The 144,179-nt window shown below is 45.7% G+C and overlaps 1 protein-coding gene and 1 pseudogene across 2 annotated transcripts; both read left to right on the top strand.

Moving 5' to 3' along the window:
- Positions 1–58,322: 58,322 nt before the first annotated feature.
- LOC308263432 (uncharacterized protein) lies at positions 58,323–128,678 on the top strand (the record flags this gene model as incomplete). The annotated part of the gene is made up of 16 exons (XM_080696458.1): positions 58,323–58,380; positions 59,474–59,515; positions 61,005–61,128; positions 63,489–63,658; positions 66,263–66,420; positions 70,606–70,774; positions 81,160–81,283; positions 85,462–85,619; positions 92,442–92,608; positions 96,353–96,500; positions 111,418–111,575; positions 119,216–119,456; positions 120,601–120,744; positions 122,891–122,912; positions 124,035–124,152; positions 128,391–128,678. The coding sequence occupies 16 exons, from the start codon at positions 58,323–58,325 to the stop codon at positions 128,676–128,678; spliced, it is 2,289 nt and encodes a 762-aa protein (XP_080552584.1).
- LOC308262862 (CCAAT/enhancer-binding protein gamma-like) lies at positions 87,892–88,339 on the top strand (annotated as a pseudogene). Its single transcript has one exon. The product of its transcript is annotated as a CCAAT/enhancer-binding protein gamma-like (transcript).
- Positions 128,679–144,179: the final 15,501 nt, after the last annotated feature.

Genomic DNA, 144,179 nt, shown 5'->3' with positions numbered 1-144,179 from the left:
CGCAGCAGAGAGGACGTGAGGGCATTTATGTAGCTGGGGTCTTGGGGGTGGGGGCTAGTGGCGGGAAGGCCAGTTCTCTCGTGACGTCTGGAGTCTGCCCTGCGACACCTGTAAGTCTCGCAACACCTGGAATCTGTCCCATCTCCGCTCCGGCTTCCGGGTTTCTACCTCCTGTGCCTGCTGCAGGGTCCCGTGGGGGAAGGAAGAAGGGACTCAACCTACCACTATGTAGAGACTGTATGTATAAAATAATGTGTCACATGCAATTATTATTATATGTAAATACAATATTGTACTATATTTATTATATATAATTGACAACGATGGCTACAAGAATATCTCCCCTCCAATAAGTGTCCTCTTTCTCCTTCTCAAAGGGTGTTTGGCCATTTTTTGTTTTTATTGGTATATAATAATACACAATGGTCAGAGTCATTGTGATATATTTGTACACACACACTACATAATTTGATCAATGCCAATCCCCAGGACTCTGCCTTCCCTCCCTTCTTACCTCTCTGTTTCCTTTCCTCAGCTTTACTGGTCTTTCTTCTATTTTTATGAGATCCCTTTTTTTCTTTTTTTTTCTTTTTTTTTCTTTTTTTCTTTCTTTTTTTTTTCTTTTTTCCTTCTTTTTTCTTGCATAAGAAAGAAAAAATATATGATCCTTGACTTTCTGAGTCTGGCCTATTTTACTGTGAGGCTCTTCAGTTCTATCCATTTTCCTGCAAATGACATAATTTCCTTCTTCTTTATGGTTGAGTAAAATTCCATTGTGTACACATACCACATTATCTTTATCCATTCATCTGTTGACAAACACCTAAGCTGGTGCCGTAACCTGGCTACTGTGAATTGGGCTGCTGTAAACATGGGGATGCAGGTGTCACTACAGTATGTTGGGTTCTTAACTGTATACCAAGGAGTGGTACAGCTGGGTCATATTAGTGGTTCCATTTCTTTCTTTCTTTCTTTCTTTCTTTCTTTCTTTCTTTCTTTCTTTCTTTTTTTGTGGTACTGCGGATGAAACCTTTCTACCTCCAGGCTATACTCCCAGACCTATTTTATATCTTATTTGGAAACAGGGTCTCTTAAGTCAGCGTGGCTGACTTCGAACCTGCACGATCCTCCTGTCTCCGCCTCCCAAGCGCAGGGATTACAAGTGTGCGCCACCATGCCCGACACTAGTGGTTTCATTTCTAATCTTTTAAGGACCCTTCATACGGATCTCCATACTCATTTCATTGAGAAAGGGGGGTTCTATACTAACTTCCCTGAATCTAGGCAGACTTGTAAATGGCTTTGTAACCAAGAGCCTATAATAGAAAAAAATGCTACATGACATTTAAGTCTAAGTCATAAAAAAAAATGAGACAGCTGAACACTTGTGCAAGGCCCTGGGACACCACACTCAAAGGGCCATGGGGCAGCCATGTTCTGAGGAAGTCCAACCATCCCACACAGAAAGGTCTCCTAGAAAGGCATGTGAAACTGCAGAAAGAGAGAAGGAGATACCCAGCAAGCCTCCAGCTTCCCCAGAACACTCATTTCTAATTATAGCCACCATCTAACTATAATTGCATGAGAGATTCCAGATAGAACCCCTTAGCTGAACCTCTCCTGAATTCTTTATCCACAGAAAGCATAAGGGAGGGGCACGAGCATGGTTATTATTTAAGTCACTATGATCTAGGTAACAGGGTGATACAAGGACTAGAGTTGTCTAGTAGCTGAAGCCCTGGGGATGCTGCCTGGCTTGCTCTCCCCCACACAGCTACCAGGGCTTCCTTCCTCGGTTCCTCGGGGCCTACACAATGGAGTCCCTTCCACTGAAGCTGTCATATGGGCATCCTTGCTCCCAATCACTTGAGCTGACTCCCTGGCTGTCAAGATTCAACACAATTGACTGCCACCTCCCCCAACCCACCTGCACCCCAACGCTTAAAATGAATGGACTTCAAGCCCTTAGTGCACATAAAAATCACCCAGGATCCCTCCGCTTCCTCCCAACTCTACCAGCTTCTGATTCAGCAGCTTATTTGGGAGTCAGGGAGTTCTGACTGCAGGTAGAGAAATCACTGCAAGGAGATGATAAAGCACACATGACCGGCCACCTTTGCTTGACTCCAAGCCTCAAGCACCTGCTCCGAGGAGCCCTGTGGAGACCGGAGGCTCCCTCTGCTCACAACAAGGACATTTTTTTCTTTCTGAAGAAAAGAGTTTGTGGCTTATTCTGAAAACACAAGCTGGAAGATCCCCAAGAAAAGGTTATCAAATGACAACTTGTTGAATGGCAACTGGTGCTCTGGTGCTAAGCAGGCAGAGGCATGCAAATCAGCTGAGAGCTTCCAACGCTCTCCCAGGACATCTGGGAGATCTTGGGCTGAGAGCTGGGAAAATGAGGCCTCCTGGAGTCTGGAGTCTGATCCTGGCCTTCACTCTCAACCAGCCCATCCCCGCTGCTTATTGTGCAATGGGAACTGTCACTTGTCCCAGCAGGATGGAGCCCAGGGGTGCTTCTCCCTTTCCTGTTGCCTGACCATCATGTGCTGCTCGCTGGACTCTTCTCTGTGCTTCTGTGTTCAGTTCACATCCCCAGAGGGCTCCATGTATCAGAATCCTCCTGTTTTCTCTGTCTGAGGCCAACTTGTGTGTGTGTGTGTGTGTGTGTGTGTGTGTGTGTGTGTGTGTGTGTGTGTGTTGTGTGTGTTACTGGGGATTAAACTCAGGAGCATTCTATCTCTGAACCAAACTCCCATCCCTTTATATATTTTATTTTGAAACAAGGCCTTGCTAAGTTGCTGAGGCAAGCCTCTAACCTGTGATCCTCCTGTTTCAAACTCCCAAATACTGAAGTTAAAGCCATGAACCACCATGCCCAGCATTCTGTCATTGTATTTTTGACTGGTCAAAGAGTTTTTTTGTTTGTTTGTTCAGTCTAAGCATGGACTAGTCAAGGGCCCAGGCTGTGAGGTCAGTGCTGATTCAAAACAACCACAGGTGAGGTCTAACCCTCCTGGCCCTGGAAGTTTAGGACAAATCCTGTCCCCTTTCCAGTTCTCAGCAGCCAACATCCATGGGCCATCCACCATGCTATAGTTTGGATATAGAATGTCCCCTAGAAAAGCTCATGTATTCACAATTTAAAGAGATGGAATAATTGAATCAATCATGATGGCTCTAATCTCATCCATGGATAAATTCATTGATGGATTAATGTATTTATTGAGTATTAAGGTAAGCAGGTACTGGAGGAGGTAGATCACAGGGTGTGTAACTTTGGGTAATATATATATATATATGTCCCTTGTCTCTTCCCCTTCTCTCTCTGCTCCCCACCGCCATGCCCTGACCTTTTTAGACGTGACTTGGTTTAACATGGACTGAAATCTCCAGAACTGTGAGCAAATAACTCTTTCTCCCTCCAAGTTGTAGTTGTCAGGTATTTTGAGTCACAGCAATGGAAATGCTGATTGAAACACACTATTAGAAAAGTGGCTGACATGAGGTTTGCATCAGTGGTAATTGATTTTAGAATTCATCTCAAAAATCTATTTTTTGGAACCTGCTATGCCCTAGACACAGTGTTAGTGATGAAGATTTAGAGGTGAATAGATGTGACTCTTACCCTGTATGAACTTGGATAAGCAAAGCACTTCTGGGCAGAGGCTCAGTCTATGGGGCAGACAGAGCATTGTATCAAGATCCAGGACAACCACAAGTTACACCTGAGTTTAGTCTTAAGGAACACATGGAATGGTAGAACACTTGCCTGGCATGCATGAGATCCCGGGTTTGACACCCAGCACCACCAAACAACAAAATTTACATACACATGAATTTTTAACCTACACACGTGAAGATTAGCCAGGCTAAAGAAGATGACAGCACTAAAGCAAGAATTTGACCAGAAACCCTGGGGTATGAAACAATGGTGACTGCTAGAAATCTGAGAGAAACTTGTAGTTCACAGACTATGAACAGGAGGAAGAAAACAACATATAGGCTGGAGAGGCAGGGAAGGAGCAGGCATGGAGTATCTTGGGTTCCATGCAATGGAGCTTGGATTTTATTCTGTAGACAATGGGGGAAAGATTAGTGGCAAATCAACTAGTTGAGCTATGGAGCCAGGCCAGGTGGGAAGAGATGGGATGGGAATTGGGGAGATGGTCCTGGATGAAAGAAAGAGCTCTGAGGGGTGTTTTAGGGTGTTTTAACATGGGGTCCCTCCGCACGAGGGGCCTGCAGCAAGGAGCCATATTCAGACAGCTCAGGACTCAATTCCAGGGAATAGCAATGGGCCATTGGAAGGAGTGAAAGAGGGAAGAAAGGAGGGTCTTCCCAGGGTGGGGCTACTGGACCAGTGGCCACAATGGGCATCTAGACCTGGATCCCCTGGATACCCTCCAAGGCAGCATGTAGAAGGCACCACAGAATGTCCTCCTAGTCATGGAAAGAGGGAAGGAAGAGTTCACACATCAGCTCTCATCCAAAATGGGTAAAGTTTCCCCCAAGAAATGCTACCTCCTTTAGTTGACACTCAAGCCAGAAAGGCTAAGCAGGTGCCCTCGGTTCTGGAGAGAGAGTGAAGAGCCACTGCACCTGGCTGGCTGGTTGTCATGACAACACTCAGAGCCAAAAGGTGAGCCAACCAACTGTGATTGCCAGAAGGAGCTGGTGGGAGAGAGGAAGAGAGAAGAAGACACAGATCTGGATGGATGCCTTGCTATCAGGACTGAGTAACCATGTGGATGGTGGTGCCCTGTCCACGTGTAGAGGGAAGACAAGGAAAAAGGAGATTGGGAAAGATGGGGATTTCAAGTGGGAAATGCTACATTGAAAGAATTGCGGACACTCTGTGGGGCGGTCAGGCTGGACACGGAGGTCGCTGAGATCATGAGGTGGAAGGAGAATTTCCAGGGAAGGTACACTTAAATCAAAGCACCTCATGACCCAGAGAACCAAAGAACTGACATCCTCAGAGGCAGAGAGAAGCAGCTCGTAAAGGAGGATGAGGAGAGAAGGAAATGGGAGGAGAGTCCCACCACCTGCTCCAGGTGACTTAAGTGCAGAAGTGCCCTGAAGGGTGTCAGGTACAAGACCAATTTATCATCCTTGCCTCCCCTGCCACCACCCCACTTAAGCCACAACCATTGCAACTGCTCTAAGTCCTAAGTTCCCAGTCTATTCCTGGGAAGTCTGTTGCCTTCTCCTGTCACTAAACTCCTCTACTTTATTCTCACAACTAGGCTCAGCACTTCATGCCCCTCACCTGACTGTCCTGCCCCAGCCTCCCTGTGTTACCACCCACCCAGGTGGATTGTTCTACAGACACATCTGAGCTGGCTGCTTCCTGCTCCTGGTTTTTCCCCTTGTTATAGAGTATAACAATATACCGGAGATCATGTAAAAGAAGAAAGGTTTATCTTGGCTCACGGTTTCTGAAGTTCAGTCCATGGTTGGCTGGCTCCAGTGCTTTGGTTTTACATCAAGGCAGAAGATCATGGTGGGAGTCTGTAGTAGAGGAGACTGTTCACCTATGGCTGAGAAGTGAAAAAGAGAAAGAGAGGGAAATATCAAGGTCACACAATCTGCTTCAAAGGCACACCCATAGTGGCCCAAGGCCTTCTAATTAGGTTCGACCATCTCCCAAAGCACCACAGACTGGACCATGCCCGTAACACACGGGCCTTTCAAGGACATTCCAGATCGAAACTATAGCCAAGAGCATTCCCCCTTCTGTTTTGCTACCTTAAACAATGCTGCTGCAAATGTTGTCTCCCAGATCCCTGAGGTAAAATTTTTCTTGGCAAAATACTATGAAGTGGAATTTCTGGGTCAAATGATGTGTTCGTTGCTTTTCTAATTCTCCACTTTTTTTTCTTATGCTCACCCAGGAATCCTACACCCAGACAAGTACAGTTGCTTTATTTCTGGGATCACTCAGAGGTTTTTCCGGTGTCATCTCCACTGCCTCCAATACCTTTCCTTGTTTCCAGTAGATTCAACCCTACCATCCTTTGACCTCAGCCCAGATACTACCCCTCTTCCAGGAAGGCACCCTGGTTTCTCCCTACCAGAACTGATTTCTCCATCCTCTGTGATCTGAAGGCACTAGAATATGTTCCCCATACTCTTCTATTTTGTTATTATTGCCATCTCTCAGCATAGTTTTTCTCCTCTCCTGTAAACAAAATTTCTGTCTCATGATCCCTCATTCTGACCACTCAGCTGTAGTTCTTACCAGCCACACCTAATCAATCCCAGGAGCCAGGTTCTTTTCACACATTCTCGCCTCTGACCTGGGAGTATCTCTTATATTTCAGAGTGTGTAGTAGCTTAATTGGCATCTTTTTTCTGAGACTGCCTTAAAATAACAATGCAGCCTACAGTCAATGATTGCTTAGATCCCATTCAATGCTGTCGGAGATGTTTATCCAATGTTTGCTAAATTGGATGAGTTTAAATCACTTTAAATAGGAGAGGAGCACCCTGAGCCCACTGTCTGGATTAGGACACATTTCTTGAAGTCCCTCCAGGGGTCACCTAATCATCTGGTTAGTGGTGGGTGCATCTGCAAAGACTTTGCACATCCTGAACCTGTCCAGGCAGCGTGTCTCTTAATGATGTTCTTCTCAACCACAAAACCCCTGTCCCTTCCAGCAGCAATCTCAATAATGTACTTCACGTCCTTGTTTCTGGTCTGCCTCGCCCTTCCTGGAGTACACACATGTACACACACACACACACACACACACACCCTACACCCACACTCAAATCCTTGTGTGTTAGCTAACCTTTGCGTCACTGTGACCAAAATACCTAACAAGAACAACTTAGAGAAGAAAAGGTTTATTTGGCTCAGAGTTTCGAAGTTCAGTCCATAGGCTGCCAGCTCTAAGGCAGAAACATTATGGTGACAGAGTATAGCAGGAAAGCTGTTCACCACACAAAGAAGTAGAGGGGAGGGAGAGGGACCAGGGAGGATTACTCAGGCTGTGCCTCCAGCAATTTACCTTCCCTAGCCACACCCCACCTGCCTACAGCCACCACCTGGGAAGTCCATTCATGTTATTAATCCATGAGTGGGTTTATGACTGATGCCATTTTAACCCTGATTCAGTTATTTTACCTCTAAAATCGGCTGCCTGGCCAACACACAAGCTTTTCTGGGAGACATCCTGCATCCAGGCATTCTGCCTCATCTTGGGCTCTGCACTCAGGAGAACCCAACTAAGAGACGAGAACCAACACAAAGACCACATCCAGGGTGGAAGGCGGGCTGTGCCTGCTCTGGTTAAAAGAGGAAAGTGTCCCCAGGGTCTGCGAACAGTGAAGAGTCTACCTGTCACCAGTAGGCGCCGTCCCAGTCTTCGTCCTGTCCTCACACACACCTGTCCCTACCCACCCCGCAGGCGGAGTAGAGACAGACAGGATTTACATCAACTTGTGATGGTGACTTATGTCCCTAGACCAGGCACTCAGGACAGAAATATCTCTAGAGGTGGCGGAGTGGGGGGGGCACTCTGCCTGCTCTGGGAGGCAGGGAGTTGGAGAGACCAGAGCAGCACCAAGTGCTGGGAGCAGATGGGGCTTCCTGGGCACCGGGGCTAATTAACCAGCTCATCAGCTCAGGGCCTGGGCCCCAACATCGTGCCCACAGCCCCCAGGGGCTGAACACACATGGCTGCACACAGGCAGGGGCTCCCTAAGCTGCCAGTCTAATCTGGAGAGCCTGGCCCTGAGAGAGAAAGGAGGAGGAGGAAGCAGGGAGAACAAGCCATCATCTCTCTACTTCCCAGGGCCAAAGCCACAGCCCTCCCCAGCCAGAAAGCAGCTTCCAACACTGATCTGGGGTCCAAGGATGATGCCAGGGAGCCAAGGGGAGCAGGAGCGAGGGACCCACCTAAGCCTACCTGCCCTAGAACGACAGGACCACACAGGATAAATGTGAAACGCTTGGACACTGAGGAACATGTGTTTGAGAGTGTGTGTGTGTGTGTGTGCGTGTGCGTGTGTTGGTGTCACGGGCACTTGGCAGCCTTTCAGTCACTACCTCTCAATCCGGGCAGCCGGTGGCACCTCCCACCACACTGCAGAGCCCCAGGGGGACCTGCTCATTCCAGTCCCTGAGTCTCCGCTCATTCCAGTCCCTGAGTCTCCGCAGGTGTCGCCCTGCCTCCTCCCAGCCTTCTGTGCTCCTGCTCTCCTTCCCTCACTTCCAAGAACCAAATGCATTTTAAGTATTTCTACCACCAAACCAGAGGCAAGTGTGCAGCGTGGAGGAAACTGGAGGAAGCCATCCCAGCCTTCCCCTTGGAGTACGAGCACCAGAAAGGCTTTTGCTTGTGTACTCTCTTGCTTTTTTTTGTTTTGGTTTTGGTTTTGGTTTGTGGTAGTGGGGATGGAACCCAGGGGCATCTACCTCCGAGCTACACCCCCCAGCCCTAGTTTTTTATTTTTCATTTTGAAACCGGATCTCACTGAATTGCAGAGGACCTCACTAAGTAGCTAAGGCTGTCCTCAAACTACAATCCTCCTGTCTCAGCCTCCCGAATGCTGGGATTACAAGCGTGAGCCACTATGCCTGGCTACTCTCTGGTTTTGACATAGACACCTAAAACAGGCTGTCCTTATTTTCTTGCTGCTTGGAATGGGATTGTCCCAGGCAACAAAGAGCATATATACTTCAGCTATTCTGTTTCTATGATCTGGGACTGTATTTTGAAAGGAGTTTCTTCATCAATAAATATTTGCTAATTTTAATCAAAAGCCAGGAATGGGCTACACATTGGAGATTCAGAGATAAGAGACCCCAAGCTGAGAGAGAATCAGATAAATCAGTGTTGATACAAATAGAAATGCAAATAAAGACAGTTTGAGGTGCTTGGTGGCAGAGGCGTGTATGGTTGCTTTGTGTGTGGGAGCTATTTCTTTCTCTTGTCCACAACTTTAAAAATGTATCTTGCCAAGTGTGGTGGCGCGCTTGTAATCCCAGCATTTGGGAGGCTGAAACAGGAGGATGGAGGTTAGCAGCCAGCCTTAGCTACATAGTGAGGCCCTTTATAACTCAGTGAGACCTTGTTTCAAAATAAAGAATAAAAAATAGGGCTGGGGATGTAGCCTGGAGGTATAATGCCCCTGGGTTCCATCCCCAGTACTGCAAAAAAAAAAAAATAATAATAATAATAATAATAATAATAATAATAATAATGTATCTTGATCCTGGCCAAATTTTAAGAGTCAATTACAAAATAATTTGTAGTCCATTTTAGCAGTTGATCTCAGACACTGAAGGAAAACACTGCATAATCCACTTATCTGTGAACTCAAGAGCAGTCATACAGCTAGAAGCAGAGAGTACAACGGTGGAAGATAAAATGGGGGATGTCAGAGAGTACACGCTGCGCTCATTAATTGGCAAGTGCTGGAGGCTTCGTGTACAGCAGGGCGACTGCAGCTAGCTACAATGGATTGTATACGGGATATTTGCTGAGGGTAGACCTTGAGTGCTCTTGCCCTCCCTGGCGACACACACACACACACACACACACACACACACACACACACACACACCGTAAGTACATGGAGTGATGGATATGCTGATTAGTTTGGTTGTGGTGATCACTTTATAACGTGCATGTATATCACACGCGGTCATCCTGGAAGATTGGTTCCAGGATCCCATGGGTACCACAATCCAAGGATGCTCAAATCCCTCACACTGAGAGGCATAGTGTTTGCAGAAACCCTAAGCAATCCTTTAATATACTTTAAATCACCTCTAGATTACTTATAATACCTAATCCAATATAAATGCTAAGTAAATAGTTGTTATGCTGTATTGTATAGGGAATAGTGGCCAGAAGAGAGTCCACACTCATTCAGCACTGACCCAGGCATCGCAAGCGTAACCGCACAGGGCAGGTCAGCGGCGACAGAGCACTTCTGGTCCAACACTGGTGGGATATAGAGGCCCATTCCATGCAATCCTTACTTGTCGGCTATACAGCAATAAAGCGGGAAGGGGAGGAAACTGCTGAATCACCTGTAGAAGACGAGATGAGGCTCTCAATGGGGAGTTCCCCACAGGCTGGAATAGAGATTAAATACAATAACCCACTGAGGCAAGCCAGCAGGTCATGGCTTTGCAGGACCAGCAGATGGTGGCCAAAAGGTCCCTGCGGTCCTTCCCAGCTAGCTACAGGGCATCAGGTCAGGCCAACACCTTGGAGCTATCTTTGACTTCTGTCTTCTCTCTTTTCCTTCCCTCTCCCTCTCCCCCTCTCTCTCCTATCCAATCTGTTGAAAAATCCTAAGCTTGTAAATATATCTGGACTATGACTATGTCTAACACCTCTACTACCACCTCCATCTGGGCCACCATTGTGCCATGCCTGGATTTTTTTGTTGTTTGTTGGTATTGTTTTGTATTTTTTTAATTTAACTTTATTTATTTATCCTTTTTTTGTGGTACTTGGAATGGGACCCAGGGACATTGTACCTCTGAGCTACACTCCCAGCTCTATTTTTTAGTCTTTTTATTTTTGAAACGGGGTCTCACTGAGTTGCAAAGGTCCTCACTGAGGCTGTCCACAAACTGCTGTCCTCCGGCCTCCAGCCTCCTGAATGCTGGGATTGCAAGCATGTGCCACCATGCTTGGCTAATTTTCTTTTTAGTACTGGGGATTGAACCCAAGGGCAATCTCCATCTAAGCTAGATCCTCAGCCCTATTATGTTTTTTTTTTTTAATTGTTAAACAGGGTCTTGCTAAATTGCTGAGGTTTTTGTTAAGTTGTTGAAGCTGGCCTCAAGCCTGCAATCCTCCTGTCTCAGCCTCCCAAGTACTAGGATTACAGGCATGCACCACCATGCCCAGCTGGTGCCTGGATTTTTAGTCTGGCTGGGTTTCCCTACTCCATGAAGTCCCTTCTTAATACAGCAGCAGAGCAGTCCTTTAAAGACCTATGTTAGCCCAAGTAAGCCCTCTGCTCCCAAGCCTAGGGAGCTCCTCTCTTTCATTCAGGGTCAGAGTCAAAGTTCTCACCATGCTCCGAGGCCCTGCACGATCTTCCCTGACCACGGTCTGCCCTGACCACATTCATACCCTCTTACACTCATCTCAGATCTGAGGCTCGCTCCCTGATGACTCCACTCCATGCATACTGACCCCCACCCCAAACACATGAGACCTTTGCACTGTTTCCTGTCCCTGGAACACACATCCCAAATGCCCTTCTGAACCCACTCACACACACCCACAAGTCTTCGCTCGGACGTCAGCTCTCCATGAGATCTGTCTTGACCTCCTTATTTAGAATTGTAAGTTCCTTCACCCAGGTCTCCTACCCCCTGATCCTGCACCCTTTTACCCCATAATCCTTATAGCTTCTTACCTAAGACATCAATTCATTATGTTTATTGTATACACTCAGTGCCCCCACCTAATCCCCAGCACACAGTAGGTAAATACCAGGGAGGCAGAAACCTCTTTATCCCCAGGGATGCAAAGGTGAATCAATTAATAAGTGAATGGAGGGTCGTGAAAGAAAGACTAGAGCCGGGCGTGGTGGCGCACGCTTGTCATCCCCGCGCTTGGGAGGCTGAGACAGGAGGATCGCGCAGGTTCAAAGCCAGCCTCAGCTACTGAGTGAGGCTCTCAGCAACTTAGTGAGACCCTGTTTCCAAATAAAATATAAAATAGGTCTGGGAGTATAGCCCGGAGGTAGAAAGCCCCTGGGTTCCACCCCCCAGTACCACCAAAAAAAAAAAAAAGATGAACCTTCCAGCCATCTTCCCTATCTCCTCCCTCCCACCTCCACCTGGATGAAAAAGAGGTTCTTTTGGTAGAATGAAGGAATGAAAGATCTCTGATATATCTGAGGAAAGAGTCACAGATCAGGATTCCCCCCCCTCCAAAAAGCTAAATTAATAATAAAGCAACAATGAAAGTAGATGTACACCAAGGATCTCTGCCACGGTGCTGTGTGAAGGGCTTACACTGCCTTAGTTTCTTTGATTCCCGAGTACTTCTGGGTGTGATCAGGCTTCGTTTGTGAATGTGTGGTTTTAGTTTTTGGTCACTTCTCTGACACCAACCGGTGACTTGCAGTATAATTCCTGCACTGACCACAGAGCCAGCGCCGACCCCACAGGTCGGTCTTCCACTCGATACTCCTACGTCCGACTCCAACCACACTTTGGGGGTTCCCAGGCCATCTGCACTTCTGACTCACCCAAAGAGTCCCATGATCCCTCTCGGCTTCATTAATTCACTAACAAGTGTCACAGGGATCTGGAAAACACTACAATTAGAGTGTTATTATAAAAGATATTGGTCAGGACCAACCAAATGAAGAAACACATCTGTCAAGGTCTGAGGGGCCCTGAGTACAGAGCTTCTGTGTTCTCTCTCCATGGAATCAGGGCACATCACCCTCCTCCTGCCTCGGGTACCAAAGGGTGAGATGGTCACCAAAATACACAGACTTCCAGTTACGGGGTATACAGAACTCAGCTGAGTCAACAACAAAGTCAACCTGCCACATGACCCATTAGCCAAGTGATCAACTCCCTGAATGACCACTGTCATTCTCTGCATTTACTAAGAATCAATGGCCATCTTCATGTCCTTGTAGATTCAATATGGTTTCTTTTCAGCCTTTCTCCTGCAGCTGGTTTGCTCAGAATGTGTGGGTCAGCACAGCTCAAGAGCGGTGTCTCAGTCAACGACCCAGTAGGCCTGACCACACGCAACCTAGAGGAAGTATTTATTTGCTCACAGTTTTTGGAGATTTCAGAGTTTAGACCATGTGGGGCTGGGTCTGTGGAGCTCAGGGAGTGGCAACAGGAAGGAGAGAGGGAGGGAGAGCGCAAGACTCTGCTCTCACCTGGTGGAGGCAGAAACAAGAAAGAGCGAGAGCGCAGAGGAAGGAAGAGCCATAAAATCCTAAGGGCCACAGCCCCGGGGACCCCTCCTTAGCAACCAAGCCCCAGCTCCAACTTTGCTCTCTCGTTCCCATGGGGGTTGGGAGGACATTCTAAACGCAAACCATCACAGTAGGCTTCCTAGGTATTTCACATGGCATGTACTTGTCCGTTGTGTTGTGTTAGTACACGAGCTGTGCTTGTGTGAAGTTCTCCATCCTCCATTCATGCAGAGTTATCTTCTCCCCTACCTCTGCCTCTGCCTTCAATGGTAAAACCAAAATCTGCTCAGACCCAGCTCGAGGCATCTATCTCGAGGTTCCAGCAAATGAGTCATCCTAGGAATGAATTTCCCTCTGCCTGATCTGAGTCTGGGTCGCCACAGAACCAGGAAAACTTGAACTCAAAATGCTCTGCGTGGTTTCCCCAGCACTCTGTCGGCTCTGCTCAGCCTTCTATGGTAGGAATTTGGGCGTTGATCATAGTACCTCCACTGGATGCTGGCCCCTCCGATCCAACTCCAGGCATCTGCCCGTGCTGACCTGCCCGGAGCCCTCCTGGTATTTGTTCCACATCTCTCAGTGCCGTTCCACAGGCAATTAGGTGCCTAATAGAGGCCTCGAGCCACTGGTGGTGGTAATGATGACACACAGTGGCTGTGATGATGATCACAACTGGGAGCAATTGAATGAAATTATGCTGAGGGGTGATGAACTAAATGTCAGAATCTCCTGATGCTGAAATTTATAGAAATGTTGGCTCCTCCCTAGGGCAGGTTGGAAAAACTCCTCCCCAGAGACATCCCATCTCTCTATACATATCGACGTATTTATAGCCAGGTTCTCTCTGCATAGGAAAAGTGCAATGCTAAGCCCAGGGGTGCATAGAAGAGGCAGGTATGTACCCGGTTTATCTGCTTCTGATAGTGATGCATTGGTACTCTAGAAATGTGGGTGTGGTGGCTGCAGTGAACTTGAAATGACAACACATCTTTCCTGTTCCTCCACTGAGGAACCTCCCCTTGACCTTGAGCGGGTCTTACGAGTTGCCTGGATCAATTCAATGAAGCAGAAGGTACCTCGTGCCAGGTCCAGACCTATACTTTAAACACCTTGCAACTTCTGCTGATGCTTGGCGGCTCAGCTGCCATGCTGTACTTTTAGAGGACAGGCCATGTAGGGAGAGAGCCTAGGAGATGAGTGGCCGTCCTGGGTTTTTCTACCTCAGTCACACTCCCAGCTAAGTGCAGCTACATACCTAATCCCAACTGACAAGGACTGGAAGCAAAAAGAATGCCTAGCTGAGCCCAGCTGAACTTCTGGACCACAGAATCCAGAGGAAAAAATATATCATTGTTATTTCATGCCACTAAATTTTGGGGTGGCCATATTATGCAGAAATATATAATATACAATTGCTCTGTTGAAGCCAACAGGAAACAGAAAACCCTCCCCTCCACCCCCACCCCATGTCCCTTGAGGGAACATTCCAGACTCTTCCCGGCCAGGCCTGTCCAACTGGGGGGAGATGTGGAAAATAACAAGGTAGCCATATTGGAAGCAGGGCTTGGTTGCTAAGGAGAGGTCCCTGGGGGTGTGGACTTCCAGGCTGAGCATGTATCCATGAGTTCACTTCACAAATATTCTCTGTTTCTGGCCTCTGTGATGTGATAATAGGGCCCTGGTGCCCAACTCTCCACTCCCACATCCAGGCCCTGAGTTCTGCAGATTTCACATGGCGTATCACGGGCTGAACCACTGGAATCTCCAGAACTGTGAGCAAATAAATCTTCCTTCCTCTAAGTTGTTCTCCTCAGGTTTTAGGGTCAAAGCAATGAGAATGCTGACTGAAAAAACCACTTAGCAAAACGCTCCTGACTGTAATTCCTGTTCCAGAGGTGGCTTCCCAAGAAGCTCCACCTAAAGCCAGTGGGGGCAAGGATGACCAGGAGTGACAGCTCTAGCCATAACCTCAGGTTCCATCATATAACTGGGGTACATCTTGAAACACCTTCAAGAGAACTTATATAGAATTCTATGTGACATCTTGTAGCATTTAAATGTTGACTTGGCTTTGAAGGCTATCCCATTTACAATCTGCATTCAACCTTTATCATCAAAGACAATAAGGCTTAACCATGAAATACACCTAGCCTCTTGAGCTTAGTAACACAAAACCTGTGCACTTCTGCATCCCACCTTTGTCCCTCCAACCCTCTGACGGTTGGCCAAATATCAATAAAGACCGCGTTGACCTTCACGAAGCCTGGAGACCTTACTCCATGTCCATTGCTCATGGGGATCATGCCTTTACATCGTGTCATTCGGGCCAGAGCTCAGTTGCCCACTTGGTGCCCACTGAAAGTGACCCTATTAGGGTCTCAGGTGGACCACATGAGAACATCAGGTCATACATGGGAAAGATGCCCAGTTTCTGTGCCTCTTCCTCTCCCACCCACCTTGTCCTCAGGCATGGGTACTGAAAGTCATTAGAAACGTTGATCTCCATCAGGAAAACCCTTGAACCTGAGCTTTTAAAGTATTTATGGAGCCGGGCGTGGTGGCGCACGCTTGTAATCCCAGCATTCGGGAGGCTGAGACCAGAGGATCACGGTTCCCGGACAGCCTCAGCTACTTAGTGAGGCCCTCTGCAACTCAGTGAGACCCGGTTTCAAAATAAAGAATAAAAAATAGGGCAGGGGATGTAGCTCGGAGGTCAAACGCCCCTGGGTTCCATCCCCAGACCCGCAAAAAATAAAAATAAAAAAATAAAAGATAAAGTATTTATGGAACTGCTCCTCTAAGACCAATTCGAAATCTATGTGATTGTCCCCTAGAGTTTCCAGAACACAGTGACTTAGAGATGGATATGGAAAGGCCACCGCTAGGTCTGGTTAGGGGTCCACATACATCCCAGCCTCTTCCTGTTCCCGCTGTGCCTTTGGTGAAGAAGGGATTTCATCTGATCTCCATCTTTCCAGTTATTGATCCAATAATGCGTCAAAACACGTGCTGATCATCCTTTTTCAGTCTGGAGAAACACCTGGGGGTACTGTGGTTCTCGACAGGACGATGGCCAGGCGGTTTTCCCCATTCACAGCCAAGGTCGCATTAGCAGCTGGTGGCACCACGTCTGTGACTTGGGCCAGTTAACACTTGTCATCGCATGATTGGCATTAGTTTGGCACCTCCTCCTGACCCCGGGTCACTTTCTCTCCAGAGTCATAGAAAAATAAGCCCTGCCAATGCTTCCTAGCCTTTAGTTAAATTGTGCTAGGATTTGCCTAAAATATAGTTAATACTCAATAAATACCCATAGTATGAGTGATGGATATCATCCCAGGCAGTTTCTAAATGATATTCTCATATAAATACTTTCATATTTCTAGTTTAAATGTGAGCCCCTGACTGTATCAAATATTTCTATACCCCCAAGTAGTCACAGTATCAATATTGTGGTTATTCTTAAGTGACCAGCTCCTAAAGGCCTTACTTGACAGACCCTTGATCCACCTTTCAGCCTCCTGCCTCTTTGTCCCTCCCCTCCTCCACTCAAGGTGCTCCAGCCACACACAGCTCTCTTCATTCCTGTAAAGAATGAAGGCTTCTCGCCCCAGGGCCTTTGCACATTCTGCTCTCTCTGCTGGAATTTTCTTCCACTGCCAACACCACTAGCCTAATCCACTCATACTCACTCTCCAAGTTACAGATTTGACTTCACTCCCCTGGGCCATCTTCCCCAACCCTGAAAGTCCTCCAGGGAAGGCACACTACCTGTGCTCCTGAAGTTTCTTATTTTTGCCCTCAACACACTGCAGGGTAATGGTCTCACTACCTGCCAGACATCCTCCCAGGCTGTAGGTGTAATGCAAAAGAGGGAGTTCACTGTTGCATCTTTAGGGCCTGATGAGGGGGTACCTTCTTACACATTTGAGTTTTAGATGAATGAATAAACGAATGAATGAATGAATGAATGATCTAGAAAATTTCTACTTTTGTGCCCCCCAAAAGGCAGATAATACAGAATTTGGAAAAAAGATTTTGGAATAAAACTTGGATATGTAGCCTGGCCCCAACCACATTTATTTATATAAAGCAATAGAAACCATTCCAGATAACTTGAATCTAAAAGAAACTTATTTTAAAATATTAGTTAGCTCATAAAACCTCTGGGAAAGATAAAGGACCAGATGTGCTATGGGGCTGGTTCTAAGACACAGCCAAGAACTCTTGGGCATTCCTGCCGTTAGAGCTGGAGCGTCACTGCCTGACCTTGCGTAGGGCCTGCCTTTGTGACAGACTCTGGTTGCAGACTTCTGAAGGCATGCAGTACTACTTATGCCTGGTTCTCTTTGTGTGCGTGTGTGTGTGTGTGTGTGTGTGTGTGTGTGTGTGTGTTCTCTCTCTCTCTCTCTCTCTCTCTCTCTCCCTCTCTGTCTCAAGGTCACCCTTGGAACCTTTCTGCCATGTTGTGAGAATCCCAGTGGCCACCTAGGAAGCCACAGATAGATGTCTGTCTGGCCCAGGCCCCAGCTGAGGTTCCAAGCAACAACCAGCATCCACCACCAGCCATGTGAGTAAGCTGGATTCCGGTGGTCTATCTGAGTTAGTTTTTTTGTCACTGTGACCAAAGAACAACTTAGAGGAGAAAAGGTTTACTTGGCTCATGGTTTCAGAGGTTCAGTCCATGGATGACCAGATGCAAGAAAGAAAGATCACAACAGGCAGGCATGGTGGAGGAGAGCTGCTCAGCTCCTAGCAACCAGGAAGCAGGGAGAGGGAGCGAGGGGGAGAGGAGGGAGGGAAGGAGGGAGGGAGAGAGAGAGAAAAGGAAAGATGTGGAGGAAGAGGAGGAGGAGAAGGAGGAGGAGGAGGGGAAGAAGAGGAGGAGACTATTCTAGCCTCCGAGGCCATACTCCCAGTGACCTACCTCCTCCAGCTATACCCTACCTACCCTCAGTCACCACCCAATAAATCCATTTAAACTATTAATCACTGATGAATTTATCCAACAATGAGTGGGACGGACGTGATTGTCCCTGTGATACCCTGCCCAAAGTGCAGGTTCACAAGCAAAGTAAACATTACCATTGGTGAAGCCTCTTAAAGTTTGGGGAGGTTGTTCACACAGTTACCGGTAACCAGAGCAGCATCAGCCTGTTCCGTGGCCAAGAGCATGAGCCAAAGCAATCCACGGCAGAAATGCTGCAGTGAGGGTCCCAAGGTCACTCCTAAGACCCCCACCACACCACAGACACAAGATACCACACTCGGTCCCGCAACTTCTCCCACCGCTGCCACTGTTACGGCCCTAGGAAGGAAGCAAGGGTGGCCAGGTCGGCTAGGAGTATGTGCGCTGGCTGTAGTGCGGCTCTCGGCTACAGCACAGCGCTGCGCTGACTAACTGAGAGACCGCACCGCCGCGGGCCTCAACTTCTCTTATCTAAAGGGGGATCGATGGTGGTACCTCATCCATACAGTTGTTGCAAGGATGAGACAACCTGACAGAAGGAACGGTAGGCACAGGACTTCCCAAGAAAGAGAAGTAAATCACTTGAGAGTTCTAGGAAAGGCTTCAGAGATGGAGCCCTGGGAGAATGGTCTCTGAAGAGAGGAGGACCTCCAAAGGGGGCGGTGTGGAGGAAGAGGTGGCTGAGGGAGAATGAGCGGAGCCGAGGCTGGAGCGTCAGGCGCACAGGTGCCCTTGGCTGGTCCCCAGGAACGCATGGGGCTGAGATGACACCTTCTAGCAGAGACTCTTGTTACAGCCATCCACTATGGGATCAACTAGTCCTTAGGTCCCGGCACCTCTGGCTTAGCTCTAGCTGGGCCTGGGGCTTCCCTTGGAGTCGGGAATGATCTATGGGGGCACTCTGGTGGCTCAGAGCATCCCAGTATCTTTGAGTCTTTTCCTTTTTTAAAAATATTTTTTGCATGCCGGGCGTGGTGGCGCACGCTTGTAATCCCCACGCTTGGGAGGCAGAGACAGGAGGATCGCGCAGGTTCGAAGCCAGCCGCGCGCGCTGGCTTAGGAGACCCTGTTTCCAAATAAAAATGTAAAAAATAGGTCTGGGAGTGTAGCCCGGAGGTAGAAGGGCTTCCAGGAACCCCAGTACCACCAAAAAATAAATAAATAAATAAAATAAAATAAAAATATTTTTTGCAGTACTGGGGGCTGAACCCAGGGGCATCCTACTTGTAAGCCACACCCCCAGTCCTATTTTTTACTCTTTATTTTGAAACAGGGTCTCACTAATTTACAGAGGGCCTCACGAAGTAGCTGAGGCTTGTCTCGAACCTGCCGTCTTCCTGTCTCAGCCTCCCAAGGACTGGGATTACCAGCATGTGCCACCACACCCGGCTGATTCCTTTATTTTTTTTAAGAATTAAGACATAATCTGAGCATGGTAACTGGGTCTTGGGAGGCTTAGGAGGATCACAGGCTTGAAGCCAGTCTCAGCAACTTAGCAAGATACTCGGCAAGTTAGTGCGACTCTCTGTTTCCAATTTTTTTTTTAATGGGTGGGTGGTGAGTGGTGGCGCACACTTGTAATTCCCGCACTTGAGAGGCGGAGACAGGAGGATCGCGCAGGTACGAAGCCACCCACGCTGGCTTAAGAGACCCTAAAAATATAAAATAGGTCTGGGAGTGTAGCCCGGAGGTAGAAGGGTTTCCAGAAACTCCAGTACCACCAAAAAAATTTAATTAAAAAAATGTGTCTAAGGGTGTAGCTCAGATGGAAAATGCCTCTGGATTCAATCCCCAGCACCACCAAGAACAAAACAATAACAACAAAACAACAACAACAACAAAAAGAACGTAAAACATAGAGGTTAGGTTTTCAATTCTGAATTATAAAGACAAGATGCGCCAACAATATTGGGGACTGCTTTTAGAGCTACATGGCTCCCTCAACAATATTGGACCCCGGTACAAACAAGCACAATTCCAAGAATTTCCCAGAGCATTGTGCATCCAAAGAGTCCAAATTCTACTGGATCATCAGAGGAAACTGCCTTCTCGAAGGAGCATGTGGAGGGACACATGTGCTTCCTCCTATGTCCAGGAAAAAAGAAAACAGCATCCCCTTCCACCCATATTCACACAAAGAAAGGACTCCACATCATCTCTCTAGAAGGCACTGCTGGTACCAGCTTCCTTGCCCAGGAGCTGAAATTTTTGCAGTTCACGGAGAAGAAAGAACTCCCCGTTCATCATGTGTTTAATGGGAAAACAAGCAAAGAAAGTTAAAATAATTACCTGTGAACGAACGACTGTGTATGTTTCTTTTGTCTAATTAGGTAATCTGCCCAGGTGTTTAGCACCAAGGCCTCCCTGCTTTAATTGGAAAAAGCCAAGGACAGAAACTAATTAGCATCCTTAATCCAAACCAGAAGTCTAATGATATTAACCACAAATCACCACTGCAACCAGCAACTTTTATTCTAAACCATTTTCAAAGTGGAAGAGAATGGGGAGAAAAACATGTATTTTTGAGCTGTAGAGTATGGATTTCAACCCTTAATTCCAGGCAATTTTGGTTTTTGTTTGTTTGTCTTGGTATTGGGAATTGAACTCAAGAACGTTCTACTTCTGAGCTATACCTCCAGCCCTGTTTGTTTTTTTGTTTTGAAACAGGCTCACGAGCCGGGCGTGGTGGCGCACGCTTGTAATCCCCGCGCTTGGGAGGCTGAGACAGGAGGATCACACGGGTTCGAAGCCAGCCTCAGCTACTTAGTGAGGCTCTCAGCAACTTAGTGACACCCTGTTTCCAAATAAAATATAAAAAAAGGGTCTGGGAGTATAGCCCGGAGGTAGAAAGCCTCTGGGTTCCACCCCCAATACTACCAAAAAAGAAAAAAAGAAAAAGAAACAGGCTCACTAGGTTGCTGAGTCTGCTGTATTATTGAGGCTGTCATCCAACCTGTGATCCTCCTGTCTCAGCATCCCAAATATTGGGATTACGGACATATGCCACTATGCTGGGCTAATTCTAGACAACTTTGAGTCACTTGCCCAAAGACACTAAAAGAACTGTGAATGACATCAGGGCCACACAAAATTATAAGTGGATGAACACTTCGTCTGTGGCATTTTGTTAGTTAAGCAACCACTAGACTGATACTGTTCATACATTCCTCTTCAGTTCTCTCCTGAGGTTCCCTCTAATTCATAGGCCAGGATGCACATAAACCTGGAATATTCAAAGGGAAAAAGATGTGTATGACCTGAAATCTATTCCCAAATATCTCTTGATTCATTCCAGTATTTTTTTTCCTTCAAAGTGGAAGAAAAACGAATTCCATAAGGAGAATCCATAACTCTAAGGTGGCTAACGGGCTACTGTATTTATAAAACAAATAAGTTCTTTAATTACAGGCCTTTTCTGTTTGCATCTGTGGCTCTTTTCTCAATTTTTTCATTTATTTTTAGAGAACTAGTGGTTTGAAAACACAGGTAGAAAGAGAACACACAGTTTGGGTTGGTTTTGTTACTAATTAATATAAAATGACATCAGAATAATTTTAGATTCCTAGCATTCTGACATTTTAAGCAATTAATTAGATAAAAGATAGTCCTGAAGACAGAGGGTCTGTATACCCCAAATCGAGAAACTATACACATCTACTCTAATTTGTTGTAACAAAAGTTTTTATTTTTGTATTATTTGTTTTCGTTTTGTCCCTTTTATCTCTGGATGACTTTTTTGCTTCCCTCCAGGTTCACACCAGCTAACTTAAAGTTGGGCCCCACCAGGAAAAGGAACTTGAACTGTCTTGGTGAGCACTTTCCATTCCGGGTCCCCCACCTTCACTACCTCGCAAGTCCTCACCCCTCCCCCAAAGATGACCCCCAAAATGTTATGAAAAAATGAGCTTCAAAGAGAAAAATCCATCAATTTGCAGAAATTGGTATCTTAGCACCATTTGCATAATTTCAGCCATTTTTTTTAAGAAAGGTTTTCCCTACCTTTCCCTCTAGAATGTAAACTAACTCTGCCTCGTGAGGACATACCTGTGTCCCCAGCACTGTCCTCAGGAGGTTGTGGCTTGGAAACCAGAGAGTGTAAATAAAACCTGTGTATAACGTAATGCTCCCGGCAGCTGCCTGGGGAGGTCTGGCTGGTTTGTTTCGTTTCTTTTCTTTTCTTTCCTACTCTGTTTAACACACGCTAAGTTTTTCCTAGGAGCGAGCAAACATTGCTCACATTCAAGGGTTAAAATAATGGACTCATTATTGGGCTATTCCCGAGGAACAGGCAAAAGAGACCCACGGCAGACTCACCGCAGCTGTTAGGAGCCCATCGCCGCCACAGGGGAGTTTGCTTATTTCTATATCACAGTCTCCCACCTTGATAAAAGAGAAAAAAACACACCCATTTCATTTGGTCTGTGTACTAAGAATAATTGCCACCAATATTGATTGGCCCTTGGAGACCTGGCTGAATTTAAAAATTGCAGACGGTGAAATCCCAGCTGATTTATCCTCACTGAGATTGCTGCTTATTTGTGACATGTTCCTATGTTTAAACTTATCTATGAAAACTGTGAAATTAATATCCTCATGTTGAAGACAATATGGTCACACGCCCTACTGAAACGCTCAGCGATTTTGGTTGTTGGTGTTTTCAGCCAGCTTCCTGCCTGCACCTGGTTGTAAAAGCTCTCCGATCCTGCAGCCTCAGTCCATTAGTTACCTGGGGTCTCTGGTCCCCATAGTTTTGTATTTATTTCCAGAATTGCACAAATGCAGGAGTGTTTGTTGGTTCGTTTGTGTGTCTGTTATTTTACCTCTTTCTGCTGCACCATGATTTCAGCCGCTCTCCACCCAGCAAGCTCTCTTCGGTGGCCTCTGGCTTGGGTGTGAAATTATTGCAGCGGTCCTTCTCGTTTCTGCCTCATCACGTGTGCCTGATACAGGCAATTTGGAGTGAAACATTTCCTGACAAGTGCTTTCATCTGCTAAAACCAGAGAGGGCAAGGCGGCTAGTCTGTCCTATTAAATTCATACTATTAAGTTGCAAAGTTCAAATATGTTAAGGATGGAAATTGCAAATGCTTTTGAAATTAATCACTGCTAAAAAAAATTCTATTTATTCTTCAATTCGTGCAGAGATGCGCTTTTAGCATACAAGCCAGAGTGTGCGCACACGCGCGCACACACACACGATAAAAATTTGAGGGAATCATGGACTAGGACTCTGATATAATTAAGAGCCACAGAGAACAATTTCAGCTCTGCTCTTACTTGTCTAATGGTTGTTTTGTACTTCATTACCAAGTCCTTGCAAAATCACATCTTCCTTCCTCTCTGTTCAAGTTGCTTCCTTCCCTATGATAAATGACCCGATAGCTTTAAAAGGAACTGGTCCTTTTTATTTTTTATTAAAAAAATAAAGACATAAAAAAAGATCTGGAAAGATATGCACTGAAATTTACAGAGTTGTTATCTGCCTCCTGTGATTATAGTCATTTTTATTTTTCTCTTTTTGCCTGTAGCTACATCATAAATTTTCTCCACTGTATATGGCTGACTTGGGCAATCAGAAAGCAACTATATACATATTTTTTAAAGACTGTTCTAAATAACTATCTTGATCTCTGTACTTCATGCACAAATTATGTATCATTTTACTGCTGGTTATTCTAATGTGAAAACATCATAAACAAAGAAATTGATGTAGCCATCGATAGTCATCCTTAAATTTTAGGTATAAGGAATTTGCTTTGCTATTGTTTTTTCAAGCTCATGCTGAGATAACCCGATGAGAAGTGAAAATGCAGCCGGTTTGTTTTCTGTGTAATTATTGGTCACTGGGTTGGTGGGTGCACTGGCTTGTGGGTTGGTTGGTTCCATTGTACATTGGCGGTAGGTTTTCTTATTTTTGTTTACTTGTTTGTTCGTTGGTTTATCGAGCGCTTTACTTTCTCATCTGAGTTTTCTAACATAGCACACCACTTTTACAAATGCAAACCATAAATAATTGAGCAGCAAAGCCAACAGAATGTGACTATCACAACGCAATACATATGCTCACATACATACTACAATTTATTCCATTATCCCCAATTTTTTTTTTTCAGGTCTGGGGATGGAACCCAGCGGCATTTGACCTCTGAGCTACACCCTCTGCCCAATTTTTTATTCCTTATTTTGAAACAGGGTCTCACTGAGTTGCAGAGGCCCAATTTTTTAAATAGTTTTAAAACTGCACTCTGGCCAGGCCAACAGATGAGTTTCTATAGACCAGAGAAAAGCAGAAAAACAGTCAAAATTTTTATACTTCCAGGAACCACGAATTAATTTAAGTAGCAATTTAGTGTATTTTCAAATAGGCCTTTTCACTCTTTATTTAAAAGAAACCATAAGAAGCAAAGTGTGTTGCTAATTTCTTGGGGAAAACTCTTCACTCCAGGAATATTTTAGAATCAATGTACTGAAAACTGTTTTGTCTGGAGACCCATGTGCAGCTGAGTGACTATATTTAATGACAAGGTATCATATCTTGAAATGTGTTAAGAGTAGATTTTTTTTTTCTTTGCAGCTCTGGGGATGGGTCCCAGGGGCATTCTACCTCCGAGCTACACCCCCTGCCCTATTTTTTTTATTCTTTATTTTGAAACAGGGTCTCACTGAGTTGCAGAGGGCCTCACTAAGTAGCTGAGGCTGTCCGCGAACCGTGATCCTCCTGTCTCCGCCTCCCAAATGCTGGGATTACAAGAGTGCACCACCACGCCGGGCAAGAGAGTAGATCTTAAATGTTCTCCTTACCCACAAAAAAATGCAAGTTTGTGAAGTGGTGGCTTTATTTGGCTTGATAATGGTGATAAGTTTACAATGTGTACAAATAGCAAATCATCGTGTGTGTGTGTGTGTGTGTGTGTGTGTGTGTGTGTGTGTGTGTGATTGAGAGAGAGAGGGTTGAACCTGGGAGCATTCTACCTCTGAGCTACACCCCAGCCCTATTATATTTTATTTATTTTGAAACAAGTTTCACTAAATTGCTGAAGCTGACTTCAAACCTTCGATCCTCCTGTCTCAGCCTCCCAAATGCTGGGATTACAGGCACGCACCACCACACCTGGTTCAAATCATCAGGTTCACCGGGCGTGGTGGCGCACGCTTGTAATCCCCGTGCTTGGGAGGCGGAGACAGGAGGATCGCGCAGGTTCGAAGCCAGCCGCGCTGGCGTTAAGAGACCCTGTTTCAAAAATATAAAAATAGGTCTGGGAGTGAAGCCCAGAGGTAGAAGGGCTTCCAGGAACCCCAGTACCACCAAAAAGAAAAAAAAACTCATCATGTTCAATTCCTTCAGTATAATAATTTTGGTCAACTGTTCTTCAATAAAGCTGGGTTAAAAATTTAAAGATAAAAAGCAAGCACGTGAAAGAAAAAGGTTCGGAGCTGAGTCCACAGTGTTGATTTTATTTGTGCAATGTTTTTTATTCTGCAAAAGCCGTCCTCTTGTTTGGCTCCCTCCAGCTCCACCCTAGAGTTGTGTTACGTTTTTCATCTCAGACATACAGACTCATTGCAAGAGACTGGCTATCAGCGGCCACACCGGGATGTCTCCAGTCATCGAAAGGAACACACGACTCCTAAAGCCCGCTGGAACGTCCCAGGGGAATGTCTTTTGTTCATTGGAAATGCACCTGGATTTGCTTTGTTGAGCACCACTAATTTTTTTAGCTTGTGACTGCATGTGTTCGGAAGTATGAGAGAAGCTGGCAGACCTGCCTGTCAGGTTATTTCAGCTAAGCCCGGTAGTTTACATTCATTATTTCCCTAATTGGAAAACGTAAAAGCTTTGACTTCCAGAACCTTCTGTCAATCGTGGGCATTGCAAGAGGTAATCACCAAAAGGTGACATAACATTGCTGTTATTTCCACAACCACATCCTTTCCAGCAGGTATAGTTTACAATATAATAAAGGATATACAGAGGAAAATCACCAAGTGATGTGAGCATGTACGTCTGTATCACGTTGAATTCACTACGGTATATAATTGCTTTGTACTAATAAAAAATGTACAGAAAACAAACAAAAATAAAGAGCTGGGCGTGGTTGTGCAAGCTTGTAATCCCAGCATCTGGGAGGCTGAGACAGGAGGATCGCGATTCTTGGCCAGCCTCAGCTACTTGGTGAGGCTCTTTGCAACTCAGTGAGACCCTGTTTCAAAACAAAGAATAAGGCCGGGCGTGGTGGCACACGCTTGTAATCCCAGCGCTTGGGAGGCTGAGACAGGAGGATCGCACAGTTTCGAAGCCAGCCTCAGCTACTTAGTGAGGATCTCAGCAATTTAGTGAGACCCTGTTTCCAAAAAATATATTTAAAAAAAAAAAAGGTCTGGGAGTATAGCCTGGAGGTAGAAAGCCTCTGGGTTCCACCCCCAGTACCACCAAAAAAAAAATAATAATAATAAGGTAGGCCGGGTGTGGTGGCACATGCTTGTAATCCCAGCACTTGGGAGGCTTAGACAGGAGGATTGCACAGGTTCGAAGCCAGCCTCAGCTACGTAGTGAGGCTCTCAGCAACTTAGTGAGAACCTGTTTCCAAATAAAAATATATATATAATAGGTCTGGGAGTATAGATAGAAGGCCTCTGAGTTCCACCCCCAGTACCACCAAAAACAAAGAAGGAAGGAAGGAAGGAAGGAAAGAAGAAAGAATAAAAAAGTCGGTTGGGATATAGCTCGGAGGTAGAATGCCCCTGGATTCCAACCCCAGTACCACAAAATAAATAAACAATAAAGGAGAGGAGCAGGTTGTCCCCTTATTTAAAATTGGAAGGCCAGTGGTCTGACTCTGGGTTACAGCCACACAGAGGATGCCACAAATCCTACAGGGAAGGGGCAGGAGGGGCCACACATCCCACATCAAAAACAGCACTTGGAAAACTGCAAGCCAGACGGCATGGAGGTTGCCTGAAAAATAAATGATGGGCTTGTCCCAAGCACAGGACCAAGGAATGGTCAGCAATGTATCTCTGGTGGGTGGTGTGAAATCCATTCAAGGAACCTCGTTTGCCTGGAGGTATCCTCAAGAAGGCAGGTGTAGGAGAACAAAGTCCAGCTGCTTCCTGTAGAGATAATGCCACAGGCCACAGATGGCCACACACTCTCAGGTGTCCTGCCAGGGCCAAGGGGACAAAGTGAGGGTTGACCCAGGGGGAACAGTGATCCCCTGCCAACATCTGGCCCAGAAGCCACTGGTCACACCGGGACCACCGGATGAAAAACAGGACCTTAAATTTCAGATAAACAATGAATGTTTTAATATAAATAGGGTCCAAATATTGCACTGGAAATACTTAATTTTTGGTTCAGAAACTCAATTCTCATTGAGTCTCCCTTAGCTCTAAAAGGAAAAAAACCCAGGCATGGTGGCGCACGCTTGTTATCCCAGCATTTGGGAGACTGAGACAGGAGGATGGAGGTTCGCGGCCAGCCTCAGCTACTTAGTGAGGCCCTTTGGAATTCAGTGAGACTCTGTTTTAAAATAAAGAATAAAAAAATAGGTATAACTCAGAGGTAGAATGCCCCCTGGGTTCAATCCCCAGTACCACAATAAAATTAAAATTAAAATTGAAGGAGAAAAGAACACAAGAATAATAAAAACCACCTCTGCAGGATAAAAGGATTACAGGGTATTTCTGTCACCAAAGCAAGGTCCACTATTTGGTCAGGATCCCAACAAAAGCTTTAACTAGTACCCAGGTAGAGGTACAAGCCCCACCTGGTCTGGTGACCTTGAATTCTAGAGGGCAGGCTCCAGCCCCCACTCACCACATCTTGACCACCTCCAGTAGAAGAAAGTGGAAGCACTCTCATGTTTCCATGTAGTCACCATCCCCAGAAAGTAAATAAAACTGTCTTAAAAGATACTGTTCTCAGGAGCCGGGGGTGGTGGTGTATACTTGTGATCCCAGTACTTGAGAGGCTGAGACAGGGAGATCGCAGTTTGGGAGGCTGTCTGAGAACCGCGATCCTCCTGTCTCAGCCTCAGCTACTTAGTGAGGCCCTCTACAACTTAGTGAGACCCTGTTTCAAAAATAAAGAATAGCCTGGCGTGGTGGCACACGCTTGTAATCCCCGCACTTGGGAGGCAGAGACAGGAGGATCGCATAGGTTCAAAGCCAGCCTGCTATTGGGCTTAAGAGGCCCTGTTTCCAAAAATTTTTTAAAAAGTATAAAATAGGTCTGGGAATGTAGCCTAGATGTAGAAGGGCTTCCAGGAGCCCCAGTACCACCCAAAAAATAAAAATAAAAAATAAAAAATAAAAAAATAAAAAATAAGGCTGGGGTGTAACTTGCAGGTAGAATGCCCCCGGGTTCAATCCCCAGCGCCACACACATACACAAAAATCATATATATATATTCGATTTATACTTAAAGACAACAGTTTGAATCTGGCTTGTGACTAGGAATAATAAATATTTGAAATTCAATTACTTAATTCCTTGAAAATATCACCAGTTGTGCACAATTATTTAATTTTACTTTCAACCCTTAGATGTCACATGTTACCTATGTTTTTATTAATTATTCCAAATAAAATTATACAACTCAAAAAATATACAAAGCATTGATATATAATGATTCATTTTGTTTTCTTTTAAGCATTTTTTATTTCTCAGGGACATTAGGAAACTCAGTGTTAGTGAATGCTACAAAAAGTTATGATTGGGGCAGCCCGTATCCAGCCTTGCCTCCGTTGTAAATCTGTGGTGTGACTTCGGACAAGAGTTTTATATCTCTGGGTCTCTTTCGTTGCTTGAAAAATAAGGAAACCAATCGAGATTACCTCGGGGGTTCTGTCCAATTGATGGACTCTTCACACACTAAAATTCTAGGGCCGAGTGTCCTGTCACTTTTTTTCTTAAGAAACAGCGCCACCTTCAGGTCACAATGGCCATAACAGCAGTCCGAGGAGCTGTTTCTCCAAGACCAAATTTGCCCTAACCCACAGTCAGCCTTCCCCAGGAACACAGTCACACACTTGTGATTGGCCAGCTGGGTTAAGATCAGTGCACGTGTGGACATGGAGCCAGGCCGAGCTAACTGGACCACAGGGGACAGCCCGTGACCTTGACCTAATAGACCTCACCAGGGAATAATTCCTTGTGGAAACCCAGAATGGAGGGAAGGAAGCAGGGCATACCCTGGGTCAACTGAAACCTATAAAACAATAGTGGACAAAACCCTTTACTACGCGATTCTGCCTGGAACAGTCTCCACCTGTTCTTGTGTTGGTGCGATATCTACTTGAAGATGTCTCTTGTTTATACTTTTTTTTACTTTTTAAAAAATGACACATGCTGGACCTGGTGGCGCATGCTTGTAATCCCCGCGCTTGGAAGGCAGAGACAGGAGGATCGCACAGGTTCGAAGCCAGAGTCACTGGCTTAAGAGACCCTGTTTCCAAATAAAAATATAAAAGTAGGTCTGGGAGTGTAGCCCGGAGGTAGAAGGGTTTCCAGGAACCCCAGTACCACCAAAATAAATAAATAAATAAACAAATAAACATAAATAAAGGGCTGGAGGTATAGCTTGGAGGCTAGAATGCCCCTGGGATTCCCCATCCCCAGTACTGCAAAATAAAATAAATAAAATCCCCAGTACCGCAAAAATAAATAAAAATAAAACGGGACCTTTAAATTGGGGTAGAAGTAGGAAAAGACTCAGATTGAAGAAAACACCAGAATTGGTTAACCCTTTGGGGAAGGAGAAGTTAAGATACGATCTCTGAACAGCAAAGCAGATACTAGAAAAAAAAATTAAAGGACATTTTTCAATTTTTTTTTTTTTTTTTTTTTTTGCAGTACTAGGGATGGAACCCAGGGGCATTCTACCTCCAAGCTACACACCCCCCAGCCCTATTTTTTTATTCTTCGTTTTGAAACAGGGTCTCACTGAGTTGTGGAGGGCCTCACTAAGTAGCTGAGGCTGTCTGCATACCACATCCTCCTGTCGCAGCCTCCCAGATGCTGGGATTACAAGTGTGTGCCACCACACCCAGCTTCTCGATTTTAAGTACTTTATACTCAGAGGAAATTGTGTTGCTCCAGGCTGAATGATGAACAGCAGCTAATCAGAAGCTGAAAAAAAATATTTGGCAGTTGGAGACCAGTTTTTGCACATGATCAGAACTGGCAGTCAGTTCCAGGTTGTCTGAGGCTGAGACAGGACTAAGAAAGAGAGAGAAGGGAAGCACCCTGGGTACACTACAGGGGGAAAAACAAACAAACAAACAAACAAAAAACCGCAGGTGAATTGCAGCAGAAGAGTAGAAGTATCTAATGACCAGACTGATCCTGGCCACGGGACCCTGGGAAGGCCCTTCACAAGCCCAGGGACGATGATGGCCCATCGGCCACCCACTGCCACGTGTCAACAACATCCATGTTTCTTTCCTGCTAGCCTCCCATCTTTTCCTTCTTTCTCTCCCACCCCTCAAGGAACCAAGCTTCCTTCTTACAATTTTTAATTGCAGGAAGCTAGTGCGACAGATAATTTTTATTTATTTATTTAAATTTTTTGCATTACTAGGGATGGAACCCAGGAGCATTGTACCTCCGAGCTACACCCCCAGCCCTATTTTTTAATCTTTTTACATGTGAATCAGGGTCTCGCTGAGTTGTGAAGGGCCTTGCTAAGTAGCTCCCACTGTCTGTGAACCTTGATCCTCCGATCCTGATCCTCCGGTCTCAGCCTCCTGAATGCTGGGATTACACAGTGTGCCCACCACGCCTGGCCTCAGAGAGGGTTTTTTAAAACCCCAGTTTTTATTGTGTGTACAATAAGAGTTAAGGAGCTGGAGCTGAGCACTGAGGGCCACTGCTGCAGTGTTGAGCGAGGTCCTCAGTCCACTGCCTTCTAGAGCTGCTTTCTCTTGTTCTTGGAGACCCAGAGTACTTAACCCTTTGGTGTCTGCAGACAATGCATCCAGAAGTCAGTTTCCAGCGGTGCTACGGTGAGGATGGGATTCGGGCAGAGTAGAGGTGTTCCCGTGGGGAAAGTAGATTCATGCAACTCCATGTTTTATTGTGGACCTACTAGGTGCCACACACTGGGTATAGAGTGATGGCTATGGCAAACCAAGGTCCCAGTTGATCCCGATGGATTGTAAGCAGACAAGGCCGTTGGTGGGATCCAGAGGAGGTGACAGTTCACACAGGGGGCACGTGACATCTCCCTGAGTAGCAAAGTCAGGCCAAGCCTTTGGCGGGGAAGGAGAGGCCGTGGTGTTCCCTGGATGGAGTGGCCCGTGCCGGCAGGCAAACGGGTCGAGATGAAAGTCGTTATCCTCTAGGAGCAAGTGGCAGCCTGCAGAGATGTGTGATACCGCATGATGGACATACTTTAGGTTCCTTGCATGAGCCAGGCCTCGGGGCCTGCTAAGCCATGAGGGCTCCGAGTGAACTTGGGAGGGCAGAGCGGGGGCCAATGCAAGCAGACATCACCTGCATGGGACTTGGGTAAACCCACAGCCCAAGGCTGGCCTCAGGCCCCGTGAGCCACCCCAGAGCCCGCACTGACACACACACTGCCTGGGCACTTACAAGGGTTGTTCTGTCTTCTGGGACCACCTTCCCACACCACCACCTCCTCCGTTTCCCCTTCAGGTTGCCCCTAAGAGATGACTGTTGCCGTGAACCGTCCTGATCCCTCACCTGGACCCTCACCTGGAAGTCACTCGGCTTTCCACTTTTACACTGCCTGTTGGCCCCGTGGTCTCCCTTACTTACACGGGTCACAATTACAGACACTTGCAGAATTGTCTTCCACCGCCATGAAATGCTAAGCTCCAAGGAAGCAGAGTCGGAGTCCCCCGGGTTCCCCACTCTGACCCCTCTGTGTATCTCACACCCAGAACACCCTCTGCAGACACCTCTAGATCCGTGAAGGATGGAATGAATGAGAGGTTTGGCCCAATCATCGAGCCTCTGAGCACACCTTCTTCCTCCTTGCTGCCAGCCAGGACCTGCCCTGCTTCAAATGCCAGGCATGGTAGCACACACTTGTAATCACAGTACTTGGGAGGCTGAGACAGGAGGATCACAGGTTCAAGGCTGGTCTCAGCTATTTAGCGAGGCCCTCCACAACTGAGTAAGACCCTGTTTCAAAATAAAGAATAAGCCGGGCGTGGTGGCGCACGCTTGTAATCCCCGCGCTTGGGAGGCGGAGACAGGAGGATCGCGCAGGTTCGAAGCCAGCCGCGCTGGCGTAAGAGACCCTGTTTCAAAAATATAAAATAGGTCTGGGAGTGTAGCCCAGAGGTAGAAGGGTTTCCAGGAACCCCAGTACCACCAAAAATAAATAAATAAATAAAATAAAGAATAAGCTGGGCATGGGGGCGCACGCTTGTAATCCCCGCACTTGGAAGGCAGAGACAGGAGGATCACGCAGGTTCGAAGCCAGCCGTGCTGGCTTAAGAGACCCTGTTTCCAAATAAAAAGTATAAAATAGGTCTGGGAGTGTAGCCCAGAGGTAGAAAACCTCTGGGCTCCAACCCCAGTACCACACACACACAAAAAAAGACACAATATTTGCATAGAACCTGTGAAAAACCTCCTGTATACTTAAGCAATCTCTAGATTACTTTTAATACCTGATATGATGCAATCAATAGGCAAGTAGTTGTGCTATATTGTTTAGGTAATAACGACAATAAAAATGTCTGTAGGTGTTCAGTGCAGATGCACTTTTCCCCAAAATATTTTCTATCCATGATTGGTCAGATCAGTCAGTACAAATCCAAAGTCGGGCGGGGGGGTATTCTTAAGCCTCGTTGCAGATGAATAAATATACAAAGAATCCCATAAACTTTCCATATTTCTTATGCTATATAGATTCTATAAAGGAATCTATAAGGAAGACTCTAAATCCATTGTTTTTAATTCTCTGTACTGCTCAAATGTAAAATTCCTCGTTTTCAGGAAAAATAACAGAAAGATCCAGCAGAGGGAGCTATTTCCTAACATAAAAGAAGCTATGTCTCCACTTGATCTTGGACTAGAATATCCATGATCAAAAATAAATCTTTCCTCTTTATAAGTTAATTACCGTGCTGGGCGTGGTGGGCGCGCTTGTAATCCCCGCGCTTGGGAGGCGGAGACAGGAGGATCGCGCAGGTTCTAAGCCAGCCGCGCTGGCTTAAGAGACCCTGTTTCCAAATAAAAAGTATAAAATAGGTCTGGGAGTGTAGCCTGGAGGTAGAAGGGTTTCCAGGAACCCCAGTACCACCAAAAAAAAAAAGAAGAAGAAGAAGAAGGAGGAGGAGGAGGAGGAGGGGAAGGAGGAGGAAGAGGAGGAGAAGAAGAAGAAGAAGAAGAAGAAGAAGAAGAAGAAGAAGAAGAAGAAGAAGAAGAAGATAGTGATAGAAAGCTGACTAATACATCCTTTCTGGGTGTGGTGGCACACACTTATAATCCCAGGACTTGGGAGGCTGAGACGGGAAGATCTCAGGTTCTCAGACAGCCTCAGCTACTTAATGAGGCTCCCTGCAAGTTAGTGAGAACTTGTTTCAAAATAAAAATAGGGCCGGAGTGTAGCTCAGAGGTAGAATGCCTCTTAGTTCCATCCCCAGTACCACACAGAAAGAAAGAAAGAAAGAAAGAAAGAAAGAAAGAAAGAAAGAAAGAAAGAAAGAAAGAAAGAGGAAGGAAGGAGAAAAGGAAGGAAGGAAAGAGAAGATAACAATATAGCATTACAAGTACCCAATTAGGTACAGGGCTTTACAAGGGGATAGGGCCTTGAAGTCTGAGCATCTTTAGCCTCAGAATAAAGCCACTTCTGATTACAGCACAATACACACAAATCACACACCACACACATACATACACACCACCCAACACACACAACTGCAATTGGGTCATAAAATCAGTTGATAGTCAGTCCTCTGCCTCTGTGGGCTCCAAATCCACGGACTCCCCTCTCCTCAGAAAATAAATGTTTGTGCCTGCACCAAACATACACAGGTTTGTTTCCTTGACTCTGTTCCCTAAACAATATAGCAACTATTTACATGGCATTAGGTATTAAAAGTAATCCAGGGATGATGATGATGATGGTGGTGGTGTGTGTGTGTGGTACTGGGGGTGGAACCCAGGGGCTTTCTACTCCCGGGCTATACTCCTAGACCTATTTTATATTTTATTTGGAAACAGGGTCTCGCTCAGTTGCTGAGAGCCTCACTAAGTAGCTGAGGCTGGCTTCGAACCTGTGCGGCTCCTCCTGTCTCAGCCTCCCAAGCGCGGGGATTACAAGCGTGCGCCACCACGCCTGGCTCCAGGGATGATTTAAAGTATACAGAAGATGTGTGTAGGTAATATGCAAATGCTATGCCATTTTATATAAGAAACACGAGCATCTGTGAATTTTAGGGTGGACAGAGTGTTCTGGAACCAATCCCCAAGAGACACCTAACTGCAGCAAGTCTCAGACAGCATGGAAGAAAAAGAGAAGGAAACGGAACGGGATGGGATTGAACAGAATCAAATAGAGAAGTGTGCAGAGCACACAGTAGGGATACAGGCTGATGGCGGTAAGGGCGAATTTATGTCTGATGTTAACTCTCCTCCACTGTCCATCCAGCTGTGAAACAGATGAGACTGTGACTCAGATGAGAAAGAGCCAGTCATGTCGAGTGACTCAGCTGCTAAAATACAGAATGGAGCAACTCCAGAAATCACCAGCTGAGACATCCAAAGTCCACACTAAGCCTTGAGATGATGCATGGTTTCGATGTACCAATAAAAGTGCATTAAAAAAAAAAAAAGTAATCCCAGGGTCATTCCTCCTGTTCCAAGCGGGCCCATCTCTGGCAGAAGCCCGAGGCCATCAGTGCGTGACCCACCCACCTGAGGACCTGGCTCATGTGATTGGGAAACTGCAAGTCTGGAGTCTGCAGGGCCCGCAGCAGGCTGGGGACCCAGACAAGGGGTGGTGTTACCGCTGGAGCCAGGAAGTGTCCTGAAGCAGCAGAAGTTTTTCTTCCTCAAGGACACCCGTCTCTTCTCTTAAGGCTGATTGAATGAGGTCTTTATTTTGCGCAAAGTCAACTGACTTATAATGTTAATTCGTGTGTGTGTGTGTGTGTGTGTGTGTGTGTGTGTGTGTGTGTATTATTGAACCCTGGGGCATTCAGCCTCCAATACCTCCTAGCCCTTTGTAAATTTTTTTTGTTTTGTTTTGAAATAGGGTCTTGCTAGGTTGCTAAGGCTAATCTAAAGCTGCGATCCTCCTGTCTCAGCCTCTCAAGTACTGGAATTACAGGCCTGCGCCACCACGCTCAACCATGTTAACCCCATCTTCAAGATGCTTTCACAGCAACATCTAGACTGGTGTTTAACTGAAGAACTGGGCACCATGACCTAGCCAAGCTGATACATTAAATTAATTATTGAGCCGGGAGTGGTGGCGCACGCTTGTAATTTCAGCATTCAGGAGGTTGAGACAAGAGGATCATGGTTCGAGGACAGCCTCAGCTACAGTGAGACCCTGTTTCAAAATATAGAATAAAAAGTAGGACTGGTTGTGTGGCTCGGAGGGAGAATGCCCCTGGGTTCCATCCCCAGTACTACAAAAAAAATTAACTATTGTACATACCATCTTAGAAAATGAAAACACCATCTAACAGATGCTTAATTCTAGATCTTAGGAGGTTATGTTGCTTTCTTAGGTGACCCTAACCTCACTGCCAATCTAGCACCAAGTTCAATGGATTCATCTTCCTAAATACTTCTAACCTGTCCCTACCACTGAACCACTGCAAGATCCTTCCCTAAACACAGCAAGGAGAGAGAACTTGCTAAATCAAATCCATTAGATCATGCACATTTCTTGCATAATATGAGTTTACCACAAATGCCACACAGTCTGATACAGGCGTGATCTGTTGTCAACCTGGACACCATGAGTGATGTGATTGGCTGTGTGATTTTCAAAAAGAAGAACTTGTGGTAGCCGGGCGTGGTGGCGCATGCTTGTAATCCCAGGATTCGGGAGACTGAGACAGGAGCATCACCGTTTACGGACAGCCGCAGCTACTTAGTGAAGCCCTTCGCAACTCAGTGAGACCCTGTTTCAAAATAAAGAATAAAAGCCAGGCGTGGTGGTGCACACTTGAAATCCCAGCATTCGAGAGGCCGAGATAGGAGGATCGCGGTTCGCGGACTGGACCCTGAAATCTTCAAAAACTGATTCTAGCCGGGCGTGGTGGCGCACGCTTGTAATCCCCACGCTTAGGAGGCGGAGACGGGAGGATCGTGCAGGTTCGAAGCCAGCCCCGCGTGCTGGCTTAGGAGACCTTGTTTCCAAATAAAAATGTAAAAATAGGTCTGGGAGTGTAGCCTGGAGGTAGAAGGGCTTCCAGGAACCCCAGTACCACCAAACAAAACAAAACAAAATAAAAAAACTGATTCTAACACACTTCTCTCCCTTCCCCAATTTCCAGATCCAATAGGAAGACCTTCAGCACTCTCTGGTGGAGCAATCAATTAGGAACAATTTGGTCTGGGCTCTGAATCCAAGGCAATCAGTAAATATTGTTGGGGGAAAATGAAATCCTCTTGTGTCCCAGCCCCACCTACCCAAGGGATAAACAGGAAGGCTCTGGACAACAATAAAAAGGTCCTGGAAATAACTTGGCCTTCCCTTCTTCCCAGAGTAATTATTGGAACTCGAAGATTCTCTCCCTGCCAACATCACAACTCCTCTGAGTCCCCCAAAAAAAGGTTCAGCAGAGCACTCCAGCCTGGCAAACTCGGGGGTATTAATCTTTCAGTTAATGAAGCTATCCTTTAGGAGGCGCTGACTGAGTTCTCTCTGGAGTGAGATTGGGGACCTTTGATAGGAGCTGCCAGTCCAGATGTCTTGATTAGCTCTTGCCAGCCTTCTTGGGCTGTTCACCTAGAAAAGAGGGTCTCCCGGAACTAAATCTACCAGCCCCTCTCTCTGTGTACACAGAACTAGCAGATGGCCAGGGCCCAAGCAAGGTATGAGAAATAGCCAGTAAGGTTTAGGTTTAATTTTGTTGTTGGTTGGTTTTGTGGTTCCAGGGATTGAACCCAGGGCATTCTACTTCCAAGCTACACCCCCAGCCCTATTTTATTTTTTGTTTGGAAGTGAGGTCTTGCTAGGTTGCTGAGGCTGGTCTCCAACCTGTGATCCCTGTCTCAGCCTCCCAAGGACTGGGGTTACAGGTGTGTGCCACCGTGGCTGGCTAAGCGTTTGGTCTTTTAACGAGTCTGTGCTTCTGTAGTAACTCACTAGAGGAGATTCAGTACAGAATATGCAAAATTAACTCACTGCCACAGCAAAACGCCTCAAGAGACTTCAGGAACCACTGGGCCCACACGCATGTTTGAGATGAGAAAGCTGGTTAAAAGCCCCTCGCTGGTTTATTTCTTTCCCTCCAACCACTGGTTGAGCCCATTTCTCAGGTTGAACAGCCCTAGGGCCTTGGAAATTCCCCCGTGTCAAGGCTAGTGGGGTGAAGATACAGATACGACCCAGCTCCAGAGGGCGATACCAACTCAAAAAAAAAAAAAAAAAAAAAAAAGAATAAAAGAGGAAGGAAATGAGTTATTCTGAGAATCTGAGGTAGAGACCAAGGGTCATGTGCATGAGCTTAACCCCTGACTTGAGGTCGGGTGTGATGGAGGCAGCTTGCCCTCGTTGCAACATCCGTGGGTAGAGGCATCTGGCAGCTGAGCTGGAGAAGCAGCACCTGCGGGCCCCACTTCCTCCACCTGCCCGAGCAAAGGAAGGAGGGCAGCCGCACAAGAGAGGGGTGAAGTGCGGTGAGCGAAGGCTTGCGATGTCGAGGGCTTGCGACGTCCTGGTCGAAGGCTCAGTGGAGGAACCCACCCGCCTGGCTCATGCATGCAAGGCTGGGGCAAGTTCATAGCCTGGCAATCTGGAACTTCAGTAGGAACCTGCTGGAGGGAGTGGGAGCCGAGCATTTGCCCCAAGAGGAAGCCCATAAGGTGCTCAAATCGTGCCAGGGTCGGGACCCGATCCGATTCTCCAGGCCCCTCATCTTGTAATCCCCGCGCTAGGGAAGCAGAGACAGGAGGATGGCACAGGTTCGAAGCCAGCCGCTCTGGCTTAAGAGACCCTGCTTCCAATAAAAATATAGAATAGATCTGGGAGTGTAGCCCGGAGGTAAAAGGGTTTCCAGGAACCCCAGTACCACAAAAAAAAAAAAAAAGAAGGATCAACTTGACATTAGAACTCTCTCCAGTGCAGAGAAATGGTTTTCGCTAAGTTACCTTGTGTGTGTGTGTGTGTGTGTGTGTGTGTGTGTGTGTGTTGTGGTGATACTGGGGGTGGAACCCAGGGGCTTTTCTACCTCCGGGCTATACTCCCAGACCTATTTTATACTTTATTTGGAAACAGGGTCGCACTAAGTTGCTGAGAGCCTCACTAAGTAGCTGAGGCTGGCTTTGAGCCTGCGCCATCCTTCTGTCTCAGCCTCCCAAGTGCGGGGATTACAAGCGTGCACCGCCACGCCCGGCTCGCTCAGTTACCTTCTACCATGAAAGCTTTGACACACAGAGCATCCCACATCTTGAACTTCTTTCTCCATCAATCTCCTTCATGATCCTTACCACACACTTTGCCAGAAATAAAACACTGCCACATGCTTCCTGTGAGAAGCAGATGCAGGGACTCTCGTACCTTCTTCCAGATCTGCACTCCCTCTCTGTCCTCCTTTCCCCTGTTATAAAGGAGTCCATGCTCCCATAGCAGACCAGCCCTCCATGTGCTCCTGGGCTCTCCCTGCTCCATCTCAATGGCCTCGCCTTGTCTCTCTCTCCTCCCCTCCCTTCGTCAGTGCATCATTCTCTACAGGATCATTCTCAGTAGACTATGAGCATGCGTGAAAACCTCCCACCTTAAAAATGCCCACCTTTGTAAAACAACGAGATGCCAATACACAGCTACTAAACGCCACTAAAACCCAGAACACTGACAATACCAAATGCTGGCGAGGATGTGGGGAAACAGGAGCTTCCATTCATGGCTAGTGGGGATGCAGAATGGCACAATGACTTTGGAAGATAGTTTGGCAGATCCTTACAAAACTAACTATGTCTCTTACCATATAATCTAGCAAGGATGCTCCTGGGTATTTGCCCAAATGAATTGGAAACATATTCACACAAAACCTGCCCATAGCTATAGATTACTGACACTTCTTCATTATTGCCCCAACTGGAGGTACCCAAGATGGTCTTCAGTATGTGAATGGTAAACGGGGACATTAGACCATGGGATATTATTCGGCACTACAAGTAAATGAGCCGTCAAACTGCAACTCGACACAGGGGAACATCCAGCCTACTGCTAAGCGAGAAAGCCAATCTATAAAGGTCACATAGTGGATGATTCCAGGCTGATGACATTCTGAAAAAGACAAAACTCTGGATAAAGTTTAAAACTATCAATAGTTGCCATGGGTTGAAGGAAAGGGGGATGAATAGGAAGAGCACAGAGAATTTATTTTATTATTATTTTTGTGGTACCAGATTATTTTTGTGGTACTGGAGATTGAACCTAAAGACATTATACCTCTGAGCTACACCCTCAGCTCTATTTATTTTTTTGTTGTTGTTTTGCAACAAGGTTTTGCTAGGTTGATGAGAGTCTTGTTATGTTGTTGAGGCTGGTCTTGAACCTGTGATCCTCCTATCTCAGCCTCCCAAGTACCGGGATTACAGGCCTGTGCCACCATGCTTGGCTGAACGGAGTTTTTATTGCAGTGAAACTATTTCATAGAATACTGTCATGGTGGACATACGACATTATATATTTGGTAGAAACCTTAGACTACACAGCACCAAGAGGAAGCCCTTATGTAACTATGAACCTCACTCATTAATAATGTAGCAATGCATTAATGTGAAACATTAATAGAGTACTAGGGAAAGGGCAGGATGAAGTTGGGGAAGGGTATTAAGAGGAAGTAAATGGGAGAGCTCCACATTTTCCACACAATTTTTCTCTAAACCTAAACCTAATTTAAGAAATTAAGCCTATTTATTTTTATTCTATTAAAAAAAAAATAGAACACTCGCCCTTGTCCCATGCTGACTCTGGTTCCCGCCGATTTCTTTGCTTTACTTACACGACAAAACTCCTTCAATGGGTTTTCCCACCTCCTTTTTCTACCCAGCCCCTTCACTGAACATTAGTTTCCTAGTGCATCTAAGCAGATGATCACACTGGTCATGGCTGAGGAAACACCAACTTATTATCTTTTAGTTCCAGAATCACAAGTCCTAAAATCCAGGTGTCAGCAAGCCCGTGCCTTCTGGAGCTTCTAAGGGAAAACTAACTCTCTCTCTCTCTCTCTCTCTCTCTCTCTCTCTATCTCTATCTCTATCTCTATCTCTATCTCTATCTCTATCTCTATCTCTCTCTCCCTTCCTCCTCCCTCTCTCTCTCTCTCTCTCTCTCTCTCTCTCTCTCTCTCTCTCTCTCTCTCTCTCTCTCTCTCTCTCCCTCTGATCGATTCACCCCAGGTTTGCCCTTCTTCAGGTCTCAGCCTGGTGGTCAAAAAGAGCCCCTTCCACATTGTTCCTTGCCAGTTTCTTGCCTTTCTTGACCCTCTGAAGGCTTCCTGGTTTCCTGCATCCACTGGCTCGTGGAAAACCCCTCTACTTCGAGCAGCGCAACTTCTTCCAATGCCTGGCCTCTTGTCTGTCTGGATCCTGGATCCTCCTGTCTGTCTGCCGACCTTGTGATCTCTTTGGACACACCCAGATAATCTAGGATAATCTTCTCATCTCAAGATCCTTAACTTGGTGACACCTGTAAAATCCCTTTGATCATGTCAGCTCATACAATCACAGGTTCTGGGGTTTTGAACAAGCACTTCTTTGGGGGCCATTAACCAGCCCACGGCACCCTCCAACAGGGATCTGCCGCACCGGTGCCTCCTGGAGAAAGGCTCCCGGCAGCTTTTGCATCACATGGTGGCTCCTTCAGTGACCAGAAGACCTCCCAATGCCTCTCCCCTTAAATCTTCCTTACCCAATAGCGCCTAGCTGCAAACTAAGCCTATAACTCATGGGACTTCAGGAAACATGTAAGAGCCACAGTTTTTCAACACCGTTTTTTGGAAAGACTCCCCTTTCTCCACTGAACTGTCTTTGTGGTTATGTCAACGATAAGTTGCCTGAATTTGTGTGGGTCTAGTTCTGGTCTCCGGAGTCTGTTTCCTTGATCGGTTTGCAGGATATGGAGCTTTGTATTGTCTTTTCCCATTCTTCTTCTTTTTTTTTTTTTATGGTGGTGGTACTGGGGATGGAACCCAGGGGCCTTCTACCTCCGGGCTACACTCCCAGACCTATTTTATATTTTATTTGGAAACAGGGTCTCTTAAACCAGCTGAGGCTGGCTTCGAACCTGCTTGATCCTCCTGTCTCAGCCTCCCAAGCGCGGGGATTACAAGTGTGCGCCACCACGCCCGGCATCAGAGGGTATTTCTGCAACCTCTCTATAACTGACTAAAAATATTGTCAGTATCGGATGTCCTTTGTAAGGAACTAGGATCCCAAAAGAAAAAAAGTTCCTTGGATGTTATGAAACAGGTGGGAATTCCACCAAGAGTAACATGAGGGGCAGGACTACATTTTTTTTTTTTTTTGTGGTACCTGGGATAGAACCCAGGAGCATTCTACCTCCGAGCGAACCCCCAATCCTATTTTTATTCTTTATTTTAAATCAGGGTCTCGCTGAGTTGCAAAGGGCCTCACTAAGTAGCTGAGACTGGCTGCAAACTGCGATCCTCCTGTCTCAGCCTCCCGAATGCTGGATTACACACATGCACCACTACGTGCGGCTACATCATCTTTTTTATGATCACCTTTGTGCCTCCTTCACAATGTTAGATTTCATGGGTGAAAATGTTTTTCCTCCCCATTGCAAAAGTATGAAATGTCCTCCTCCTCTCTTTTCCTGAAGGCCAGAAAGTGAAATTGAATGATCAGTCAGAATACGATATTTTTCCTCTTCTTCCAAACAATCAAATGATCAATTATAATATGATATTCTATTAGAATACAATATTGTCCTTCTTCCAAACAATTTTATGGATTTCCATGTTAGTAGCATACATACGTGTAGGTGGGGGTACTGGGGATTGAACCCAGAGGTATTCTACCTCCAAGCTCTACTCTAGCTATTTTATTTATTTAATTTTATGTTATTTTATTTTAATGTGGGGGCACTGGGAATTAAACCCAGAGGTATTCTACCTCCAAGCTACACCCTCGGCCCTTTTTATGTATTTATTTAGTTTTGATTTTTTATCAGAGTCTCACTGGGTTGCTGAGCGTCTCTATGTCTCTGAGGCTGGCCTCAAACCTGAAATTCTCCTATCTTAGCCTCCCAAGTACTGGGATTATAGCTGTGTACCACCATGCCTGGTTTACTAAAAAGCTACCTCAAATTCTTTCTCTTTCTTTCTTTCTTTCTTTTTTCTTTTTTTTTTTTTTTTTTTTTTGGTGGTCCTGGGGATGGAACCCAGGGACCTCCAGGCTACACTCCCAAACCTATTTTATATTTTATTTGGAAACAGAGTCTCCTAAGCCAGCGAGGCTGGCTTCGAACCTTCGCGATCCTCCTCTCTGCCTCCCAAGCGCGGGGATTGCAAGGTTGCCCACCACGCCCGGCTACCTCATACTCTATTTTGAACGGTGACAGGGTATTTCTACTAGGTAAGGAAACTGAGGAAAGATGCCTTTCCTATCGGCCTTCTTCAAAATACCTTATTCCGTGGGGACAGAGGGGATGGGAGGTAATATTTACAATTTTCACAGAAGCCTCCTTGGGCTCTGAACTAGCTGAGTCTTTGCAGCTCAATGGGAGGTATTTTTTTTTATCACTTTCTCACTGATTGGACAATTGTGATCAAAGAGGCTTGTAAAACTAGGAGGGGGAGGAGAGACCCCATTTCCTCCTGCATTCACTGGCCGCTTGGTTGGTTGGTTGGTTGGTTGGTTTTTGCGGTACAGGGGATGGAACCCAGGGGCGTTCTGCCTCCGAGCTCCACCCCCAGCCCTGTTTTTTATTCTGTATTTTGAAACAGGGTCTCACTGAGTTGCAAAGGGCCTAAGTAGCTGAGGCTGTCTTGGAACCTGCGATCCTCCTGCCTCGGCCTCCCAAAGGCTGGGATCACAAGCCTGCGCCACCCACCACGAACGGCTTGTTTGTTTTAATCTAAGTGGCAGGAACTGTTCTAGCCCCCGAGGATACAGCAGTAACAAACAGCTAAAAATCAAGGGTCCTTCTTTGGGCCTTTCTGCGCAGCGGTGCACTCGGCTCTAGGCGGGCATCCCCTCCCTGGCCACGCCCCGGCCACGCCCCGGCCACGCCCAGGCCACGCCCCCGGCTCCTCCCCCGCGCTCGGGAGGGCCCTGGAGCGCCAGCTCGGGGCTGGGGCTGGGGCTGGGGCTGGGGCTGGGGCTGGGGCTGGGGCTGGGGCTGGGGCTGGCCGTGTGCGCCGCGAGCCGCGGACTTTCCCAGGCGCTGTCAGTGGTCAGCCCCCACCGGCCAGGAGACCCCGGCCCGGGTCGCGGCGGCCGGGGGCGCGGAGCCCGCCGCGTCTCGGAGCCGAGCTGCGGGCGGAGCTGGCGAGGTAAAGCGGGTGGCGGGCGCGCGGCTCCGCGGGTGTCGCGGGCAGCGGGACAAAGGCCTCCGCGGCGCCGCGGGTTCCCGGAATCCCCGCCGCGGTCCCTCCCCCACTCCGGGCCCCGCCCCCGCCTGGGCTGGGGTGCGGGCTGGGCCCCCCCCCATCGCCGCTGGCCGCAGGCTGTGCTGGCCCGGCCCCCGCCCCGAGGTTCTTGGTGCCTAAGGTAGCTCCGGGTTTTTTGCGCTCAGCCCGGCGCCCCCAGTTCTGTCCCCCTCCCTCACCGAGGATGCAGGAGGCCCCGGGCGCTTGCCTCTGCGAGAGGTGAATCTGCCCAAGTTTAAGGGTCACATGCCTCAAGATCTACCCGCCTTTACCAAACGGGGTCACCCGCTCGGACCTCTTCCGGGGAGGAGTCTCGGGACCCCCCCCAGGAGAAGCCGCTGGCTTAACCATCCCTGGCTCCCCCGCCCAAGGAAGGACCCAGCGGGGCCTCGAGGCTGGAGGGCTGACCTTCAGATCCACAGCCCCGACGGGAGGAGGGCAGAGGGAGGCCTCAGAGACTGGAATGGAGCCTTCTGGGGTAGGGAGGAATGGGATAGTGGAAAGATAGTCTGCGAATATTGGGAGATGTTCCTAACCTGCGTTATTACCCAGTAAACTGGACTTGCGGTAGCGAGTTGGGTCCACCTACCCGTTTATTTGGGTAGCGTGGCTTTATTGCAAAACTCTGGATATCCGGTCTCCTGTTTTGCTTTCGTATGTTGAGTGATGTGCCGTTTCATTTCTAAGATCTCTTAGAAACTAATAGCCCGAGCGTGGAGTCAGAACCTGGTGGGAGGTACTGGGGCTGGCGTGGAAGCCCTGTGGACACCCCTCCACTCCCAGGAGCTTATTCCTGTCCCGCGCCCTGCCAATCCACCTGTCAGGATTAGGGGGGTAGCAGAGGCCTAACAAAGCCTTCCGTAAGGAAAACACCTAACATGTCACCAGCCCTGCAGGCATGGTTGGTAACATTTGATGTGTTCGTTTCGAGGAGTGATTTGACATTTTAGTTTTAGTTGTACAAGTTGTTTCCCATTTTAAATCATCAAAAAATCTACACGACTCTTTAGCCTTACTTGTCTTTCCTCTGAAGTTCATTTTAAAGTGTTTTTTTTTTTTTAATCTGCCTGAGCTTTGGTTCAGGTTATTTGATAAACGGTGACTTGTCTTAAAATAAAAAACAAAATTACAGCCTCAGTGCATCTTAGAAGTGAAACTTTAAAATAGATGATATTCCACCATTCACACCTGCCCACACGAAGCCACAATGGGTTGCTTTTTTTTATTACATGTATAAACCTTCAAACTATTGAAGAGTCAATGGCATACATGTTTTTTATTAGTCTTCATGTTTTATCAAAACTAACACCCAAACTAACATGCCATCGATTATAAGATGTTTTTATTGTATGTAACCAAGCAAGAACAAGACTTGTCAGGCACTTTATTTTCCACTGTTCTACCAAGCATACCGATTGCAGAAATGTTCTAAGTGGAAAGGAAAAGTGCCTTTTGAAATTCATAGAGGTTAGTGAGCTGGCAAGGAGCTTGAAATATAGTCAACCCTCCTTATCTGCGGATTCCACATCTGCACATTGGACCAACCGTCTGTACTGAACATGCACGGTTTTTCCATCTCATTATCCTCAAAACAATGCACTGTAACAGTATGCAATATCGTAAGTAATCTAGAGATGATTTACAGTCTATAGGAGGATCTTAATAGGTTCTGTGCAAATGCTACACCATTTTATATGAGGGGTTTGAGCATCCTGAGATTTTAGTATCCTTGGAGGGAAGATCCTGGAACCTGTCTCCAAGGAATACCGAGGGACCACTGTTCTTTTTTTCTGAGGGCTCCTCTTTTCCTTAAAAAAAAAAAAAAAAGTACTTTTATGCAATCCAGGGAAGAGTAAAGGAAAAGTGCTTATTTGGCAGAGGAAGTTGGCTGCCTGAGGAATAATAAGAGATAAAGAAAAGAGAAGATAAAAACAAGGTTTATAGGGTGGGGAATAAGCACTTGGGGGAGGGGCTCTGAAAATGTTTTCTGGAGCCAGAAGGAAAATGAGCACATTCAGTTACCCCAGAAGCCAGTCTTTTACAATCCTCCAGCTTTATCTTTGGTTTTTATTTGCTTCTTTGTTTTTAATTCTAAGAATTTAAAAATACATGGCCGGGTGTGGTGGCAGCTGCTTGTAATCCCAGCATTTGGGAGGCCGAGACAAGACAAGAAGATCGTAGTTCTGGGACAGCCTCAGCTACTATTTAGTGAGGCCTTTTGCAACTCAGTGAGACCGTGTTTCAAAATAAAGAATAAAAAATAGGGCTGGAGGTGTAGCTTGAAGGTAGAATGCCCCTGGGTTCCATCCCCAGTACCAAAGGGGGGAAAAAATTTAAGCTTGCCCCAGCCACTAGAAACTATACTAGCAAGTCAACAAAAATCTCCCTCATCAATAGGAAAGATGCAAACCAAGCCAGATGTTTTTTTTGCAGAGGGGGTTGAGATGGAGAAATAGGTCAAGGCTGATGGGAATGGGTAATGTTTGCCCCAGATTCAGGCAAACATCCCTGGAGCCATAATTGTTGACACTGCCTCCCCTCCATAGAGGCAGGGAGGGAGCCTGCATGCAGGATGCATACCAGCTCTTCCAGAAGAAAGCAGGGCCTGGCATTTGGACAAAGGCTCTGTCTGCTCTCTGTCTGTTCCTTCTCCCCTATCCCAGCACCAGTCCTTCAGGCAGGACCTAGAGAAGCTACTCAGAACACACTGAAATCAGGTCCAGAAGTAAATAAAGGTACAAATTCACTCTTCTGTATCATAGTAGGAGGCAACTAAAGCCTTCCAAGTAGAGCGGGAGGGAGTGAGGACGAAAGAAAATAGTTTACAAGGAGTCTTACTAAAGTAAAATAAGATGATATGTATCTCGAAACAGAAGAAATTCCTTACACCTATAGCAACTTGATAAAAATGTGAATTCAATCAGACAAACTCAAAACTGAGAAAAATCTGGAACAGACAAGAAAAGAGAGCTTGCCAGTAGAAAGGAAGAAATTAAAGGCCATAAAAATGCAGAAACAAAAGAAATGTTAGAGAAAGAAGAGAGAAAATGCCGCCGAAAACTCAGATGTTTTAATAGAGGAAAGGTTTGGTTTAAGCCCAAGGAATACAAATGAAAAATACAAAGAACAAATCAATCAGAAAAAAAAAATCAAATGTGGAAGCTAGACAGAACACAATCAAGCATGTGGAGATACTGGGAATCCCTGGTTTAGGGAACCCCACAGAGGAGAACACACATCAAGGCAGGACAGAGAAAATCTTACTGGAATGAAGAAAAAGTGGCAAAGAACTTGCCACGTTCCAGGAAATTTTCCTCTGGGAGCGCTCAGCACCGAGATACCTGAAATGATTGCAATTCAAAGAAAAAGAGCCATTTAGAAATCCAGGAAGAACAAGTAAAGTTGGCTGCAGGGAGGAGAGGACAGAAAGAATCCAATCGCAGACTTTGCCAGTTTCACCCTCAATGTCAGAAGCCAGGGATTCCGAGGGAAAATGTCTATGGGAAAGAAACTCTTCCCCAGGGGGCACTTTGTGCTCTTGATATGAAAGTGTGTAAACTCCCCCAAATAAAAAGAGCAGGAAATCCAGAACCCAGGAGCCCTGCTGAAGGAACACCAAAACTAGAAAACAAAATCCAGGAAATAGCAAATTAAGAGAGAACAGTAAGAACGTGGGAGTAGAGATACGGTACAGGAGCCGTGGGGAGCATTTATTCTCTTTAAAGGTAGAATTGATATAAGACATCTGTAGAAACCATGGGTAAAAGCCAGGGATGATGATGTAACTTGTAATCTCAGTACTTGAAAGTCTGAGACAGGAGGATCGGAGGTTTTCAGCCAGTGTCAGCAACTTAGTGAGGCCCTCTGCAACTTAGTGAGATCCTGTTTCAAAGTTAGAATGCCCCCTGAGTTCAATCCCCAGTACCAAAAAAAACAAAGACAGAAAAGAAAAGAAGAAACAGAAAGAGTGAGAGAAATAAATAAATAAATAGTAGAAATGTGGTAGTACATGCTTGTAATCTTAGTTTGGGGGAGGCTAAGACAGGAGAATCCAAATTCATGGCCAGCCTCAGCAACTTAATGAGCCCATTTCAAAAATTAAAAAATAAAATAGGGCTGGAGGAGGTGTAGCTTGGATATAGAATGCCCCTGGCTTCAATTTCCAGCAACACACACACACACACACACACACACACACACACAAAAAAAAAACTATAGTGAAACAGAATGTAATAGTTATAAATCCAGACCAGAAACTAGATGACAGAAAGGAGGAGAAGAAAAGATAAAGAAACATGAGAGTGCTAAAGAAACATGAGAGTGCTAATGTTCTCATCTTTCAAAGCATGGATCAATATTAAATAGTGCTATGAATATATAGTACTTCAACTTCCTAAAGTTCTTTATAAATTTTCAACCTCAGAGACATATTGTAGGAAGTCTGCCTGCCTGCCTGCCTGCCTGCCTTCCTGCCTTCTTTCCTGCCTTCCTTCCTTCCTTTCCTCCCTCCTGTACTGGGGATTGAACTCAGAGGCATTCTACCTCTAAGTTATACCCCAAGCCATTTTTATTTTTTATTTTTTTGAAATAGAATCTCACTAAATTGCTGAGGCTGGCCTCAGCCTCCCAAGTACCGGGATTGCAGGTGTGTGCCACCAAGCTTGGCTGAAAGTTCTTTCTTATGGGCAAGAAAGCACACCACGCACATTTAAGTTTTAGCCAGACTTTAAGCTTTACTTCAGTTTTTTCCCTATGTAGAATTAAATTTAGAGGTTAACACTGTGTTAATGCTTGTGTGTGAGTTTACATATCTAGAAAGGTCTGTGGGATTACGGTCACGTAGTGTTAGTGATGACAGTATCCTGAAACTGGGATTTGCACTTTTACTCATTATTTTACTCTTTTTTTAAAAAATGAGCAGAGCCATGTGTGGTGGCGCACACTTGTAGTCCCAGCATTCTGGAGGCTGAGACAGGAGGATCAATCAAGGTTCAAGGACAGCCTCAGCTATGTAGTGAGGCCCTCTGCAACTCAGTGAAACCCTGTTTCAAAATAAAGAATAAAAAAAAATAGGGCTGGAGGTGTAGTTCAGAGGTAGAATGTCCCCGGGTTCCATCCCCAGTACCACACACACACAAAAAGGAGCAAATTATTTCGTTCTTATAGAAACAAGGAAGACTTGTGAAAAGTAAACTAGAAACAGCTATACCAGGATGTTCGTGATTAAAGAATAGATGGCAGAGAAAGGGTGATTGTTACTTTTTTCTTCTCTGTGCTTTTTTGTCTTTTTTTTTTAATTTCCAGAAAAGTTGTATAATTGGATTTGTACAGTATTTCTGAGTGTAGTTGATTCACTATTGGTGGACTACCTGATCATGTACCAGGGTACAGGGCTCTGCTAGACAGAAAAGAAGCCAGTCAAGCTGTCTACCAGGGGACAGGGTGGCAGTGAATTGCTCGAGGGCTGTCTGTCTGTCTTGGAGGAGTTGAAATTCAGAGAAGGATGATGTCACCCAGGTAACATCTACTTGATCTGGGCTTTGAAAATCAGCAGTGTGTGTTTGAGTGTAAGCGGCAAGGAACACTCCTGGATAAGAGACCCCAAGGATAGGGGCGCCCGAGCCGGGGGTGACCTGTTGCCTGGAGCTTGGCTCCCGTGTGGGAAGTTACTCCAGGGAAAACTGGAGCGCCAGCAGTGGCCTTGTTTTTTCTGGGAAGCGCTCAGGCACCGTCAGCTGATAGTGAGTGAAGACTGAGCTGGCTGTGCAATCTGTAGGGTCCACAGGATCAAATAAAAGTGTAGGACTCACTTTATTTTTTTAATGTATTTTATTTTATTGGTGCACTCTGGTCTCACATCATAATGTGGGTCAGGTTGAGAATGGCGTATATTCACACAGTACTCAGTGCCCTCCCCCTCCCTCCCCTGTTCTCTCCCTCCCAATACTGAGTGTCCAGGTTAACAATGTTATATTCACATGTCTACACACCTTCGAATGTAGCTTTTCCATTAATCAACCTCAGCCTTCTTCCTCTCCTAGCCTTCCTTTCCAGCTTTGCTGAGGTTTCCCCTCCATTATCTGGAGTCTCTCTGGTATCCCTGATACTCCCCAGCTTGAGCATATTAGAGGAAACATATGTCCCTTCTCTTTCTGTGCCTGACTGATCTCACTTAACATAATGTTCTCCAGATATTTCCACCTTCTTGAGAATGACACGATTTTGTTTTTCTTTATTGCTGAGTAGAATTCCATTGTGTGTATTTCCAATAATTTTGCAACCCATTCATCTGTTGACAGAGACCTAGGTTGTTTCCATATTTTGGCTATTACAAATTGTGCTGCTATGAACATGGGTATGCGTATGTTACTGTAGTTCTCTGATTTCAGCCCCTTTGGAAAGCTACCCAGGAGTGGTAGAGCTGGATCATATGGTGGATCTATTCCCAGTTTTCTAAGGAATCTCCACACAGATCTCCATAGCAGCTGAACTAGTTTGCACTCCCACCAACAGTGTAAAAGAGTCCCTCTTTCCCCACATCCTCGCCAGCATTTGTTGTTACTTGATTTCTTTATGCTTGCCACTCTGATTTGGGCTTCTCAGCGTAGTTTTGATTTGCATCTCCTTGATGGCTAATGATGTTGAATGTTTTTTCATCTATTGGCCATTTGTATCTCTTCTTTTGTGAAGTGTCTTTTCAATTCGGTTGCCCATTTCTGGACTGGGTTATTTGTTTTGCTGGTGTAGAGTCTTTTAAAGCTCTTTGTATATTCTGGATATTAGCTCTCTATCAGAGTGGTAGCTGGTAAAGATCTCCCACTCTGTAGGCTTTCTCTTTAGGTTCTTGATGGTTTTCTTTGATGATCAGAAACTTTTTAGTTTGATGCCACCCCACCTGTTAATTCTTGTTTTAGTTTCCTTTGCTTTGGAGGTCTTGTTGAGGAAGTTACTACCTGTGCCTATACGTTGGAGTGTTGAGCCTACGCCCTCCTCTAATAGCTTCACAGTCTCTGGTCTCATTTCCAGATCTCTGATCCATCTCGAGTTGATTCTTGTGCACAGTGAGAGGTAAGGATTTAGTTCCATCTTTCTACAAATGGATAGCCAGTTCTCCCAGCACCATTTGTTGAAAAGACTGTCTTTTCTCCAGCAAATGAATTTTGCCCCTTTGTCAAAGATCAATTGACTATAAGTGTGTGGGTTTGTTTCTGTATCTTCTATTCTGTTCCATTGGTCTGTGTCCCAGTTGTTGTGCCAATACCATGCTGTTTTAACTACTATTGCTCTATAGTATAATTTGAATTTAGGGATTGTGATGCCTCCTGTATGGTTCTTATTGCTAAGAATTGCTTTGACTATCCTGGGTCTTTTCTTTCTCCAGATGAAATTCATGACTGATTTTTCTAGGTCTATAAGAATGTCATTGGTATTTTGATAAGAATTGCATTGAATCTGTAGATCACTTTTGGCAGAATGGCCATTTTGATATTTATCCTGTCTATCCATGAACAAGGGAGATCTTTCCATCTTCCAAGGTCTTCTTCAATTTCTTTCTTTAGTGTTTTATAGTTTTCATTGTAGAGGTCTTTTACATCTTTGCTTAGGTTTATTCCAAGGCATTTTATTGGTTGAGGTTATTGTGAATGGAATTGTTTTATTTCTTTCTTCCTGAATTCATTGTTGGCATTTAGAAATGCAACTGATTTCTTTAGGTTGACTTTGTATCCTGCCACTTTGCTGAATTGGTTAATCAGCTCCAGTAGCCTTTTGATTGAGTACTTTGGGTCTTCTAGATATAGGATCATGTCATGGGCAAACAAAGATAATTTTAATTCCTCTTTTCCTATCTGAATTCCTTTGATATCCTTCTCTTATTGCTGTGGCAAGAGTCTCGAGGACTATATTGAAAAAGAGTGGTGATAGTGGGCATCCTCGTCTTGTTCCTGATTTTCGAGGGAAGTCTTGCAGTTTTTCTCTATTCAATATGATGTTGGCTTTGAGTTTATTGTATATTGCCCTAATGATGTTTAGATACATTTCTTTTATTCCAGTTTTCTGCAGTGTTTTTAACATGAATAGGTGTTGGATTCTGTCAAATTCTCTTGATATGGTTTTGAATGCGTATAGTTACTATTTTGTTTAGAATTTTTGCATCTATATTCATCAAAGATATTGGCCTGTAATTTTCTTTTCTTTTCTTTTCTTTTCTTTTTTTTTTTTTTTTTTTTTTTTGGTGGTACTGGGGTTCCTGGAAGCCCTTCTACATCCGGGATACACTCCCAGACCTATTTTTTTTTTTTACAGTTTTATTTGGAAACAGGGTCTCCTAAGCCAGCGCACACGGCTAGCTTTGAACCTGCGCGATCCTCCTGTCTCTGCCTCCCAAGCGCGGGGATGACAAGCGTGCGCCACCATGCTCGGCTAATTTTCTTTTCTTGAGGTATCTTTATTTGCTTTTGGTATTAATGTGATATGGGCCTTGTAGAAGGAGCTTGGAAGAATTCCATCTCTTTAAATTGCCCAGAACAAGTTGTGAAGTATTGGAATTAGTTCTTCCCTGGAATTTTTATAGCCTTCAGCTGGAAACCTGTCTGGGCCTGTGCTTTTCTTTGATGGCAGGATTTTTATTGCTACTTCTATTTCTTTGCTATTGGTTGGTTTAGGCTGGCTCTGTCCTCTTGGTTCAATTTAGGTAGGTTCTATGTTCTTAGAAATCTATCCATTTCTTCCACTTTTTCCAGTCTATTGGAGTATAAATTTTCAAAGTAGTTTCTCATAATCCTTTGAATTTCCCCACTGTGTGATGTCTCCTTTTGCATTTCTGATTTTAATCATTTGAGTTGAGTCTCTCTTTCTTTTGGTTAGGTTGGCCAGGGATTTGTCAATCTTAATAATCTATTCAAAGAACCAGCTTTTTGTTTTGTTGAGCCTTTGTATTGTTTTTATTCAGTGTTTCATTTATTTTTGCTCTGATTTTAATTATTTCCTTCCTTCTGCTGGCTTTGGGATTAGACTGCTGCTGTGTTTTTAGGTCCTTGAGATGTGTCATTACGTTGTTTACTTGATGACTTCTGTTCTTCTTATGTGGGCACTCAATGATATAAACTTTGCTCTTGACTCCACCTTCAAAGTGTCCCATAGGTTTGGGTGAGTTGTGTCTCTATTTTCATTTGAGTCTAGGAATTTCTTTATTTCTCTCCTTATTTCTGATCTTACCCACTCCTCATTCAGTAGTGTACCATTCAATCTCCATCCATGTATTTAAATAGTTTCTTTTGGTCTTCCTGCTGATTCTACCTTCAATCCATTGTGGATCTGAAAAGATGCAGGGGATTATATTACATCTTTTTTTTTTTTTTTTTTTTGGTACTGGGGTTCCTGGAAGCCCTTCTACCTCTGGGCTACACTCCCAGACCTATTTTTATATTTTTATTTGGAAACAGGGTCTCCTAAGCCAGCGCACATGGCTGGCTTCAAACCTGCGTGATCCTCCTGTCTCTGCCTCCCAAGCGCGGGGATTAAAAGCGTGCGCCACCACGCCCGGTTTATATTACATCTTTTGACTTTGCTGGTGCTTGCTTTGTGGCCCAGGATGTGATCTATTTTGGAGAAGGTTCCACGGGCAGATTAGAAGAATATGTACTCTGCTGTTCCTGGTTGAAATATTCTGTATATATCTATTATGTCCATTTGGTTTATAGTTAGTTCTGAAGAGTCTTTACTCATGAAGACTTGAAGATCAATCTAGTGGAGTGAGTGGTGAGGACTCACTAATTTATTTATTTATTTATTTATTTATTTATTTATTTATTTATTTATTTTGGTCTGGAGGTGGAACCCAGGGGCTTTTCTACCTCCGGGCTATACTCCCAGACCTATTTTATACTTTATTTTGAAACAAGGTCTCACTAAGTTTCTGAGAGCCTCACTAAGTAGCTGAGGCTGGCTTCCAACCTGTGCGATCCTCCTGTCTCAGCCTCCCAAGTGCTGGGATTACAAGTGTGCTCCACCATGCCCAGCTAGGACTCACTAATTTAAAAAGCAGGGAAAGGTGCCACGAAAAACACTAAGATATAAAGCCTTTCCTTCTATATATATTCATATTCTCCCTCTCTCTTCCCCCCCCTCTCTCCACACTGTCTTATTTTTTAAATTTGAGGTTTTAATGCTACTCTAAGCAAAAAAAAAAAAAAGTTAAACTTAGAGTTCTTCTTTATATTGTACAAATATAAAGCAGATTTCCATACTAATAACAGAGCATTGAATTCCAGTGTGGAATCCCTCTATTACATAATTAGGATTTTGTTACACAACTTGGGAAGTTCCCTCAAACTAGCCAAAAGAAGCAAACTCAAGCTAGATACTGGAAGGTATTAACCAAGAAGTCATAAACAAGCCAGGCGTGGTGGTGCACACTTGTAATCCCAGCATTCGGGAGGCTGAAACTGGAGGATCATGGTTCGCGGACAGCCTCAGCTACTTAGTGAGGCCCTCTGCAACTTAGTGAGACCCTGTTTCAAAATAAAGAATAAAAATAGGGCAGGGGATGTGGCTTGGAGGTCAAATGCCCCTGGGTTCGATACCCAGACCCGCAAAAAAAAAAAAAAAAAAAAAAAAGCCATAAACAAGGTTAAAAATGAAAGCAAAACCAGTTTTTTCCTCCTGGGTCGGAATAGATTTTTAGGTGGGGAAGAGACAGACTCAGAAACCAAGAGAGTCCCCATCTGGTCAGAGGCTGTATGTACATGTATATGCACATGAATATATCCTTTTATTGTACATTATAATTACACGCCATCGTGAGGTTCGAAGTCACACAAGCAAGCATGTACACAGGTCTTGGTGTGTTTCCCTTCAGGAACCGCCCCATCCCCACCCCTGGCACACAGAATAGCGGGATTGTAGTGTTACCTTCATAATGGGCACAGCAGAATTTGATTTTCTTTCACAAGTTCTTTCTTTCCCCATCTCGTGTCCCTTCCCCATCCCCTTCCACTATTCTACTGATCTCTCTGCAGAAGAAATCACCTCGATTACCTAAAATCCCTATTGTTTCCTGTTTTCTCTCAAGGGTCCACCTACGATAGAATACATCTGACCCTTGGCTTTCTGAGGCTGGCTGAGCTCACGTCGCATACCATTCTCAAATCCCACCCATTTTACTGCAGACGGTATAATTTTGTTGTTCTTCATGGCTGAGTAAAAGTCCATGCTGTATGTGTACTTCATGGTGTACATTTAGATATCCATTCACCTCCTGGTGGACGCCCAGGTCAGAGGCTTTTACGGCAAGAGAAGATGGTGTGAGTCCCTGCAGCTTAGCGTTCTATGGAGAGATAAACGGACTAAGGAAGTCTAGCAGTTGGAACCGTACTCAAAGCAGGCTGACACAGAAAGTTTAAGTTCATCAGAACACACACGCCAAGAGGCAAAAACTAGTCATTCTAGTATTTCTTAAAACCTGAAAAGTATTGTTAGACTCTAGAAAGTTGTTCTCACTGGTGGATGCAATTTGTAACACAATGTCTTTCTGGGTGACAGCTTAACCCCTGCCAGAAAAAAATCTCTAAGACTAAGAAAAGAATTTGTTTTTATCTCCTTTTGACCATTCTGTGATTTTTTTTTTTCTTATCAAAGATTGCAAAGAGGAAAAGAGGGTCCCCCCCACCGAGGCACAGAGCCACCCAGGGTAGTGTTCCCTTGGAGACCTGGATATCGGGGTGAGAGGCAGGATAGACCTCACAGGTGCAGGGGCCACTCTGCCCTGGTGAGTCCCACAGTGTGCCTGACATGCTGGGATCCTCCCCCTGCTAGCTGCCTCCAGCTCCAGCCTGGGCTGAGCTCCAGGAAAGTCAAATTTCATATCTCCTGTTCCCAAACCATATCACACTGGCCACAAGTGTGCAAGGGTCTTTAAACCTCTGCTCTTAACATGCTAGTTCCTGGGTCAAGCTTGATCCAGAGGTCATGCCCACTAGACCCAACTTCCAGCCAGCTGCCCCTGGGAGAGACAGGCACTGCCATCCTGGGGAAGGAACATCCTCCGCCCTACCTGGTCCCAGTCCATGGCAGGGATGGAGGGCGCAATCTGACTTCTCAGTACCTGCACCAGAGGGGCTCCGGGGGAGATGTTGGGACTCCCTGCCAATGCGTCCCAAGCAAAGGGTGGCAGTGGGCAGAGAGCCCATCCTGCTGGGACGCGGGAAGCGATCGAAATAGGAGACTTGGCCAACAAGACAAACTCAAAGATAATATTATTAGGAATTTTAAGATAGCCACAGGAAAGCATTAAACCAAATATTGGACCCTTCCACACATAAAGACCTGGGAGACTGAAACAGGCCCTGGCTTCAGAGACGAGACCGTAATATCTAGGCTTTGGGAAGACTGAGCTGTTGTAATCAGGAAGAGGTTTATGAAGCTTCATTAATAATTCAGGCAGGACCCCAGAAAACCCAAAATTAGATTTTGCAAACAATCAAGAATCTAGTCATCAGGCATCTGGTTCAAAGTGGAGTATGTGCCACTAGGAAAAGCAAGGAAGAAGGAGGTATTCCTGGCCCAGAGAGGGGAGCAGGACTTCTAAGTAAGAGAGACAGACAGAGACAGAGAGAGAGACAGAGAGAGAGGGAGAGAGGGAGGGAGGGAGGGAGAGAAAGAGAGAGAGAGAGAGAGAGAGATAGAGAGAGAGAGAGAGAGAGAGAGAGTGTGTGTGTGTGTGTGTGTGTGTATGGGTGTATACACACTGAAGGAACTGAGTCTTGCTGCAGATACATAACAAAGACAAAGATGTATTAGAACCAGATAAAAAGCAGAGGGACCAAGAGACAGAAGGCACAGGTCAGATGTCCAAGTATAAGGAGTCACATCACAAGTGACATCCTACAGTGTGTGTGCGCCCCGCAGCTGGGGGATTGTTCATGACAGTTCAGGCTCTCTGCCATAGAATGATGGGAGATGACACACACATCACAAAGACATTCTGGTAGATGTTTCCACAGGGGTGCAGGATGATGAGACAAATTATGGAAGATGGTGCTTGGGTGGTGGGATCTTGAGCAGGGATGGAAATTTTGATTTGAAATCTTTTGGATGTTTCTAGAAAATCACCAGAGATGGGACTCATCACCACAGTCATCAAGAAGCCTTTTATAGTGTTTTGTTTTTGTTTTTGTTTTTTTGTAGTTTGAACTCACACTTACAACTCTGCTGTTTCAATGGCCCTTTTCCATTTTGACTTGGGGCTCAGTGCCACCTCAGTATTTGGGGGAACTAAAGAAGAACACCCGGGACAGGTAGGGCCTGATCACTTCGATAAAAATGAAAAGTCTGAGGGAAAGAAGGAACAAGCCTGACGGGGACTTCTTGAGGAATCCTTGTCTTGCCTTAAATGGTGGAGGCTTTCTAAGACTCAAATCTCAGACATTGAGAAAGAAAATATAATTATTCCTCAGTATCTTCAAGGGTTGTGTTCTAGGATCCCCTATGGATACCGAAGTCCACAGAAACTCAAGTCCTTTATATAAGACGGCACAGTGTCGCATACACAGGCTTACTCACATCCCGCTGTATATTTGTGTTAGGTTTGAACCCAGGAGTGTTCTACCTCTGAGCTACACCCACAGCCTTTTTAATTTTTTTTATTTTGAAACAGTTTCACTGTGTTGCTGAGAGCCATGCCAAGTTGCTGAGGCTGGCCTCGAACCTGTACTCCTCTTGCCTCTGCTGAGAGCCATGCCAAGTTGCTGAGGCTGGCCTTGAACCTGTACTCCTCTTGCCTCTGCTGAGAGCCATGCCAAGTTGCTGAGGCTGGCCTCGAACCTGTACTCCTCTTGCCTCTGCTGGGGTTACAGGCATGTACCACCACGCCCAGCTCTGTTGTATACTTTAAATCACCTTTACATTGCATATAATTCCTAGTATAATGTAAATGCTATGTAAACTGTTGTTATATTATTTTAAAAATAATGACAAGGAACAGAGTCTGTACATGTTGGAGTCCAGGGGATGGAATCTAGGGCAATTCTCCCTCTAAGCTACACTCCCAGCCCTATTTTATTTTTTATTTGAAATAGACCTCACTAAGTTGGTGAGGCTGGCCTCAAACCTGTGACCCTCCTGTTTTAGCCTCACAAGTACTGGGATTACAGGTGTGTGCCACCATATCCAACTAATGGTTTTAAACCCAAATAACCATTACCTGCTCAAAAGTTAAATTTAAATTTTCTCCCTAAACCAGATGTGGTGTTGCATGCCTGTAATTCCAGGTCTTGGGAGGCTGAGTCAGGAGGATCACAGTTCAAGGCCAGCCTCAGCAAGACCCTCACAACTTAGTGAGACCCTGTTTCAAAATTAAAAATAAAAAGGACTGGAGATATAGCTTGGAGATGGAATGTCCCTGGGTTCAACCCCAGTACCTGTCCCCCAGATTCTCTCTGATTAAGTAGGGGATGCGTGCCAGAAGCAGAGAGAAATCTGCTTGGGTAAATGGTCCAGCTCCTGGGCGGTTGGGGGTGAGGGAATTTGACTATTTCTTGCTGCCCATTTTTATTTTTACAATTTAATCAGATACTTCAGAACTGTAATCACCTAATCCTGACTTCCTTCCAGATGTGAAAGTAAAGCAAGGACTTAAAAACCAATGATGGTGCTTTTGAACCACACTGCCTCAGCCGTCAGATCATTGAATTTGGGTCTCATGGGTAAGTTTTCCTTCTCATCTCAGAGCTTGTAGGAGCAAGCCCGTGTCCTCACCTTTGCCCAAAGCCCTGTTGTGGAGCAGGGAACTGATTTTGTTTTGATTGGAGAACCCAGCTCCACCTGTGAAATGTCCGGTGTTCCATGGATAGTAGATAGGAGACCTGAAACAATGGTTTAAATTCAATATGGGTTTCCTCTTCCCATTCATTTTAGGAAAACAAACAGATAAGTGAGAAGAATTTAAGGCAATATCTTTAAATAATAAATATTTGGGGCAATATCCTTGGGTGTCATTTCAAGAATGATTTCTCTTGATATCCTCATAAAGGGTATTGATCCGAATCCAGGGTGGGAGTTTATCTCCCTCCTCCTATATTTGCAAAGAGGCCAGTCCTCTCTTACAGAGTCTGCCAGGCTGAAAATTCATCCCTGAACTTTGATCTCTGCATTTCCTTTGTTATCGATCTATTTTTTTTTCTTGCAGTCCTATTCATTCATGCCTTTCCTTGGCCTTCTGATCCCAGCTCAGTGTCACAGTGTCATCTGCTCCCTAGTGACTCCGCAGGGCTTGACCAAGGACAACTGTCTCAGTGTAGATTTTCCATGCACTAGATCATGTATAGAACACTTGGTCTGCACCTCCCAAAAATGTCAAGATCCCGACTCCCTTTAAAGTCACCTGCCCCAGGGGTCTGATGCTGACCAGTTCCCATCACGAACACCCTTTCTTCCTTCACCACCCTTTAAAGTTTATTGATTAACATCATGCTTATTTATATTCTTAGGGGAAAAAATTTCCAAATGGACAACTACATCTTGGGTCACTCCCTACATTAACCCAACCCTGGTTATTGATGTCAGCCCCAAGTGGGTCTTATTTTGGATCTGGGCAGGACGCAATGCATGGACCATGTTTTGATGACACCGTTGTGAACTAAGAACCATTTGCTTGAGCATTTTTGTTAGCACAGAAAATCTCAATTTGATATTAATACATGTTTGTAAAAGAGCCTCAAACCTAGACTGATAATTTTAAGTTGAGCTCAGAATAAACATTACTGCTTCTCAAACATTTTTCTTTTTCTTTCCTCTTAGTGTACATAAGCCTAGTGTTTGGCGCTTCACCTATTGTCCCTGGTAAGAGATGTTCTTGGCTTGACTAAAGTTTACATACAGGTCCAAGTGTTGGAGTGACCATTCATATATATGAAATATGGGAAATGTGATCTCTCTTGCTCAGATCTGCTGCTTATTTTATATTGAAATCCTTTCTCTGTAGAAAGAGGTAAAATTAGCTAACTCAGTTTTCATATTTCTTTCACAAAACTAGTATAATAAATTAATGCTAAAGATGGGTACCTTGGTGCACGCCTGTAATCCCAGTACTTAGGAGGCTGAGATAGGAGGATTGCAGGTTTGCGGCCAGCCTCAGCAACCTTATGAGGGCCACTGAAACTTAGAGAGACGCTGTTTTAAAAATAATAATAAAATAGGGGTGAGGGTGTAACTCAGAAGAAGAATGCCACTAGGTCCAACCCCCAGTACCACGACAGGAAGGAAGGAAGGAAGGAAGGGAGGGAGGGAGGGAGGGAGGGAGGGGAAGGAGAGGGATGGAGAGAAAAAGAAAGAATGAAGGAAAGAAAAATCCCAGTACCATGAAAGAAAGGAAGGAAGGAAGGAGAGGGATGGAGAGAAAAAGAATGAATGAAGGAAAGAAAGAAAGGAAGAGAAAGACTAGAGATCATTTACAAAACCCTTGGAAGAATATTCAAACGCTTGATATTCTAAGTAGAAGAATAAGGAAGGAATGATATTCTATGCAAAACAAAAACTGATTAAAATAATTAATTTTTTAACTTGTGTTATTCCACCTGTTGGTTCTAGATAAAGGAACTTTTTTTTTTACCTAAACCTCTCACCCACGTATATAAATTTGCCCACAAGACTTCAGTAAACATTAAATGTGTGCCTGACCTTCTGATTAACAGTGAGGATGAAGAGTTGACCACAAGTAAAAGTCTGGGTCTTAACCACAGGCAATTTAAGTGATCTTTTAAAATGTGCCCATATAAGGCAGAATTTGACAAATGGAACATTTGTCTCGTTTGCCATTGCTGTTTCCCAGTGTATAACATTTAGATGTTTAAAAAAGGGCCAGGCTGAGCACACATTGGACTCCCCTCCTGCCTGTGGCCAAGGGATGAATGCAGGGGGATCCAGGGGATGGACAGCCAGCCGTGGGCTGAGCTGCTTGTGCAGGAGCAGGAAGTTGAGAGGACGGGTGGAGATTGAGGGTGACCCAGGATGGGCTGGATCATTTCCAAACGATGAGCTCTAGAAAGTTCATGAATGGGGAAGCCGTTCAGTCCAAATTCTGTTTGTACAGGGCTGAGTTCCTGTTTGTTAAGCTCTTCTGCCCTGACGATATGTTGCTCATTAATTAGCTGTATGGATTCATTCCCCATGTCCAATAGATTTTCTGTTTCCAAGACAGCAGGGCTATCAGAGAGACTTCTCTGCTGGAGGCTGGATCTTAGGTCCCAAGGGACAGATTGAACAGTGGTCAAAAATCAACCCTGGGTTCTAAATTCTAATGCTCTTTCCCTCCCCCTCCTCTTCTCTTTAGGCTTTTCAGATGGACCTTGTGTTTTTAAGATAAGATCTCGGAATTTCCGGATAATCTTATCATGGGAATTAAAAAACTATCCCATTGTACCAACGCACTATACTTTATGGAACACAGTCATGAGGTTGGTTGACTTTTCATCTTTCTCTTTCAAGACATACTATTTTCTATTATATTTTCTCTCTCCCTTTCTCTTTCTCTCATTCACAGCCTTAAGAAGCCAAAGGTAAAACACCTATCCATTTTAAATTAGATTAAGCCAGGCATGGTGGTACGCACCTGTAATCCCAGTACCTGGGAGACTGAGATAGGAGGATCCAGGATTAATTGAGACCTGCCTCTGCAATCTAGAGTCTCAGCATCCTAGCAAGACACTGTTTCAAAACAAAAGACAAAAATAGTTGGGAGTGTAGCTTGGAGATGGAATGCCCCTGGGTTCAATCCTCAGTACCACAAACAAACAAACAAACAAATAAATAAATAAATAAAATTGAATATTTTCATAATCTAAAGCTCTTTTTTGACAAAGTTTGTATTTATAAAACCCAAGTCAGTTTTTATAAGCAAGGGCCTCACAAGCAAAATAACGATAGGATTTTCACAACAATTTCTCTAGCCAATCTGAAAGTTGAAACGTCCTATTTTCCAAAGGTCTGCTGTCCATATAGTGATGTTTTCTTTTCACTTGTCTTTACTCACGGAGGCACCAGGGGCACTAGAAAGTGGCCTGGCTGAGTCTAGGACAAGTCTGGGTCCAGAGTCTGGTGTGGTCACTAACCAGTTTGGCAGCCTCTCTGAGCTCTTGCCGCCACACGGGGTGTTCCAAAAATTACTGGCATGAGGGATAGACTTTTTTGGCCCTCTTCTTCCCACATTTTTTTTTTTTTTTTTTTTTTTTGGTGGCACTAGGAATTGAACCCAGTGACATTTTATCTCTGAGCTATATCTGTAGCCCTATTTTATTTTATTGTACTGGGGATGGAACCTAGGAGCTTTCTACCTTCAGGCTACCTTCCCAGACCTATTTTATATTTTATTTGGAAACAGGGTCTCACTAAGTTGCTGAGAGCTTCACTCAGTAGCTGAGGCTGACTTCGAACTTGCGGGGTCCTCCTCTCGGCCTCACAAGTACTGGGATTACAAGCATACGTCACCATGCCTGGCTCTTATTTTATTTATTTATTTGTTTATTTATTTTTCATTTTTTTGTTGGTGCTGGGGTTCCTGGAAGCCCCTCTACCTCTGGGCTACACTCCCAGACCTATTTTATACTTTTCTATTTTTGGAAACAGGGTCTCTTAAACCAGCACGGCTGGCTTCGAACCTGCGCGATCTTCCTGTCTCCACCTCCCAAGCGCAGGGATTACAAGCGTGCGCCACCACGCCCGGCTCTTATTTTCTTTTTTTAAGCAGAGTTTCACTAAGTTGCGGAGGGCCTCACTAAGTTGCTGAGGCTGCCCACAAACTTGTGATCCTCCTGTCTCAGCCTCCCAAGCACTGAGATTACAGATGTGCACCACCACACCTGGCTCCTTCTCACATCTAACAGTCAGTCTCCTAAGTCATTGCTTTGCTCCATAGCCCCTTGGAGCGGTGTTTTGCTAATTGTTTAGTTGACTTATAGCTAGTGCTGCTGGCCCGCAGGAGGGCCCGCTGTGAGTGTCTCTTCCACCTGGTAAGGTCTTAAAGTTTCTCTCTGTATTGAGGGGCACAGGTATTATCTACTTACCTTTTTGTATCTTGGTAGAGCTGATGTCTGTGTTGTCACTAAACTGGCACAAGGCTGACTTAGGACTAGACAGTGTGGCCTTTAGCCAGAGAGGAGGGAGCTCAGGGAAGGCAGTCCTGATTGTGTTGGAGGGGAAGGGAGATGTGAGGCCTCTACCAAGAAAGCCCAAGGTTTGCTTATCAGTTCATCCAGCAAACATTTACTGAGCACTAACCCAGGGGGCCTATCTGTGAGCCAGTCACTGCCATCTGGGAGTAGAAATTGTATAAGTAGGTGGAGACATTGTCAAAAAAATAAAAGTATAAAGTGGCATGTAGAAGTAAACACTATGAAGAAAAAGAGGAAGGATGGAGAGGGTGGGGGTAGGAGAGCATCACATGTTCCATTTTATTTATTTTTTTATTTTATTTTATTTTTTAGTGGTACTGGGGTTCCTGGAAGCCCTTCCACCTCCGGGCTACACTCCCAGACCTATTTTTACATTTTTATTTGGAAACAGGGTCTCCTAAGTCAGCGCGTGCGGCTGGCTTCGAACCTGCACGATCCTCCTGTCTCCGCCTCCCAAGCGCGGGGATTACAAGCGTGCGCCGCCACGCCCGGCTACATGTTCCATTTTAAACAGGGAAGGCTGAGGGAAGAGAGTCTGATACAGCAGATTGGGGCAGAACCTCAAAGAATCGAGGAAGTGAAACAAACAGAATATGGGCTCTCCTGCTGTGAGTGCTGACGTGTCCCTTTCCCGTTGCCTTCCAAAGTAAACAAGAAGACATGGTAGTTGTTGAGGACTGTATGAACATCACCACACCCTTTTGTGACCTAACGGACGAGTGGGACGAAATGTACGAGACCTACCTCATCGGGCTGGAAGGATTCCTCGGGGAAACAATGGTAGTCAACTGCTCACGGGGTTTCATGGCCACCGATGGTGAGTTGATCTGTTCCTCAACTTCTCCATCCTCAACACCATCATTCCTTGTTCTTCCAGGAAAGAGGCGCATCTGCAGAGGTATCCTAGACTCTGAGCTCGGCTGGCTCCCGGCTTGTACATGGGCCTGGGTCCTTGACTGCAGTGACGCTCAGCTCTCTTATCTGCAGCTGGGGACCATACCTGTACTTCTCAGATAGCAGCTCCGTGCCTGTGTGAAGCTGGCTGGCAGGCAGCACTTGATGTTTTTCTATTCATTTCACAGCCTTGCAGGAATGGGGAGCCAAGCTCAGGTGGTCTGTATCTGAGCCCTCCTCTCTCCTTGGACCAGTGTTTTCCATACTACCACAGCCAGACCCCAGATTGTAACACATGTCTAGGACCCAAAGCTCAGAGACAATGACTGGAGCCCAAGATAGGGGGTCTCCTGCTTTCTGCCCCTGTGCCTGAAGTCCACAGCCTGGTCCATGTGCATGAACAGCCCCAGCACTAGGACTGTTTCCAAGAGAACCACTCTGCTTCGGTGCCCCTTTGTAGTCTGGGTGGGTGTACACACACACACACACACACACACACATACACACACACATACAAACACACACACACACACACACACACACACACACACACACACACGTGTGTGTGCTTCACCAGGAGATAATGATGTCTGAATCCCACAGCGGCAAATTTAGATGCTTGTGAGATTGCTACAGTGGTGTACTTTTAGGGGATAAATAGTCGTATCTCTAGATGCACACAGAGAAAGGAACAAAGGCATAATTTTAGATTGGGATTGTTAGAGAATGTGTATTAAATTGACAGTGAGGTTTTTATGATTCAAATGTGATTCAAATAAGCAATATGAAAAATAAGAGCCGGGCGTGGTGGCACATGCTTGTCATCCCAGCATTTGGGAGGCAAAACAGGAGGATCATGATTCTTGGGCAGCCTCAGCTACTTAGTGAGGTCCTTTGCAACTCAGTGAGACCCTGTTTCAAAATTAAGAATAAAAAATAGAGCTGGGGGTATAGCACAGAGGTAGAATGTCCCTGGGGCTTCATCCCCAATATTGAAAAAAAAAAAAAAAGGAAGGAAGAAAGAAAGAAAGAAAAAAGAAAAATACATAAAGACACAAATGAGAAAGAATGCAAAGTGTGCCTCAGTCATCCTGGAAGTTGAGGGCAGTATTACTAAAAACTTTAACATGTGCCTACTCCAACCCAGAATTCCACTTTAGTTATTCCTCCAAAATAAATCATTAAGGATAAATGCAAAGATTTGACTCCAGGAATACTTAGTGATACGTTATTTCTATTCTGAAAAATTAGAGATAACCTAAATGTTCAGAGCAGTAAATCAGTTAAATCATGGTTTAGCCACTTAGTGGCATTAAATTAATCATGAAAAATTATGGTGTAATTGAGGGGTTGATAGACTTTCTGTTAAGGACCGGAGAAGAAGCACTTTAGACTCTGTGGGCTACATATGGTCCCTGTTCCATATTCTTCTTCACATGTGTTTACAATCCTTCAGAAAATAAAAATAATGCTGAAGTTGCAGATTGTGTAAAAGTCCAGCCCATGGCCATAGTTTGCTGTCCTTTGATGGAGCTTAGTATGTCAATATGTTAATAAGATTTAAATGAAATTATATATCACTAAAAACAGGTGAGTTTGAATTATTTAATATAATTTTATATATATATGCACATATTCATGAGTACATATGACCTAGTTTAGTTAATATGCGAACATTTATATATTTATACATTTATATATATAACATAGACAAAAATAATTAAGTTCAAAGACAATTGCCTGTCTATATTTTTCTAATGATTATATGTTATTATACTACTGAGCTATGAGAATAAGTTTTTTAAAATTTCATGTTTCAAATACAGCCTGATGCTTGGGAAAGTTGCTGATTTCTGTACCATAATCTGTCATCAACCTGCTGTAGTCATGCCAAACAGATCATTCTGCTGCTTCTATTATTTTTCGCCAATAAAATAAATAATATACTACAACTAGGATCATAGAATGAAAAGAAAACAGACTTTCTGTTTTTTTATTTTCTATTTTTTCGGTGCAGGGTAGTCATGCATCTTCCCGAGGTGCAGGGTGTTAGAGGCATACATGCACACAGCCCTCATTTAGCCCTCCCCCTTCCCTCCTTCCTGTGCTCAGCACAGTGATTGACTTTGATAAGTTTGTGTATATGTATACCATGTTCATTGAAGTGTTTCCTCCCCTCCCCCACATTCCCTCAGTTAGGGTGCCTTCTTTACTCATCTAATGTTTCTCCTTTGTTTAGAGTTCCTCCCATGTCCTGTTTTCTCCCTAGTGTCTATGTTTTAGAAGCACATCCAACTTTTTGCTTTTTGTGACTCACTAATCTCACTTAGCATAATATTCCCCAGCCCCATCCATTTCCCTGCAAATGACATAATTTTGTTCTTCTTTATGCTGAGTACAAACCCACTGTGTACATATCCCACAGTTTTGCAATCCGCTCATCTGTTTGTCTGCTGGCAATGAGGGCTTACTAATGCACAACCGTCGGCTGGTGTTAAGACGTGCTCTGACTTTGTCTTCTAAACAGTGTTGTATGAGCCGCCAGAGTTTGAGATTATTGGCTTTAAGGACAGCATTCTTGTCACCATGAAATTTCCACCCATCACTTCCAAGATATTTGGGGAAGAAGTACAAAATTACTTATTACTCATCATCAAAGAACAGTCAGGAGGCATTGTTAAGCTGGTAAGTAATCTGGGTTAGAATAATTCCCAGTTGACTTTAAAAAAAAAAAAAATGAAGGGTGGTTGAATGATGCCCACTAGCAGGTCTGGGCTTCAATGTGGTCTTACATCAGGAAAGAAGTCACTATAGTTCATTCATTCTAGAAATATGTTGGTTTCACCCAGTAGCAAATCAGTCCAGTCTCCCTTAAAAGACTAAGCCATATGTGTGTCTTCATGGGACTCAGAAAGAGAGACCTGTGAGGCATGGACAGGAGGAGCAGCCAGCTCTCAGCACATGAGGGTGGTTTTTTTGAAAGGGTGATGTTGCTGAGCCCACATGAAAAATTGTTTCCGCCTCTCCAGACCTGCAAAGCAAATAGTGCTTTCCAGAAGTTTTGTCTCCTCCTGATCTCCCCAAAACCCCACTGAATGCCAGTAACCTCAAGGCGGCCCTGGCACCGAATCATCAATAGTTTGTTGTGTCCACCCTTCAGAATGTAGAAACAGCCAGGCGTGGTGGTGCATGCTTGTAATCCCCATACTTGGGAGGCGGAGACAGGAGGATCACGCAGGTTCGAAGCCAGCCTTGCTGGCTTAAGAGACCCTGTTTCCAAATAAAAATATAAAAAATAGGTCTGGGAGTGTAGCCCGGAGGCAGAAGGGTTTCCAGGAACCCCAGTACCACCAAATAAAATAAGGCTGGGGGTGTATCCGGGAGGTAGAAGGGTTCCATCCCCAGTACCACAAAAAAAAAAAAAAATGTAGAAACATGTAGGAGAGTGGACAAATGGCACTGGCCCATGAGCACTGCTATTATGGTACCTTTGGTTTTCAGAGCCCCTTACCAATGACAAAACCCTTAAAAGTAAGTCCAGCCCTCAAGAGATCAGGGCAGGGGCATTTCAAACACAATACCAGAAGATCAAAGGCCCTGGGGTTGGAGTGGGCCTTGTGGGCTTGAGAAGCTGCAGGGAGGGGAGGTGGGGTATAGTAGCTGAGCAGGGAGGAGGAGGAGGAGGAGGAAGATGATGATGATGATGAGGAGGAGGAGGAGGAGACGGCAGCCAGACCTTGGAGTTCTTTGGAAGTCCAGGTCTTCTGAGTATGATGTAAGCCATTGGAGGACTCGAGGCTTAATAGGGCATCCTGCAGGTATATTAAGAATAGACCACAGGGGCAAAGGCTCAAATTGGCAAGCAAGTTATGACACTATTTGACTTGTAATCACTTCATAGGCAGTAACAAATTATGATTATCATTTTTCTTTAAAGATCCTCATGGATTAAGATGGATACCTTAGGAAAAAGTAGCAAAAATAAAATCCATGTGATTCAGGGACTGTGTCAAGTGTTATTAACTATTATATTGTAAACACTTCTCTTTGTGTGTTAGTACCATGAGTCTAACTCGATGTGTTAGACTATTATTTCTAAAATGAGACATGTTTACTAGGATATTGACAATCCCATAAGAGGAAAATCTCTTGTCATTAGCTAAAAGAGAGCAGTATGGATGAAGCTGTTGGCAATTGCAAGACAGCTCGGTTTGGGGTCTGCTCAATTCAAGGCCTCTGGAAGGAGACCATGGGCAGGAGTTGGATGCCGCGAGTCCATAGTCAGTCTATAGTTCTGGGGAGATGACCCAGCTAAGTAGCTGTCCCGGGAGCCACTGCGTCTGTTTATGTTGAATGCCCTGAGACCTGGCCCTGGAGAGGTACAGCTCTCGTGAGTCACGGGTCAAAGGGCTGGCTGATCATAGTGGGTTCAGGAGAGAGGGAGGAGAATAAGTAGAAAGTTCATTCTTCTCAGGAGTTCTTCAGTAAAGGCAAGGCAAGACGTGCAGTGGCAGCTGGAGGGAAAACAGGGCGAAGGAAGAGACTGCTTAAGATGGGAGATGTTCCAGGTGAGCTTGCTAAAGTAACAAACTAGAGTAGCTGGGTGGGTAAGATTGCTTGACTGGGAGCAGGGACGGGGTAGAAGGTGAACGTGTGTAGTACAGATAATGAAGGAGGTTGTCTTAGTCCATTTTCTGTTACTATAACAAAATACCCGAGGCTGCATATTTAATTTTTAAAAGAGGGCTCTTTGGGCTTATGGGTCTGGAGGGCCAAGGCTGTGGGGTCCCATCTTGCTGGCAGAGTCCAGAGGTGGCACAGGATGACACTTGGTGAGACACGAGTGTGTGTCTTCTGGTCTTTTTCTATCGTCTTATAAAGCCACCAGTATTTAGTAATGGAGGCTTCACCCTGATGGCTTCATCTAATCCTAATCACACCCCAAAAGTCCCACTTCTAAACATCACAGTCAAGTTTCATCTCTCTTTTATTTTTTAGTTTTCTGAGTGTGTGTTTGTGTGTAGTACTAAAGATTGAACCCAGGGGCATTTTATCTCCAAGCTACCTCTAGACCTATTCATTCATTTATCTATTTGTTTTTCTTTTTGAAACAGGGTCTCACTAGGTTCCTGAGAGTCTGGCTCCATTGCTGAGGCCGTCCTCCAGCCTGCGATCCTCCTGTCTCAGCTTCCCAAGTACTGGGATTACAGGCATGGACCACCATGCCCGGCTTTCATCTCTTGCAATGCCTCACAATACGGATTAAATTTCAATACAGGAGCCCGGCGGACACTCTAGCAGAGGGCACTGGGTGGAGGGAGCCTCTGTGTGCCTGATGGAGCAGGAAGTCACATTATAGACGTCTCGGGATCCCGTGAAGCCCAGGTGTCCCGACTGGGCCACAGTGAGAGAAGCCACCCCTGCCCTGCTTGGCCTCACCTGTCTCATCTTCCTTTTCATAACTACTTTCCATGGATGAGCTTTTAATTTATTGTGTTGCCTGTCTAGAAACTCCTCCTAGTTCCCAAAAAGAACTTGGGAAAACACATTACTACCCAAGGCTATATTTGAAATGCTAGAAATTCTAATCCATAAAACTACTATTTTGGAAACTATTAAGACAGGCTGTTTTTGTTGTTGTTGTTGTTGTTTTGTTTTGTTTTGATTTTGTTTTGTTTTGTTTTACGGGACTGGAGGTGGAACCCAAGGGCATTCTACCTCCAAACTACAGCCCCTGCCCTATTTTTTATTCTTTAATTTTGAAACTGGGTCTCACTGAGTTGCAGAGGGCCTCAGTAAGTAGCTGAGGCTGTCTGCGAACCTCCATCCTCCGGTCTCAGCCTCCTGAATGCTGGGATGACAAGCGTGCGCCACCACGCCCGGCTCTGTTTTTTTTTTTTTTTTTTTAAGTTGTTTTTCAGCAGGGAATGGTGGCACACACCTGTAATCCTAGTACTTAAGGGTGGGACAGGAGGATTGTAGGATTGAGGCCACTTTCAGCAACTTAGAAAGGTCCCTCAAAAACCTAGTAAAGCCCTCTTTCAAAATAAAATAGGGCTGGGGTATAGCTTGGAATTGAATGCCTGTGGGTTCAACCTCCAGTACCAAAAATAAGTTGTTCAGAAAAGAACCTTTATATCATCCTTTTCATTACAAAATGGAATAAAACTACAGGAGCAAGGAGAGACAGGCTGTTTTAGATGCCAGCCTTAGTTCTTTCTTTTCTTTTCTTTTCTTTTCTTTATTAAGTACTAGAGACTGAACCCAGGGGCATTCTACCTCCAGGCTACAGCCCCAGCCCTATTTTTTACTCTTTATTTTGAAACAGGGTCTCACAAAGTTGGGGAAGGCCTCACTAAGTAGCTGAGGCTGGCCCCGAACCTGTGATCCTCCTGTCTCAGCCTCCCAAATACTGGGGTTACAAGTGTGCACTGCCACGCCTGGCTAAGGCCAGCTTGAGTTCTGCCTGCTGCGGACAAGCACCGTGACCTCAGAAAAGTAACTTGGCCACTTGGAACTGCAATTCCCCCATCTGCTGAATAAATTGAAACCTAGACCGTAAAAATGACATCACAGAAAACTTTACCTTCTTTGGGACTTTCTCTCCTCATATGTAAAATGAAGTTGCTAGACTAAATCTCATGTTTTTCAGAGAGGTTTGTGTGTGGACGTGTGCATGAGTATAAATACATATAGTTTTACAATCAATCTCTTGCCCCGGTGACTTACAGAACATTCTTTTTCCGGCCAAGCCTGTGATATTTCTAATTCACTTTAAGAGTTGAAGACAAAACCCCAAAGATACCTCAGGGTCTACCTTTAAATGACATTCTTACCCAAGTCCTAATGTTCTTTTGTTTCTTTTTACAGCATAAACCCCAAATAAGTAAAAGTCTTCACGGAAATCTCAGCTATGTCATTGACAATTTAATTCCAAACACAACATATTGTATTTCTGTTTATTTTGAGCCTAGAAATCAGAGAAAATCAATAAAATCTCCCTTAAAATGCATCTTCCTTCCACCTGGCCTGGAATCAGGTATGTTATTTTCTGAAAGAAAAAAAGAAAGTCATGTTTGGAAAATTTATATTTTCATTCTAACAGGGAACCTCTCATAAGAATTTAAAGTTCATGACATGCTACGGGTATTTTCTCCTTCTGTAAAGGCCCTTAGCAGAAAGGTTTTCTGTTGATCAGTCTCTACTCCTGTATGGTCACATTTATGGTGTCCTACCATAAGGATCATCACACATTACCTTTAGAAGATCAAACATTTTTATTTCAGGGAATCAGGATTAAATTTGCTGCTGTGTGTTGTTCAAGCCAAACACTGAAAGATGCAGAGTTGTACACGGAGACATCAGAAGGTGCTCACTGGAAGTAGGGAGTTTGGTGTATCCATTCATGAGGGCGGAGCCCCCAGGAGCCATCCTCCTCCTGGTACCGCGGCTGTGCAGTTCAATTCCAACATGAGCTTCAGAGGAGCCAGGCCAACCATAACAATCCCCAGATGAGACTTTTTAGAAATAGCAGACCACACTGCTATCACTCAGGAAATTCTACTAGTTTTTGTAGCTCTATGCCTGGAACCAGGGACCAAAACCAGACAGATATATAAAATGTTCTTCTATACAAACAGCACTCTTGTATATGATAAAAACTCAAATTAACAAAACGGTAGTAGAATAAGGATTTATTGAGACTCAGAATTGCTGACTGAGTGGCTCACAGTTCTGTGCTCAGTTGGCCCATTTGCTTTTGGCCTTGAGGTGAGAGCGCACGGCAAAGCCAATTGGTCCTGTTATGGCCGGGTGCAAAACAGTGGGAGAAAGTAGCCATGACTAGTGGCTGCCATATTGGGACAGGGCAGATATTAAAGATAAACTAAGCCGGGCGTGGTGGCGCACACTTGTAATCCCAGCATTTGGGAGGCTGAGACAGGAGGATCGCGGTTCGCGGACAGCCTCAGCTACTTAGTGAGGCCCTGCGCAACTCAGTGAGACCCTGTATCAAAATAAAGAATTAAAAGTTGGGCAGGGGGTGTAGCTCGGAGGTCAAATGCCCCTGGGTTCCATCCCCAGACCCGCAAAAATAAATAAATAAATTAATTAATTAATTAAATAAATAAATATAAACTAAAAGAGCCGAGCAAGGTGGCACATGCTTCTAATCCCAGCATTTGGGAAGCTGAGACAGGAGGGTCACGGTTCGTGGCCAGCCTCAGCTACTTAGCGAGGCCCTTTGCAACTCAGTGAGATGCTGTTTCAAAATAAAGAATAAAAAATACGGCTGGGGATATAGCTTGAAGGTAGAATGCCCCTGAGTTCCATCCCCCATAATAATAATAATAATAATAATAATAATAATAATAATAATAATAAAATATAAAATAAATTTACTTTGAAATACTTTAAAAAGCTAAGTATATTTCATTGTTTAAAGAGTCCAGACTTGAGCCACCTGTGGTGGTACATGCCTGTAATCCACTACTTGGCAGTCTGAGACAGGAGGATTACAGGTTCAAAACTCTCAGAACTTTACAAAACTCTCAGAAACCTAGTGAGACCTGTTTCAAAACAAAACAAAACAAAAAGTGGTAGCTCAGAGTTAGAATGCCTCTGGGTTCAATCCTCGGTACCACGTACACACACACACACACACACACACACACACACACACACACACACACAGTACACACCTGGACCACTCTACATCCTTTGGTATTTAGCAATATGAAATGTTGTTTTCAACTTCTGCATCCTTAATATCCCTTTCCAACACCAGAGCAATGTGCATTTTATTCCTATCTGTGACCCCTTATTGGATTTTTTAAAAAATAAAGTCATTTATTTTCATCTACAGAGCCATCGGAATCTGCCAAAATCAGTGGGATAATTATAGTGTTTTTGATAGCCATGGTCTTCCTAAGCACCATCATAACTCTGAAAAGGATTGGTTACATATGCTTAAGCAGTAATCTCCCCAAAGTGTTGGTAGGTTGTTTTTCTTTTTTTTTTTTCTATCTGTATTTTGTTAACTAAAGAACTTTTACTGTATAATACACTTAATGTTTTCACAGAAGAAAATCTCACAGAAGAAAATCTCATTTTCCAAAAGCGCCAGTGAGTTTTATCAGTCTGGGTTCTTTTCCAGCCCAGTGAACATACATTTTGCAGTTAGAGACCTCTCTGTGCATTTTACATTGTCTCTTTATACTTTGTCCACCTGTTATTTCTAATGGTTACATAGAATTCCATCATTATGACTGTATCCATTTTTAAACCCTTTCCAGCTCTCAGACTCTTGGGTTGATTTTTTTATTCTCACTTCTCTTTCTTTCTTTTATTTTTTTCCCTTTGACTATTATGAATAGTGCAATAGACATTTTTACATAGCTTCTCTTCTTATTTTAAATTACTTCATTGCAATTTTTGTATAATGGAGATTTACCTTATAAAATGATACTATAGAGAACTGATTTGTAACGCCGGTGGCAATGTATACATCTCTCCAAAGCACCAGTGACATCATTTTCACTACTATGTTCATTATCATGCACACAGCAGGCCCAGTCGTTGTCATTTGTGATATTTTCATTATTAGCAACAACAGCCATTTCCTTGTCTTTGTTTCTTCTCTGGGCTTCTGCTTGGAGCCTTCCCAGAGCCTGGGTACTGGTCGTCCATCTTCCTACACCTCATGTTTGGCTCAGCTACATTCACCCATCATTTACTACGTTCCTATCCCATTGCTTCCTTGATGACTTCTGTGGTATTTCATTCAGACATAGTCTTATTTTTATGTTGGAGTGCATTCCCCTTATTCTAATTTTTCAACAGCCATGTAATTAAATATTCTCCACAGTTGATAGAATTGCTCTTTTTACTTTACCATGTTGCTATCTTGGGTTTGTTAAAAAAAAAAAAAGTTGTTGCTCTAGGTTTAAGTAAAACTCTAGGAATAGGAAAATGAAACACTCTAGACCTAGTGTGTTTATATATACATATTTAATCAAGAATAGTCATTAAAGTTTGCGTGTGTGTGTGTGTGTGTGTGTGTGTGTGTCACTGAGGATTGAACCCAGAGGCATTTTACCTCTGAGCTAAACCCCCAGCCTGATTTTATTTCTTATTTGGAAACGGTCTCACTAAGTTTCTGAGAGCCTTGCTAAGTTGTCTGGCTTTAAACCTGCGATCCTCCGGTCTCAGCCTCCCAAGTATTAAGATTACCAGTGTGTGTCACCACGCCCAGCTCACCACTTAGGTTTTTAAACAGCATCTTTTTTTTTTATTTAATAAATATTTATTGAGCATCTAGACCACATTAATACATTCTAGGTGTTGGGGATATAAAAGAGAACAGAAACAAAAAAAAATGTTCTTGTGCAGTTTGAAATTTGAAGTTGTGTAAAGATAATAAGAATTTACAGATAATACAACTCTAAATAAAATATTCATGACTCTAGATAGAAAGTGTGAGGATTAGTAAGTTTAGCAAACTCGTTGTGTGCAAAATCAGCAGCATTCAATTAGAAAACAAACATGAAGCTGCTTTTCAGTGCTCAAGAAATACAGTACACAAACCATAGGTGTAAAACTTCAGTGAATTTTCACAAACTGGACATACCAAGTAATTCATGTTTAGATCAAAAAAGAGAATATGACTAGCTCCCCGAGAATCCTCTCTCTTGCCACCTTCAGGCCCCACCCTCATCGAGGGTAACTGCTCTCCTGATTATGCACAACATGAATTAGTTTTGCCTGATGTTGAACTTTGTGTAAATTGAATACCATTTAAAATAGTAAAAATAAAACTCTAAGAGTAACACATATATTTTAAACATTTAAGAAATAAATCTGATGATTTATAAGCCCTGTGTGGAGAAAAATAATCAAATTTTGTTCAAAAGCCTCAACAAAAACCTTGTGAAATGGGAAGCCCAGAAACAGGCCCATATAAATGGAAACACAATAGAGGATGATAGATGATAATGGGTGTTGCAAATTGGTAGGAAAAGGATGGACTGGTCAATAGATTTTGCCTATATAGAGGAAAATTACTTTGGATCCCTACCTCACGCTATACACAATAGCCAGTTCCAAATAAACTAAAGACAATTATGTGAAAAGCTAAATGATTAAAGTGTGAGAAGGGAATACCGATCCAACTAATGATGATTCAACCTACCATTTCTTAACTACAGTGGTGAAAAAATATGCATTCAGTAGAAACCACACTTTAAGTGCTCAGTTACATGAAATATTCAGGACTTTATTATAACACAGGCTTTGGGTTAGGTGTATTAAGCATATTTTCAGTTTACAGTATTTTCAGCTTACTATGAGTTTATTCAAACAATCCCATCACAGCTGAAAAAGCATCTTTATAGAGGATTCTGCATGACTTTGGGGTAAGGAAGGTTCTCTCGGACACAAAAAGCTAAAACCATAAATGAATCAAGTTGATGTTTTTTTACACCAAAATTCAGAATTTCTCTTTATTAGATGTCTTCATAAAGAGAATAACATGATAAATCACAAAATGGAGGGAAATATATGTATAAATAATAAATAATTAGTATACCATTTATATAGTTATATGAAAAACTTGTGTGAATCAATAAGAAAAAAGATGCATCGCCCAGTAGAAAATCTGACCCCAAAGCTAGGTCTGGGTAGGGTAGGAAAAGAACAGGTTTGTGAAATTGGACAGCTGTGTAGGCACAGGAGGGCAGAGAGGAGGAGGACACAGATAAAGATTCCAGGTCTCCAGACCTATGGAGTAAAGTCTCATGACCGCCATCTTCACTGGTCTTCCCACTGCTTAGATGGACAAGTCAGCCTGCTTTGTTTTCTCTTTAGCTTACCGTGCGCTGTGTCCTGGAAGTATTTTCTTCCAAATGCTGGGATAGAATGGGATAGAGGCTCTTCCACTTTTCCCGCCCCTTGCCCTTCAGGGGTCATCTGTATCTGTAAGGTCTTCCGCACCAGGAGGCACTTTTTCCCTGGGCTCTTATCCTGATGGTATCGGCTTCTCACGTGCAGTCCCTTGACACCCCTTGAAGAATGTTTTGGCAGTCTACAATCCAAATCTACCTAGCTTCCAGGAATGATGGTACAAGCCTATAATCCCCCAGCACTTGGGAGACTGAAACAGGAGGATCGCAGGTTCAAGGACGACCTCAATAACTTAGCAGGACCCTCAGCAACTCAGTAATGCCCTGTGTCTAAATGAATAAATACATAAATACGTACGTACATGAAGTGAATAGATGTGGGAGTTACCTCAGAGGTAAAATGCCCCAGGGTTCAGTTCCCAGTACCTAATAATAGTAATAAAATAATAACAATAATAATAATACAATAGACACTGATTGATTTATATTCTTTCTCTCTCTCCCTGCCTCCCCCTCTTTTTCCCTGCCTCCCCCCTCTCTCCCTCACCCCAGAATTTTTATAACTTTGTAGCCCAGGTATTTCCCACACTGCCACCTCCAGAAGCAGTAGACGTGGTGGAAGTCATTTATGTCAACAGAAAGAAGAAAGTGTGGAACTATAATTACGACGACGAAAGTGACAGTGACGAAGTGGCCCCCAGAACAAACGCAGGAGGCTACACCCTGCACGGCCTGATGGGCGGGCTCCTGTGTCAGGCAGCCCCCGCCACGTCCCCAGAGTCCCTGGCGGTCGACTCAGGCGCTGAGGAGTCTGACCCGTTGGAAGCTGAGGCTGAGCCAGAGATGGAGCCGGAGCCCCCTGCAGCCCCAGGGCCCAGCGCCTGGCAGTCAGAAGACACGGGGAGGCCCTATGAGGAAAGAAAGAGAGAGTTCCAGGATTCCCTTCCTGTGGACAACAGCAGCTCCCCTGAGGAGTCTGGGGACAGAATCACCTTCAACGTGGATTTAAACTCTGTGTTTATGAGGGCTCCCGATGATGAGTCGGAAGAAGACACCCCAATGCTATCGCTTCCAGAAGAGACCCCAGACCTAGGAGAGGATCCCCACCAAACAGAATCAAGCCTGGTGGCCTCTGGAGAATGGACACAGTTGCCCCACCCCAGCCCCTCTTCCCAGGACCAATGGACTGACGATGATTCGTCTGATAAAAGTGATACCTCTGATGGCGACGTTGACTATGGCGGAGATGGTTATATCATGAGATGACTCCCAAAACAGTCCATTGACTTGAACTAAGACGGACCTGCACGGTTTCCTCCTTGCACCCCAACTTGCTAGCTTGTGATCTGCAAGTGTTCTGAGGGAAGGAGTCAGGCACATAGGTGACATTATCTATGCAACCGGCCAGTGCGGGAACCTGGGCTCAGAGCGTTGTTTACAAGGTCCAGCTGACACACTCCTCAGGGAGCATGCTCTGCGGGCTTCTTTGATGGGAACACACTCTGTAGGCAACAGGCACCGTGTTTCCCAGGGAGCAAGGTTCTCTGTGTTTTTCAGGGGTGGTCTAGACCATCTGGCCCCATGGGAGGGAGAAGAGCTATGGAAAAATACTCAGCAGGGTTCCTCGCAGGAGCTGTGAGAAGTGTTTAGCAAGAAAAGCAGGCAGAAGAGGCGGGGGTATCTGTAGAGAAAAGAGGCAGGTGCATAAGGAAACCAGCAAAATAAATGCAAGGCAAGTTTCAGTCGATGGTCCACGGACAGCTCTCGGGCGCCAGCCTCCACTCTCAGCCACCCTTCCATCCTAGGTTTAAGTGAAAAAGGCAGAGACACTCATTAATAACTCTCACATCCGGTGTCATCTTGAAAGAGTAAAAAAGTTAAAAAGCCAGGTAAAGTGATGCATATCTGTAATCTCAGTACTTGGGACGCTGAGACAGGAGGATCTCAGATTCAAAGCCAGCCTTGGCAACTTTGTGACACCTTGTTTTAAATTAAAAAAAAAAAATCAGGCTGGGCATATAGCTCAGGATTGAGCCCGCTGGGTTCAATTTTAGTGCCACCAAACAATAACAACAAAAGATTAAAGAAAAAGAACAAAAGCAAAAATGCTTCAAGGCCTCCAGAAAAACGATGGCATATAGGGCTTAGAGATCCTGTTTGGCGCTTTCTGAAGTGTTTTGTGTGCTGGTTCCAGCCGTCCTCCGTGGAATCGCAGAAGCTGTGAATGGAAGTTTTAGACTGAGGCTCTAGACTATCGTGTAGCAGTGTAAGGACTGTGGGTCAGAATCTGCCTGCTGACACTTTCCTGGTCCATCCCAGGCATTTTTGCAGAGCCCCTGAGCCTCAGCTTCATTTTTGAAATACAGGGATTGGCCTAGGTAAGCTCTAGGACCCCGGGGATCTAGGAGAAATACCAGAAACATACAGGGAGAAGAGTTTTGATCCTGGAGGCTGCAAAGGTGCACAAAAAGTACAGGACACCCATCACTCACCCCAAGAACTGGCTTCTGGGGCCTTTCTCCTAGGTAGGCCCCTTCTTAAAAGGGGAAAAGCAAAAATTATAGGGGTTCAAGTTCAAGGATTTTGAGTAGATGACTTGTATTTGCTCTAAAGTAACTTGCAAGAAGAGGGTAAAAAGGTAGGAAGCCCTTATTTACTAACTAATGAAATTCTTAGGAAAGAACTTTTCAGTCTCTCTCTCTGAGCTCTGGATGCGTCTATCATATTTTGAGATGTTTTCCGATTGATCTTTTGAGATAACCTCCTTACGGTGCTTATGTGTGTCCACACACATGCGTTTATTTTTTAAAACTTTGTAAACTGATTGGTGGTTGGTAAAGGGTAATACAAGCACACTTTTTAATACGAACTTGGTGGGCTTCCGGTTGTTTCTCGTGGGAGAGCGCGTTCGCGCCGGGTCTCAGGATCCTCTAAAGTTCCAGCACAGCGTGGGGCCGCGGGGCCCATTTCCCAGCCTGTCCCCCTGCCCCGGGTTTTCCAACCTCACCCTTTTGCAAGCCTAGAAAGAGGAAATCAAAGCTTCCTCAGCAGTCTCGTGAAAGAAACAAGTTGTTGTGAAATAAATGACTTGCTTTTCTGGCTTTTCTCCCCGAGGAGCCTAGAGAAGACCCCTTCTAACTGGGTTTTCCAACGGAGTGCTATCCCTCACTTTTCAATGGAAAAAGTGTGGGGAAAACTGAATGGTATAAAGCAAAAACACCACCTACAGTTCCACCATGCACACAAGAGCCCCTGGTTTGGCGTTTTAGTCTATTTAGCCTAAGACCGCCTTTCTGGGCCTCATCCGCTGCAGGGCACCTGACCTTGTACTCCTACGCTGGCCCGGGAACCGGAGGGGGCGGGACCGGCGAGGGACCAAGGGGGTCGGGGGCGGGGCCTGTGGCGGGGGAGGAGCCTTGCCGGGCGGGGCGGGGCCTGCGATTGGTTTCCGGGATGCGAGGGGCGGGACCTTTGGCGGGGGAGGAGCCAGTGATTGGTAGAGGGGCGGGGCCTGTCGTGGGGGCGGGCCCTGGAGGGCCCGCCCCTGTGTTCCCGGAAGCGGGCGCCGGCCGGCTCCAGGGGCTCCAGCCCGGCTCCGCCGCGGCGCCCCCAGCGCCCGCGGCCATGGCGCGGAGCCTCGGGTGCTGGCTGGCCGGCTACCTGCTGGTGTCAGGTGAGAGGTCGGCGGGAAGGAGGTCCCGGGCGGGCGGCCAGGTCCGAGGCGCTCTGAGCGCCGCCGTGATCCCGGCAGAGGGGACCCGCCTCGGGTGAGGCGCTGGGGCGGTCGAGATGCTTTTTGCTGGCGCGTGCGGGGCGGTGATCGCCCCAGGCGGAGACCCCCAATGGCCCCGAAAGTGACTGCGCGCCCAGTCGAGCCTCCCGGGCCTCGGGGCAGGGTTTTCCGACGCCGCCATCGGGGACCCCACCCGGCACCCGGCTTGAGGTCTAGACTGTAAACTCCCGGCGGTTCCCAGCAGCAATGGATTCTCTCATCCTGCTGGCGGGTTCTCACTAAAGTGGTTTCCATAAGGGCACAAAGCATCCCATCACGACTGGCTCAGACCCTCACCCCGAAGTCCAGTGGGACTGTGGAGGGGATCCCCATCGACCCTGCCCTTCTGCCTGCTCACCTCCAGACCGCCTAGACGAACTGCCCCACACCTTAGCCTCCAGCCCTCAGCACCCCGAAATCTGAATCTCCTCCTCAGCACCCCTGCGCTATGGTTTCTGGGTTCTAAATCCAGTCGAACTTTCCCCCCCTTCTCCGCAATGAGTGCCCAGGTTCAAACAGCACCACTGCCCCTCCTTCCTTTGGGTTTGATTTTTTTTTTTTTTTTTCTGTACTGGGGGTGGAAACCAAGGACAATCTAACTCTGAGCTACATTTCAAGCCCTATTTTTAATTATTTTTATATTTATTTGTTTATTTATTTATTTATTTATTTATTGTAGTACTGGGGGTGGAACCTAGGGGCTTTTCTACCTCCGGGCTATACTCCCAGACCTATTTTATACTTTATTTGAAAACAATTGAGAGTTGCTGAGAGCCTCACTCAGTAGCTGAGGCTGGCTTTGAACCTGTGCTATCTTCCTGTCTCAGCCTCCCAAGCGCTGGGATTACAAGCGTGGGCCACCACACCTGGCTTCCCTCCTGCCTTTGGGATGAATTCTGTTCCCCGGTTTGCCCCCTATTTCTCCAGCCAGTTCTACTTGTAATTCTCCTCTATCGGGTCTCTTTGAGGCTGAGTTCATGACCTTCCCCTACACAGTTCTTTGGGGGAATTTCAAAAACAACCCTGGCATTAAATCAGCCTGTGACTCTCACATTAACATCCTATTGGCACCTGTTGGGTGACAGGTGGTGGTCTGGTATGCTCTTCTTTCTGCTTCTGTATATGTTTAGAATTTTCTGTTTAAAAGCTTAAAAGCAATTCCTGTCTCTAGCCCAGATCTACCTTCTGTGTGACCTCCAGGGTCATTCAGCCAGCTGTCTCCCTGACATCCCTCCTTGACTATTTCTCCAACATCCCAGATTTAATGCAGCTGAAATGGCATGCTTGGGTTCCCTGTCCCAGGTCCAATCAAGGAACCTGATGCTTCAGCTAGAAAGGGGTATTCTCCTCCAGTTCTCCCATCAGATATGCCAGGAACTGTGTGCCTAGACTAGACTGTGCACCTCTGGAGATGTATCTGAAACCCACCTGTTCTGAAACCCACACCTTTGCGTTGCCACCCAAGTCCAGGTCACCCCATTTCATTCTTGCTTCTCCCCTCCCACCCCCCCCCACAAAACCAAAATTTGTTCTCCTGACTCTTCAAATAAAATCCAGCCTCAGCACCATTAACATGTCTTTTTCTCTGTCACCCACATGGCAGCTGCAGCATGGAGCTGTCAGGTAAACCCAAGTTTAGACGCTTAAAAGTAATTTCGGTCTCTAGCCCAGATCTGCCTTGAATGTGGTCATTTTCTTAGGCAACTTTTTTGAAGAAAAGAATTGCAAAAAAATTTTTTCCCTTTGTTTCTGCAGCACTGGGGATGATACCACCTCCTGAAAAGGTCAGAATGAATTCGGTTAATTTCAAGAACATTCTCCAGTGGGAGTCACCTGCTTTTCCCCAAGGAAATCTGACTTTCACAGCTCAGTACCGCAGGTGGGTTTGGTGGCTCTGGGAAGAAGGTGTCAGAAGATGGTAGCCCTGTGGTGATCAATGGGCTTGGCCACAGGAGGGAGGGAGTGTGACTCTTGTCACACATGTGACCAGGACAGCTGGAGACAGAGGACCTTCCCCGCTGGCCTTTTTCTTTCTGTCCAGGAACTTCTCATGATCAGCTATTCCTTTCTATAATTTCATAGACTGATTATTTATTATAGGATGTCTGGTAGATACAGACATTTTATCATGTGTATGGATGTAACCAGCCACAGTTGGCAGCCTAGGATTATGAAGAACATAGCTTATTTATCATGATTGATATTTTCATTTGGAGAGAAAAATGTCACTGCTATCATCTCCAATATTAGCATCATATTGCTAGAAAGCAGGCAGGAAGACCTTGGCTCCCATACCACCGACTCTCTCTGGTGGATTCTAACAGACCACCCCAGTACCGAGTGGGGCAGATGATTTGCAAATGGGCTCTCAGTTCCTCCGTAGCTGCCTCTTGAAACTGAAAGTTAGATAACTGATGACTATCAAAAGCTGTAGTGTATGACAGCAGGGACCTATCTCAGCACTGGTCTGAACACCCTCTATCTGTTATACCTGACCATATTCCCCTGCTCCTGGTGAAGGAAGTCCACACCAGCCCTCCCTCGGCACTTGGCCACTGCCTGCCGCCAGCTGGGCTGCAGGTAACACACCTTCACACCACGTGCAAAGAGCAGCGGGAAACCCCGGGGCCGATGCATGACAGACAGTTCTGCTTGCCATGTGACTCAGAAGCAGAAGGACAGACAAGCTCTTCAGTGTCTGGGGAGAAATTCCCTTCTGGCTCTCATTAACCCTGCCCTCCTCCCCATCTTTCTGTCATCATATGGACACACCCAAGTCCTGCAAAGTGTGGAAAAAAATAGGAAAAAGAATAAGAGGATCCTTGCCCATTTTTTTTTTTTTTAGTTTGAAATAATTTCACACTTCAGAGAGAACTTTTCAAGATTTCAAGTATAGAACTAAGAACTTCCAGAGAGCCTACATCCAGATGCCCCAGTTTTTTATATTTGCCACATTTTCTCTCTCCTTTCTCTCTCTCTCTCTCTCTCTCTCTCTCTCTCTCTCTCTCTCTCTCTCTCTCTCTCATATATATCATGCCTTTCTGTGTATATTTTATAAAAGCAAGGGTAATCTTATCCATCACACAGTACTGTTATTAAGTTCGGGGACTTTAGCAGTGATCCAATACTTTCACCCAATCTAGAGTCCAGAGTCCAGGGAATGAAGAAGGGCATGCTACAACTTATTTTTTTCCTGAAGTACTTTTCTAATACCAATTGGTTTAATCATATCATCTCATCTGTGTTTTTTCCATTCTGTTTGGAAAGTCATCAAGAGATTTCACAGTGGAAAATTACATTTCTTCTTACATTGGGTCATTTTTCATTCTAATAAGGAAATGCCTGAGGCTAGGAGCTTTGTAAAAAAGAAGTTTATAAGCAGGCCACACTGATATATGCCTGTCATCCCAGTACCTGGAAGGCTGAGACAGAGGAATCATAGGTTTGAGGCCAGCCTTAACAATTTAGTGAGACCCTCCGCAATTTAGCAAGACCCTGTTTCAAAATAAAATAGAGCTAGTGATATAGCACGATGGTAGAAAGCCCCGGGATTCAATCCCTAGTACCACAAAAAGAAAAAAGAGTTTTGTTTTGGCTTACAGTTGCAGAAGTCGAAGGCCAAGGGGCTATATCTGGTTATGGCCTTCTTGCTGCTAAAGTCCCACGATGACACAGGCCAACATATCAACACATGATGAGCGACAGGGGGTGAACATGAGGACACTGCGCTTTCTTCTTGCAAGGTCACCAATATTCAGTCATGGGACTGCCCCCCCCCCCAGCTGCCTTTATCCAGACCTACTCGCCTCCCAAAGCCTCTCTGACACCACAATTGATTGCTTCCACCTTCATTTATTTGGCAGCACTGGGGATGGAACCAGGGCCATTCGACCTCCGAGCTGCACTCCCCAGCCCCTCCTTTTTATTCTTCATTTTGAAACAAGGTCTCACTGAGTTGCAGAGGGCCTCGCTAAGTAGCTGAGGCTGCTACGAATCTGCGATTCTCCTGTCTCCGCCTCCCGAATGCTGGGATTACAAGCGGGCGCCACCACGCCCGGGGTCCACCTTCTTAATACCTCACAATGAGGATTAAATTTCAACATATGTCTTGGAGGGAACAAGGCATTAAAACCATAGCCTCTTTCTGCCTCTCTCCCCAGTGGTTTATTTTTGTTCTCCTATGCCTTGCTGTTTTGCCATCTTCATAGAGGTGCTTGGTTTGGGGTGTCTGTCTTTCAGATGGGAGGTCCCAGGGACTTCCTGGAGGAGCAGGAAGGAGGTGACTTACTAACCAAGAGTTGGTGCCTAGCTCTGGGATTGCTCCTCAGGGAACTATACAAAGAGCTGGAGAAAAAAACCTGTGCAGGGTATGCCCCTGGGGAAGAGATTGGTCCCTAAAGATCCAGTTACCCTTCTATGGTTCCATACAAGGCTTGTTTAGAATTCACCTGAGCAGTTGCACAGCACCAAGCTCTCTGTTACACACATGCTCACCCTCACCCTGCCCTTGGTGCTGGGATGGCCAGAACGGTCTCTTTAGGGCATGCATGTTTTTTTTTTTTTTTTTTTTTTTTTTGTGGTACTACAGATGGAACCCTTCTACCTCTGGGCTACACTTCCAGACCTATTTTATATTTTTATTTGGAAACAGGGTCTCTTAAGCCAGCAAGGCTGGCTTGAACCTGTGCAATCCTCCTGTCTCCGCCCCCCCCCAAGAGCGGGGATTACAAGCGTGCACCACCACACCCGGCTCCAGGGCCTGTATTTCAATCCATCCAAAATTCAGATCTCAATATGGTAAATGGGTCAAAATGACCTTTTTAGTGGAATTTGTAAATGCAATCAAAATAACCTGGTGAAAGCAAAGTTAGTACAAAACAACTTTTGAAATCCCACGGCCACCAGTGATGGGTTCATTTAAGTGAAGGAAATGACCACATGCGAGAAAACCCCTGGGTTTTTCAAACAATAGGATGTAAGACAGCCGTGAAGATTTGACCGACTGGCAGGATGTTTGTGCTGTGGTAAGTGGAAAAATAGACTGTAAAACAGTATGATCTCACTTGTCCCTCCCTGCCTTTTGCAGGAGGTTGTTCTAGACAGTGTTCACTAGTGTGGTGAGGTATGACAAGGTCCCCAAGAACTCAGTGCCACTGGGCAAGCTTCCCGGCCTCCGCACGCCTGACTCCAAAGCTCCATTGACGTTGCTGCCGTCGTTCTTGTCAACATGACCATCAGCGTCACTTCTAATGGCAGCTAAATTGGTTTTGGCACCTAGACAGGAAGTTGCAGTGGAGAACGCGTCGGGCAGCCTCCTCACTTACAGGAAGGGACCCTGTGTCTCCTCGGTTTACATGAAGCCAATTAGACGTCCCCAGTCGGTTAAGAGGTCAAGTTAGGAGGAGATAGAATTTGCTTAGCATCCGGGAGGTATTTCCAAATATCATCCCTTTTCTTCTTCTCTGCGATGTTTCTGCCACCCTCTCTCCAGTGGTTGCAGTTGGGGCTATCCTTCCGCCTGAAATTCAAGAGCTGTTTTATATTTTTTGCAGAATATTTGCAATTCTAGTTACTTTTAGGGCATCGGTTGAAATCCTCATAATACACTTATTTTAGTTCATCTGAGAGTATCAGAATCTTACAAATCATGTCTCACTACTTTGAGAAATATGCACTCAAGGGAGGAAGAGTCTTGGTCAAGTATGTTGAATACTCAGCCCTTCTTTACAGAAGAACGTGTTTAATTGGATTTTAAAGTCTCCAGGAAGTTCTGTTGCAGAGACATCTATTTCTATGTTTAACTTAATTTCCCCTTCAAATTACTTGAGCACAGGATAGAATACTGTTGAAATGCTTTATGACAGCCCAAGCACCATTAAGGTCTCCTAGAACACAATTACAGAAAGGCCAAAATATAATTATGCATGCAACTGGTCAATATGACTAAGAATTGTTTTGTTTGTTAGTCTTTGGAAGCAGGGGGAAGTAACGCAGCAGTCAGCCTGCAAGAGGCTGGCGCTCTCGGGCCTCTGTCTCTCTTATTGTTTCTTATTGTAGTTATAGGAGGTTCCAAGATGTGTGCAAGAGTACTGCCTTGACCAAGTGCGATTTCTCCAATCTCTCCAAGTATGGCGACCACCTCTTGAGAGTCAGGGCTGAATTTGCAGAGGAACACTCAGACTGGGTGAACATCACCTTCTGCCCCGTGGATGACAGTAAGCTGCATTCCATTTCATTATATATCATCTCTTGCCTTGGGTTTTTCTTTTCCCCCACATTGGTTGCTCCATCAATAAGAATTCTCTGGCATATGAAGTAGATAGCCCTGCACCAGGAGCTTAGGAATGTAACAAGGCTGTTATAGGTGCGACAGGAAAGGGCAAAATAAAATAATTAGCTCCAAATGGTATAACTTCAGTGGCTCAGGGATGTGAATGAGTCGGGCCCACTGCTCTTAGAAGGACTCGGGGGACAGTGTTATGGGGAAGTCAGTTTGAGAATTATGAATTAAACAAAGAAATGTGTCATGGAAGGCAAAAGAATATAAGCTAGTATGGAGATAGAAAAGAATGTAAGCTGGTGTGAAGACAGAAAGACCAGGTGCAGCCAGGCAGCCTGCCCAGAGCATGGACAGAGGGAGGGGCACTGCTGATGGCCGATGGGTCCGGAGAAGCTGGCTGGTAAGCACTGGGGAGACAGTAGGACCACCAAGGGAAAGATGTCCCTGTTCGCTGGGGGGGGGGACCCTTTTTTTTTTCTTTCCTTTTTTGTGGTATTGAGGATTGAACCCAGGAGCAATCTACCTCTGAACTACACCCCCAGACAGACTTTTAGCAATTTTTTTGGTGTGTGTGGTACTAGGGATGGAACCCAAGGGCATTCTACCTCGGAGCTATATCCCCAGCCCTGCTTTTTATTCTTTATTTTGCAACAGGGTCTCACTGAGTTGCAGAGGACCTCATTAAGTAGCTGAGGCTGTCCTGTCCACAAACCACAATCCTCCTGTCTCAGCCTCCCGAATGCTGGGATGACAAGCTGTGCTACCACGCCCAACAATGAAGTTTCGTTTCTATTACCTAATCACGATTTGAATATATCATAAGTCAAATGCACTTAATCTACCTATCCTATCAAACAGCCTAGACTAGCAACACAGCACACGGTAGAGTTTGTTGTTTTGGTTCTTATCCTTGGTGATACATGACTCACAGGGAGCTGTAGCTTACTGCCACCGCCCAGCATCGCAGAAGAAATCCGGGCCACGTGTGGATGGCCTCCAGAAAGATCACAGTTCAGGATTCAAAGAGCAGTTCTACTGTTGTCATCATTAAGTCAAAAATATCCTAAGTTGAACATCGTAAGCCAAGCCATCGTTAAGTCGGGGACCATCTGTAGAGATCTCTGTTCTTGTAATTGCCATCTGATTTTAACTGGTTACACATCCTATTTTAAGTCCCATTTGTGAACATTCCTTTTAGAAACAGGTTAAGCAGCTTGTCCAGAGGCCGCACAGAGAATAGTGGCTGGGCAAGGATTCAGTGTGAGGCCTCCGGTCCGTGCTCCTAGCAACTCCTACCCTATGTTCTATATTCACCTCTTGAAGTTTGTATATTCTACTGATAAAAAAAAGTACTTCGCCAGGAATGGTTGTGCACGCTTGTAATCCCCGCGCTTGGGAGGCGGAGACAAGAAGATCACGCAGGTTCGAAGCCAGCCTTGCTGACTTAAGAGACCCTGTTTCCAAATAGAATATAAAATAGGTCTGGAAGTGTAGCCCAAAGGTAGAAGGGTTCCATCCCCAGTACCACCAAAAAAAAAAAAAGTACTTCACCATCTCCCAGGGAACCTATTTATACTTGCTCTGAAAAAATACCTCACACGTTTTCTAGTCTGGTTTTTAGACCAGTAGATTAGCATGGTGAAGCAGGCCATTAGAAGCCCTGCGCCCAAAAGTAACAGTGGCCAGAGAAGAATGCAGGACATAAGTTAAGCAGCATAGCCCCCGGAGCCATGTGCTGTTACACCTGCGGTTGTTACTCAGTCTCCACCGTGTGCCAGGTACATGCATAGTGTTGAAGCTACAGCAGCAAACAAGACTTTGGTGGCGCACGCTTGTAATCCCAGGGTTGGTAGGCTGAGACAGGAGGATCGCGCAGGTTCGAAGCCAGCCTCAGCTACTTAGTGAGGCTCTCAGCAACCTAGTGAGACCCGGCTCATTGGTCGCGGAGCGGCAGCCGCGCGCGGACCCGGCGAGGAGGGGAAGCCGGTCGTCGCGGCGGAGGAACGGGCGGAAGCTGCGGGTTTCGTGACCGTCGCTCCTCGCTGACTCGCGGGCCGGGTCGGGGCTCGGAGTCGAGGCCGCCTGGGGCCGGCGGGCGGCTGAAGGCGCAGGTACATGTGAAGAGTTTGGGGGAGCTTAACGTGGACACCAGTGATCACCTTGCTTTCATTTCTACCTGTTCTGTGTGGGGAAGAGAGAGTGCCCAAATGAGCAAAATATCTCGGCAAAACTACTCCAGGAGTGAATGGAGTAAGTGTTATTCATACTCAGGCACATGCCAGTGGCTTACAGCAGGTTCCTCAGCTGGTGCCTGCTGGCCCTGGGGGAGGAGGCAAAGCTGTGCCTCCCAGCAAGCAAGGCAAAAAGAGTTCACCCATGGATCGAAATAGTGACGAGGTCCATCAGCGCAGAGAGAGGAACAACATGGCTGTGAAAAAGAGCAGATTGAAAAGCAAACAGAAAGCACAAGATACACTGCAGAGAGTGAGTCAGCTCAAAGAAGAGAATGAACGGTTGGAAGCAAAAATTAAATTGCTGACAAAGGAATTAAGTGTACTGAAAGATTCGTTTCTTGAGCATGCTCACAACCTTGCAGACAATGTGCAACCCATTAGCACTGAAACTACAACAAATTCTCACAGTGTCGGACAGTAGACCTCATCTTTCTAGACTTCACAACTTGGGGCTTGAAGTTGAAGATGTGGCCACGTGCACCACTCACATCAGTGGATGGATGCTTGTCTTGCTCCATCCTTCAAAGTTCCTTTGGGTGTTATTTTCTAGGATCAGCACCGAAGGGTTGATTAGGCCATGTTATTTAAATATCTGGTTTTGAGTGGTATGGATTTTTGTGGGGATCAAAGGCCAAAAAATCTTAAGGTATATGATAAAAAATACTTGTTGGTCCTTATGTTCTTAATATATATTCTGGCTTCATTAGAAATGCTTTTTTAGGTTGATAAAAGGAATGGGAAACTGGCAGACCATGCCGAAGGTTTTTGGTTTCAGTGATGTAACTGAGTTATGAAAAGTTGAATTCCACCTACGTTAACTTATTTGTGATTTCCAAGTGGTGTATTATAAATCCTAGGGCTATAGAAATCAATCACTGTAATTTGGAGTGCTTTTATCTATAACATAAACCTTGTTTCAGCCCAATTAGTACTGTTTTCCCCACCAAGTTTCTGTATAGAGAACAGGTTAAATAAAGAAACCTTATAGCATCTTAAAGGCAGTATGCAGCTAATTAGCTTAAAAATGCATGTAACATTTAGAGAGTTTTTTTTAAATAAAAGTAAAGCATATTAGAATTATGCTTTTGAGATACAAAAAAAAAAAAAACAACTTAGTGAGACCCTGTTTCCAAATACAGTATAAAATAGGTTGGGGGTATAGCCCAGAGGTAGAAAAGCCCCTGGGTTCCATCCACAGTACCACAAAAAAAAAAAAAAAAGGAAGGAAGGAAACTAAAGGAAGGAAACTAAAGGAACCCACACTGACAGGGAGAGGTGAGAGCCACTCTTTTACACAGCATGGTAGGGCATAGTCGCTCCAAAGAGGTGGCATTTGAATAGAGATCAAAATGAAGTCAAGGCACCAGCCCCATGAATGTCTATTTAAAAAAAATAGGTAAGTGAGCCGGGCGTGGTGGCGCGCGCTTGTAATCCCAGCATTCGGGAGGCTGAGACCAGAGGATCGCGGTTCACGGACAGCCTCAGCTACTTAGTGAGGCCTCTGCAACTCAGTGAGACCCGGTTTCAAAATAAAGAATAAAAAATAAGGCAGGGGTGTAGCTCGGAGGTCAAAGGCCCCTGGGTTCCATCTCTAGACCCGAAAAAAAAAAAAATAAGTGGTAATTGTATCTGTTTAACATTTATTGGGTAGCATGAAATTTAATAGAAATACTATTTATAGCTTCCAGCCCAGAAAAGAAAAGAAAATTAAAGCCAATACAAATAGAGAGAAAAAAAAGAAAGAGATAAAGCAAATAAAATAAAAATTTTAAAAACAGTCTTTATGAGCTGTACAAAATATTATAGTTGGAATAATTCTAAACATATTAACCTATAATAAGTATAAATGGAGTTGGGTACAGTGGCACATGCCTGTAATCCTAGTACTTGGGAGGCTGAGACAGGAGGATTGCAGGCTCACAGCCAGCCTCAGTTACTTAGTGAGGGCCTCTGCAACTTAGTGAGACCCTGCTTCAAACTAAAAAATAAAAAGCCAGAAGTGGTGGCGCGCACTTGTAATCCCAGTACTTGGAAGGTTGAGAAAGGAGAAGGTCAGGTTCACGGCCAGCCTCAGCTACTCAGTGAGGCCCTGTTTCAAAATAAAGAATAACAAATAGGACTGGGGGTGTAGCTCAGAGGTAGAATGCCCCTGGGTTCCATCCCTGGTATTGCAAAATAAATAAATAAATAAATAAATAAATAAATAAATAAATAAAAGCTGGAGGTGGTATTCAGAAGTAGAAAGAACAACCCCTGGCCTCAATCCTCAGTACCATAAAAATAAACAAACACACAAATAAACAATATAATTAATAAAGATAGATGTGTGTGTGTGTGTGTGTGTGTGTGTGGTACTGGGGTTCCTGGAAGCCCTTCTACCTCCGGGCTACACTCCCAGACCTACTTTTACATTTTTATTTGGAAACAGGGTCTCCTAAGCCAGCGCGCACACGGCTGGCTTCGAACCTGCGCGATCCTCCTGTCTCTGCCTCCCAAGCGCGGGGATTACAAGCGTGCGCCACCACGCCCGGCAAGATAGATTATTTTTAAAGAATCAACTATTATTCTTCACCACCTCAGTTGATGTCATAGCTGTGGTCTATCAAAGAGCAGTGTGCTTCAGTAGACTAAATTGTCTTGCACATTTAAGAGAGACTAATATTGTAGCCAGGTTTTGTTTTGTTTTTCAGTATCGGGGGTGGAACCCAGAGGCATTATATCTCCGACCTACACCCCAAGCCCTATTTTTTAGTCTTTTTATTTTTGAAACAGGTTCTCACTGAGTTGTAAAGGGCCTCGCTAAGTAGCTGAGGCTGTCCGCAAACCAGGATCTTCCAGCCTCTACCTCCCGAATGCTGCGATTACAAGTGTATACCACCATGCCCGGCCTGTTGTAGTGAGGTTTTTGTTTTATTTATTTATTTTTTATTTTTTTATATTTTTATTGGTGCATTGTAATCATTCATCACATTGGAATACAAGACTTGAGAGGATATACAAGCACACATCATCCAATTAGCCCTCATCCAATCCCCATCCCATTCCCTCCCCCTCCCTCAATCCCATGCTTGATTGGTGATTATCTTTGATACATTTGTTTATGTACCTCCTGAGTTTTAAAGAGGTTCCATCCTCCCCCATCCCATCCCCTCTGATTGGTCACCTTAATTGCTTCGCTGTAGGGCCCTTTCTATAACTCGACCTCCTATTACCCCTTTCCTCCTAGTTTTTTGCTAATTAGGGGAAGCATCTGGTTTTTATTTTGTGTGATATTTCTCTGTGCATGCCGAATTGCAAATCCCAATCTCACTCTTGATGGCCCCAGTAGTGGCCTGGCCACCTGGAGGACTCTGATCCTGACCTCACCAGCTCCAGCACTAGCCTTGCCTCATGGGAGGGCCCGATTCTGGCCTTGCTGGCACCTGCACCAGCCTAACCCCTCGGCTGTCTCCAATCCCGGCTTTGGTGGCCCCAGCACTGGCCTTACCTCCCGGCAGGCTCTGATCCCGGCCTCAGAGGCCCCAGCACTGGCCTTGCCTCATGGCAGGCTCTGATCCCAGCCTTGCTGGCCCCGGCACCAGCCTAACCCCTCAGCAGGCTCCAATCCCTGCCTCAGAGGCCCCTACACCAGCCTTGCCTCATAGCAGGCTCCGATCCCGGCCTCGCTGGCCCCGGCACTGGCCTAACCCCTCGGCAGGCTCTGATCCCACCTTGGAGGCCTCAGTAGCAGCCTTGCCTCACGGCAGGCTCCAATCCCAGCCTCGCTGGCCCTGGCACCGGCCTTACCCCTCGGTAGGCTCCAATCTAGGCTTAGAGGCCCCAGCACCAGCGCTGCCTCACGGCAGGCTCCAATCCGGTCTCGCTGGCCCCGGCACCGGCCTAACCCCTCGGCAGGCTCCGATCCTAGCCTCGGAGACCCTAGTACCGGCCTTGCCTCACAGCAGGCTCCGATCCCAGCCTCGCTGACCCCGGCACTGGCCTAAACCCTCAGCAGGCTCCAATCCCGGCCTTGGAGGCCTCAATTAGCAGCCTTGCCTCGTGGCAGGCTCCAATCCAGGCCTCGCTGGCCCCAGCACTGGCCTTACCCCTCGGCAGGCTCCGATCCAGGCCTCAGAGGCCCCAGCACCGGCCCTGCCTCACGGCAGGCTCCAATCCCAGCCTCGCTGGCCCCGGCACCGGCCTAACTCCTCGGCAGGCTCCTATTTCAGCCTTGCTGACCCCGGCATCCGGCCTTGCCTCACAGCAGGCTCTGATGCCGGCCTTGCTGGCCCTGGCACCAGCCTAACCCCTCGGCAGGCTCCGATCCCAGCCTCGGAGGCCCCAGCACTGGCCTTGCCTCACGGCAGGCTCCGATGCTAGCCTCGCTGGCCCCGGCACCAGCCTAACCCCACGGCAGGTTCCGATCCCTGCCTCAGAGGCCTCAGTAGCAGCCTTGCCTCATAGCAGGCTCCAATCCCGGCCTCTTTAGTGAGGTTTTTTAACTGTGATTTTTGATCATCATTTTGCTTTGTTCTCTTACTTAGCCATTATCGGGCCTCCGAGGATACAAGTTGAAGCACTTGCCGATTCTTTACATATGCGTTTCTTGGCCCCCCAAATTGAGAATGAACCAGAAACATGGACGATGAGGAACATTTATAACTCATGGACTTACAACGTGCAATACTGGAAAAATGGAACGGGTACGAAGGTAAAGCTCGGCTAATCATGTGGGTTTCAGCTGTGGGTGCCCATGTTCTTTGCTCGGTTTTGATCTGCTGATAGAGAGGCCAGAGCCCCACCCAGGCAGAGTCTTACAACGGGGCAACAGCTACAGTCCAGAGGTTGTAAGGCCTGGTCTGCAGAGCTACAAGCTTCCCAGGCTGCAGGATGACTGATATCTTGTGTTTAAGCCTCCCAAACCCACAAGGGAAATAGGCTTTCAGGGTGACGTTTACACAGTGAGCACAGACCTTTCTCTCCGGGAAGGGAAGTTGCTGCAGAAGGCAAGGCTGAGTCAGCAGTTGACCCGGGGAAGTCGGAATCAGCTGAGCCAGGTGATCAGCTGAATGATTGGCATTTCATGGCGTCAGCCCCCATGTGCCACACAGAACAGCCAAGACCATGGCCGAGGCACCCCTGCCCAGTGCGCTGGGTGAACAGTCTCACCATTTGCCTTTCTCACCCCAGCTTTCCCTGTTCATCTCTGGGAATAAATTGCTTTAAAAACTTGGGCTTGGAATCCAGAGACCCGATTGGAACATCGCCCCTGCCACCATGTGGATCTGGCCACATTCTAGACCTCAGATCTGCAACACAGGCTAGGAACCCACTTCATGGATGACATGGGGGTAAGGACCTACTCTGTAGGATTGTCGGCGAGTTTAATGACAAGATGAAAAACACAGGCTTCTGCTGTTGCCTGGAACAACGTGAGCTTTCCTGCCCTTCGCATAGCTGTGTTGAGGCTATTTTTATTCATCTGTAGTCAAACTTAGTGCTTCTGGGGTGAATGTCTTTCACTGTCCTAAACTGACTGACTTATAGGTTATGTAAGATCTATAAAAGACTTATTTTATCACTTAGTTCTCAAGAGTTTGGGAAGAGGAGATCACCCATGTTTACTGTTTTAGAATAATGTAATTAAATCAGTTGATATATATTCGCTGTGTCGCCAAAAATCTCTTTAATTTTTTTTCCCAAAATAAATCCTCCATTGAAAGGTATAGTATCTTATTCCATCCCTGCTGCTATGCCAAAGTACCACAGACCATGTAATTTATAAACAATAGGAATTTATTTCCCACAGTTCTAGAGCTAGGAAGCCTCTCTAACTGAGGCACTAGCTGCTCCCATGTCTGGTAAGGGCTGCTCCCTTGCTAATAGGAGGGCTCCTCATCTCTGCATCCTTAGGTAGCCAAAGGTGAGGAGCAAAAGGGTAAGCAGGTCCCTTGCTCCTCTTTTATAAGATCACTAATCCCACTCTTGAGGGCTCTCAGAGCTCAGGCTTCCTAAAGGCCCACCTCTTAATATGATCAAGTGTCAAGTAGGAATTTGAGGGAGGGGAAGACACATACAAATCATAGCATTCGGGACTCTGCCTTCTTCACACAGGAGATAATGTTGCTTACAGTCAAGACCCCAGGAAATGCGTTCTTGGAGAGCAGTCAAGATTATTTTGTTTTGCCGGGCATGGTGGCGCATGCTTGTAATCCCAGTACTTGGGAGGCTGAGACAGGAGGATCACAGGTTCAAAGCCAGCCTCAGCTACTTAGTGAGCCTCTCAGCAACTTAGTGAGACCCTGTTTCCAAATAAAATATAAAATAGGTCTAGGAGTATAGCCTGGAGGTAGAAGGCCCCTGGATTTCATCCCCAGCACCACAAAACATAAAATAAAAATAAAATTCTGGCGTGGTCAACTTTAAAAAAACAAAAGATTATTTTGTTTTATAACCACTCATCAAATGCAGGTAGCTCTGCTAATCCCAGGGTCTCAAAGATAAGACCCAATCAGTGCCCATCAGGGGACAGCGGCATCCTCTAACTAAGGGCCAGGTTTCCTAGTCAGCACGGTTGAGCACCTCCTACACCAAGTGTAAACTAAAGCCTCGTTTTATATTAGCTTCTTATCTAGAACAGACCGCAACACCGGCATCTAGTTACACATGTGCCCTCTCACTCTGCCCCTGGTGCGGAAGCCTCCCTGTGACTCGCCCATGCTGGAAAGGCCGCCTGCCTCCCAGCTTCTGCCTCACAGGTGCCTGCGCGTCACTATTACCAATTTACAGGGTTCCCTTTTAGAATCAAGCATCCGTGAGACAGTGCTAGTGTATCGTTAGCATTTTCCCAACTATAATCTAAAAGATTTGGCCATGTAACTTAGAGGAAGGGAGTTTTTTTAAGTTCAGTTTCAGAATTCAGTCCATGTGAGGCCAGGGACCATGGATCTCAGAGCATGGCAGCAGGAAGTGGAGAAAGGGAGCTCGGAAGGCTTTGCTCTCACATCTTGAAGGCTGGAAACAGAATGAGTGAGGGGAGGAGGGGCCATACATAATCCCCAAGCCCAGCCCCAGGGACCCACCTTCTCGAGCCCCGCCCTACTGGCCTAGGCTACCACCCAGTAAATCGATTACAGCGGGTCTGTCCCCTGTTCCGTTACAACCCTCGTGACCCAGTTACATCGGCTGCAAATACCAACTTAGGGGTTCTGCAAGGCCCGTTCTGTATCTAACTATAACAGCCAGGTTAGGTCCCTAAGCCAGCAGCATGAAGGGCTTTTGGGAATTCCATGTCTTCCTGACAGGAGAAAATGAGAAGAGAAAACCAGACGTTTCCCAGGAAGAGTCTCAAAAGGGACTTGAGGCGGCCGCTTCGCGTCTACCCTGGCAGCCGGGCTGCTTGACACTTAGGATTCAGCCTCAGAGTTTAGTCCTTGAAAAAAATTAGGAATGAAAGCGGGTCTGTGTTACTGTTGGTTGGCTTGGCTTGGTTTGGTTGTTTTGAATTTACTTATTAAAAGTTATACCATTCTCTTCACGTGTTCAGTAGATAGGCTCCAATTCTTGCCCACAGTGAGCGCAATTTCTCACACAGCAAAGGAATCCAGCTGTCCATAAACCCCCTTCCCCCCTAAAATAACCAATTACTAAAGTGGAAGAAAAGCTCACTTTATATGCTTTTTTAATTCCCTTTATTTTGCTAGGAACTATTTCAGTTTCTCAATTTGACGAAAGTGTCATTAATTCTGATATCTTACATTCAAAACTGAGATAAGCCAGTGACCGCAGCCTCCATGGCAGAAGCGGGCTGCGGTGTGTGCGCTGAAGTGCACAGGGGCCTGGAGGGGGCAGCCCAAGGGAACCCCGGAGAGTCCCGAGGAGAACCCCAGAGAGCCCGGATCAGAAAAATGTGCTTTGTGTGTGTGTGTGTGTGTGCGGTGCTGGGGGTTGAACCCAGGGGTGTCTACCTTCGAGCTACACTCCTACCTCTTTTATTTTTTTATTTTGAAACAGGTTTCACTAAGTTGTAGAAGGCCTCACTAAGTGTCTGAGGCTGGCCTAGAACCTGCAATCCTCCTGTCTCGGCCTCCCCATTGCTAGAAATACAGGCGTGAGCCACCAGTTCAACTTAGGAATTCTTATAGGACACAATTTAACCCATTAAAACTGGTTTCTCTTTAAAAAAAAAAAAATTAAATTGGGATAGTTTGCACGGCCTCTAAGCTAGAGTATTCAGGGAACAGGATGGCTTATGGGCATGACGGCTTTTTGCCACATCTTTTAGAATGGTGCTGGGGTCCCCGGAAATGAGCTGTGAGGAGTAATTGCCACCTGACCTTTCTTATTGTAAGTCGGGAGCAGAAGTCATAATTAGTAAGTGTGGGGGAAATAAAGAGAAAAAAAATAGCGTCCATTTGCTGCTCAGCAGGTTCTTTTTTTTCTTTTCCATTTCCAGTTTCAAATCACCGCTCATTATGACTTTGAGGTCCTCAGAAACCTGGAGCCCTGGACCACTTACTGCCTTCAAGTTCAAGGGTTTCTTCTTGATCAGAACAAGACGGGGGAATGGAGTGAGCCTGTCTGTGAACGAACAATCAATGACGGTGAGTGGGGGGTGGCGGGGGCTCCGATCCTGCCTCCTCAGTGTGGCAAGCCGTTGTGTCTATGCCACGCACCATCACAGCCGCAGGAGGCTCGGACCCCAGCCCAGCTAGAAAGCATCCCTCTCCCCTGAGTGACCGCCCAGCCCTGATGGGTTGGCTTCGTGCTGAGAAAGGGACACACACCTTTTCTGAAGGAGCTCCTTCACTTCTTGTGCCGAAGGGATTGATGGGAAGGAGGGAGGATAGAAGAAATAATGATAGGTAGAAAGGAGACAGGCGGGGAAGGAAGGAGGTGTTGTAGCTTGAAGTCTAAAAACTCCACTAACGCCCTCATCTGCTCTCCCGAGGCCTGTTTCTGCCAAGACTTGATTCTTACAAGGTCCCAGAAGCCGGGCATGGTGGTACATACTTGTAATCCCAGCTTTTGGGAGGCTGAGACAGGAGGATCGCGGTTCAAGGACAGCCTCAGCTACTTAGTGAGGCTCTTTGCAACTCAGTGAGACCTTGTTTTAAAATAAAGAATAAGGATGTGAGGGTGATCTGGGTGCGACATCTGTCACCCCATTGATCGCCAGGGTGGATTCGGCTGATCTGGCTGGCTAGGCGGTGTCCCCTTCCTCCCTCACCCTCCATGTGCGTCCCTTCCGAAGCTGCACGCTTGGTCTAAGAGGACGACCTTCCCGAATAGAGGAGAACTGGTCTTCCGTCAAGGGTATACGAGTAGCTGCTCCCCTGCTAGAACCTCCCAACAAGCTCTCAAGGTCCATTTGTAGGACAACATAGGGTGGTCAAGCTCCCAAGACTCCAGACACACCCAAATGAGGCGCTGCACGTGGCAGTCTGCCTTTCTTAAAAAAAATTTTAAAAAGATAAAGAATAAAAAATAGGTTGGTATTGTAACTCAGAGGCAGAATATCCCTGGGTTCCATCCCCAGTACCACCTATAAAAATAAATAAATAAATAAATATCGTCCCCCAAGACTCCGACCCGCAGGGGCTTAGAGAACGACACAGACACCTTTTCAGCTGAAATATGAATTCTTCTTTAATGGATCCTTAACATGTCTCTTAATATGTCTCTTCTAATATGTCTGACAATGCATACACAATATATATCAGCATCATAATCCCTCCTTCTATTCCCTACCAACCCCAAGCTTTCACAGTTAGGGCATGCACATTTCTGACTTTCTAATAGGCAGGCTGGTGGTAGGCGTCACTGATCATTCTGCAGGCACGTAGCATGGCACACTGCGCATGCTCAAGGAGACGTCCATCTTGTGAGTCTCATGACTTGGCTGCAAGCCTAGGCGCCATCTTGAATCCACGCTGGCAACAAGCCTGGGTGCCATCTCGGTCCAGCCGAGTGGGCCCCAACATCTCCCCCTTTTTGTTTTATTAAAACAAGGCTCGGGATCGTGCCTGTCTTAGGTCGTCGACCCTCAAGGACCAGTCTTACCCGTCATTGGGAGAACAATAGCATGATTGTTTCCCTGTCTTAGGTTGAAAGGTCCCGGGGAAGATCTTACCCGTCACTGACTACCGATCCAGCATACTGAGCCATACATGGGGAGATGAGCCAGCTTCAAGGGCTGCCATAGCTTGCACCAATATACGTTGTTGTTGCAGTGTGCGTTGTCGAGTTCGCCTGATATATCCAACTAGAAAACAGCATGCTACCACCAGCAAGAATGCCCAGAATGCCATGCCACCCCAATCTTTTAAGAAACCCAAAGTTCCATGTATCAAGTCCATCCATTGTTGTACTGTGGCGACTTCCACACGGGTAGAATTAATTGCAGTGATGGACGCTCGAAGTTCAATCATGGTGTGTTCAAATTCACGGCTCCAAGTCCCTAGAAGCATCTTGCTTAATTGCCGAGACAAATTACCTGCATGGGAGAAATTCTGATACTGCACATACGTTATACATAATCCAGACAATTTATGAATACATGGTACCATCGCCATTTGCCCTAGAATGTCAACCTGTTCTTGTAACAGGTCTACTCTTTGATTTACCATTAATATGCCAGCTTTAAGTTGTCCATTTATTTGAGCTTGCTGAGCCATGGCAGTAGCCGCATGTGAGGATAGAGCATTCATAGTGGCTGCAGTATTTATAGATGTTGCCAAAGCGGCAGCAGCTGTAACTGCCGCGGCCACAGAGGCCACAATTACAGCAATAAGAGCAGAAATTCCAAAATCTCTCTTTTCTCGGTTCAGCAAAACTGGAAGGGAATTTACATCCACTCTTACTGGCCAAGGAACTGCTATAGGCAGTCGCATTACTACTGCCCAAGCGTGCATAGAAGCATTCCAGCAGAAAGTTAGAAAACAGGTATCAATAAAACAACCTAGACTATCATTAACCAAGGAACTATTAGAAACAAGCCAAAAAAATGGAGTAGTTACATAAACAGGAGTGGGTCCAAACGGGAGTTGTGGTCCCATTGAACAATTTACTTTGACGCTATTTTCAAAAGTATCGGAAAAATTCTGAGAATAGCTGCAATTTTTTACAGTTCCCCCTAAAATCATAGACATAGCTGTTATATCAGTACAGCCTCCTGCTATCCCACAGAGAAGCCAAATATTAAAAGGATTGGGTGGCTTATACTGTATAGGATTTTGATATGCATAATTATATCCTGCCCAAGTATGATTGCGCATAGTAGATATGCCTGGAGAAAAACTTAAATCATAGCCTGAAGAGGCCCAGACTACCTTAGAGTCTTGGCAATCAGTCCATTTAAATGGCCAGCTACGTGGGCTATAACATTTTGGAGCCCACCGCGGCTGCAAAGGAGCTGTTTTATTTTCAGGATGTTCATATTTAGAAAATGCTAAAGGAGCATATCCTTCCAAGACAGTAACATTTCCTATGGGACTGGAATCATTAAATGGCTGAAATTTTCCCATAGTTTGATTATATAACTGCACACATGGATTAGTACTATCATAGGTATCATTCAAAATTTTATTAGCATAAAAACATAAACTATCACTTAAAGTTATATTGAAGAATGCATAAGGCCTAATTTCTTCATCAAAGGGAATCCATGGCAAATTTAAGGAACTATTGGTCATAAAGAACCGAGGAAAAATGGTGGCAGTGGTGGACACAGGCAAAGGAAGAGGGAAAGCAGAAATAATTCCCCAAAGATCTTTTTCACCCATTCCAATGTTGAACATTACCAACAGAGTTAGCCATATCCATTTGTTGCTTGGCATCTTCCCTTGGTTCCTGTACATGACGCACCAATCTTTCAGGAACCCAAATCGGCGAGTCTTTGTCCTGTGGGAAAACACACACCGACCCTCGAGCCCACGTTAGCACTGGATCTGGACCATTCCATGCTCCTGTAAGAATATCTTTCCACATTGCTTGCCCTGCATAGCGCTCATGAGGCCTGTAATATCTTTCTGCTGCTGTCCGTCCATTGGCGTCCAACGTTAAAAAATTTAGAATAAATAATATAAGATTTAGTTTATCTTTAGGTGTGCTCCATTGAGCCTCTATTCCCCCTTTTTGTTTTAGTAAAGCAGATTTAATAGTGGTATGGGCTCGTTCTACTATGCCTTGGCCTTGTGGATTATATGGTAATCCATGATTTAATTGTATAGCCATTTGGGTACAAAAATGAGAAAATCTTTGAGAAACATAAGCAGGTCCATTATCAGTTTTAATTTGGTGAGGGATGCCCCAGGCAGCAAAAGCTTGCAGACAATGGGAAATTATATGTTGAGCTTTTTCTCCAGTATGAGCAGAGGCAAAGATGACTCCAGAACATGTATCCACGGAAACATGTACATATTTAAGAGAGCCAAATTCAAGAACATGCGTGACATCCATTTGCCATAGGTGAAGAGGTCGCAAACCTCGAGGATTTACTCCTGTAGTAGGCTGTGGCAATAATGTCAAACAATTTTTGCATTGCAATACAATGCGTCGAGCTTGTTCTTTAGTGATTTTAAATTTTAGTCTCAGCGTTTGGGAATTTACATGAAATTTATTGTGAAATTCTTGAGCCTGTAAAACTTTGTCTTCATTTGAAAAAATAAGTACAGTTCGAGTATGAAAATCTGCAATAGCATTGCCTTCAGCAAGCGGTCCAGGAAGTCCTGAATGAGCTCGTATATGGGTTGCATAGAAGGAACATTTTCGGTTCCAAATATATTGTTGTAACTTAGCCAGTAATAGAAGAATAGTAGATTGTCCCTTAATATGTCCTACACATTCAAGGCTATTAAGTGCTTGTACCACATATAAGCTATCCGAAATTAAGTTGAATGGAGTGGAATCATAGAGCATAAATACTTGAATCACTGTCAAAATCTCTACTGCCTGTGCTGATGAATGAGGAAAAAGAAAAGTTTGTGGATCTGAGCCTTCTTTGAATATCATGCCCATACCTCCTTTGGATCCATCTGTAAAAATATTTGGCGCTCCAGCAATCGGTGCAGATCGAGTGATTTTTGGAAAAATAATAGGATGAGCCAAAACAAATCTGAGCCATGGATGTTGTGGATAATGATTATCAAATTGTCCTGTAGCCATTACATGAACAATGGCCCAATCAGAATTGGTGGCAGCTAGAGTGGCAAGCTGTTCTTTAGTATATGGAGTGATGATAAGATCAGGCTGCATCCCAAATGCAGTCAGAGTTGCCTTTAGTGCCTTAATAATTATTTGTGCAACACAGGCTGGATACCATGGCAATACTTTTTTAGGAGAATGAGGGAGGTGTATCCACATTATGGGACCCTCTTGCCACAACACTCCAGTGGGTGTGAAATCTGTGGTAAGAATGCATAACAGCAATTTTTTCTGATAATCTATACGATCTATTTGTGCTTCAGATAATCTTTCTTCTACAAGTTGAATACATGCTCGCGCCTCAGGTGTTAAAGATCGCGAAGAAAGTAAATCTGAATCCCCTTTTAGCAAATCAAACAAAGGTTTAAGGTCAGCATTACTAAGCCTGCAATATGGTCGAATCCAATTTATATCTCCTAAAAGTTTTTGGAAATCATTTAAAGTTTGTAAATTGTCCACCCTCAAGTTAACCTTAAGAGGACGAATAATAGTATCTTCTAATTTGGTGCCAAGATATTGTTTAACATTTCTTTGTTGTATTTTTTCTGGAGCTATAATTAAATTCCATTGTTTAAGACATGATATAGTTTTTATAAGCATATCATCCAAAATTTCTGGGGTTTTAGCACATAATAAAATATCATCCATATAATGATAAATCATGGAAGAAGCAAATTCTTTTCTAATAGATTGTAGAGCTTTATCTACATATATTTGGCACAATGTGGGACTATTAGCCATACCCTGTGGTAGTACTGTCCATTCATATCTTTGATCCACTTGCTGATGATTAATGGACGGTATTGTAAAAGCAAATCGAGGGGTATCTGCAGGATGCAGTGGAATAGAGAAGAAGCAGTCTTTGATGTCCAACACAACAGTGGGCCAATTGGCAGGGAGGGCCGATATAACTGGTAACCCTAATTGCACTGGTCCCATGATCTCCATACTATTATTTACTGCTCGGAGATCATGTAACAATCTCCATTTACCTGATTTCTTTTTGATAACAAAAATAGGTGTATTCCATGGAGATGTGGAGGACTGTAAATGTCCTGCCAATAACTGCTCTTGTACCAGTTCGTGGGCAGCTTTAACTTTTTCTTTAGGAAGGGGCCACTGAGAGACCCACACTGGCACATCTGTTTTCCATTTAATCTTTAATTGTTCAGTGGCCCCATAGAAAAACCCAGTCCTCTTTTATCTTTGGGATTATTTCTTCCCATTATGGGAACAGGGGACTTTCGACCTTGTTCAAATCGGCCGAGCCCACCTGTCCCTGAATAGCCTGCATTGTGCATAAGTTGTTGACTTTGAGGGCTATATACAGATTCAGTAGTCAATTTTACTCCCATTTGTTGCAGTACATTTCGTCCCCACAAGGATACAGGAAGCTCTAGAACAAAAGGTTGGAATGTCCCTGAATGACCTTCTTGATCTGTCCAATTAAGGTGAACAGCACTGCAGCTTGGACTATTTGCATATCCTAACCCCTTAAGTAATTGATCTGTCTGTTGTAATCCCCAATCTTTTGGCCATTCAGATAATCTAATGATACTACGGTCTGCACCTGAGTCCAAGAGACCCCAAAAAGAAATTCCCTGTATGGTGAGTTGACACATGGGACGTGACCCCATGTCCATAGTGAGCCATGCTCCAGGAGGACCTGTAGAACCAAAGCCCTTATCTTTTCTTGCCTGTCTTTGGCTAGGAAAAAGAGAATGTTTACTAGGCAACAGAATTATCTGAGCAATTCGGTCTCCATTATTTATAACAGAAATTCCACGAGGGGAAGAAACTAATATTTTCACATTGCCTGTATAATCCTGATCAATAACTCCTGGATGCACCACTAGACCCGATAAGGTAGTGGAACTTCGGCCTAGAAGCAGTCCTACAGTATCAGAAGGAAGGGGTCCATGAAAATCTGAATCTACTTTTTGAACTCCCATTTCAGGGGTTAATATGAGTCGGGCGGTGGCACAGACGTCCAATCCTGCACTCCCTGGGGTTGCTCTCCGTATGGTAGGAGAGGCTGCTGAAATCGAGGCACCTGCCTCATCTGTGGTCCTGCGTTCCCTGTCTCCTGTTGAATTGCCCCATACATTTGAGGGCCCTGAGGCACAGGGCCCCTCTGCCCGTTTTTTGGCCTAACATTTGATTGTGGTGGAGGAAGAGGCTTTCCATCTACATCCCATCGAGATCTGCACTTTACAGCCCAATGGTTGCCTTTTCTACATCGAGGACACAAATTGGGAATCTTCTGGGCCTGGGTGTAAGATGCTCCAGAATTAGTCTGTATGCAATCTCTCTTTAAGTGTCCTGGTTGACCACATTGGAAACAATTCCCTGAATTGCCTCTCTGCTTTTGATTATAAGGCTTGCCTTGCAACCCAGCAACAATGGCAGCAGCTATGGCTTGTCCTTGTACGACAGAATCAGTTATGTCTCTGCATACCTTGAGCCATATTTTTAGGCCCTTATTTTTATAGGGATGTATTGCATCCCGACAAGGCTTATTGGCTTGCTCATAAGCTAGCTGTTTAATCAATGGCATGGCAGCGTCCACATCAGGGAAAACCCGAGAAGCAGTTTCCACAAGCCGTGATAAGAAATCAGCAAAAGGCTCATTGGGTCCTTGAGTAACTTTTGACAGACTGGCTCCTAAATTACCTGTCCCTGATAACATCCTCCATGCCCTTAATGCTGCTTGATTAATTTGCCCATACACCTGCTGTGGATACCCATTTTGATTATTAGCAAATTGTCCTTGTCCCATAAGCATATCCAGATTCCAAGCAGGTTGCCCTGTCTGCGCGTTGATGCGAGCTTGGTCAGAGCAATATTCTATATAGGCTGACTTCCAATTAAGATAGGCTCCACCAGACAATACAGCCCTGCACAAATTTGTCCAATCACTTGGAGTCATGGAGTATCTTTCAAAGGATTCTACCAGTGACAAGGTAAATGAAGCCTGCACTCCATATGTGGACACAGCTTCTTTTAATCTTTGAACAACCTTCCAATCTAATGGCTCATGATACCTTTGCTGATTCTGGTCAAGAAACACAGGAAATGCTCCTGGCGTAGGCAAAATCTCTGTCCACGGACTAGCCTCAGATGTCTTCCGCCTATCAGACTTTCCTTTTCAGTAAGATATGGTGGCGGGCTAGGAGAGGGAGGGGGAGGAGCAGAAGGTTCAGGATGTTTCTTTTTACTGTGACAAGACACTTGGAACCTGCGCCAAGATTCTAACAAGGCTTCTTCCTCCTTATCTCTCTCTGGTGGAACAGGCCATGCCTCTTGTTCCTCGGAGGAATCGGGGGAGTCGCTTTCAGAGGACTCCTCGTCCCTGTGAGAATCTGCCTGCTGACCTTGCACTGAAATCTCTTCTTTTGCTTCCTCTAAAGCATTAGAGCCTTCAGCCAGAACTTGACTATACCTTCCTGTTTTATCCGCCAGGCATGCTTTAATTAAACTCCAAATAGCCAATGTCCCAGGTGGGAGAGCCCCTTCTGCATCGGCCTTAAGAAGATCCTGACCGAGGCGCTTCCATTGAGAAATATTCACATATCCTTCCTCCAGGAACCATGGGGCTACTGCTTTAATTGTGCTAAGAAAATTTTCTAAAGTGGCTGCTTTCACTTTCACTCCTCCCTTAGACAGAATGTTACAAAGAGCCTCTTTGACCTTCATGGTAGCAACCTTAGACCCCATGATAAATTTTACTTTGTTATAAACTCCTACACCCCTTATCGTCGGATTTACCTCCGAGCTTATCGTCGCATCTACAGCGAGCTTATCGTCGCATTTATCTGCGAACTTTTGACAGCTGTCCCTAGCTTTATCTTATTTCCCTCGCTTATCCGCGAGCCTTGCTCATCTATGAGCTTTATCTTATTTCCCTCGCTTATCCGCGAGCCTTGCTCATCTATGAGCTTTATCTTATTTCCCTCGCTTATCCGCGAGCCTTGCTCATCTGTGAGCTTTATCTTATTTTGTTACTTACCTGCAGACTTTTTGTTACGTTGTTTTTCTTTTTCCCGGGTTTCGGCGCCACTTATCGTCCCCCAAGACTCCGACCCGCAGGGGCTTAGAGAACGACACAGACACCTTTTCAGCTGAAATATGAATTCTTCTTTAATGGATCCTTAACATGTCTCTTAATATGTCTCTTCTAATATGTCTGACAATGCATACACAATATATATCAGCATCATAATCCCTCCTTCTATTCCCTACCAACCCCAAGCTTTCACAGTTAGGGCATGCACATTTCTGACTTTCTAATAGGCAGGCTGGTGGTAGGCGTCACTGATCATTCTGCAGGCACGTAGCATGGCACACTGCGCATGCTCAAGGAGACGTCCATCTTGTGAGTCTCATGACTTGGCTGCAAGCCTAGGCGCCATCTTGAATCCACGCTGGCAACAAGCCTGGGTGCCATCTCGGTCCAGCCGAGTGGGCCCCAACAAATAAATAAATAATAGTCCCAGGAATCGTAGAGCCCTATAAGTCCCGTTAATTAATATGTACATACCTTGCTAGTTTACATGATGTAGTTTTAGATGGATTCAAAAAAGCTTAGCGGGAGAGTTTTTTTTTAAAGGGCAAAATAGGGCTGGCGTGGTGGCACACACTTGTAATCCCAGCGCTTGGGAAGCTGAGACAGGAGGATCACGCAGGGTCAAAGCCAACCTCAGCTACTTAGTGAGGCTCTCAGCAACTTAGTGAGACCCTGTTTCCAAATAGAGTATAAAATAGGTCTGAGAGTATAGGTCTGAGAGTATAGCTCAGAGGTAGAAAAAGGCCCTGGGTTCTACCCCAGTACTACAATAAATAAATAAATTAAATTAAATTAAATGAGAAAATAGATAACATTAAAAACATATATATATATATATATAGGTATGTATATGTATATATGCATAGTCAAAGCACTATCTGTGAAGTAAATACCATCAACCTAAAGATTCTGAAGCTAAGCGTGGTGGTGCACCCCTGTAATCCCAGTATTTGGGAGGCTGAGATAGGAAGATCACAGGTTCAAGGCCTGTCTCAGCAATTTAGTGAGACTCTGTTTCAAAGATAAATGAAATGAATTAATGACTAATAAGCCAGGTGGTAGGAGAGGGTAGCTCAGAGGTAGAATGGCCCTGGGTTTGATCCCCAGTATTAAAAAAAAAAAAGATTCTACCAAGACCCAGACCGCATGAGCCTCTCTCTGCTCTGCAGTCAGAGTGGAGCTCATTAAGCCGACACCATCCCTGGCTCTTCTCTCGCTCAGCCCTCACAGAAGCTTCCTTTAAAAGCAGCAGCCAGGACCCCAGAGCGCATGCCACTGTTGCACGCCCTCCCTCCTCTCCCTTCTGCTGTTCCCCTTCTCAAATACCTCGCCTTCGTGCCTGCCTAAATCCCTGCACCTGCCTTTTTGACACGTCCTGAAATTTCTTTCCGTGACTTCAAGCAAGAACCTTCTAGAGCCAAGTCGAGGGCCCCCCTCTTTGGGGGACCTTCTTGGACCCCATCCAGTGTCAAGAATGTTGCCCATGTGGTGAGCTGAAGTTTGCTCCCACAAGCCCGGCTTTGCTGCGCTTATCCTGCCTCTCAGGCTTCCTGAAGCAACGTAGTCCCCCCAAAACCACCCAGCACTGCTGGAGACCTGCCGCTTCCTGCCCCACGGTGAACATCTCCAGTCTCACAGACACAATCACAGGAAGAGTCTATAAACCTCATCTCCGTCCTCAGCCACTGCTGCTGGCGCCAGCCGCTTAGAGATTATGGGCAGGATCGTCACGTGCCGAGGGGACCACTGTGCCCAGCAGAGTGACTTCACACTTGGTGTTTCTCAAAATATCAGACAGGGAGCCGAGCGTGATGGTGCACGCTTGTAATCCCAGCCCTGGAGAGGCTGAGACAGGAGGATGGCACAGGTTCGAAGCCAGCCTCAGCTACTTAATGAGGCTCTCAGCAACTTAGTGAGACCCTGTTTCCAAATAAAATAGAAAATAGGTCTGGGAGTATAGCCAGGAGCTAGGAAGCCTCTGGGTTCCATCCCCAGCACCACAAAAAAAAAAAAAAAAAAAAAAAGATCAGACAGGGAGGAAGCGAAGGGGAGAGGATGAGAAGAGGGTGCTAGCTGGCCTGGACACCAGCTATTTAAGTGCAGACACGTCGTGCTGCATGTGAGGAAGAAAGAATGTGTGGCCCAGAAGTCTGCTGCCAGCAGCATTGTTATGAAGTCAAGATGTTGTCAGGCTCAGCCAGCCAGGTGTGGTGGCCGAGCACCTGTAACCCCAGTACTTGGGAGGCTGAGGCAGGAGGATTCAAGGGCAGGCTCAGCAATTTAGTGAGACTCTCATCAACTTAGACACACCCTTAGACAGCAGAGTTTCAAAAGAAATAAAATCAGGCTGGAGGTAGAATACTGCTAGGTTCAATCCCCAATACAAAATAAATAAATAAATAAATAAAAGGCTCAGCAAGTTCAGACCAGAGAAAGTAGGTCAGATGGTGGGCCATTTGTGAAATGTAGCAAGAGACCTACAATCTGATTTTTTTTTTTAAAAAAAAGTACTTTAAGTAGTCTGTGAATCATTGAGATCACTCATTGACCAACAAAATCCAAACATTTTAAGGAAGCGTTACGGTGAAATATGTTATGGTGTGGAATGATATGGTTTGGGGGAAACTATTTCTGGGGACCCCTGTTAGGGTACCGGACACAATTTCCCCCAAACCACAACAAAACCCCAAACAGCCAAAACCAGAAAAACCCGCGGGTTCTTGTCCTGAGCTAAGAGTAAAAACACATTAGCCCGGACTCTTGCTGAAGACTTAAAGAAGTTTATTAAAAAGATAGAAATAGCCGGGCGTGGTGGCGCACGCTTGTAATCCCCGCGCTTGGGAGGTTGAGACAGAGGATCGCACAGGTTCAAAGCCAGCCTCAGCTACTTAGTGAGGCTCTCAGCAACTTAGTGAGACACTGTTTTCAAATAAAACATAAAATAGGTTTGGGAGTATAGCCCGGAGGTAGAAAGCCCCTGGGTTCCACTCCCAGTACCACCAAAAATAAAAATAAAAAATAAAAAGATAGAAATACAGAAGACAGTTAAAGCCCCATGCCAGAATGGCATGGGGGGGGAGGGGGTTCAAATGAATGCCCCACCTAAGATACAGCATGGCCTTTTTATACCCATGACCTCCATCTTGTTTACGTAATTCTGAAAAGTAAATGTCCCTGTAAGGTTCCTCCCCATACCCTGTAAGGTACCTCCCCCCAGCAAGGTGTCTTCTTTCATGAAGGTCCAAGCTAGATTAGTATGTAGATCTGTCTTTAGAAAGAGGAAGCCCTAGCTCCCCTCTCCTACTCACTTGCTAATTACTTTTAGCTAAATCAATCTAAGTTTCAACAGCTGTTTGCTTCCTGACCAAAGCCAAGCCCTTCTTTCTCCAGGTCTGCCATTTTGACACAGTTATTTCTGAAATATATCTGTTAATAATCAGAGCTTTTTCAAATCTTCCTAAGCCATTCCCAATACTGGTACAGGAAGGAAGGGAAAAATGTAAACCATTGAAAACTTGCTTTTGTCCAGTTATTTTAGGTTTGGAGTTTTTTGTTTTTTTTTTTTAACAACATTCTCTTATCATTGAAATCACACAATAAGTCTTCAGTGAGAACATTTTAAGGATCTTCTTCCCTTCTGTAGATTAGAAAATGAAGACCTATTAAATTGTTCAAGGCCACTTAGCTAATTAAATGACAAAGACAGACCAGAACATAGTCAGCCTAACTAAGCCCAGGTTAATGTTCCCTGCAGCTTACTGCAGATTCATTCCCAAGCTAAACCGAAGCGACGGGTGTCTTTATCCACATGCCCCTGTGGATAAAATGGAAAGGTAGTTTCCCCAACAGGATGGCCAGATGGATTTACAACAAGGTAGAGAGCGTCACACAATGGGTATTGCTTAGTGGATTCTTTTACAATGTACAACCTTTATACAGCAGAGTCCTCAGTCCTCACTCCTTCTCTTCCTGGGAACAATAATGACATCCACTGAATTTTGTCACCTGTCGTCAGCCAGGTGTGTCCTTGTCTAAGATGTTAAGATGTCCCAACATGAGATATAAAGAGACCTAGCCACTGTCCTCTAGGGACTCATCACCCAACACTAAAGGACGGGGCAGAATAATCAGGGCTTTCATGAGCCTTTCAAGTGATTCTGACACTTGCCAAATTAGAGAACTGCTGAAATGCTAATAGAAGGATGGACGGACAGAAGGATGGATGGATGGACTGATAGATAGATGGATAAGTAAGAGCCTATAAATTTCTCATGAGCTGAGAGGTCAGTCCCCTAGCTGATCCCACATTATCAGCCAGGATCTAGGCTGGGGCCACTTCTGCCAACTCACAGGCCACATGGCCCTATAATTCACCAAAAATAAACCACATGTTTGAGTCGAATATGCTGAAGTTGGATGGAAGAAACCGGCCCCTGAATCTAGTACATGAGACAAAAATGGATGAGGAGCCGGGATAGCAGGGTACCAGCTACAACCATTAGGGACGCAAGCACAGAAGACGAGGGAGGGAGGCAAGAGATGCGGCAGGTTCCTCTCAGCCTCTCCTCCATCCATCCGATACTTAAGAAGTGTCCACTATGAGCCATGTGCTGTTTCAAGTGCCCTGGGATGCCTGTAGTTGGTTCTGGGACCAGTGTACCCTTGAGAACTTTGTGTGTGTGTGTGTGTCTGTGTGGTACTGGAGATGGAACCCAGGGGCATTTTCCCTCTGAGCTACCCCTTCCCTAGCCCTATTTTTCATTCTTTATTTTTCATTCTTTATTTTGAAACAGAGTCTCACCAATTTGTGAAGGGCCTTACTAAGTAGCTGAGACTGGCTGCAAACCTGCAATCCTTCTGTCTTAACCTCCCAAGTACTGGAATTACAAGCGTGCACCACTACACCGGGCTACAATGACTTGCTCTTAATGAGTAGGGTTTGTTCTCCTGGCTCTCTTGGCACCCAGTGCACTGGGCTTTGCTCACGAGGGTGGTATTGGTTGGCAAGGGTTGGGTGTAGGGAGTCCAGGTGTCCTGGGCAGCTGGAGAAGGGGCCTGGTGCTAAAGGGGCCTGGGACCAGGAAGGACCTGGATGACATTCTGGGTACTGCCAAAATAAGCAAAGAGGGATTGAAACAGTAACCTAGATTTTATTCAGTAGTGTTCCCAGGAAGAGAAAAAGCTGAGCCTTGTTTATTCAAAGGAGACTGGGTGTCTTACAGGAGAAGTTAAGAAGCAGAGAGGTGGGGCAAGCAGAGTTGGGGAAGTTAAAAGATGACAAAATTTGGATGGCAGCCATGCTGTCAGACCATCCTTCCTGGTGGTTTCAAAGAAATGGCACTAAGATCCTTGAAGAAGACACTCAGAGGTTGTAGGAGACACACCCACATTTCAGAGGGACAGAGGAAGGATTCCCAGGTGTAAGCCCTTTTTAGAAAGGCTCCCAGCCAGAAAGACCTGGGTCTTGTGATCACGTGCTGGGAAAGGTGCCCTTTAGGCAGCCTGGGGTGTTCCGGTCAGGAGCGCAGGGGAGGCCAGGTCACTCTAGGAGTGTGGTTGTAGGCTGCTAGGAACCACGCTGAAATGGGTCAGGTCTCTTAGGGATAAGAGTCCTTAGAGAGCCGGGCGTGGTGGCACACACTTGTAATCCCTGCATTTGGGAGGCTGAGACGGGAGAATCACGGTTCGTGGCCAGCCTCAGCTACTTAGTGAGACCTGTTGCAACTCAGTGAGACCCTGTTTCAAAATAAAAAAATTAAGGGTAGGGTGTGTAGCTTGGAGGTCAAATGCCCTGGGTTCTATCCCCAGTACTGTTAAAAAAAAAAAAAAAAAAAAGAGTCCATAGAGCCAAGAGTTTTCTGCAGCAGTATCTGCATGGGGCTTGGGGCCCAAGAGTGCCCTGCCGCTGCTGCAAGGCCAAGGAGGTAGGTATATCCAGAACAGGGAGGCTCGCTGCCACCTGACAAGCATGTAAAATGGATCAGAATTCCTGCATATTCTCTTTTTTATGTATACCAGCAAGAAGGCCAGAAACCACACTTTGAAACCGATAGGAAAGGAAAGGAACCCACTGGAATCCCCCTGGGGCCCTCCAGCCCGCTGTGTTTCTGAGACACTGTCTGGGATACACGTGTGGGCCCTGTTTTGAGGGGGTGCCGCCAGGTTGCAGTGGTTAGAAGATTCTCATGATCACTGTGGCCCAGTCTATAAATGACAAGGCCCTAACCCGCTCGCTGTGTTATCCTCAGCAGAAACGAAACCCTCCTGGATGGTGGCCATCACCCTCATAGGCTTGGTCTTCGCCGTCTTCCTGCTTCTCCTGGGCTGCTTCGCCTTGCTGTGGTTTGTTTACAAGAAGACCAAGAACACCTTCTCTCCCGGGAATTCTCTCCCACAGCACCTGAAAGAGGTAGGTAGGGTTGAAGTGTGATGTGGATTAGAAAACCCCTATTGGGAAGAATTGTCTTAAAAAATAAGGGCCTCCTAATTCCAGATGTGTTTTGTTGGAGAATAGTACACACCTCGTGTGCTGGGCCATTCTTCCCACGTGCCCATCTCAGAGAAGTTTGAGGTCGCGGAACAGCCCTTGGGAAAGATGCAACCCTAACCCTAACCCTAACCCTAACCCTAACCGTCCTGCCACTTGGACGGCTCCTTCTCTGGTCTTCTCAGCCCAATCTTTTTTAAGCAAAGGTGATGGTTGTGAGGCAGAAAAGGCAAAAGCAAAGCCCACGGGGAAAAGATGAGAAAGAGAAAAATCTAAGCGAAGAACCAGGAGGAGAAGCACATTTTCAGTTTTGGAAGATCTGTTAAATTCCAGGAGGTATATCCTAGACTTTCGGAAGGCTACTTTCAAAAAATTTATAAGGGAAAAAAAAAAAAGGTTCCAGCTATTGGTTGTAGGACTGAAGAGGCCCTAAGAAAAGAAATTCCAGATATATACTCAACCTTCCCTATCTGTGGGTTCCAAGTCTGTGGATTCAACCAACTGCAGATTAAGTATATTTAGGGGAAAATTTCATCTGTGCTGAACATTAGAGACTTTTTATTGTCATTAATCCATATGCAATGTACTATAACAACTGTTTCCAAAGTATTTACAACATATTAGGTGGTATAAATAATCCAGACATGACTTAAAGTATAAAGTAGGATGTGCCTAGGTTACATACTAATACCATGCCGTTTTGTGTGAAGACTTTATGGATTTGGGTATCCACAGGAGTCCTGCGACGCCCCCCCCCCGTGGACACTGAGCAGCAATTATATACACTGACACCTGAAAATTAAAATTTGCCCAGCTAAAAGGACTTATTTTTGGCCTCGGTTCACAGGAAATATACTCTAAGATAGACATATGCGTTCAGAAGGCTTAATGGGGGTTTTCGTGGGAATGATACCTCTAAGGGAGTAAGAAAGAAGCCGAGCTGTCTTGCAACAACAGAGGCCTCCACCAATCCCGCAGGGGCTCTCGAGCTGGAATTGACATGTAGGGATATACCAAGCTGAGGCAGGAGGGCCGAGCCTGCAATGCCTCACTGGCCATGTGTTGGACGTGGGCGGCACCCAGGAAGGAGGCCTCAGCTAGGGTGAGGTTCAAGACATCAGCAGCCAGTATTCCTGGCCGCTAGGGGGGGCAAGCACCCCGCTCCTGAAGGGAGATCTGGATGACACACCACAGTGTCCACTACAGTCCACCCCTCGTACCAGTCACATCCACTGGGAGCTGCTCCTCCAGGATATAGGCTGATTTCTTTACCTGGGGAAGGTTAGTAGAGCAAACTCCATCCTCCACCACTGCAGCTGGTCCTAAGACCACAAGTAATATCCATGGTTTCCTCATCTACTATCCCTTCCAGAGTCCCCTTTTCCCCTCCTGTGACTAGCTTCTGTTGGTGTAGGCTGCAACCTGTGAGAACTGAGCTGTGGCCACCAGGTCCTTCCCAGGCAGTGGCCACTCTGCCATTTCCCCCAAGACTCTGTGTCTTCTTTTAATAGGGACGCCAGTCATAGTGATCACAGACAGACCCACTCTATTCCAGTATAACCTCATTCTTACGTAGTCACATCTTCAATGATATTTCCAAATAAGATCACATTCTGAGATACTATGGGTCAGGACTTCAACATGGAACTTTACTGGGACTCGATTCAAGAAGCAGTGTTCATTAGCATCAGAATTAGGTGGGGGAGAACCAGCAGATGCCCAGCACTCAGTGGGGTGCCACCAGGACGCCATAGCACCTTGCCCCTCCTGGTGATCAGAGCCGCTCTTACATCCACCGATTCTGAACCCACGTGTCCCACCTCTTGGGGCCACAGCAGCACCTGGTGGTCATTGGTTCTGGGTGCACGCCAGGTACTGGGGCAGGTGTTCTGGAGTTCAGCAGGCCCTCCGTTATTCTTTGAGGCCTGCAGCTGCTGGCTATGCAGTGTGTGTTACGGTCGGTGGAGCCCATGGGCCCTCTTGGCTATCAGGATTGGTTGGCTAGGGCTTCCATAAAGGAGATACCCTGCAAACTGGGTGTCTTAACCAGCAGCAATTTGCTGTCAGTTCTGCAAACTGTAAGTCTGAGATGAAGTTGGGGGCAGGGTTGGCTCCTTCCGAGGGCTGTAAGGCAGAATGTGCTCCAGGCCCTTCTAGTTTCTGCTGGATTGCTGACAACCTTTGGTGTTCCTTGGCTTGTAGAAGCATCACCCCAACTTCATCCCCCTCCTCATATCGCTTCCTCCTGGGGTGTGTGCCCATGTCCAGGTTTCCTCTTTTCTCTTTTTTGTGGGTCTGGGGATGGAACCCAGAGACATTTGACCTCTGAGCTATATCCCCTGCCCTATTTTTTATTCTTTATTTTGAAACAGGGTCTCACTAAGTTGCAGAGACCCTCACTAAGTAGCTGAGGCTATTCGCGAACCGCGATCCTCCTGTCTAGGCCTCCCGAATGCTGGGATTACAAGCGTGCACCACCACGCCCGGCTCAGTTTTCCTCTTTTAATAAGGACACCAGGCATATGGTTCAGGAACCCACTCTCCTCCGATCTGACCTCATTATGACTTAACTCATCACATCTTTAATGATGATACTTCCAAATAAGTTCACATTCTGAGGTAATAGGGGTTAAGACTTCAGTGTGGAACTTTACAGGGACACAATCCAAGACCTTGGTGGTGCTGACTGATGCTCTGAAGGGCACAGAAATAAACCGCTCCTGAAATAAGAGTCAACTCCAGTCCACATACACTGCTGTCCCTTCCAGAGGGCGGGAGAGTCTTTGTCCTTCAACTTGCTGGGGCGCCAGCTGGTCTCCTTGGGGGATGCTTCATGCCTGGGGCTCAGCACTGATCTCTCTTATAGGCAGGTTGGACACACAACAGCAGCTATGGCTCCATCGTCCTTGGGAAGCAGGAGCCCCGACTTTTGGTCCATGCTGAGCCTCCACCCCTGTACCTGCCCCTGTGGCTGCTGTGTTCATGAGCCACTGGGCCGTGTAACGTGGCAAAAGCGTCCCCTGGCTGTGCCACCTGGTATCTGCTTGGTCATGCCCCCTTTCTATGGCACAGGCTCTCAGTGAGAGTTAATAACTGTTACAGAAAGCCCCACATGTTCAGCTGCACACCAGCTTTGACTCTATGAGAAGCAACATCTTAGTTTGCTGGGTTCCATCGCATGACCAGCAGTCCAGCTGTCTTGGCATATGTGCAAGAATTCTAGTCGTTTCTACCGGTAACACTAGTTTGCCCTAGTTTTCAGTATGTGAGAAAGAGTCGGTGTTCTTTAAGATAATACTTATCTGGACATTCCGGTTCGGGCCTGTTCACATAGGCCCCTGGACTTGGCTAGGTTCTTGAGAATGAAAAAGGATGCTTCAGGAACATAGGATTTTACTGTAATCCTTTCTTTCAAAGATGACACCCGTGATAAATTGTCCTTGAGTTGGTGAGGATGCCCCAGTACAGCCCTCTTCACAGGACCCCTCAAACTTCACTGATGGGGCAGGTCCCTGACTCTCCCCCCAAATGAGTTCCCTACCCGCTGCAGTATGTGTGCCTTAGGACTTCTTTTCCTTCTGGTTCTATTAATGTATTTTTGTGAGAGCTAATATTGGGCCTTTGTCCCTGCACCAACCCGTCAATGAATGTGGGCTGCCCCTGGGAAGGACATGTGGTCTTATCCTAGACAATGGCCCGTGACCGACACATCCCAAAGAGCGACCCAGCTGCGAGCTGTTTCAGCTGCTCATATTCCCGGAATCTGGAGAACAAGTGTTTTGACCTGAAGAGGATCTGGGTAGCACAGGACAGCCACTGTGGACACAAAGTAGAATGCATGGCCACAGTGTTTCAGAACAGCTAGAACCTTCTAGAAGGCATGCCACTGAGTCCTGCAGCACCTGAAAGAATCAAGAATCCTGTATGATGAGCTTTTATGAAGCTGAGCTGGAACAGAGAGGACAAAGGGGCGGGCTCTTCCTCTGGGGAGAAGGTGTTTGTTAACTGAGAATCAAGAGGAAACCAAACTACACACCTGCTATTTTTGTTCCTTGCCTTCACTATCAAAGGAACTGGTCAGACAGGAAAGAACCGAGACCAATCAAAGCCGAGGCAAGTGTAGGGAAGGGGCTGTTGGAAGGAGCTTTTGCTTCCCAAACTAGAAGACCGTGCAGTATCTGAGAGCTGAGGTGTGTGGGGATGCTGGAGAGGGCTAAGGAGTGGGGTGAAGGAAACTGCAGAGGATATTGGGCTCCCCACATCACCAAGTGTCCCAGTGTGACTCGAGTTTACAGTGTGTTAACCACGACCCAGGGGATCATTTGGAGCTGGGGAGATGTGCTGGGGAGGGAGACTTTGTGTTGTTAAAAGCAACAAGGAGTTTTATCCAACACTGAGCTGTTGAGCTGGGTCCCACCGTGACATTCGGCCTCCTGTCTGCTGTGCTGACATTGAGGGTCTCTTCGCTGATTTCCCCTTCCTCTCCGGGAGGATCCAGGGAATAGCCGGTCCTCGTGAATCTACTGGATGTGAGGGCTCGCCCTCTGGAGCTTCCTCCATTGCCCAGCCGGGATCTGGACTCTGCAGCTGTCTCCATGAGCTGCTCAAGGACAAATGCAGAAATTGTGCCAGGTGCACAGGGTAGGCAGAGCGGCCACCTCCCAAGTCAAAAGGCTGAATGTAGATACTGCACTAAGAAAGAATGGACTGATGGATTAAGATGCAACCAGGGGATTCTGTCTGAGGGGATGGGTTAAAAAGACAAAGGTCTAAAGAATGTTTCTTCATCTAATCGTGAGAATTGGAGGGCATTGCTGCCCTAGGAGGATGCAGAATAGGATAGCAGTAGAAATTTCCAGAAATGGGTATGGGCATCTTGGTTGCTCCCAGTGCTGGAGAGACGGGCAAGACTGGACCGTGGTTCCCGTCCTCAGCTGGCCCTGTCTGTGGGAGATGAACTCCGACGAGTCAAATCCATCACTCAGAAGCCACGCGGTCAATAGGAGCATCTCAGAAGCCACGCGGTCAATAGGAGCATCTCAGAAGCCACGTGTATTTTAATTTTCTAATTTTCTAGCAGACACATCTGTTTGTTTGTTTGTTTGTTTGTTTGTTTGTTTGTTTGTTTGTTTGTACTGGTATTACAGGCATGCACCACAGCACCTGGCTTTGGTAGACATATTTTTATTTTTAAGAGGAAAAAAAAAACAGATGAAGAGCCAGACATGGTGACACAGGCCTGTAATCTCAGTACTTAGGAGGCTGAAACAGGAGGATCACAAGTTTGAGGCCAGCCATAGCAACTTAGTGAGGACCTCTACAACTTAGTGAGACCCTGTTTCAAAATAACAAAATAAAATAGAGCTGGGATTGTAGCTTGGAGGTAGACTGCCCAAAAAAGGAGAGAGGAAAGGAAGAGAGAAAGAAGTGACATAAACATTAATATTGTATTTTATGTAACCCAATATATAAAAATAGCATCATTTAACATGTAACCGATATATATTTTAAATTAGTAAGGTGTTCTTTTTTTTTTTCTTTTGTGGGTCTGGGGTTTTAACCCAGGGGCATTTGACCTCTGAGCTACAGCCCCTGCCCTATTTTTTATTCTTTATTTTGAAACATGGTCTCACTAAGTTGCAGAAGGCCTCACTAAGTAGCCGAGGCTGGCCACGAACCGTGATCCTCCGGTCTCAGCCTCCCAAATGCTGGGATGACAAGCGTGCGCCTCCACGCCCAGGCTCCACATTCTCTTTAAAACATAGCCTTCTAGACTGATATGTTTTTCATACTCACCATAGCTGTCAAGTCAGACTGACCACATTTCAAGCAGCTTGTGGCTGCCATCCTGGGCAGTGCAGAGCTGAGGGTTGAAATCAAAGGGCCCGCTAACCCGGCCCCAGGATGCTCGCGTGTGTTTAGGCCTGCAGCCTCCCTGCTTCCTAGAGACAGGCTGTGCGAGCCCCACGGCGTGAGGATTGGGCCAGGGGGCCGCCCTGTCGCACCGGGGATGTTGCTCGTGGTAGGCACGCTTGGCACATGAGGCCCCGGCTTCAGCCCCCAGCCCCACACGGGGACCCATGAGTGCTGAGTGAGTGAGCCGTACACCTCATTGTCGCATCTTTTTAAAGTCCAAACACCCTAAGGTTTCCACCGCGACCATCGAGCGTTACATTAAGAGCGCAGTTTGGTGGCATTCGGCATGTTCACGTTGTTAGGCCGCCATCTCCACTTTCCAGAACTTCCTTCATCTTCCAGAATCAGAACTCTTTATCACTCCTGTCCCTTCTCCCCAAGACGCTGGCCACAGCCATTCTCCTGCCTGTCTCCATGAATGTGACTCATCTACACATCTCGTTTAAGGGAATCCTGGAGTATTTGTCATCAGTGTGTGTGTGTGTGTGTGTGTGTGTGTGTGGTACTGGAGGTGAAACCCAGGGGCCTTCTATCTCTGAGCTACGCTCCCAAACCTATTTCATACTTTATTTTGGAAACAGAGTCTCACTAAGTTGCTGAGAGCCTCACCAAGTAGCTGAGGCTGGCTTCGAACCCGTGCGATCCTCCCGTCTCAGCCTCCCAAGCGCGGGGATGACAAGCGTGCGCCACCACGCCCGGCTTATTTGTCATCTTATGACTGGCTTGCTTCACTCAGCGTAATGTCTGGAAGGCCCGTTCACACTGTAGCTGCATCAGAACGCCCCCTCTTTAAAGGCTGAAGGAGATGCCATTGTACGTCTACACCACATTTCTCACGCTTGTCCCTGGGCGGACAATGGGTCTGCTGCTATCTCTGTTTATTGTTAACAATGCCGCTGTGAACACGGGCGTACCAAAGATCACGGCCACAGGCTGCTTTTATTCTCTCAGGAACATAACGGCATTGTTAGATAATAGGGCCATTCCACGTTTAATGTTTGAAAGAACCACTAGTGTAATTGTAGTCCTGGGCATTGAGCCCAGGAGCACTCTACCGCTGAGCCATCTCCAGCCCTTTGTATTTTTTTTTAATTAATTTATTTTTTAAATTGGTGCATTGTAGTCATATATCAATCACATTGGAGTACAAGACTTGAGAGGATATACAAGCACACATCATCCAATTAGCCCTCCTCCAGCCCCCGTCCCATTCCCTCCCCCTCCCTCCATCCCACACTTCTTTGGTGATTTACTTTGATACATTTGTTTATGTACCTCCTGCATTTTAAAGAGGCTCCGTCCTCCAGTATTACATACCCTCTGATTGGTCACATTAGTTGCTTCACTTAGGCCGGTGCTGGGGCCAGCGAGGCCGGCATCGGAGCCTGCCTTGAGGCAAGGCCGGTATTTTTTGTTTTGAAACGGGCTCGCCAAGCTGCTGAGGCGGGCCTCGAACCTGAGCTCCTCCTATCTCAACCCAAGCACTGGAGTGACAGGCGTCTGCCACCATGCCTGGCTTGACTGTTAAACTTTTTAAGTGATCTTTTCTAGCCTCAGAGGTACGTACAAAATCTACGTACGGCCACAAAAAGAAATGCTGGTGGCTAACCCTCCTCTCTTTCTTTTTTCTTTTCTTCCTCCTGCAGTTTTTGGGTAACCCTCATCACAGCACACTTCTGTTTTTCTCTTTCCCGCTCTCCGAAGAGAATGAAGTTTTTGACAAATTAAGTGTCATTACAGAAGACTCTGAAATGAGCAAGCCAAGTCCTGGTGACAGCTGCAGCCTGGGGACCTCGTCTGGCCTGGGACCCCCGGAACTGGTTTCCCAGGAGGAAACCCACTCCGCCGGACACAGTGACTCCCCGCTCCTCACGTCCGCCTCGGAGGGTGACCGGACCTGAAAAGGCCCCGCACGCGCACCTCTCAGAGACTCCACTTGTCCAAACAACCAGAGATGGATTTTAAAGACTCATTGTGGCAACAGTTTTCCATCTTAGGAACTCACTGTTTTATAAAGATTTTAATGATTTAAAAAAACAACAACTGGGAGCTGGGCGTGGTGGCACATGCTTGTAACCCCAGCACTTGGGAGGCTGAGATGGGAGAACTGCAGGTTCACGGCCAGCCTCAGCTACTTAGTGAAGCTTTCTGCAACTAAGTGAGACCCTGTTTCAAAAGAAAAAAGAAAATAGGGCTAGGGGTGTAGGTCGGAGGTAGAATGCCCTGGGTTCCATCCCCAGTACCACACACAAAAATTGGAGCCAGGCATGCTAATGTACCTCTGTAATTCCAGTACTCAGGAAGCTGAGATCCTTAGCAACTTAACAAGACCCTATTTCAAAATAAATGATTTTTTAAAAGGTGCTGGGGGTGTAGCTCAGAGGTAGAATACTCCTGAGTTCAACCCCCAGTACCAAAAAAGAGAAAAAAGAAAGTAGCCATTTTGGCCACTGAGTATGTCACTTTCATCCTCTTCTACTCACTAAAACAGGACCATGTTTTAATTCTGAGAAGCACAAATATTTAAAATTAGGAATAAAATCCGGACGTGGTGGCACACGCTTGTAATCCCCGCGCTTAGGAGGCAGAGACAGGAGGATCACGCAGGTTCGAAGCCAGCCTCGCTGGCTTAAGAGGCCCTGTTTCCATATAAAATAGGTCTGGGAGTGTAGCCTGGAGGTAGAAGGGTTCCATCCCCAGTACCACCAAAAAAAAAAAAAAAAAAAAATTAGGAATAAAAAATAGAGATGCTACGAAATCCTTCAGAGTACTAATAGGCTGGCAAAAAAAAAAAAATTCAAGAGTGGTCAGCGCCACACTAGACAGACATGAACTTTTTTGAATTCTCAGGAAGATTTCTTTGAAGAGATTTCTTTTCCTACCTGTGTGTGTTTCACTTACTACTGGTGCTCTGTTAAAACTTTCTATCGAGCCTGTATGTGTTTGTGTTAGTCGGCTTTTGGTTGTTGTAACACAATGCCTGATGTAAACAAGTTCACAGAAGAAAAGGTTTTGGCTTGTGGTTTCTGAGGTCTCAGTCCGGGCCGCAGCCCTGTTGCCCTGGGCCTGTGTCAGCACAACACGTCAGGGCGGAAGCACGTGTCAGAGGGAGATGCTCACCTCCTAGACGCCAAGAAAAGAGTAAAACGCCAGGGCCCCAGTATCCCCTTCACAGGTGCACCCCCAGTGACCTAACTTCCTCCGAGGCAAGAGGCCCCACCCCTTAAAGGTCCTACCGCATCCCAGGCGCACCATAGGCCTGTGGGCCACTGGGGGCATTTATTATCCGAAGCATAACGTGTTAATGGTACCACTCTTGTGCAATTATTAGACAGTGAATTCGCTCCCACTGGCCATTTTCGGTGTCCATTCCTTCAACAGGTATTTCTCTGCTCCTGCCTGTTATCAACCAAGCAGGGGCTGGGACTGAGGTGCCTCAGGTGTGTGGAAGCTGCAAAGAATGGAGGGTCCCCAGACCTTGTACAGCACAGACATTAGCTTTGGCTTGCCATTTTCTTAATGTGTCCATGGGGATCAAAAGACCTAAGGGTCAAGGCCAGCACCAGCAGATAACAGGCACCCGATAAATGGCAGAGGTCCTTATCACCTTAGAGGTATGTCTGTCTCTACAAATGCAGTGACAAATGTCTTCCCTTCTGTGCCAGACTGTCCAGCTTTAAAGCAGCTGCATCCATGGCCCCCAAATAGGAAAACCACTTTTCAAAGTCATTTGACACTGGAGACTGAGAATAGCTCAGTGGTAGCGCACTTGCCTAGTAAGCACGCAGCCCTGAGTTTTATCTCCAGCACCACAATTAGAGGGAAAAGGAAGCCACCTGGCATGTCACTGGGGATGTAGCTCGGTGGTAGAACACTTGCCTAGCATGAGCAAGGTCAATAGTTCAAGCCTCAGTGCCACAAATAAATCATTTGACATTTTTATTTTTTTAATACTTAGTGAGATACTGTCACCTGTGTTGTTTTTTGTTTTGTTTTATTGTTGTTGTTGTTGTTGTTGTTGTTGTTGTTTTGGTGGTACTGGGGATGGAACCCAGGGGCCTTCTACCTTTGAGCTACACTCCCAGACCTATTTTATATTTTATTTGGAAACAGGATCTCTCAAGTCAGCTGAGGCTGGCTTCGAACCTGCGTGGTCCTCCTGTCTCAGCCTCCCAAGCGCGGGGATTACAAGTGTGCGCCACCACACCCAGGTGTCACCTGTGTTTATTTTGTTCATATTTTATTTTATGTATATGTGGAACATATTGAAAGTGGAGTACATTTAGATTGTGCTTAGTGCCCTCTCCCCCCACCCCCAGTTTCCCTTCCCCCTCCCAACACTGAGTGTCCAGGTTAACCATGCTATTTCATACTTTTACACATATTCGGATATAGCTCCTCCATTAATCCACCTCAGGCTTCTTCCTCTCCTGTCCTTCTATCCTAACTTTGCTGAGAATTCCCCTCCATTATCTGGAGTCCCTCATTTGACATTTTTAGGAGAAATAGATCCAAATAAAATTTACTACAATCTTAGTAGAAATTTAATTTGTGTGCTGCAAGACAAGTTGCATAGAAAACTAAATCTCCCAAAGAAAACTATCCATGGTTTTTCAAAGCATGGATATCTGAAGTACAACTGGTTAGCCAGGCATAGTGGTACACACCAGGAATCCCGGTACTCAGAAGGCTGAGAGAGGAGGATCGCAGGTTGTGACCAGCCTCAGCAACTTAGCGAGTTGAGATGAGACCCTGTTTCCAAAAAGAAGTAGGGGTGGAGGTGTAGTTCAGTGGCAGAATGCCCCTGGGTTCAATCTCCAGTGCCTCTACACACACACAGAGACACCAAAAAAAAAAAAAAGTTTTGTCTCTAGGGAAACAATGAGGGTCTCTAGGCAAAATGAAGGCAAAAATAGAGAAGTCTGCTTAATTTTATAAGGTTATTGTGTGTGTGTGTGTGTGTGTGTGTGTGTGTGTGTGTGTGTGTTTGGGGATGGAACCCAGGGGCATTTGACTTCCGAGCTACACCCCCTGCCCTATTTTTTATTCTTCATTTTGAAACAGGGTCTCACTAAGTTGCAAAGGGCCTCATAAATAGCTGAGGCTGTCCGCAAACTGCGATCCTCTGGTCTCAGCCTCCCAAAGGCTGGGATTACAAGCGTGAGCCACCACGCCTGGCTTATATAAGGTTATTTTATGATGAGTGGGTAATCATGGGATTCAATTCTTACAACATAAAATGTCTAGTGTTTTTTGCTTCATAGTTTGTTGGTGGTGGGGTTTTTTTTGTTATTTTGGGGTTTTTGTTGTTTTTTGCTCAGTTGGTCTTCAGTATCTGAATCGGTATCTATATAACAATGTTTTGACTGAATAGGGATGAGACATTGATTAAACTAAGTAATTAACATGTTTCAAGAAAGCACTGCAGAGCCAGGCACAGTGGCGCGTGCCTGCAATCCTAGTACCTGGGAGGCTGAGACAGGTGGATGCAGATTTGAGGCCAGGAAACAATAATTTAGCGAGACTGTTTCAAAATAAAAACATAAGACTGAAAGTATAGCTCAAAGGTACAAGCCCCCTAGGTTCATTCCCCAGCACCACTCCCCACAAAATAAATCAGTTTAAGACCGTAAGCTTCAGGTTCCCCAGTGACCCAAAGCCCCTTCAAACACGTTACATGCCCCGCCACGTTTCTGGGGTAACCTTTGTCCATCTGCCAGATCTCAATCCTGCCTCTTTCTTCCTTCCAAAGTGTCACAGCTACAGGGTGATTGTGGAATTCAACACGGCACAATTCCAGCTGCTCTGCAACCCTACAAGTTATTAACACAACACTTCACCAAGTTCTTAACTTTACATGGGAAACATTTTCACTTTTAGGAAAATGTTAGCCGGGCATGGTGGTGCACACCTGTAATCCCAGTACTTGGGAGGCTGAGATAGGAGGACTGCAGGTTCAAGACTAGCCTCAGCCACTTAACAAGGCTCTCAGCGATCTAGTGAGACCCTGTTTCAAAATTTAAAAATTAAAATAAGGCTGGGGTGTATCTTGAAGGGAGAATGTCCCTATGTTCAATCCCCAGTACCAAAAAAAATTTTTTTTCCCCAAGGAGAAAAAAACACCAGGAAGAAAAAAGGCTTAGATGTTGGATGAAATGAAGTGTGGCTGGCACTTGGGCATGGCGGCACGTGGCATCGATAGCCCTTGGGATGCGACACAGCCTCTAACGGGCTTGGGAAGAGTCAGGGGCCACCTGGGCTCTGGGAGGGTGGCGAGGCTCTCTTCCTACCCACAAAGGAAACAGTGCTGCAGGAAGAACCCTCAGTCCCCCAGGGAGGCACCCCACAATGGCCAGAGTGGCAGGAACCCCCTCACTCTCACGTGGCATGGTGCTTTTGAATGACTACTTGCAGAGCCGAGTCTGAGGAGCATCAGCTTCCAGCTGCTTTCTGCTCTCTTGGCAGATACATCTTAAAGGCACCTGCTTGCGACTGTAGGACTGAACTGCCCCGGTTCACAAAAGCCTCACAGGTTCCGGAGAGGATCACAGACTACACATGGCATGCGGCTGGAGGTGCGAAGGTAACCACGGAGCGGGGTAAGGGAATTCTCAGGAAGTGTAGGCAACGCGTGCCCATTCACTGAAATACCACTCTGCCTGCTTGATTTGCGTTTCTATAAGTAGGGAGTAAAACGATTCAGCACTGGGACCAGGGCCTGTCATTCTCAGAAATGAAATACACAGTATAGTGGAAATCAGAAGTGCCCCCAGTGAAGCCAGCAAAGAGAGTGGCGATGTTTTAAGAAATGTATAATCTGAGGGGTTTTTTTTAGGGGAGTCGGTGCTAGGGATGGCACCTCCAAGCTACACCCCAGCCCTATTTTTTATTCTTTATTTTGAAACAGGATCTCACTAAGTTGCGGAGGCTGGTCTTGAGCCTACGATCCTCTTGTCTCAGCCTCCCAAGTACTGGGATTACAAGCATGTGCCACCACGCCCTGCTATTTTTCGATGGTATCTACTGATAGATCAAGGGACCGGGTCAGCCTAGGGATTCTGAGAATGGCCAGGCCACTGTAGGTCATCTTGTGATTGCCAGACTGACACCATCATCCTCACACACCTTCCCCCATCTACCTTTCATCAAATTCCCTTTAAAAGAAGCGCCCGCGGGTACCAAAAGCATCTCTCCCCTGCAGAGAGCCCGCATTCTCCTCTGGATGTTTGTCCCGTGCTTTCCTAGATGAATCCCTTTATGCTAACTGAAAGGTCCTTAAATTTATTTCTGTGATATTTGTCAAGGATGCCACTCATCCTGAGTCAAGGTCCCCCTAGCACCCTCCAGTGACACTTCTATGTTAAAAAAAAAAAAAACTCTACAGTCTATTAAAAAAGCAAATGGCACCTTTCATATTCCCCCTTCTCAGTCTTTTTTTTTTTTTAAGTGATTTTGTTACGGTGTGCCCATGCGAGACAAATCGTCCAACGCCAATTGAGTTTGTAATGGTCAGACTTTATTACAGGCTCGTACCTGGACCCAAGCGCATATGTCTCCACAGAGGCGGCAAGGGCCCCGATCTTAACAAAGGGGCACCTTATATACTATTTTTCTGTAAGGTCATTCGTCATTTCCATTGTATTAGCCTGGGCATTCTTGACATTTACAACTTCCATGTTTAAAATCGCTTGACAAAGCACAGATGTTCAGGGGGATAACAGGGGCACACGGAAGAGGGTCTCTGATCTATGGAATGTTTGCTCAGACACAAGGGCAGGGGAGCTGGCTCCGGGCTGGCGCTTCCTTACTCCCACCCGGTGCCTGACTCTTCTTTAAAACTTTTAAGATGAAGAAAGGCTTTAAAATAGAGTCAGCATTATTCTGGGCTAAACCTCCATTAAAGCATACTCTCTAAAAGTACTCTAGTTTATTAGTCACACCATGTTTATTCAAAACATCTTAACACATCTATACTATCAATTCAGACTAAAACCTAAGTTTTTTTTTGTTTTTGTTTTTGTTTTGTTTTGTTTTGTTTTGGTGGTACTGGGGTTCCTGGAAGCCCTTCTTCCTCCGGGCTACACTCCCAGACCTATTTTATATTTTTCAAACAGGGTCTCTTACGCCAGCACAGCTGGCTTCGAACCTGCGCGATCCTCCTGTCTCCACCTCCCAAGCACGGGGATTACAAGCGTGCGCCACCACGCCCGGCTAAAGTATTTAATTAGAAACATAACAATTTTAGAGCCAGGCATGGCCAGGCGTGGTGGCTCACATTTGTGATCTAGTACTTGGAGGCTGAGACAGGAAGACTTGCAGGTTTATGGGCAGGCTCAGCTGCTTAGTGAGGCCCTCCACAAGTTAGTGAGACTCTGTTTCAAAATAAAGAATAAAAAATATAGGGCTGGGGGTGTAGCTCAGAGGTAGAATGCCCTGGGTTCAATCTCTAGTACAAGAAAGAAGAAACAGAAAGAAAAGAAAGAAAAAGAAAGGAAGGAAGGAAGGAAGGAAGGAAGGAAGGAAGGAAGGAGAAAGAAAGGAAGACAAGAAGAAGGAAGAGGAGGAGGAGGAGGGCAGGCAGGCAAGCTAGGCATGGTGATACATATACACCTATAATCTAAGTACTTGGGAGGCTGAGACCAGAGGATCACAAGTTCGAGGCCAGCCTCAGCAACTTAGCGAGACCTTCAGCAACTCAGCAAAACCCTGCTTCAAAATAAAAAGTTAGCCGTGCGTGGTAGCGCACGCTTGTAATCCCCGAGCTTGGGAGGCAGAGACAGGAGGATTGCGCAGGTTCGAAGCCAGCCGTGCTGGATTAAGAGACCCTGTTTCCAAATAAAAAAAAGTATAAAATTAGGTCTGGGAGTGTAGCCCAGAAGTAGAAGGGCTTCCAGGAACCCCAGTACCACCAAAAAAAATAAAAAATTAAAAAATTAAATAAAAAGTTAAATAAGGATAGGGTTGTAGCTTGGATGTAGTATACCCCTATGAGTTCCACGCTCAAAAAAAGTGATTTTAAACTTAAATTTACACTTAAACAAAGAGAAAGCTATTCCCTGGGAATGACCTGCTGTAGTGTTCCCGGGGCCTGCCCTGGACCGAGGAGGTCGGAGCATCACCTGTCCTTGGTCTCAGGGTGTGAGCTTGGAGCGATCCTGCCTCTCTCCCTTCCTCGCTGCGTGGTCCCTGGCGATGGCATAGGCTCCCTAGGATGGGCACAGCAGACGGGCAGAGGACCACTCAAATCACAGGCGTCCTGATCTGCAGGTGTCTGCTCACAGGAGGTAGAATGCCCTGGGTTCAATCCCCAGTACAAAAAAAAAAAAAAAAAAATCCTAGAAAGGAAAAAAATATTCAGAAGCCAAAAAACTAAAGAAATTATTCAAGTGCCATCTCTCACCTCAAAGATATCTGATGGATTGTGTGAGATTTTAGCCCCTACAGGGCTCAGTTGATGGAGAGAAAGCCGAAGGGTCACTCAGGAGAGGGCCCAAGGGAGCTACCCACTCCTCACTATACATGGGTGAATTAGAAATAAGTGAGTCCCCTTCCTTGAGGCTGCCAAAACAAGTCACACTGTCGGTGATCTAAAGAACAGAATTCAGGCAGGTGCACACCTGTAATCCCAGTACTTGGGAGGCTGAGACAGGAGGATAACAGGTTCAAGGACAGCCTCCGCAAACAGTGAGGCTCTGATCAACCTAAGGAGACCTTGTTTCCAAATAGAAATAAAACTGGGTTGGGGGTGTAGCTCAAAGGTAGAATGCCTCTGGGCTCAATCCCCAGCACCACCAAAACAAAATAAAGAATTCAGTCTCAGAGTTTTGGACCCTGGAAGTCAAAACTCAGCATCCCTGGGCTGAACTCAAGGTGACATGGGTCTTTAGAGACCCTGAGGAGAGGCCGCCCCTTCCTTCTCCCAACGTCCGTCACCCTTGGTTTGTGGCTTCACTGGTCTGGTCTCTGGCTCCACCGTGCCCTGCTCTCCTCCTCCCATCGCAGCGTCCCTCTGCTTCTCTGCTATTTGGACACTCGCGACTGTACCAAACCTGGATAGTCCAGGATAAACCTTCCTCTCCATCCTCCTTTCAATCACATTTGTAAAAATCATTTTTTCCCCTGAAAGGCACAGTGGCAGATCCCTGTAATCCCAATACTTGGGAGGCTGAAACAGGAGGATCACAGGTTCAAGGCCGGACTCAACAGTTTAGTGACATTTTTGCACTTTTGGCAACCTAGCAAGACCTTGTTTTGAAACAAAAAAGTAAAAAAGGGCTGGAGGCTTTTAACTCAGAGGTAGAGCACCCCTAGGTTCAAACACACACACACACACACACACACACACACACACACACACACACATTCTCAAAGGTCCTGTTTCCAAATAAGGTCACATTCAGAGGTGCCAGGGTCTCTGGGGTCATCACCCAGAGACCACAGGGAAAGCATGTGGGTATGGGTCTGTGTTTTGGATTCCGCGTGAAGGGACAGACATCCATCTTTCCTGAGAAGTTCTAACCTCAGGCTGGAGCCTGCGCAGGTTTGCAGCCCCACGTCACCCTGCCTGGGTGGTCAAGCAAACCTTCAGGGTTAGTTAGAGATCACAAAACCCGAAAGAATGCAAGAGGCAGCAGAACCACAAGCAGGTCCTCAGCAGCCGCGCCAAGTGTTCAGTGAGGCTGTGTGTGAGAAGGCCTCATAGTGTGAAGACAGACCAATCAGCTCTGCCACGCTGACGCACGCCCCGCCGCCCAGCGGCTTGTGTCTTGCTCCTGTCCCCCGCACCTGGAGGTCAGCTCTGGACTGTTCGACCCTCAGTAGCACCTCCATTCCAAGACCCAGGCGAGCGAATATCCCCAACAGGGACAGAAAGGCGTGCCGCAGCCAGCGGCGCTCTGCCGGAGGAGCGAGTGCCCAGTGTCCCCTGTGGCTGCCAAGTTCATCCGGATGTGCTGCAAGGGCCACTGGGTCAGGAGGATGTGGGCAACCAGGTGTTCAGGCTGCAAAATCCACAGACAGGACGTGAAGGAGCCGGAGCCCCGTCTGCTGGGAGATGTCCAGATTTCTGGGACCAGAAGGGGCTTCGACGGGGCATCTTGCTATCCCTAAGACATTCTAGAAGAAAACAGAAGACGCATGTACACTTTGCTTGAAAGGGCCCAGAGGGTAAATCAGTGCGAGTCATCTTCACCCACCTCTCTCCCCCAACCCTGTGCGCTTCTTGGTGGCAGCCCAGCCTTACCGGAAGGAAGGATCTGATTATACTTTACACTGCGGCTCCTGCCTCCCCTCCGCTCCCCAGAGTTTTATAGCATTTCAGTTCTATTCTCCCCCCACTTTTTTTTCTGTACTAGGAACTGAATCCAGGGGCATTCTGCCTCTGAGCTACACTCCCAGCCCTTTGTTTAATTTTTGTTGCTGTTGTTCTGAAACAGGTTCTTGCTAGGTGTTTAAAAGTCTTGCTACATTACTGAGATTGCCCTTGAACCTAGGATTTCCTGTCTCAGACTCCCAAGTACGGTGATTACAGGCATGCACCAGCCTGGCTGGCAATACTTTAGTTTCTTACTGTTAAATATAGTCTTTATTTTAATTAGCAGCAGCAGACCAGATTAAATATTCTACTGTTGGTGGCAAACTTTGTTTTATCCTTAAAAGCCATTTGGGGCACAGGAACCGACAGTGAGATTTTTCATTTTTCATTTTTTTGTGATCTGGGGATTGGATCCAGGGGCATTCTACCTCTGAGCTACACCCCTAGTCCTTCTTTTATTATTATTATTATTATTATTATTATTATTATTAGTGCATCGTGTGTGTGTGTGTGTGTGTGTGTGTGTGTGTGTGTGTGTTATGAGGCATTCTACCTCCAAGCTACACCCCCGGCCCTGTTTTATTTTGAGATAGGGGCTCACTAAGTTGCAAAGGGCCTCACAAGGTTTCTGAGACTAGCCGTGAACCTGCGATCCTCCTGTCTCCACCGCCCAAGTGCTGGGATTACTGTCATACACCTCGAAGTTCCAGGTGATACAGACACACGTGCACATAGGACTTTGGGGCCCTCCCATAATTCCATCCCGCTCCTTCTCCCTCCCCACATTTCCATTCTCAACACATTGATCAGCTTTGACAAGTCTGCGTACATCGTGACCAATGAGGTGAACACAGCCCATTTTATTTGTATTTTGAAAACAAGTCTCACTGTGTTGTGGAAGGCCCTGCTGAGTTGCTGAGACTGGCCACGAACCCGCAGTCTTGCTGTCTCAGCCTCCCACGCGCCGGGATTACAAGCGTGCACCACCACACCTGGTTTACAGTGGGATGTTTTTCCCAAATGAACTTCAAATGTCACTCTGGATATGTGGATAATTCCAGTGCTGCAAGGTCCTAGGCTCAATGTTTGGCCAAATACTTTCAGTCTTCGAGTTCTGATCATCCTTAGAGGCAGATGTGAGAACGAGGGGTTTTCTGTGTCCTCAGTTTACTTTTCCTTTGGCTTTTCAGGTTCCTGCCTGAGGCTATGACTGCCAGCTTGCTGCTCTCAGTCATTAGAAATGCGATTGATCGCTGGGCGTGGTGGCGCACGCTTGTAATCCCCGCGCTTGGGAGGCGGAGACAGGAGGATCGCGCAGGTTCGAAGCCAGCCACGCGCGCTGGCTTAGGAGACCCTGTTTCTAAATAAAAATATAAAAATAGGTCTGGGAGTGTAGCCCAGAGGTAGAAGGGCTTCCAGGAACCCCAGTACCACCAAAAAAAAAAAAAGAAAAGAAAAGAAATGTGATTGATTGCCAGGCATGGTGGCACATATCTGTAATCCCAGTACTTGGGAGGCTGAGACAGAGGATTGCAGGTTCAAGCCCAGCCCCAGCAATTTAGCAAGACCATATTTCAAGATTTTTTTTTTAAATTGTTAAGGGCTATGGGTGAAGCTCAGAGGTAGAATGCCCCTGGATTTAATTCCCAGTACCAGAAGAAGAAGGAAGAAAGAGGAGGAGGAAGAGGAGGAGGAGGAGGAGGAGGAGGAGGAGGAAGAGGAGGAGGAGGAAGAGGAGGAAGAGGAAAAGGAGAAGGAGGAAAGAAAAAGGAAAGAAAATTATTACCACTTCATTATCACCAAAAGATGAGGAGGAAAACCATGAGAGGTATGAGAAGAGTGGAGTAAATACTGCAGAGAACTTGTTTCTAAAAATCTTTTCCAGCCTCAAAGAAATTGTATGTAATCCCTGGCTAGAAAATATGCTTTAAAAAGTAACCAAAAGATGGTGCAGGCCTGTGATCCCAGCACTTGGGAGGATCTCAGGTTCACAGCCAACGTCAGCAACTAGTGAGATTCTCAGCAATCTAGTGGACCCCTTTCAAAATAAAAAATAAGCTGGGCATGGTGGCACATGCCTATAATTTCAGTACTTGGAAGGCTGAAATAGAAGGAGCATAGGTTCGAGACCAGCTTCCATAACTTAGCAAGACCCTTTTTTTTTTTTAGTGTGTGTGTGTGTGTTACTGAGGGTGGAACCCAGGGGCTCTTCTACCTCCAGGCTATACTCCCAGACCCATTTTATACTTTATTTGGAAACAGGGTCTCACTAAGTTGCTGAGAGCCTCACTAAGTAGCTGAGGCTGGCTTCGAACCTGTGTGATCCTCCTGTCTCAGCCTCCCAAGCATTGAGATTACAAGCGTGCGCCACTACACCCGGCATTTATTTTTATTTTATTTTATTTTATTTTATTTTATTTTATTTTATTTTATTGGTGCACTATAGTCTCACATCATGCTGTGGATCATGTTGACAATGACATATATTCACATGCAAGACCCTGTTTCAACATAAAAAATAAAAAGAGCTAGAGGTGTAGCTCAAAGGTAGAATTCTCCCAGGTTCAATCCCTGGAAAGGGGAGAGAGAGAGAGAGAGAGAGAGAGAGAGAGAGAGAGAGAGGGAGAGGGAGAGGGAGAGGGAGAGGGAGAGGGAGAGGGAGAGGGAGAGGGAGAGGGAGAGGGAGAGGGAGAGGGAGAGGGAGAGGGAGAGGGAGAGGAAGAAGAGAAGAGGAGAGAGAGGAGAGAGAGAAGGAGGAGGAGGAGGAGGAGGAAGAAGAGGAGGAGGAGGAGGAGAAGGAAAGGAGAAAGAGGGAGGGAGGGGAAGGCAGGCTGAGAGTATAGTGCTCAGAGGTAGAATGCCCCTGGGTTCAGTCTCCCGTAACACACACACATACACACACACACACACACACACACACACACACACACACACACTGACCAAACTTAAAGCACATTTGTCTAATAAATTGACTGGAGTAGGGGCAGGAGTGGGGGCTCAGTGGTAGAGTACTCTCCTAGCATATGTAAGGCCCTGGGTTTGATCCCCAGCATCATAAAAATCATAATAAATGACTGAGGGGACACATATTCCAACAGTTCCTGGTTTGAACCAGAAGCAGCTTTTGCGGCAAATCTCAGTTGTGGCGGGCTGCACACCGCAGACATCTCAGCCTCCAGGAAGCTGCTCAGGGAAGCAGGGCGAATGAGCGCCCTTCGCCAACACCCGGAGCCCCTGCGAAGCCTCAAGGCGCCTTAGCCTTCCTCCTCGGGCCTGCCCCAACATCTTGTGTCCGCTACAATTTCAGCATTCAAAAAAGTCAAAAACAGCTTTACAGGGAAAGCATTCAAAGGCCATACAATTGACCCATCAGTGTATGGGCCAAAAGTTCTTAGCACATTCACGACCAGGCACCCATCACCCTCATTAGCCGCTCCCTCCGGTCCTGGCCCCTCTCCATCCCCACAGCCACGAATCTATTTCTGTGTCAGTGAAGTTCTCTGGACAGTTCCTGGAAGTGGAATGACAGACAGTGTGCTCCTTTGTGGCTGGCTTCTTTCTCTAGGCATGTTTTTAAGGCTCATTGTGCTGTAGCATGAACCAGTGCCTTGTGTGGTTTCAGGGCTTTGTGGGTAATTTTTTTTTTTAGATGGTGGTGGTTTTTTCACTTTTATTGGTGCATTGTAATCACACATTATGATGAAGTTCAGAGTGTAGAGACGGACATGCACACAGCACTCTGCGAGCTTCTCCCTTGGCGCCCACCCTATCCCTCCTCCTCCCCATACACAGCATGGAGATGGGCATTGGTAATTTTAGATAGCTCTGTAGTGTCAATGGAAGTGTTCCTTCACTGAATCTCCCTCCCCCATCTGCCTCTGTCCCCTAGACCCCTCCATCACGCCACTGGGGTCTCTCCTCCTTGATCTGGAGTCCCTTATATTCTGATTTCTCCCTAGTTTCCACATAGAAAAAAAAAAAACACATACGACCCTTCGTATTTTTGTGACTGGTCGGTCTCACTTAGCATAACAGTCTCTAGTCCCACCCAGGCCTCGTTTGTTTTTACTGCTACATAATATTCCAGTTTGTGCATGAACTGCAATTGGCTTCTCCACTCCTCAGCTGACAGGCATTTGTGTTGTGTCCACTGTTTGATGAGGAGGAGGGGTGCCATTGCGAACGTTCCTGCACAGGGTTTTACATGAATATACGCTTTCGTTTCTCTTGGGTGTATACCTAGGGAGCAGAATTGCTGGCTCACACAATAATTTCATGTTTTGCTGTTTCAGAAATTGCCAGTCTGGCTGGGCATGGTGGCGCACGCTTGTACTGCCAGAATTTGGAAGGCTGAGACCTGAGGATCGCGGTTCACGGGCAGCTTCAGCTACTTAGTGAAGCCCTTTGCAACTCAGTGAGAGCCTGTTTCAAAATAAAGAATAAAAAAATAAGGCTGGGGGTGTACCTCGGAGGTGGAATGCTCCTGGGTTCCATCCCCAATACTGAAATATATATATATATATATATATATATATATATATATATATATATACACACACACACACACACAAACAGTGAACCTGGGTGTGGTGGCGCATGCTTATAGTTCCAGTACTTGGGTAGGCTGCAACAAGAGGATCTTGGTTAGCAGCCAGCCTCAGCAACTTAGTGAGGCCCTCACAACTTAGTGAGACCCCGTTTCAAAATAAAGCCGGGCATGGAGGCACATGCTTGTAATCCCCGCGCTTGGGAGGCAGAGACAGAAGGATCTCGCAGGTTCGAAGCCAGCCTTGCTGGTTTAAGAGACCCTGTTTCCAAAAAATATATAAAAATAAGTTTGGGAGTGTAGCCCGGAGGTAGAAGGGTTCCATCCCCAGAACCACCAAAAATAAATCTCCCTAAATTACAGATTCCAGAGTTGAAGATACTCCCCCCCTCCAACGGGGATGCTGGACCAATCCACAGTAGCCTCAGGCTCAACTGGGGGAGGGGGTGCTGAATAAAAATAAGGGGGCTGTAGAAGTGCCTGAGGAGGAGAGGAGCTCAGTAATTTTTTTTCTGTTTAAAAGGCAGCAGTAAACCAATATATTCCCTTGGGAATCTATGACCTAAATTCAAACCGATGGTCTGGAGAACAAAATTGGCAAGGGAGAGGAAGACTGCACTCTTCATTCACTCCGCAGCTGGGAACATAAAGAGCAGAAACGCCCCTTCTCTGCCAGGTGCATGGCAGTCAGGGATTTGGAGGGACCTAGCAGTCCTGGATGCCGGTCAGAGATACACGGCTCATCGGGGGGCAGCCCACGCTCCTTTTGCGATTGCTGGCTCCTGAGGCCCACTGAAGGAGATCAGGAAACGGAACAGGCAGGTGTGATTATTTTCAGAAACTGAGCTTTGAAAAGCCATAACTCGTGGGCACTGGAATGTGTGTGGAGCCCTCCACCCAGGACCCTAGGCTGCACTGCCTGTGGGTGGCATGCTCCAGAGGACACTGAGATCCAGACGCCCGGCAGAGGTGGACATCTGGCCAGCCCCAGGGCTGTGTTGATGTACTATCTCCAGAATTCAAAGGCTCCAATCAGAGCTAGACCCCAGCTGTGAGAGCTTCCCCTTTAGACTCTGACATCAGCCCCGCCCTGGAGTGCAGCTGTCTAGTCGGTCCCAAGAAAACCTCAATAGATGGTGCTTCCGGTTCCACCCTACGTAGGTGGCTCCAGTCCCAGGGCACTCCAGCTGCAACGCAAAAGGAAGAGGGTGCATCGCCCCGGCCCGTGCTCTCTCTAAGGGGTGCACAGCCCAGGAAGAAATACAAAGAAGGCTGACCAAGCATGGACAGTGGATATGCATCCTTCTCCCCCATTTCAACTACCTCAGCAGAGACAATTATTTTATTTTACACTAAGATTTTTGGGGGGTTGTTGTTCTTGTATTTGCAAATTGGTTAGCATATATATATTTGTTTCTTTTTGAAAATTTTTATCATCTTTTCTTTATTATTCTTTGGTTATTTTGCTTTGTTTTTTGTTGGTGTTTTTTGGGAGTTTTTTTAGGGTTCATGGGGGTTTGTTTGGCTTTTTGTTGTTGTTTGGTTTGGTTCTCTTGTTATTCTTTCTCTCCTTCTAATAGCCAGATACTCAGATTCATATTCTCCCTTTCTCTTTATTTTGTTTTTTTTTTAATTTATTTTTTTCTCTTACTTTTTATAGCCTTCACTTACTACCTCTCTTCTGCTATCTCCTATTTTATCTTTAAATAGTCTAAAGTTTCTTTTCTTTTTTGATACCAGGGATTGAACTCAGGTGCATTCTACCTCCAAACTACACCCCCAGCCTTATTTTATTTTTATCTCGAAACAGGGTCTCAATAAGTTACTGAGGGTCTTGCTAGTTTACTGAGAATGAGCTTGAACCTGTGTTCCTCCAGTCCCAGCCTCCCAAATCCCAGAATTACAGCCATGCGCTACTATGCCAGGCTTGAATATTCTAAACTTTCTTTTGCCTTCCTACCCTATCTCCTTTTCTCTTAATAAACTGTATTTGAGTCATCCTTTGAAACTACTTCTTTCATATCATTTCTGCCCCCACCATTCATATTGTTGCAGTTATTAGCACTGTGAATAGAATAGTTGACACCTAGTGTTTGATGCTCTATCTAGCTCGGGACCTTTTGCTGTTGCTGTTGTTAATTGCCGACCCTGCTATTCCAGTTTTTATAATTCTTAGTGCCATAGATGACATAGTAGGCCCCTGGTACCTACTTTAATGCTATACATTGTTCAACACTGTTGGTGCTACTATTATTATTTTCCCTTTTGTGAGAAGTGCGGGCATGACTTCATGGGGCAGACACTCTGCTGCTGAGCTACACCCCCCAGGCCAGCTAACAGACAGTGCACCTCACTCCACACACAACCTAATCCCGCCCATCCTGCAATACTTTAACATGAGGTATGGAGAAGACAAAAAACCCACACTAATGCGCCAGACCCTAAAAAGGATGGCTGGGGGGGGGGGCAACTATATGTTGCTTTCAAGAGACTCAGTCAGGCATAGTGGTGCATGGCTGTAATCTCAATACTTTGGAGGCTGAGGAAGGAGAATCACAGATTTGAGACTAGCCTCTGTAACTTAGCAAGACCCTTTTTCACAGTCAAAAATAAAATAGTGATGGGGTATAGTGGAGGGAGGGAGGGGAGAGGGGGGGGGGAGAGAGAGAGAGAGAGAGAGAGAGAGAGAGAGAGAGAGAGAGAGAGAGATTCATCTTACAGGCAAAGACAGCTCAGCCACGGGCTAAAAATGAAAGGATGGAAAACAATATTTTATAAAAACGAAACCTCAAAATAAGCAAGAGTAGACTTTAAGACAAAATTAATCAAAAGGGACAAAGAATATCACTTCATACCGGTAAAGAGAACAATTTGACAAGAAGATATAATGATAGTAAATAGTGATCTCCCGAATGCTAGTGCACCTAACTACATAAAACAAACAGTATTTAACTTAAGAATTCAGTCCCAATATAATAAAACTGGGCGACTTCAACAGACCACTCTCCCCCATAGTTAGCTTACTCAGTAGATTCCTCAGGTCAAATCAAGTGGACCTAAGAGGCATCTGTAGACCGTTTTATCTAACAGTAGCCAAATTCACTTTCTTCCCAGCTGCTCATGGAACTTTCTTCAAAATGGGCCATAGTTCAGGCCACAAAGCAAGTTGCAGCAAATTCAACAACAACAAAACCCAGCAATGTAATTCCATGCATCTCTTCAGATCATAATGGAATGAAATTAGGAATTAACGGCAAAAAAAAAAACTATATAAACACATGGATATTGAATAACACACTTTTGAATGATGACTGGGTGATATAAGAAATAAAGGGGGAAAGTCAGACCATTCAAATCGGCTGGGCTTGGTGTCATCCTAGTATTTGGGAGGCTCAACAGGAAGACCACAGGTTCAAGGACAGCCTCAACAACCTAGAGAGTCCTATTTCAAAACAAACAAACTTTTGGGTGGGTGTAGCTTGGAGGTAGAATGCCCCTAGATTCAATCTCTAGTAGTACTAAAAAAATTTCTTAAAATCAAACAAGAATAGAGATTAAATATATATTATATATTAAATATAGAGAATATATAGATATAGATATAGATAGATATAGATATAGATATAGATATATAATCAGAATCTTTGGGATGCTGTGAAGGTGGTTCTAAGAGGAACATTTGTAGCTATGAGTGCCCACACTTAAAAACAAAAACTAGAAAAATTCCAAATAAGCAACCTAATGATGAATCTCAAGGCTGTAGAAAAAAAAGAACAAACCAATGGCCCTTTCCTTCTGCCTCAGATAGTACAGGGTCTCGTAGCCTTGGAAGGAAAAGCTCATTCCAACAGCCCCTTCCCGACGCTTGTCTCGGCTTTGATTTGCCATCTGTTCGTTCCTGTTTGGCCAGTTTCTTTGATGGTGAAGCCAAGGAGCAAAAAAATAGCAGGTGAATAATTTGGTTTCCTTTTGTTTCTCAGTTAACAAAATATTTTTTTACCTGGAGCAAAGGGCCTGCCCCCTCCTTGCTCTTCCTGATCCAACTGAAGTGATAAGAAATGGTGACAAAACTGTGAAGATAGTTGATAGTTGCGAGAGAGAATTTTAAAAAGAAGAAAGGAGACATAAAGAAAAAAACAAGAAAAATGTAACTTTAATATAGAAGCCTGCGGCAACATTTCCCAATCCTCATACAAGCCTGTAAGACCCAAAGTTCTGAGTTTACACGTCTTTAATAATTACCCTGAGCACTGTTGACTAAGTTCAAAGGGCTATCTATTGATCAGACAACAGAGACCACACAAAAGATCCAGAAAGGCCAGACACTATGCTGGAAATTTACTCACAAAATACCTTGAACTGTTAATTATCCAACCTAAAGATAACAACAGCTGGAGAGGTATCTTTTGATTGGACAACAGAGGTCACCAAAAGAGCAGTCTCCTTGGGCACTGACTGTGCTTGAATAGTTTAAACAAAATGCCAATCTTGCAGTTGCCAAAACTCCCCAAGTCATCTTGTGATTATGGGACTGAGGTCATCGACACATCCATCCATCCCCCACAGGGAGCCCTGAACCCTCAAACGCCTCTCTCACTTTTGAGGAAGTCCACATTCTCCCTTGAATTTGTATTTCTTGCTTTCCTAAATAAATCTATGGCTCTGGCTCTGACTCATGCTGAAATTATTTTTCATCAAGTAAACTTAGGGCCCCACCAGTCAAGAGTAGAATTCTCTCTCCCCTACTGGGAACAGGACCCTTCATGGAATCGTCTTGTCTCCCACGGCGGTTGTGCTATATAGTATTGTATCTTGCCAAAATGCATGTTCACCCAAAAACTCAGAATGGGGCCTTGTTGGAAATTAGGATTGGGGCCATTGTAATTAGTTAGTCCATTTAAGATGAAGTCATACTTCACAAGGGTCCACCCCAATCCAGCGCCTCGGGACTTGTTTTTCAATGTGTAATGGAGATTGAACCCAGAGACATTCTACCTCCAAGCTACACTCCCTATTCTTACTTACTTATTTTTGAAACAGAATCTTGCTAAGTTTCTGAGGGCCTCATTAAGTTTCTGAAGTTGGCCTTGAACCTGTTACCCTCCTGTCTCAGCCTCCCAACAACTGGGATTCTAGGCTTGTGCCACCATGCCCAGTGCCTGGTGTCTTTATAAGAGAAACAAAGATGTAAAGAAAGAGATTCACAGACACTTACATAGAAGCCACATGAAGAGAGAAATGGAGACTGGAGGGATGCCAGAGTACATCAAAGAGCACCGAGGATTGCAGGTCACCATCAGAAGCTAGAAAGAAACAAAGGAAATCCTCGCCGAAAGCTTCTGAAGGATCAAGGCTCTGCTAATGCCTTGATTTTAGGTTTCTGGCCTTCAAAAGTTCCAGCAAATACATTTCTGTTGTGTTAAGCCACTGCCTTTGTGGTCATTTGTCAGGGCAGCCAGAAGGCACTTCATACTGCAGAGAGAGGTCACACTCTTCCTCATCAGTCATAATCTCTTCTTAGTGCTTAAAATGGGGAGGAGAGAAGGCCCGCGTCTACTCCAGCGCATCCCTGGGAACCTGTCCCACCCTGTCCTCAGCAAGGGACTGCCTGCCCGATGGCCTTGCCTGTGGACTCACTGTCTCATTTTTTCTCAACTCTGGTTCAGAAAATATTCAAGCCAATCCAATTCCTGAACAAAGAAGGGTGGGGGAAACATCTGTGTCATGCCGTAATTATTCCATGGGATTATAATCCTTCTCCTCCTGGGCTGAGAGCTCTCTCTCCTGGCAACCTGATCGCTCTTTGTGGAACCAAGAAGACAGCGCACAATACCTTTGCTCTCACGTCCCTCTGAACTTTTTTTTTTTTAAGATGGGATTTCCCAGGCTGGCCTTAAAATCACAATCCCAACCCACCTGCCTCCACCTCCCAAGTAGCTAGAATCGAAGGCATGCACCAACATGTCTGGCTTCTTCAGGATGCTTAATTAAATAGCCACTGACTAGTGGGCCAGCACTTTATGAACTCAGGTTTATTGCTTTTGATTTATGAATAAGCATATGCCCAGAAGGTTAAGCCTATGGGAACATTATCTATTAGCAGGAAGAATTAAGACAAGGACAGATTTTTAACTGGGTTGAACGACAGGAGCACTTTGGCAACCCATGGTGTACCTAGCAACCTGAGGATGATAATTGTCAGCGCCTGAGACTGAAAATGTGCAGCTACTTCTGCCAGGAAGCTTTGCCACCTTGCCCTGCCGACCACTGGAATGAGGCTGGACACTGACTGGCAGCCATGCTTGGCAAGTCCTCACCTTCGGTTCTCGTTGAGCACTGGGTTAGCACAGGCCTAATGAGCAGGTGGGTAAGCTCAGAGTCACCACTGGCCTGGACCTGAGACCCCTCAGCTGAGCTCCGTGGTAAAAGGGACAGCACAACCTGCTTTCCAAATTGTACAACTCTCTCTCTCTCTCTCTCTCTCTCTCTCTCTCTCTCTCTCTCTCTCCCCCCCTCCCTCCCTCTCCCTCTCCCTCTCCCTCTGCCCTAAACTAGCATAAGTTATATAAAATTTGCATAGAGTGTTCATGAATAAGGAACCTGTCTTGGTCCTGATTATATCAAATGTGCTCGAAATGACTGAGATTGTGTTTGGGTTGCTTTCTACAATCAAAGTCTGTTGAGAACACCCAGTTTAGGGTGAAACGTGCTTCACATACCTAGTATGAAGCTCAGAGTCAGTATGGGATTTCCAACTTTCTTCCCTTTAAGATGTGAATTATCAAATTGCTTCACATGTATCTGTATAGCTTTTCTACCTTAAAAAAAAAGTCAGAAAAGCCGGGTGTGGCCGCGCACGCTTGTAATCCCAGCATTCGGGAAGCTGAGACCAGAGGATCGCGGTTGGCAGACAGCCTCAGCTACTTAGTGAAGCCCTCTGCAATTTACTGAGACCCGGTTTCAAACATAAAGAATAAAAAATAGGGCAGAGGGTGTAGCTCTGAGGTCAAATGCCCCTGGGTTCCATCCCCAGACCAGAAAAAAAAAAAAAAGTCAGAAGCAGTCTATTATTATGGTATGTTTTGTGGAAAAATGGCAATTAAAACCTCCACATGGCAATCCCATATTCAACAGAAAGGCCTTAGCCCCTTGTTATAAAACTCAGGCAAACGTATTTATTTAGTCTCATTCTTTTCCTCTGAGAATAAACAAGAACTCAATTCAAACTCCAAGCTGCTTCATTTTCTGACTGGCTAGCTTGAGGAAATGCCTTAACGCATCAAGAGACTTGAGTTTCAAGAACAAAAAACAAAAACACCCAAACCAAATCACAGTAGCAGAATTCACACACACACACACACACACACACACACACACACACACACCTATAAACCCACTGGTATAATTATAATGAAAGAAGAGTAGTAATCGACAAGAAATGTCAACATGCATTTGGAATCTGGAAAGTCAATAAGAACAGCACTTGCAATACAGAACCTGGAAATTAAGTGTTTAAAGAGCTGGATGTGGTAACACACACCTGTAATCCCAGTACTTGGGGTTAAACAGGAGGATCACAGGCTCAAGGCCAGCCTCAGCAACTTAGTGAGACTGTCAGCAACCCAGCAAAGCCCTGTTTCAAGATGAAAAATAAAAAGGGCTGGAGGTTGCCAGGCATGGTGGCACATGCTTGTAATCCCCGTGCTTGGGAGGCAGAGACAGGTGGATCGCGCAGGTTCGAAGCCAGCCTCGTGCGCTGGCTTAGGAGACCCTGTTTCCAAAATAAAAATGTAAAAATAGGTCTGGGAGTGTAGCTGGAGGTAGAAGGGCTTCCAGGAAAAAAAAAAAAAAAAAAAAGGGCTGGAGGTTGAGAGGTAGAATGACCTTGGGTTTAATCCCCAGTGTGAAAAAGGAGGAGGAGGAGAAGGACAGGAAGAAGAACAGGAGAAAGAAGAGAGCCGGGCGTGGTAGAGCACGCTTATAATCCCTGTGCTTGGGATACTGGGGATAGAATCCAGGGGCATTCTACCTCCGAGCTACACCCCAGCCCTATTTTTTATTCTTTATTTTGAAACAGGATCTCACTGAGTTGCAAAAGGCCTCACCAAGTAGTAGCTGAGGCTGGCCATGAACCACGATCCTCCTGTCTCAGCCTCCCAAATGCTGGGATTACAAGCATGTGCCACCACATCCAGCTATCAACCACATTCTTGATGAATCATCTGAGAAGCTATGCAGACAGCAACAGAGAAGTGGAGACCAAGATGACAACCCAAGATGTCATCACAGAGAAGACAGTCTCCCCTGCCCCAGTGAGCTCCAAGCCAAGACAGACTTCTTACAAGAAGAAGGTCGGCCAGAGACCCCAGCAGTGCCCATTGCCACTTGAAACAGCTGTAGTCCCACAGGTCCCAAACACAGTTTGAAGAGTCACCTGGGGTTCACATGGCTGCATAGCCACAGAGCGGAAGCCTACACTGGACACTTTGCTTCTATGACCTAAGCTGCTATGTGGCTCAGCGCCATCTTGGAACCATGCTGTTATGGTTTCGATATAGAATGTACCCTGAGAAGCTCCTGTGCAGCAATATGACAGTGGTCAGAGGTGAAATGATGGAATGAGAGTTCTAATCTCAGCTGTGGATAAACCCATCGATGGCTTACTGAATGTATTGGGTGGTGAGATAGGCAGGTAGGGTATGCTTGGAGGAGGCGAGTCAGTGGGGTATTACCTTGGGGATTGTATATGTCCTTCAACCCCTCCCATAACCCTCTGTGCTTCCTGCCACCATCCCCTGAGCTCTGCAGGCCTGACCTAACATGGACTGAAATCTCCAGAACTGTGAGCAAAAAAAAAATCTTCCTTTGGGTTGCGATCATCAGGTATTTTGAGTCCCACGAGTGAAAATGCTAAATTGATCATGCCCACTGCTAGTGTGTCCAGACCTGGAGTCTGGCAGACACAGTGTATCTTATCTCCATATTTGAAATGCCCATTATTCTACCATGCTCACATGGGTAGGGGGGACAGGACCACATAAATCCAGCTGCTCAGAGCTTAGGCCCCAGCTCCCCCCTCACCCCCGGTGGCATGCTCATCCCCAGAAAAGGGAAGCTGAGATGGAGCCCACAGCCTTATGTGTCCGTGTGTGCCACCGCCCAACCCAAGAACCAGGCAGGTCCCCCTGGAAAGGCACCTGCACAGGCACCATATGGAGACAGCGACCCTTCCCCTCAACCCTTGCCAGAACATGCCACATGGCTGAGCAGACCGCAGTGCCCAGACACCAGGAAACCAGGCCTAACCGCCTGCTAGTGTTGACCTCGCCCTCTCTTGGGAGCTAGGGATGTAGCTCAGAAGTACAATGCTTCTGGGTTCAAACCCCAGTAGTACACACACACACACACACACACACACACACACACACACCTTCCCTGCAAAAATAACAAAAAAAACTCCACTAAAATGGGAAAAACAACTATTGCACTAAATATACAGAGACAACAAGCAACCCGAAAAAGGGTGGAAACATATCCGCGCCCCCACCCCCCAAAGAAACAGAGTAATTTTCCAGGAACAGATCCCAGAAAAGGAAGTTAATGAATTGCCGGAGAAGGAATCTGAATGGTCTTAGGAAGCTCAGCAAGGCCTAAGAGAACGCAGACAAGGGGTTCAAGGAAATCGTGAAAATAAAACATAATCTGAACATATGGACTATACTTAGAAGCAAATGACAAACAGACCTATGGAAGTTATGCAAATACATGCAAACTAGACAGCATATTCCTGAGTGAGTCAACAAAGAAATTAAAAGGGAAATAAAAGTTTTCTTGAGGCAAATAAACATTGAAACACAACATACTAAAACCTATGGGCTATAGTGACACTATGAATACAGAGCATAACAGTGATGAGAGGGGAGTTTTTAGCAATAAACACCCACATCAAAAAAGTAGAAAGATAGCCGGGCGTGGTGGCGCACGCTTGTGATCCCAGCATTCGGGAGGCTGAGACCGGAGGATCATGGTTCGCGGACAGCCTCAGCTACTTAGTGAGGCCCTCTGCAACTCAGTGAGACCCTGTTTCAAAATAAAGAATAAAAAATAGAACAGGGGATGTAGTTCAGAGGTCAAATGCCTCTGGGTTCCATCCCCAGACCTGGAAAAAAAAAAAAGTAGAAAGATTTCAAATAACCTAAAGATGCAACTTAAAGAACTAGAAAATCAAAAACAAATAAAACTGAAAATTAATAGAAGGAAAAAATACAAATATTGGAACTAAATAAATGAAAGAGATAACAAAACAAAAAATATCAGTGAAGTGAGCCAGGTACGTTAGTGTCCCTGTAATCCTTGGGAGAGTGAGATGAGAAGATCGTATGTTTGAAGACAGCCCCAGTGACTTAGCAAGAGCCCTGTTTCAAAAAAAAAAAAAAAAACTAATAAAAAGAACTGCAGTTTTATCTCAGAGGTAGAATGCCTCTGGGTTCCATTTTCCCCAGTACCCCCCCAAAAAAATCTATTAACTAAAGAATTGTGGAGGGTGTTCCTTTGGGGAAAGAAAAAATTGAGAATACTTTCACTAAAGTAACCAAGAAAATGAAACTAAATCATAATTGAAAAAGGAGACATTATAACTAATATCACAGAAATACAAAGAATTATTAAGGACTATATGCCAACATATTGGAAAACCTGGAGAAATGGTTAAATTCCTGGACATATATAACTTACTGTATTGGTCAGGATT

Source organism: Muscardinus avellanarius (genome assembly GCF_963383645.1).
Source record: "Muscardinus avellanarius genome assembly, chromosome: 5".
Classification (NCBI taxonomy): Eukaryota; Metazoa; Chordata; class Mammalia; order Rodentia; family Gliridae; genus Muscardinus; species Muscardinus avellanarius.
Note: the sequence above shows the minus strand (reverse complement) of the source record. Positions and strands in the feature narration are given on the sequence as shown.